Raw genomic sequence first — 126,395 nt, 5'->3', positions numbered from 1 at the left:
CCATGTGAAATCCATGAAATTACAAATACAGAAGTAATAAGTAATATAAATAAGTTATTTGTAACTATATTTTTTGTATACCACATAGGCTATATATTTTTATTTTGTATTAAATGCACACTGGTCTGTGGTCTGTCAGTACCTAAACTATTGTTCCAAGTAAGCCTCAGCTCAAGTCAATTTAACTTTTGATTCTACTTTCATATTGTATGACCGTGTCTAAACCTGGGTTGCCTTCTAACCTTTATATGTCAAGACCCCGACAATATTTAGCCCACAAAACACGCCAGTCTAACGATTTTTATTCGTTCAGCATCACAGCCTTGATACTAGGAAAAACAAGTCATTCCTTCAATTGATTAAATTTCCTTTATTAACAGTGTAGTGTTATTGGAGTCGCATAGTAACAGAATTGACAGTGCAACCCAGAACTATACATTTAACCTTACTTGAACCTCCCCCAGTATGATTCATCCCCAAACACACCGTGGCTCTTCTCCTCCAGTCTCGACATTTACAAATTACAGAGAACTGCAGCCATGTCCATTCCTCCACGGCTCACTTCTTCCTAACCGCATTAACCCAGAAATGTTCTCCACGACATCATGCCAGTGACATGAAGTTCTCTCACCGTCTGTGTGTGAGCACCTCGGCCGCAGCTTTTCTCTGCAGCCTCGCTCGTGTGAGGGAAACAGTCATAGTGGTAAAGGTTCCTCAGAAGTGCTGAATTCTTCACACAGTATCGGTGACTTGCCCTTCTTGATTCAGCTGCCTCTTTGATTCATTCAAGGTGATATGAAACTAACCACTGTATTCAACACAATATTTCTAGCATCCGGGGAGCAAGATCAAATAAATTCTGCAAAGTAAAATCAATTCAATTAAACGATATACCATAACTTATTCTTAAAGAAAGGGTGGCACGACCATCTCATTTGTTACCCCCAGCCTTAAATCTCCCGACAGCATTATGGTTCGCGTTAACGCTCTGAAAATGAAATTAGGACCACACGGCGCTCTATCTCTTCCAGCAAATTATTGTTTCATTACTTTTATTTGTATTTGTATTTTTTATTTAACCTTTATTTAACCAAGCAGAATCATTCTTATTTCCAAAGATGGCCTGGCAAAAAGCAAAAGCTTTTTGAGGGAGAAGGGAAGGGGGCTATGGAATAAAAAATCAGGTTAAAATCACAGTGGCACACAATCAAAGTAATACAGACATACAGAAAACGATTACGATCATACTGTATGCCTTTAAATTGACGATGTTTCAAACAGAAGCATATTGTTGTCTGCATCCTGTACATGTCAACGCACACTTACTGTTTGTCTCATCAAGTTAATCATCATTCATTTACAAAATCAGGTAACGTATCTTATCAATAATGTTGCAGAAATTTGGCTGATGGTTTAAATTTTGAGCACGTGGGCTGGTTAAACTTTGAGAATAGGCTATATGAATAAATCCGCAAAAATCTGTTAAAAAGATCTCAAATTATTACAATTGTGTTGTCAGTATTTTGGGCTCAGTTGCAAACTTTTAATTCCCACATTGTTTTTCAGATTTGTAATTTGACAAATCAAAAATGTGATAAGAAAACATACATTTTAATGGTGGAATTAATGAATTGTTCTCATTCAGCTCACTAAGGGAATCCTGTTTATACAAACAACCCTTTTAACTTCATTCCCACCACACACACACACACACACATCAGTGAGTCAGCATAGATGCGGTAGTCTGCAGGCAGCGTTAAACTGACTGAAGAAGGAGAATTGCAGGTGTAGGGGTCGTTGGGGGTTTGGTGCTGATATTACTGTACAGCGTAGCGTTGTGAACAATCTGTAGCTGACTCTGCCTCGCAGTACAGAGGATGACATTTAAGGGTTCAGCTGTCATAAGGGTGCGCTCCTAAACCATCGACCAAACGCGAGGTTTGATGACCGTGTGGTTGGCGCCAGCACAGTACACCGCATTCTTAAACATTCAAAGAAATGTTTCAGAGAAATGCTTCTCGACTTATTTGCATTGATATTGCAGTGTACAGATCCAGAACATTTTGAGTTCCTTCTAAAGAATACATTGTTTCTGTAAATTATAAAGTAGGGGAAAAAGACAACAGCTGAATTTTTTTCTTCAAGAATGTATTCCATTTACTGAGGTGTACAATTAAAACAAAAGTATTGGAATTTGCCTAAAAGATCACGCTAACAAGAACATTTGATTAATTATTGATTATTGAACATGTCCAAAAAAAGTAGCAATGCAATAGCAATGCAAATGCAATAGTTTTACACAAATATTATCGCACCTACCTTCGTATAATAATGTACGCATGCATGTGAACCTCTTTGCTTGGTAACAGGCTCCTCTAAGGCTGGGGTTTTGGTCATTATTAGATGCTAGTTATCTTTTGTATATTGCCTGACACTGTCAGTGACAAAGGTCACTGACAGATCAAATGTGACTGACATCACTTTTGGAAGTGTCCTGTGTGCAAGGAAGTGTCTGTTGCACTGAAGGGATGACTGCAAGCCAAATGTAACACCTTTCATCTGGACCTATTAAAGTTAGGCCTGTGGTTAACACTGCAAGTGTATCCTCTCATCCCACCAGTCACCAGAACATTATATTTAATAGTCTGATGGTTAATCTTTTCAAATGTTGAACCACTAAAAAGGCACATTTTTTGTCTTGATTTGCCTCGTTGTTCTATTGATATGATTTATTTGATCATTACACGATTTTGATTAATGTTTGTTGTCATTGTTGTTGAGCTAATGAGGTTCCAAATAAAGAAATACTACAATGAATGAGTTTGATCTACTGTTTTTTCACAGTATCACAGTATGAAGAGCAGAAACATTCCAGATGGAGACAAAACCAAGTTCTGGCAAAAATGCAGTTCTACACTCATCCAAGCCATCAGCAAACTGTCCGTCTAACCAATTGGAAAGACAGAGGTGTGGGAAGGCCTGTTGGAAAGTACTGGACCGTACAAACGGTTTAGTGTCTCACCTACACAGTCTTAGTAATGAAGACACTGTCTCAGTCATTATGGAATAACTGAATGTTCCTGTAGCCCACCTGAAGATTATAAAGTTAGATTTTAAGAACTGGTTTTGCTTTTTTATAATGAACTGTTCAAATCTGGAAGCTTTGGTTGAGTACCTGCCTTGAGAGCGTACTGTACTGTACTTTAGTCAGGAAACACACAACATTTCTCAATTTTACACTGACCGGGCTGGTAGAGAAGGCTGCTAGACACATGCTAACACATCAGTCACACTGACAACAGAATACAGAAAACAGATTCAAAACGATTCACTTGAAGCATGTTCCATACCAAATAGTTCAGGCACCACTGGTCCATGCCACCAAACCTAGTCCTAGCAGCAACCCAGATGTCTCCAGTGAACATGGTCTCTGCATGGCTCCTCTCTCGCAAACACATGAGCCGCTCGCCACGGGCTGCTGGTACACGTGAGCTGTACTAGGTGTGCAGGTTTCACCCACGATCCTGGCCCTGACTGGGGCCTCTCTGGTCTCTCATGCCTGGGATTTCCTGTGTGAGCTTGAGCTACCTTCCCCGAACAGGTACTGGGGGCCACGATAATGCACACTGACCTACCTTTATGGCTGTGGGTGGGGAGAAGTAGATAGTTTTGTTGCACAACCCCCCCTCCCTACACACACACACACATGCATAGAGACACACAGACACACCAAAACACTAGACCAGCACTGACTCTTTTCTTGACTGCTTTTATTATATTCAAAGCATGTAGGTGCAATTCAGATGAGGTCGGTACATGCTGTACTTGAGCTAACCACAATTCCAACACATCATCGACAAATGCCCACAATCATACACTATCAAAACAAAACACTATTGTTGAAGTCCAATGCAACATTGTAACATGTCTTACTAAGCCTGTAGATAGAACCCTACAGTCAAATCAAAGGTCAAATCCATACACCGTAAACTAATCATATGCTTGATGTTACCCTGATGGACCAATCAGCAGCAGATAAATTGAGGAGGCGGGGCTGAGAAGAATGAGGAGGTGAGAAATCCTGAACCTTACCTAAGCCTACAGTCAGTCAGAGATGTCATTTTACAGTAAGGCCTCCGTGCGTGTAAAGTTGTCACTCTGCAGAGGAGACAGTTGAGTCACTTGGTGAGTTTCTTCATTGTATTCAACACCAATGCTTCTCTGTGCTGTCTGCCACCGTGAGTAGTTTCACCACTGTTTCCTCTCTCTCTCGTCTCTGTCTTGTCTCTGTTGTCTCTCTCTCATCTCTCTCCCTCTCTCTCCCTCTCTCTCGTGCACCCTTTCTCTCCTTCTCCCTCGGCCCGCATCTATTTCCTCTCCTCCTCTCTTTTATCTTTCATCTCCATGCCTATGCGCTCCTCTCTTCTCTCTGTTGAGCTTGTCAGGTAGAAGTTGTTCCTGTGGTTTCCAGGCCAGAGCTCCCAGGCGCTTCTTCACGAGCAGCGCCCGCCGTTTTAACGCGCGAGGCAAGTAGAGGCCCACGGGGCTCTCTCAGCTCACGCACCGGCAGAGGATGTTGAGGATGTGCCTCCGCTTGCTGCATGGTTTTCCCCCTAGAGTGCGTGAGCCACAGTACGACGTGCAGAGATCCGTGTCATGTATTTGTGTGTTGTAGTTGCGCAATCTTTGTGAAACATTGTTATCACATCTCTATCAAGGCTGCATTTAAGGTTTAGCAGCTCTGAAAGTACGCCGCAAAGGACAATGTGAGTCGGTGTTTGGGTACGTGCTGGGATGATGTTTTCTGTGTATCCTGCTTGCAAACGTCTGGTCCTTTTTTATGATTTAGCTGTTTCTTGCAGACACGTCTGCCAATCGTTGACACGGGTTTATCTGCACTTAGGCTGCTGTCTTTGAGGCCTCAGAGCAAACCTGTCTAAATGGTGCCACCGCTGTTTTTTTTTATGTAAAGGATGATACTGACACAGTTTGCATCGTTAATGTCTACGCACGGAATGTGGTAATTATCAGTTATGTGCAAATTATTTCAGTTGTGACTAAGCTTCCAAAGGAGAACAGATTTGTTTAGGAAATTGGATCAAAAAGAGAACGAGTCCACAAATAAGAGAGTCTCTGTCAGTGGATGTGTATTTGATGACATGCAAACTTGTAGGAGGTCTCCATAAATTACTGCTTTCGTTATTTATTTATTTTAAACACGCTTCTGATCCAGGCAAATGCATCACAAACCCTTTAAAAGTAGAAAAAGACAACATAACAAATGTTACACTCATTGCGATTAGAACAGAGAGCACAAGACCAACATCTCAACAGGGATGATCTGAACCAGTGTGATACTGCTAAACATGATGTCAGCATGATTAAACACTGGACAAATTGCTCCATTATGGTAACATAATGTCTTATTAAGGCATTTCGGTCTGGCATTGTCAAAAGAATAATGGTAACTGTTTACAAATAGAGTTCAGTAAATAATAATCAAACTTCTCATTAGTATCTGATTATCATCTCATAGTACCAGACTACAGGCCAGACTGCAGGTTTTAAAACTTTGAAGCGCTTCTGCCCTTTACTCACTCATTGATGTCTGAACTGCAATGTGTAGTCTGCCAAAATACGGAAATACTCAAAACGGATTAGTCTTCTAATGGTGCGTGGTGAAGCACACCCACATGGTTTATCTATCCAGATATCCACATGTTTACAATATCATACTGGTCATGAATAAAACTAAACTAATCCAGAATACAATTTTTGAGAAACTTTTAAAATCATCGATCATGACACAGAAAAAATTGTGATATTAATAAATCCTCAGTGAATGTTGTCTCCAAATTCTAGTAACAGTTTGCAGGGTTAATAGTTTGCAGGTGTCAAAATATACCCAAATTGAACATACAAATCAACACATACAACTGCATTTATTCTCAGTGTGGCAGAAGAGAGGTTGGATGTGTTGCTTAGGATGTGGACAGCCTCATTGTGGAGTCGCGCTTAGTCAGTTCTTAGGTGCGTGAAATTGCACTCTTACAGCATGAGAAGAAAAACACACGGAGAAGTTATCACTGGCCACAAGCATGGCACCATCTTGGAAGGAGCATGACAGGACTTGTTCCCAGACAGCTCTAGTACTGGTACTGAGTACGTCTGAGTACTGAGTACTTCTGGAGTTGACATGTATTGACCTTCTCTTCATTCTCCTTGAACTCTACTGCTTGTTGGTTCATGTGTGCGTGTGTGTGTGTGTGTGTGTGTGTGTGTGTGTGTGTGTGTGTGTGTGTGTGAGAGAGAGAGAGAGAGAGAGAAAGAGAGAGTTTGGCTCAGTCTGTTAGAAAGGGGTTATGCATCAGTTCCAGTAACAATGACAGTGTTATCACTTTAGTACTTTCCATTTCATCAGCAGACTGAAGAGGAGTCGCCTTCTTCGAGACATGAACAGAAATGGCGCTGCAGAGCGAGCCCGAACGGAGTAGACCTAGTAGACGTGTACACTGTTCCTCAGCCACAAACTGTAACTGACCTCTTACTGTAGATCCTCAATACTCGCTTTTAGTGATTACAGTGCTTTTTCATTTGCAGGGTGCGCCATTTATACACATATGAGGGAAATCCATATTTGGTAATACGACTGTGTACTTTTTCAGTATACATTTACTGTGTGTATATGTAGTTCTTGTAACTTTATCAGGGTTATAATTTATGTTTCCTGTTTCTGAAGAACTACAGGGAATGTTTTTAACAAGTGCACGCTTTTATGAATGAAGATCCGTATCTAACCCAAATGACTGTGTTTTTACGGTTGTTGTTGTTGTTGATCAAACAAATTCTCTGTTGGTCTGTGAAGACAAAGTGTGCTGGCATTAGTCATGCTTTCGTATTCTGTCAGGTTTTGTGGCTTCCTCACAAAGCTTGGAGCTTTGTTTCAAAGTTAACTTAAAACAAATCGACCTTTCCACATATCAACCAGACACAACCCACGCTACGTTTTACTATGGAAGATAGACAGTCTTCTATAAAAACGATGTGATTCATACTGTAGTCAGTCTACCACAGTATTTTGTTTTAAAAGACCAAACAATATAGCTCCAAAAATAATCTGGGTTAAAAAGATAAGATCTGGGTTACAATTGTTGGTGTCTATGAAGCGTTATTTTTTTAGTCGACAGCCTAACTAACAGGTACGTCACTGCGCTGATGTTTTTACCCTGATCTCCTAACTTGTTTCATTTCACCCCCTCCTCTCACACCTCACCAACAGTTTGGAAACATCCTAACGACCTATCAGCGATGGAAAAATCTAGAGAAATGGGTCTTATCTGCTCGTCAACAATCCCTTCATTCGAGGAACCATTTTCCACTTTGCACTCTCACACGTCTCTTTCATGTCTCTCTGTTCGCAGGAAGTGTAGGATCCAAACTCTGTAGGATGGTCTCAGCCTGCAGCTGAGGCCTCGTTCATCAGCCTATCCACCTGTTTTACCTCCTCATCTCCACAACTCCGCGGCCCTCCTCATCCATCATGGTCCGCCTCCACAACGTTCAGTACTCCAGCTTCCTGCAACAGGCGGATACCCTCCGCGGCTCAGGCTCTCTCTGCGATGCCGTCATCTCGGTGGACGGCCGGGCGTTCCGGGCCCACCGTCTGGTGCTGGCGTGTGCAAGCCGGCGGCTGGCTCAGCTGCTCGGCCAGGGGGGAGCCGCCGACCAGCCCGTCAGCTGCACCCTGGACCTCTCCCCCGACACCTTCCAGCAGCTCCTGGACTTCAGCTACTCCCAGGCCCTGGAGGTCCCGCCGTCCGACTTGCAGCAGCTGCTGAGGGCCGCCCAGCTCCTGGAGATGCGGCCGCTGGAGGAGCAGTGCCGGAGCCAGCTGGACGCCCTGGAGCGCCGGGCCGGCGAGGCGGAGCACACCAAGGAAACGGGAGAAGAGGCGGAGACGGGACGATCCGAGGAGAGAGGCGAGGGGCCGGCCTCCAGAGGAGGGTCCATTCCGAATGGGGAGCCCCAAGACGGAGCTCCGTTTCCCCCCGGGGAGGAGCACGAGGGAGGGGCGGTCAGAGAGACGCCTCCAGCCGCTCAGACCGAGGGCTCCAGACTCCCCCCTTTGAAGAAGAGGCCCCTGGTAGTTCTGCCCACGCCCGTGAGTACCCCCTCCAGGGACAGTGTCATCGCCAGCACTGCCACCTGCCATGGCGCCCGCTCGCCATCCAGGTTCAGGTGGCACTCTGTCAACGCCCTGAGAAGAATGTCCCTCAGTTACTCAAACCTCGTGGCTTCTCAGCCCTTCCACCGATCCCAGCAGTTGGTGCCGTACTCATTTCCTCTTTCCGCACAGCACATGTACCCCCTGCTCGCCTCTCCCTTCCCAGCCCAGGTCCACAACCCTTTTGTGGGCTACCCAAGCATCATCCACCCCGATACACACTCCCTCCTGGCTGGCTCGCCAGAGCTGGGGGACATACTCAAACAGGAACTGGAGAGGAAACCGGACACCTCCGAAAAAGTCTTGATGGGGGAAGAACAGGAAGAAAGACCAAGGTAAAAATACCTTTACGCGACATCTTTTTCCATCTTTTCCCTGTTTTCTTTCTAGTTTGATGTTCAGTTATTCAGAATCCCCCTAATTTGCTTATCGCTGCTTGATTTTCCGAATGACAAGAGCAACCTGACTCACTACTGTCTGGGTGGTTGTCAGTGATAAGTGGACCACTTTTGCACTTTCCAGAGTTTCCCCTGTCAGTAACCCTTCCCACCTGTCCAATTCAGACAATCGGTTGCATTTAAATTATATACATTTGAGTCATTTAGCAGATGTTTTTATCCTGAGTGACGTATTAATAGTTCTCGTGGAAAATAGGGCAGAAGAACGAGCCAATGTAGAAATACGAAGCCCATCCCGCACGTCCTGAGTACATTCTGTGCTATGACAGATAATGTGTTACTACTTCAATAAAATGTCAGTTTCTGTTTAATCAGTTTAATTGTCTGTATATCTAGCCCCTTTATCATTTTACAAATGGTATTGATACATATTTATAAATACTTTTTTTACTCTGTTTTAAGATTTTAATGATTTAGTAAAAAAATCTATATATATATATATAAAAAAAAAAAAGATTGACATTTGAGATTGCTGTATTTGTTTACAACACACATCAGCCATTATTGAGAGCTCAAGTCTAAGACTCAAATATTGAAGTAAAGTAAATTCTGTCATACATTTTCTACATACAATATATTCTGTTTGAAATTCAATCATAAAATCAATTCTGTCATACAGCTATACATACAATATATCGCATTATACATTTACACATTCAGTATATATGCTGTAATCTGCTGTTGGGTATCAATAATTCTAAATCCAAATGCAAACCCAAATAACTTTCTCATTGTAATTTAGGTGATTGTGGAAGCAGTACAGCAATTAGATGTGATTCTTCTGAGTGTGTAGATAACTCCTCTTTTCAAACGATTTGCCTCACAATGTGTACAGTGTACAGTAACGTGTGTTTCCAGAGAATAGTATCTACGGGGAGCCCCCTTAGCCTCTCCCCTCCCTTGCAAACGTAAGACTTCAAAGACATTCAGATCTACCAACCTACAGACATATCAGATAAAACAGAACTATTTCAGTCTTGCCCTTTGACACATACAGACTCAGGTACAACACATACACACAGCAGATTGAATATTCAATTCCCCCGTCCATCTCTGCTAGCCCATTAACCCACTCCTGCAATATTCAGCCATCAAAGCTTACTTCTACCACTTGATACCTCACAGAAGTCAACCAACTGGCAGGTCCTCTGCTGGCCGAGGTCAGAGAGACAGAGTGAATGTTGGGGCCAGTTGTTGTCTGTGTGAAAAATAGCAACTCCTCGGCGATACTCTGACTTCCTGCCCACTCCTGCAGATCTCTATCCATATCAATTTGGGGGCGTAGGAAGTTGTCGCTCAATTCGTTTCCTGTTGCTCACAGAAAACCGTTTTTTTTTTTTTTGACTTTTTCTCTGTGAAAGGGACTGCATATATCTATACATTCAGTTGAAACCAAGGAGACATGAGACTGAAATGATGTTAGACTGTGGAGCATGCAGTGAGTCACGCCATGGGAAGTCCCTATTCCACACAAATGTGTCTATATAGATGACATATCCGCCACATATGGATTAGTGTGGAGTCACTTAGGGGAAAATACAATTTGGTGTCCATTTGATTTCTTCCCTGCCACCGTATCAAACTTGTCCTCGCTCTTCTAAATTTGGCTTACTTGGTGTGTGTTCTCTCCAGGTTCAATGAGGATCTTGCCGACCGAGCGCTGAGGAGCCAGGGCTGCCAGCTCTGCAGCAGATCCCTCCAGGAGAGACCGTGGCTGCATGCATCACCCACCAGGCGCTCAGGTAACACCAGAACCAAGGGGTTTATAATGGAGGTAAAAAAGAGAGAGATGTTTCAAACTCAACGTTTGCTAAACATTCTTTCCTCTCTCCGTGCCACTCTTATTGTTGCTTTGGCAATGTTTACAAATGTATTTTATGACAACAAAACCTTTTCTGACCTACATTTAGCAGATGCTCTCATCCAGAGCGACTTACAGTAAGTACAGGGACATACACCCCAAGGCAAGTAGGGTGACGTGCCTTGGCCAAGGACACAAAGTCATTTGGAACGGCCGGGAACCGAACCAACAACCTTCTGATTAATAGCCCGACTCCCTAACCGCTCAGCCATCTGACCTGAACTGAGAGAGAGAGAGAGAGAGAGAGAGAGAGAGAGAGAGAGAGAGAGAGGTCGAGTTATGGTGCAGCCGAGCAGTGTTGTCGGTCTGTTCATGTGTGTGTGTGCGCGACTGTATATATGTGTGTGGGTGCGTGTGTGTGAATGTGTGTGTGCATGATTGTGTGCCTGCAACAGCACACACGTGTCACAGAGTTAGCCAAGTGGGTGTTACACCAACTGACACACCTGTATTCTCAGATGCAGGAATGTAGCCTTGTGTGAACCGTAAAGGTACGTCAGAGAACCACATAGAACCATGGTTCTTCCAGAACACTACAAGCCTGCCATTGAAATGGCACCCAAACCCATCCCCAGCAGAAAGGCACTTGCATGGTCAGGTGCGTGCTGTGTGCAGCGTCTATTACCAAAGTGAGGCAGCAGGAGAGGACAGGAAACCTCTACCTAATGGGCCGATAGAGGATGAGTTGAGCACTGTGAAAGAAGCGATGCTGCGGTTTCACCTCCCTCCCTCTCTCTCTCTCCCTTCCACCCTCCCTCACCTAACTTCGACATCCTGTACAAATACTACTGTGCCTTAATAAGACACGCACAAACTCGACTCGAATTCAGCACATTACCGAATTTCACACCTTTTCGTTAGAGAACACTGCCAAGTGGGGGAGGGGGGCAAGGTTTTTTTTTCTGGGGGCTGAGAGGATGCGGTGGTAGTGCTTGGTGTCAGTGACAGGGGAAGAACAAGGCCGACCAGAAGATCTGGACTTTAAGACCACAGACCCTGCTCAGTCCTCGCTGTGGTGGAGCGAAGGTGTGTCATACCGTTATTCTTACAACTGTACCCCAGCCCGCACTGACACTGCGGCCCCTTGCAAAGCTACATAGCAGTTGATTTCTTCCTTGATGTAGAGAGAGGGTAGAGAGAGGGGCGACCGCATAGTGCACCTGTGCGTGACAGAATGAGGCACAGGAACACAGAATGAGGTCGAGCTAACCACGGGTCACTTTGCGCCTGTTATCATGCGGTTTGGCACTGTGCGCTTCTTGGAGTACTAATCTGTCACAGGCCTGATTGGAATGGACAACCACTGTATGAGAGTAACTATGTACGTATGTTTGAAAAAGCTGTGATGGAGACGTACACAGCTTGTACGCAGAAGCTAAAAGGAGAGAGTGGGAAAGAGAATGGCCCATAGACGTTGTCGGACAAAAGACAAGGTGTTGAATGTTTGGCATTGGTTTGAATAACTCATTTGCAAACATGTTCATGTGAAAATGGGTTGAGCAAAGGCCGTGGCGCTCCTGTCAGAAACGATTGAACTGAAAGAGTTTCCGAGCTAGAAACGTCTTCCAAACGCTTCATGACATCCCCTCCTCTTTCTCCTCCTCCCTCTCTTTCCCCTCAAAGAGGCCTCTCTAGGTTGTGGGTTTTGTGGGCAGGGCTACATGTTGGAGCGCTCCCTGCGTGCCCAGCGGCGAGGACACGGCCTGGAGAAGCCCTACCAGTGCAAGAGTTGCCCTAAGAAGTTCAGCCTGAAACACCAGCTGGAAACACACCACCGCGTACACACAGGTACACCACCACTGTGTATCCCTGTGTCCCTGTGTGTCCTTGTGTGTCCTTGTGTATCCCTGTGTATCCCTGTGTCCCTGTGTGTCCTTGTGTGTCCTTGTGTATCCCTGTGTATCCCTGTGTGCGCCTGTCTCTGTGTAAACAGGCGTTTCCTGTGGGAGAATAATTCACCAATGGGATTTAACATGTGGTTGTGCCTTAAATTTTGTGTTCAAGTTTCAAGTTAGTTGCCATTCGGAACAAGTGCAGGGACATTGAAAATCTTAGATTCTGCGCTTCTTGACACTTCCCTCGCGGCTTGAAACCTAATGTGTCAGTTTCAATGTTTTTCCAAAATCAAAGGATTTGCGTATGTTAATCCAAATCAGTAGATTATTAGGTTAGTATTATTCTTGTTGTATGTGGTGAAGGTGCAACCATGATAAATATGATAATACACTTATAAAGATTCTACTGACAAGTTACAATCTCAATTATACATGACCTTCTCACGTTTGAATCCATGGCCCCACCTTGTACCCCTCTGACTTCATCTCCTCATCTGACACCCCCCCTCCACCCCCGCACACACACCCACACACAGGAGAGAAGCCCTTTGAGTGTCGCCTGTGCGGTCAGCGGTCACGTGACTACTCGGCCATGATCAAGCACCTGCGCACTCATGGCGGTGCCACGCCCTACCAGTGCACGGCCTGCCTGGAGTACTGCAGCAGCCTGGCCATCATGCAGAAACACCTGAAGGAACACCCCCTCCAGGACTTCCCCTCAGACTGGACCATCAACAGCACCTACCTGTACACCAGCCACACCTGACCTCCACAGGAGCCCCTGGCCCCTCCCCTGACAGACTCTAGATCCACAAGCTGGGACAGTCGTAGCTCGTAGTGTTTATTTGTCATAATGAAAGAAAAACAGTTTTATTTTGTATTTATTTCTATTTCAAGGTTCATATGTAGAGGAGTCTGACACATGTGGAATGTAATGTACATAACCGGTCATAATACACCATATTGGACAAAAGTATTGTGACAGCTACTCATTACACTTTCAGGAGATTTTATGACAACCCATTCGGCTTTCTCGTGGACAGCCTTCCAGAAGAGTGGAAGATGTTATAGACACATGTGGGAGGGGTGACAACTCCATATTATTGCCTGTAGTTTTGGAATGAGACATACAAAAAAGTCATATAGTTGTGATGGCCAGGTGTCCCCATACTTTTGTCCATGCAGTGTACTTCATTTGCCTGGCTGCCAGACCAACTTAGCCCCGCCCACAATAAAAATGGTCGGGAAGTTGGGTCTGGAGGGGCTCGTATTGGGGACAAACTATATAAGACCAGGAGCGGACCAATAAAATTGCCAGGGCGGGCTTTATGCGATGATGTACAGATGATCAACAGTAACGTAATCAACAACGTCACGAAAGAGCGCTTGGGTTGAATTCGTTTTCAACAAAAAACATATGACTTTGCTCTGATTGGTAGGTCTATCAAATTGAGCGAAGAGGCATTTGTTTTATGAGTTCGGTTAAAACACGCCCCATAGTCACAGCCCAACGGAGAGTTACCAGACTCATATTATTCTGACTAGAATTATGAGTATGACAACGTCAGGCTTGTTGTTCATCTCAAGGGTCTTCAAATCCACAGTGAGTGTCTCTGCACAAGACCTCCACTAGAGGGCAACAGTGTCTCACAGTCCCTCGGAGCACAGTTCCCTAGCAGCATTAGCTTGTCTGGCAGCATAAACTAATTTATGCTCCCCCGGAAATAACCTGTTTGATGTATCTTTGAATTGTGCATTTCTGTTTGTTAATTCTGCCATTTAAAAAGTTTTTTGTTTACAATTGTTATGTTTTTTGTAGTTGTATGTTTTTGTTTATGCAAGTTAATTGTAGTTTCATATTGAATGAAAGTGGTTTTGACCAGACACATTTATCTCTGATATTTGTTTGGAATAAAAAAATAAAGATTGTCAACAACTAAACAATACATTTTATTTTCATTTTATTAATTTTTACATTTTATGGCTAGAGACACAGAGTGACCCCCCCGGGGGTCCCTGTCTTTGCTGGACCGGGAGGCATGGCGGAGCTCACTTACCCAGGGTCTGCACTTGCTGGGCCTCGCTGGCGCTGCACTGAGGCGGAGGGAGTTTATACGTGGAGTGGAAGCGCCGCAGGTTAAGCCTGAAGGATCCCTCCTCCAGAGTCGTGCACGGCTCAAAGCGGGCCCCCCACTCGATCTCCTTGTCTCGATGTAGACCGTCTTGGCCTGGCACGTCATTCCTTGCGGAAAAACGACAGACAGGTTGTCGAGATTGCCTTTGACAGTGAATACTTTCTCCGTTTCACAGTCACCAGGATTACATTTACATTTTACATTTTTTAATTTAGCAGACGCTTTTATCCAAAGCGACTTCCAAGAGAGAGCTTTACAAAGTGCATAGATATAATAATAACAAGATAGCCCCAAAAACATTGCGAGTAGCCAAAACATGAAGCACATTGTGACCAACCAAAATAAGTCCCAAAGGATTAGTTGAAGCTATTATTTTCCTCCACCAGATGGCGGTCTTTTGTACACGTTGAACTTATTCAACTGTTTTTGTCCGCATTCCTGGAACAAACTTAACTCACCCTTGAACTGACTCACTTCATGACACGCAGCTGACTCCAGCTCTACTTTATACAACATCTGCTCTAATGAGGTTTTACTTTATAACGCATGGTGTTGCTGTGACAACCAACCTGTGGCCTCCACAATGCCCACCAGGAGGATGACCTCAAATTGCTGCTTCTTCAGTCTGTCTGTCTGTCTGTAGGGAGCGAGGGAGGGAGGGAGACAAACGCCTGATGAAAACCCGAAACCGAACCCTAACCCGAACTTTTTTTGAACTGAGAAAAAGAGTGGAGGGAGGGAGGGAGGGAGGGAGGGAGGGAGGGCGGGCGGGCGGGCGGGCGGGAGGGAGGGAGGGAGGGAGGGAGGGAGGGAGGGAGGGAGGGAGGGAGGGAGGGAGGGAGGGAGGGAGGGAGGGAGGGAGGGAGGGAGGGAGGGAGGGAGGGAGGGAGGGAGGGAAACAGAGTGTGTCATGAGATGAACTTGAACTTCTCTTTGTAGTGCATTCCACAAAGTAAAGAGAAATGCACACAAAACACCTGGAAAACTTTTCTCAACTTCTCTCTCTACAGAGAGAGAGAGAGACAAGAAAGCTTGATATTGAAAATTGCAATCACTATGTTGATTGCAGCAATCAACTTTTGAAATTACAACACCATTCCAGCATGTCCAATTCAAATGGAAACCACAAACACTAGTATTACTTTCCCTTTTAATGTTTTACAGGAAACACTTTTTTTTTTGTCATTCCTCGCCTGCTGGCTTCCCCATAAAAGTGTCTGGGCCTCTTTCCTTTTGTGAATAAGGGGATCACAACAGGAATGTAGTATGTTATCTCTCACACTCACTCCCCTGACTCTGGTGGCATAACAAGTAGTTGCTATATAAACTTTACTTTGGTTTCTTTGTTTCTTTGCTTTTTTGCAACATTTTACACATATCCCTGCAGAGTGAGGACTTGCGGGTAACAATCTCATGATTGGATTCCCTCACATTTGGATTCAGATTGCTCTGATGGGACACGCCCTCCCCTGGGGACCCGGACTGGACCAACATGAGGGACAGAGGGCGGCTGGAAACAGACAGGCGCCGGTCCCTCGGGGCCCTTCCTCAGCGGGTCACGTGGGCCCTGTGGGCCAGATGGGGAAACATCATTAGATGATCTTGAACCTGGGAACAATTAGATAGGGACACACCCCCAGACAAGACACACAAACAAACACACCCTACAAGCAGGATTGGAAGCCGTAACAAACGCACACAATCAAACCAAACTATAAACACATTTTTTTATATTTATAAATATTATATTGTTACCATTATTAATAGATAAGTTGAATTTTGGGCCAACCATCCAGGCACCATTGAGACACATAACAGGATATCAAGACATGCAGCCTGAGCCTGCTTAACAGCTTTCAGATGATTGTGTCAGATAGGTAGTAAACTGATCTGTAAGGTTTTGCAACAGTGTGTTAATCCACTAAGGTGCAACTTCATGTTACATGAAACCAAGGGTGGGTTCTCAGAAATGACCACCTCATGGCATCTGTCAGTAATTAAAAGTTTGAATGATAGCTTGATTGAAAGCTAAACTTTAAGGCCAAAATGAAGGCTTCATAGTTAGTGTTGTATGACTAGGTTATTTTGTAGTAATTGGAAAAGTTAATAAAGTTTTAACCTGCCTCTCTCTAGCCCTCTCTCTCTCTCTCTCTCTGTCCCCTGCCACCCCCCTCCCTCTTATTTCTCTGTCTCCACTCTTTTGCTCTCTCTCTCTTTCTCAGTCTCTCTTCCCCTCCCCTATCAAACTCTCTCGCTCTCTCTCTCAGTCCCCAATCTTCCTCTCTGTCTCTCTATCTCAGCTCCGCCCCTCCCTCTAAGCCTCTTCAAGTTTAAGTTCAAGTCTTTTATTTGTCAGGCACACAGAACAACGCAAGGTCAGACTGGGGACTGAAATTCTTAAGACAAGACATTGCAAGCACCTGGCATAACATAACATATAAGTACACAGAACATAATTTACATCTATGCTGAGCTTAAATAAGTGAAACTTCCTAAATATACAGATAGCAATAAATAATTTACTATACTAACCCTAATACTAAAACTTCCTAAATTACAGATAACAATAAATAATACACTGTACTAACCCTAAATGCACATAAAACCTATTTCAACCCTATAACCTATTCTAACCTAAGTGGAGTACAGTACAATAGTGCAAAATTGCAGATCAGTGACTATGTCAATGACCATACAGGAGCCTGGTGGCGAGGTACAGTGAGGTACAGTAGGGCAATGTTACTGATAGTGCAACTAGTAGTTGAAAGTGACAGTGTGCAGTAAATCAATGTCCATATCAGTGTCCATTCAGAAGCCTGATGGCCCTTGGGTAGTAACTGTTGTCCAGTCTGCGTGTGCGCGACCGGTTGCTGCGGTAACGCCTGCCAGAAGGCAACGGGGTAAAGAGACTGAAGGATGGGTGGAAACAGTCTCTTAGAATCCTGCCGGCTTTCCTTAGGCAACGTGTGTGGTAGGTGTCCTGTAGGGCTGGGAGCTTCCTGCCGATGATGAACTCAGCAGAAAGGACCACACTTCCTAGGGCCTTACGGTCCGTGTCTGTGCAGCTCCCATACCACACTGTAATACAAGTTAGTGAGGATGACTGAGTCCATACCAAACTTCTTCAGTCTCCTCAGGAAGAAGAGGCGCTCTTCATTCAGTCCACAGCAGGGGCGTAGCCAGAATAATATTTTGGGGTTGGCCTAGAAAAATATGGATAGGCATCTTTTCAGTTTACTTTGCGATGTGCATCCGGTGCATACTTTTTCGAGATATTTTCGTTTTTGGGTAGGCCTTAAAACAAATTTGGTACGCCTGTGCCTACACGTGGCTACGCCACTGGTCCGCAGATATAGTCTACGTTGCGTGTGTCAAATGATACACCGATGCAGACTGTAGGACTAAAAAATAAGCAGTAAAAATAGAGCACCTTTGAAATTGCAGGTTAATTTAGAAGAATTAAAATGCATTTCTGAGATTGGAAGATGCATTGCCATCCTTTCGGGGCATTTGGTATTAAACATTTTCACAAAATGGACAATCAACCATATACAGTCAATGGCATCAACACATTACCCTGATGCCATAGCTTCAAATGGGCCAAGATCGAGGAGTCGACAGTAAACACAAAAGCCATGAAGTAAACGAATGTGCAGCTCCTCCCCCTCATATTTGCTACTTTTCTAACTGTAGTTAAGTCTAACTACAGAAGTCACGATGTACTCGGAGAGATGCAAACCCAATCGAAATGCGTTTTGGAGTGAAGGATTTCAAACGTGTAAACCATGCAAATCGCGGTTTCCGTTAAAAGCAGGTAAGAATGTTTGGAATTGTATTAGGCCTATGTGATATACGGAATAAAACTGTAAATTAAATTGTAACCTCGAATAACTGTTTTTTCAAGGGACGATTTAAAACTTGCTAGAGAGCTATTTTGTTGTTAAACATCGAAATCCGTTCTATTTTGTATGGTCACATTTCTCATGTAGGCTATCCTAACAAACTTTCTGTCAAGGGTATGAGTTCTCTCCCAACTGCGGCTTTGATGATCAGGGTGGCAGGCATGAAACCCCCTATGTTCCGTGTGGCCCCCAAACATTTAACAACGGGAGTTTCCTCGAATGCCAGTCATGCACCCTTTGTTCTGTGAAGACTATCCATGAATGCAACACTACAGTGGACGCGCAATGCTGTGAAGGGTGAGATGCGTTTCGAGCGCGTCTTTACTTTAGTAGTAGTAGTACTTAAGTAATAGTCCTACACTAATGGCGGCTGTGTAGGACTTTATGTGAATTGTTTAAACTTTTCTTAGGGAGGAGGATGGATGCGGTCTCGGATTTACAACAAATAGGGTAAGGGTAACACTAATCCGAAGAGAATAGTATTCAATTGACAATGTCATACACTGTAAAAAAATAAATAAAAAAAATAATCTGTAAAAAAACTGGAACTATCTGGCAGCTGGGACGCCAGATTACACCCGATAAATTACGAAAAGTTTTTTTCTTTAACATCAATTAACCGTAAAATAATTGTAATTTTCCAGTACCAAATGTACGAGATGTATCTGTAATATCATTATTTTTTTGTTGGCTACTCATTAAATGTATGGAGCGCTGGGGTTGGCTTCTGAAGATTGGGTCCCAAATGTTTTCTAAAAAGCCCCGAAACTTTTTTGAAAAAATGTGGGTTGTCATTTTCGGCAAATATAACAATAGGTAATGTTTATTACATAAAGCTCATGACATAAAGCTCAAAAAACGATTTCAGGGCTCAGACCTTAACTATGGTGGGCTCAGACCGGCCCACCACAATTGTTCTGAGCCACTGCATCTGATACAGGAAACAGAGGGGGAGGTGGAACCTGTTAATAGATGTGATCAAAAAACGTTTTATTCATTTATAGAAGGCACAGGATAACTGAATTTCTCTTTGGGAATGAGTTAAGTTCCATGTCCTGATAAGGCTCGAATTGGCCAGTTTATGTGTTTTAAAAAAAGTATAAAAGTATGTATGAAAAAGTTGACATAAGAAGTTACGTTCACTTTGACACGAAGTATACTTGTTAATTTACTTTGTTTCACACACAGACAACCTTGGCTTCAACCTTGGGATCAACAACAAAACTCCCACAATTCACCAGTGTAACACCTGAATCTAAACATTTTATTGCTTGTAAGTCGCAACATAACACTCATTTTAAGATTTCACATGATATGGAAAAATGATGCTTGCAGACTCAAGTTCAGCCAGTTCTGGGTTACGCTGATGTGTAATACTATGCTGTGTTTCTGCAGTGGTGACATCTACAACTGTCGTTGTCATTATTTTCCTATTATTAGTCATCTTCTGGAAGAGAAAACAAAAATACAGATACCCATGTTGCAAAGGTAATTCCATACAAAATAATGTAGTACAGGCTGAAATGAAACCATGTTTTCTTACATTATTTTTTGTCTTTTCTGTACAGATAATGAAAAGCAGCCAAACTGTACACCGATGACTATTGAGGAGGATCCCTTATACAATGGCCACTATACAAACCACCATGCAACCCAATTACAGGTGGAAACACAAGATACCCTGAGTAAGTTCCACTTCTGTTAAGACGACCCACAGATAATCTAGTCACACATCTAACAGAAACACCATTTGAGCCAACTGCACAGACATGTTTGTGTTTCAGGGGTACTGTATAGGCAGTGTTCATGCTGAAGAGTGACATTCAGTCACATGTTTTGTTAGAATTGTCCTACATTTCAAGGACAGCAACACTGGAACATGCCCAGTATACCAAGTATGTAGGCTACGGGAGAATTTAACGGTGTTTGGCTGACACCTGAATTCTCGCGGTCCACTGCAGGTCCGGAGATCCAGTCTGCACCGTTGCAGATAGTCCTGGAGAACCTGGATGTTCTGGAGGAGCTGGTGATCCTGCTGGACCCAGAGAGGGCAGGGGTGAAGAACACCACCCACCTGGCCTCCAGATGCTCCTTCCCATCCACATGGATCACCTACACCTACTCCCTGAGGGCAACCAGGAGCCCCCTGAAAGCAGTGCTGGAGGGGGTCACCACCCGAAATCCTGACTGGACCGTAGGGCACCTGGCCCGGGTGCTGAAGGAGATGGACCGCAATGACGCAGTGGCAGTGCTCACCAAACTCTCCCTGGCTCAGGAAATGTAGGATTCATTTAGCCAACACTTTAAAAGTCGCAAATAATTTCCCTACCTGTTCAGCATGTTTTTTATGACAATTTTTTGGACTCATCCTACAGATCCTTCCTGCCACAGTATAACTTCACTGAATAATTTTATATGAAAAGTATGTGTAACTTTAAAAAATCTGCTGTCACTTTTTTTTTATTACTTCAACTTGTATTGTATACTTAAATGTAAACTCAGTTTTAACACAACACATTAACTCTCCCATTTTATGTTCATTAAAAAGCTTTGTAAGACCATGTTTGATTTGTTCAAACATCATAACATCTTTATTAAGCAAATAACATTATAAATAAAAAAGTGCATAGAAAATTAAACAGGTTTAGAAATATGTATACAATTATTTACAAACTCAGGGTTTATTTGTACAAGGTAACAAAGACAAGTTCACACATATTTTCTCATTTTTATGTCTTTTACAGTTTTTATACTTTAAAATAACCCTACCATATAGAACATACAGCTTTCTGAACAAGTTCTGGGAGAGATGGTTGTGGTAACTTGACTTTGACTAGTGCTTTGCCTCCTTCATTGCACACACAGGACAGCTCTGCAGGGCATTTAAAACCAAGCCACGCATACTCTAGATCATCATCATCCTCTTTTTTTGCATTAGTATTCCTTAACATCTGTCTAAGCAACTGAGGTAGAATCCTTGCAAGAAGTTTGGAGTGACTGCTCTGGTATTTTCAGTTAGATGATTGACGCGCAATAATGTGAGCTCCATCCCTGTTATTGGTCATGCAGGAAGGCAGGATGTCAAGGCTGTCCTTGACCACCCAACTCCATTCCAGAGGATTCCTTGAGGACATTTGCTCTGTATTAGACGGTTCTTGGAGCATCTACGGAAAGAAGAGCATAGGCTTGGATGGGCAGGCCACACAGATTTCCCCTGTGAGTGATACAAAGGTATTCTCTCAATGAAAACATTACCAGAACGTAAAACATAAAAATCAAAATCAAATTTTAAAAAGACCTGCTTTAGAACGTCTCTTGTCAAGGCTGAAATGCAATATATAACTCCCCAAACGAACGTTCAAGTAAAAGAGCAAAGAAAAAATGGGAAAATAATGTTAAATGTAAAAAAGTGTGAGAAAAAAAAAGAAAAAACGCCACCGAGCATCCTGATCTTGGCTAGACTATGCTTCGGCAGCCTCAACCGCAACCACCACAGTAGCTATGTGCTGGAAACTACCAACCAGCAGAGTTGCAGGTCAACAAGACCGTGCAAAATGGGTGTAAACGGAAAATGAAAAGAGAAAGATTCGACAAGACCACCACCACTTTTTACAAAGCACAAAAAAATGTTTAGTTCACCAGTCCAAACTCGGAAACACGAATAAATACAACTATTCTAGAGCTCAAGCAATCTCGTATAGTCATCGATGTGTACAACAGTGTTGATTATATTTTCCTGACTGACTGGCAGCACGTTGTACAACAGCAATCTAAAACGTTATATAAAAGATGCCGAGAGCATTCTCTCCATCTGAGTACTAGAAGCAGTCGTCTGTCTAGCCATCCTACAGAGCAACGCACAGCACTGGGCTACCGTTGGGCTTTAGGTCTCAGATGCACTAAGTAGCTCTCAGTCTGTTGTGTGTGGAGTCTGGTCAATGGAGTTAAATGCACACACTCTCAGTGACGATACTTTACAGTGCTCTACCCTTAAAGACTGCAGGGGTCTTTTGAGAGAATGCAAGAGAATTGAATTTGGAATTTGTTATAACACTAAAGATGTGCAACTGTAGCATAGCCAAGACGTAATATTATTGCAAAAGATAATCAGCATTTGCCATAATGGTAATAAAAATATATATATTTATATACACGCATATATATATATATTTCAAAATAAAAAAGACAGATTTCCAGCTAAACTCTGAACTCTTGGCTTGGTTAGTGTTTGCTACATACACTGTACAATGAAGGTGTAATTACGATGTGGAATAAAGACATGATTTGTCTTTAAATATGACATGGCTGGTTCTAACCGTCAACCTGGATATAATGTTCATACATTTCTCTTTTAGTGAGATAGGGAAACCATCGCTGCAGAAACATGATTTGTGATTTACAGGCCAAGCGTTCAGGGCCTTAGAGACTCAACTGTCACATCTTAGCACCATGGTTTGCTGATTACAAAAACAATATATAACCAAAGAAAGAACATATCTACAATGGGAAGTGTGATGTATTACCCCAAATAAATAATGAATAACTCTGATATAGTTGAGAAAATGAAATATGGCAGAGGTATTGAATAACCTAGTAAAGGAAAATGGAGCCAACATTATTGTGGTGAAACCAGCAGACATCACATAACAATCTCCAAGCCTAGCAGGTTATTCCTTTGACGTAAAAAAAACTAAAACAACAAAACTTAGTTGGTGGTATATGACAATCAGCACGACCACAAGCAGATGCATCCTGTTTTAGGAAACACTCCCACTTTGAAAGTAGCAAGCAATCAAGCTAGTCTTCCTGACTTGCTGCAGTGGACTCAAAGCCCACATGAAGCGAGAACAAACAGGACTTATTTAACTGGTCTTCTTCTCATCTTTCCCCATCTGTTCTTTGTCTCCCCCGGACTCATCAATAGTGGCTCAACCTACATCCCCTGCCCAGTCCAACCCATCAGGAGCCCATCCTCTCCCACCTCCCAATCCAGCAAAGCCTTAATTTAAGGCTCCGCCAGTAATCTGGGTCCCCATTGTTCTCCTCTCTTCCCCTAGTTAAGAAATCGGCGACATCTCCGAGCTCCGCAGTTGCAGTTCAGCTTGCTGCTGGCGTCCTCGATGGGGAACTTGTAGTCATACGTGAGCTCCTCGCCCCGGTAGATCTTCCTCAGGGCGAAGATGACGATGTGCTTCTGGCCCTCCACATTGATGACGCGCGAGTAGCAGTTGGGCTCGCACGAGTGGTTGATGAACCGCGCCGCATTGCCGTGCATGGTGGCATCCACCACGTCAAAGTCGTCGATACGGAACATGTAGCAGCCGATCCCCTGATAAAAACAAAATGATTGACTTCGTTAGAAAGTAACAAAAAAAAAAAAAAGATCTCCCTCGATTTAAACACGAGCTTTGAATAAGGTCACACTTATCAGATGGATTGTCAGAAATATGAATCTATCAAGCATTGCACAGTCAGTCGGTGAACAAGATTAAGAAAGTTTATTGCCTGCGGCTGGCCCACAAGGAGAAGTTTGTCTGCTAGCATGTTGTGCTAGCTAGTTATTTAACCAGCCCCACTCTTTACACAGTCATTGGTTAAGACAAAGGCATGCAAATGTTCCATGGCTCTTCTTCATTGGCTCCTTGCGTGGACCTGGTGTGCGTGCGTGTTTGAGTGTGTGCGTGTGTGCCTTTTGACCCCTGTAAGCTTGACCACATGATTCCCCCAACACAGATAAAGCCAGATATCTAGGCCTCTCCCTACACACAAGGAATGCTGAACACAGAATCATTCTTATAGAGGATAACTGTGTTACATCTTCAATTTTTCCGACATGGATGCAAATCAACCAGGCGACGTGGTTAGGGACGTCAAATGGGCAACGTTCAAGTTCCCTGCCTCTCTCCGGACGCCTCACCTTGCCGTCGTAGTACTTCTCTCTCTTGTCAGTGAGAACGGAACGAATGACGATGCCAGCATACTCGATAACCATCTCTCCTGCATCGATGTTCCTCTTGCAGAACAGACCTCTGCCGTGGATAGCCGACCTATTGGGAAGACGGAAGAAGTGAGGTCATCTGGTATCTGCAATGGACTAGACATTCACGTTTGCAGTTATACAAAACATGTGGAAACTTCATGCTGGACTCATTTTCTTGTGGCGACAATGACATCATAGGATAATCACAAGGAAAGTAAGCTGTCTCATTCTACCATGTGACCGGAATAACAAGGAAGTCAGGATATTATTTTTATGACAGATGAGGTAAGGCTTTTCAGGTTTCTGGTGTCATTATGAATATCCTCTCTAACAATGGGATTTTATCCAGCAACAGACTGGCGAGAGTTCGGACCTGTACACGCCCACAGCCTCTTTAGAAGTCCTCTCCAAATGTCTGAAGCGCATGGCCATCGGTAGCTCCAGGCTGGTGGCGCGTCTGCAGGACAACAAGGACAGAGTGTGAAGGGCCGTGTGAGCAACAGACACCCAGTCCCAGTATGATGCACAGCGCAGTGGTCCAAGCTAGTACCGGTTTAATATGACGTTGTGTTACTTTGTGTGACTGTGATTGTAACCGTGTGAGAAATGCAGAAAATAAATGTGCGACGTCTGTGGAACAGGGAGGAAGAGGTGGCACCTGGTGGACTTGAGAGGAACTTCATCCTCCTCTTCGTCGTACGGTCCGATGTCGGGCAGCTGTCTGTGCTGAGACGCCAGGAAGTTGAACATGTCAAAGGTGGATTTTCTGCAAAAAGACAGAACAGGATGTAACGGTTATTTATAGACGGTCATTAATTACTGGGAGGTAGAAATAATATTTTTTCCACTGGGGGAAAACCCCACGCTAGGTAGGGAAACCACCTGAGTTGGAACTGTAATTGTAGATTCTAGCGATGCTCTATTGAACAAAATACATCAGGGGTTTTCAACTGGTTTTGTCCCAGGGACCACTATTCTTACTAGAAAGTAATCCGCTGGACATTGATGTGCCTGTGTGCGTGCCTACGCGTGTGTGCGTGCGTGCATGTGGATAGAAGGAAGTTTTAACATTTGGTTTTCCATGTTGCTTGTATTTAAAACCCTAGATATATCTATTTAAAAACCTCACACAATTTACATAGAATCTGTGAGATTCTAAACACTAATAAAATATAAATACAATTTAATAAAAACTCAAACAAATCTAGAAAAATCTGTGTAGCGAATTTATATATATTTTTTAATCAATGGTGGACTGATCAGCATAGGTTCGTGTCGCGGACCCCCTGCAATGCTGGCGCGGACCACCAGGGGGCTGCGGACCCCCGGTTGAAAACCCCTGCAATACATGGTTGGTGAGCCCCACCGACCTGAGGTAGAGCTCGGAGCGGGCACATCCGCTGGGGTTGACAGGCAGGTCCTCTTCCTGGGTGATCTGCTTGTGGAAGCGGAAGGTGTGGCGCAGGCAGCGCCGCGCCCCCTGGAGCTGTTCCACCAGGAAGACCACAGCATCATGGACCAGGCCCAGCATACGGCCCCCGCTCATCCCGGAGAAGGACAGCTGTCTCAGCTTGGCCTGTGCCCGTGCCTCCTGGACCCCATCCATCACCGCCCTCCATGCCACTGTGTGTGTGGGGGTGTGTGTAGGGTGGGGGTGGATACAGGAGGAGGATGGGGATGGGAGAATTTTCAAACCATGACAAAGCGTAAGCCTCAGGGGTGGGAAGGGACTAAAACATGACACAACATTCTGGTGAATTTGGCAATCAAGTCATCTTTCCTGTGAAATTCAAATGATTCCTTTGTATTTCACAGTTCCCACTCATTTGCTGATCTATTCCAGCCCTCACCCTCTATGCTGTCCGCTTCCACATTGAAGCCATCATCACTGGTGATCTGGAAGAGTAGGTGGGGCTGGTCCCTGGAGTTAGGATTAGGGCAATCTTCCTCGTCCGAGGGCGGCAAGTCATCATCTGAGCATGAAACAGCACCTGCCAGGAAGCACACAGACCACAGATGGAACTCTCCACTTCACTCACACACACACACAACTGGGTGTGTTTCCTTCGTGAGTAACTGTTAAGACCGTTCAGATTCCAAATAATTAAGGAGAGTTGTGTCAAAATACCTGAGTATTTGTTCCAATCCGTCAGGGCATTCCGACCCACTGCATCCCATGTCTGTGGTTTTCCAGGTTCACTCCCACCTCGAGATAGGGAGAGGCGGTCCCAAAGCTCAGGCCTGTAAGATGTAGCAAAAAGCCATTAGTCAAATTATTCTAATCATTAAAATGAATGACAGACTGGCAAGATCTATAAAGTATGTGACGTGATGAGGAGGAAGTTCATATTGTGGTTTGCAAAGTTTCTGTACACTTATCTATCGCAATCTGGTCGGCCCACACAGGAAACTTGACGTTCTATTCATGAAATTCTATACAACACTCAAGTGCAACTGCAAAGATAAGAAACATGAGACCTTGTGCTTTACTTGTAATGTGGTAATATTATATTTCAATAGCTTACCTAGAGCTTTCAGAGTCGCTGAGGTGCTCTTCTTTCATCTTATCCAAATCCAATATTCCTTTCACTGTTGGGGCTTTGATGCGAACCCCTCCCGCTCGGCTAGACATGGCAAGGCTTGCCTTCTGAAGTTCCTCCTGTCCACTAGAGGGCTCTGGCTCCAGAAAGTCAGTCTTTGACTTTTTAGTGACGATGCGGTCTGAGAGGCAGGACACCCTCTTCATGCGAACATGGGATCGAGGGCGTGGTTTTGGAGTTGGTGATGAGGCTGAGGGCTCATGTTCAACAAAAAGGCCAGTGGGGAGGATGGCTGAAGGGCTCAGTATTCGAGGCCCACTGCGTTTGGGGGTGTAGTTGCTGGCCATGGCTTGGTTGATGATGGCTTGGGCGCTCTCAGCCGGAGTCATGGGAGAATCCAGCTCTGGGGCCTTGGTCAACTTCGATCTCTTGGAAGTCGACTGTTCCTTCTTTTTCCTTGGTTTCTTAATCCCGGGTGCGGAGCCATCTGCGGACGGTTTGGTGCTTTTCCTCACCTTCTTGACCTTCGTTGGTGCCCCCGCTCCATTGCTGTTGTGGCTGAGAAGCTGAGTGATGGTGGCTGGACTCTGAACCACTGGGGTTACCATCCGAGAGAGATTGGTGGTCAAGGGTGCCCCTGGAGCTGGGGTGGTCATGGTACCAGCTGCTGCCAGTGTGGCTGAAAGGGCATTGCTTTGGAGGAGACTGGCTATCTGCGTGACACAGTTGTAGGAGGGTGAGCTAGTAGTGGGCAGCTGGAAAGTGTTGCTTTCCGGGTTCTTCACAAAGATCTGACCAAGGCGGTTCACCAGCAAAACGTGAGGCGTGGGGTCAACATTGGGACCCCCTACCTCCTTCACAGTCAGGATGGCATGGCCCGGAAGAGCCTGGGGGAGCATAGGCTGTTGGGGCTCCATAGCTGGTCTGGGGGTGGAAAAGTTGATGGAGATGGTGTGTCCTGTGGAGGCTTCCTTTTGCAAAGATGAGGAACTGTAGCCATTGATCAGGACTGGGGCCAATGGGGGCTGAAGCGAAGACATCATGGGCTGACACAAGGTGGACAAGCCGTCAGAGAAGGAGGATATGGAGGGAGAGGTTGTTACAATGGTGATCCCTGTGGAGGCAAGGGGCTGGGATTGAGCAGAGAACATAGGCACTGAGACGGATCCGTAAGATCCCACGGGGAGATTGGTGCTGGAAGTCGCAGACAACAGTGGATCAGACTGAGGAGCATTCAAGGGCATAGGTATAATGCCTCCACCTTGAATGGGTTTTGTTGCATCTGACATTTTGGTGCAAAAGCTGTCCATGGACGGCAGGACTCTGGAGCCTTGGGTGGGTGTCACAGTCTGCAGGGAAAGGCTAGCGAGAGGTGCCTGGGTGAAGCCAGACAAAGAGGACACCGAGGAACTCATCTGCAAGTGATCGGCAGGGGCTTGACTGGGGTTAGGGAAATCTGTGGACATCAAAGACGAAGGCTGAAGGAGATCCAACAGAGATCCCTGACTACTGTTCACTGGTTCTGTCAAAGAGGGGTCTGCTAAGTGGTTCATGAAGATGGCAGATCCATCAGTTGGCGAGACAAAATGGCCACTGTCTGAATCTAAAAAGGGATGTTTAGGGACTTGATGAGCCTCCTGCTGGGTATCCACTGGAGTGCCCTCCTGAACTGGGACCAACTCAGTAAAACAGGCATTGGGGGAAGGAGGATCACACTTTTCCAAGACAAGAGGTGCTCCAGACGGCAAGTCTAAACTGGCATCCTGGAATAAATCCTCTGGGTAGGTAGTCAGAGGCCGTTTGGTGCTGACAAACTCGGACATAGCTACTTGTAGGGGCACAGTTAGCACTGTTTCCAGTGGACACATCTGTGCTTTTGCAGGGGGGCCAGATTTCTGCCATGCTTGTGGAGCTGTGGGATCGTTCAACTGCAGGGAAATTGGAGACACTCCATCAGTGGCTTCAGAAGGATCCTGGGACAAACGGTGAGGGGTAGGTTGAGCGGAGGAGACGGCAGCTCCGGGTGAGGACAACGTGTCAAGGGATGGAGCATCCGAGGCAGGACTTCCAGAGTCTGCACTCAACCCATTCCTTGTCGTTTCTGATCCAGGTGGCAAGTCTCGACTTTGGGCAGGGTTCGGAGTTTGGCTAGTCTTCTTCAGCTTCTTAGCCCCGTCGGTGGTGGTCAGGCTGGCATCACTCTCTGTCCCATCGTCTACACCGTCCAACTGGGGGATGTGCCTGGAAGAGGGGGATGTGGGGGCCTGGGCTTGGTCCCTGGGGACAGGACGAGAGACTACCGTGCGGGAGAAGTCAAAGTAGTGCTCCATGTCTTCATCAGAGGAACTGTTATCCCAGCCCTGCCTGGCCGCAGTTGCTGCCCGTGGAAGGGACGCGACACGCGTCTTCCTCCTGCGTACATCTAGCGTCCGGCCCCAGAACTCCTCCTGGTTTTCATCTCCCTCAACCACTATCTGGCCTCCACAGTTCATGGCCACTCCCTCATTTAATAACGTCTCCTCTATCTCCAGCTCTGTCTTCATCTCAGACCCCATGGCAATTTCTGAGTGCTCATGGAACGGAGGGTAGGAGAATTCTCCTTTCTGCTGGCCTGCTGAGTCCCTAAGAGGAGAAGTACCATTTGCTGCAGAAACATCCTCAGGTTCTGGGGAAGCAAGGAAGTTGTGAGGTACCTCCACAGAGTCTGCTTGACTCAGGTCAAAGGTCAGCCGGGGCCGCGGGGAGTGCTGAGGGGTTGGGGAGAGGGACAGGCTAGAGGAAGGGAAGTTGCCCACACCTTCTTGCCATGGGGACTGGGGAAACAGTCCTGAGGTAGAGTGGCTCATCATATTCCCTAGGCATCGGCCAGAGGAAGCACCACGACCTCCGACAGGGCGGGCTGAAGGAGAGGTCAGCAGGTTGTCAGTAGCACCGAGGGGGAACAGTGGGGAGGTGGGCTGGGACTTCCCAGCACGGTGGGGGATTTGTCCAGTGGGGGAGCCAAGGGGAAGGGGGGACACATGGCTGCGGGGGCCGATGGACTGGGTGTGGGAGTGGGGGCTGTGGCGCCGCGGTCTGCGAGTTTCCTCCAAATCACTGATAGTTAGTATGTGGTGGGGTTTGGACTTGGCAGCTAAAAAAGAAAAAAAAAATGTTACCCTAGATAGACATTAGGAATGGGCGATATAAACGATATGCAATATAAACAATACAAAATTGGCCTACAATAGAGATTTTAATTATATTTCTCTATAGTGCTAATGCATGTAGGGAGCAATCTACCCACGAAATTTAGAGCCACGAGCTGCAACGCATCATTGTATTAATCGTTTTGAGTAGCTATGGCTGAAAGCGGAAGCTGGTGAAAAAGACCGGTGCAACATCCATTATTTGGACTTGATTAGGATATAGGCCTAAGGAAGCATAAGAATAAGGAAATGCAGCTGAAGGAATACGCTGCTTGTTTTAAAAACAACGTTAAAAAAATAATAACGAAACTCAATGTGGCGGCCGGCGTTGATTCTGTGGCGCACCGCCACAAATTAGTCTGTGTGGGAAACACTAGGGTCTATGTAACCTGTTCTGAAATGGTTCTATTAAAATTTATACATTGTGATACATATCGTTATTGCAAGAGGCTGCAATGTGTATCGCAATATGGATTTTAGGCCATATCGCCCATCCCTAATAGACGTAAATCAGGTTTCTGCAAAGACTTTATCATTATTACAGATTACAAGAATTCAAGGCTGTTAAAGCAAAAACCTGGGGAGGGTAAAGGCCGGAACATTCCACCAGCTGGCCTTCTTGGCTGGGGATGGCTGGGGATCTTTGGCCTTGCCCCTTGTTCTGGTTTACAGAAGAGTGCTGAGTTGCTGGGCGTTGAGTCTTGTTGGGACTGGGAAATGTTAATCTCCTGGGTTTCATATTCTGAAAAATAAATAAACAATGCTTGTGTATGCAACATCAGCCGTCATCATTTTTACGCAAGGCTTAAAAGCATGGAGAAAGTGCCGTTACACATTTTACAGCAGAAAACGAACCTGACTGAGGACAGGGGCTGTGGGCAATGGTGCGGTTCTCTCCCTGGTCAGGCATTTCCTCCACAGGTTTCTCAGGGACCGGCGGTCGGACCTCCCGAACAGTGCAAGTGTACTTGCAGCGCCGCTGTGGGTTAACTGTGCTCCAGTACCAGCGTGAACACCTGGGAGAGAAGATGTTATCAAACGGAACTGGTCAATTTACGCCTCCAGTGATAAGGTGTATAAATTAAGGCTGGGCGGTAAGGCCTAAAATGTTTATCACAGTATAATTCACAAGCACTGACGGTATCAATCACGATATATAAGATCTTCTTAAAATGTCATGACAATGCAATACCCACTGCAGTGACTAATCTACCGCACTCGGACGGATTTGGATTGGGTAACTCTGGTGTGTCACTGTCACGAGTTGAATTTTCAAAATTTGACAGCGTTTAATTGCCACGGAAGATTGACTTCTCAGTAGCCTACGAGTTCAACAGTAGCCTGCGTTCATGGGTTCGCAAAAAAACATAGCTATAGCTAGTTAGCTCTAGCTATAAACAATTATTATATGTCTAAATACTCGATTCTATTGGCCTACAATAAACATACATTTCACAATTCTAACCAACCTGGCATTGGATTTGTCAAACGCATTCTGGTAGATTCATTTTTGCGCACATGCATGGCTTTAGGTAGTGAAAAAGATTGCTAGTGTTTCCACCTTTGGCTAGCACAATTAGACAACACAACGTACAGAGTAGGCTACTGTTTGTTGGTCGATGTTGGATAACTTGAAATAAATCATTTCCAAATGATGAGGCTCATTTTTTTTTTTTTTTTTACCAATTCTTCTTCCGGTAAATCAACCCCACTGGCGTTATTTTCCTTAATTATATAATTAACACTTGCTTACACTTGCCAACAAAAGCAGTTGACTCATATGAATGTTTCCTTCCTCTGGAGTTGCTAGCTTGTTTGTTGACTCATTGACTGGCACAATGCGTGCAGCGTCCATGCTGCATGTTTTTTTGTTGTAAAATATACAAATTTGAACTAACCCATTAGGCAGTATCACTTGACTTATATTTTATACCAAACAGAAACACTTTACTAGTACATTTATAAATATATCGTGATATCCATGATATGGAAAAATCCATATCATGGACGCAATACCGGTATTCACGTTCATACCGGTATACCGCCCACCCCTAGTATAAATGGAAACATTACTTCTGACACTTACTGGTAGCCAACAGGGAAAAGTTTTCCATGGCTAGCAGACAACTCTGTCAACAAACCCAGGTTTTCAATCTGTAGAGAGCCTGTAAGCAGGAAAAAGAGCATTTTGAATTAGAAACTCAACAAAATCTGCTACAATTTATGTTTCAGTAACACAGTACGTTATTATCTCAAGACTGATTAGGTAAGACACTAACCAATCATCAAGTTGATGGAATCTGGCTCAAGTCCAGTCAGAAACTTCCTGCGGAGACTGATTCCCTCAAAGTCCACATATACCCTGCGGTTCACTTCAAAGGCCTGACCAGAAATCATCTAGTGGGAGTGACAAAAACATTGGCACCCATCAGCTTACAAACGTTCTAATAAATAAGAATTAAAAATGAATTTAAAAAAAACACACTTTAAAAGCTAAAATGATCCTGGTGTGTACCTTGCCACTGATGAGGTTTCTGTGTTTGTAGCAGTAGACTTTCTTGTCATCCTGGAACACACAGTGACGGGAGCGAGCGCACATGAAGTGGTAGTTGCTCTGACAAGATGTGAGGCAACAGCCCACGGTGGCACCTGTCTGATTACAGCGCTCACACCGCTGAAAGGGAACCACACACACACACACACACCACAGGGGGAGTCAGTGGAAATCCAACGGGCTGGAACCCGACTGCACGGCTCACCAGACCAAAAGAAACAAGTTACTGTGACTGACCATGAATCGTCCCCTCGCCACAGCACTGTGAACGTGCAGAAGAGAGCCGTTGTCCTCCTCAAATACCTCAGCTGACCACATAGAGCAGTTGACATGGGCCCACTCGTTCTGGCCCAGGTAGAGCAGCCTGCCTGCCTCCTAACAGAGATAGGGGAGAAGCCAAGTCACATCTGAGGTTCCAAGTTGGCCAGACAGCAAATATCTTGTTCACCATGAGACTGTTTACTCAGGTGTCTTGAAAAAGCTTGGCAAAGGGGTGACTCAGCCACTGATTTTGTCGTCGATGAGTAAATCTGTTCAAAAAAGCTGCACCATTTACTGGCAAACTGTGCTTTTCTATGATGACTTAATACTTACATTGGGCTTCGCGTCTCCATACTTTTGACACAGGGAGCATTGCCTTTCGTCGTCCTTGGACCAACCAGTGTCAAGGTCAGCCTTGGATAGCCGTCCCCTTTTCCCTTTGAATTTGAGCCTGAAAGCCTTGCTGGTTCTATAGTGGCTTCTGCTGGCTGAGTCGCTGGTTAGAGGGCTGGTGAGAAGAGGATCGACTTCCTGCTTGACCTCCAAGGGGCACGCGTTGTCCCCTTGCAGGGTCCCCAAGGGGGGCCGGGATCTCAGCTCCTCCTTCTTGCAGCACTGAGCATAGACATGCTCTTTGGTGGGGGGCTCAACAGCGTGGGGAAGCATCCCACTGGGAAAGTCAGACACAGAGGGAATGAAGGAATAGGGGGAAAACGGGACATGTTTTCAAACATTCTGCATGTTAAAAGATAGTTAATTGCACACGTAGTCAATTGCCAGCAACACATAAAAAGGAGGGGAAAACATTTTCAACTCAATGACCTTAAAAAGAGCAAAGAGAGAGGAAAAAAAACAAGCACAAATGTGACCATGTGTGCAGAATCGTGAGCCAACTTGAGTTATAGAGCTGCTGGCACCAAACCAAAAGTAGCTGGCATAGCATTACATGTCATTTCAGAACAAGAAAGGACATCCCATTTTCACTGGCAATGGTGCATCAAATTCTTGAAACCAGGTCAAAATGCAGGCCAAAATAACTTCAATGGAATCAATTAAATTCCCTGAACTGGATTAAACTAAACGTTGAATCCATTCATTGTGAAACTCCAAGTCAGACTCACACTTAACTATGTGAAAAAGTTATTACTCACCTGGGAAGGTCTTTGGTACGTGGGTCCCACACTTTGGGATCCTGACTGTTAAACCAGTTGAACACCTCTTCCAGGAGCTGAAAGTAGAGATCAAGGTAGATATGGAGTAAAATATTACCAAATTCCCACAGATTTCATTGTGTTTTTGTCCATGCTTGAAGTCAGTTGCACAAAAACAAGTGTTCTCTCCCATAACGCAAAACAACCACACACCATCTAGAACCAGACAAACAATACAGATCCGACACGATGACATACTATAATATAATGCAATTGTAGGAGTGAAGATATTTGGTTAATGTGTCTGAATGATCCTCTGGGGTGTTCTGGACTTCATTAGGAACTTTTGTGGTGGCGTGGCTGTAGTGGTGCTTACAGCTAAGCTACAGCTGTGTTATCCATCAGAAAGGCCCATTAGCCGTTGGTACTTGGTGTTTTACCTTTAAGTAGTATGAGCGGGCCAGGGCTGTGGGCTTCTCCTCCTCTGACATCCCCTCCTCCAGTTCCAGCCTCTTCCTCACCACCTGGACCACGTCCTCGTGAAAAGATTTCTAAAAGATAACCAGAAGAGGACAGAAACAAGATGAGTGTCTTATGTTTCAAAACAATGTGGTGAGTATGGGTTTGTACAAACAACATGCTTTAAACAGAAATGGAAAATCCCACCACCACTTTCAACTGAAGCAAAACCAATACATTTGCTAACTGACACAACATTTGAAGTAAAGTAGGCTAGCATAGCTACAGTTTGTAAGCAATAAACTTATTTACAAGGCATGAACCTTACTTGTTTTGGTAGAATCAGGATTGTGGTGCCTGTTTTAAATTACTTTGTTTTGAAGCAGGGTTTATATACAATGAGCCAGCAGGCTAATGTGTCTGGTTGTGTTACAGCGGTGGTATATGGATTTTCGAAATTGCTTATCCTAAGTGTGGTGTGTTGTTAAGAAGATGGTAAACAGTATTCTACAGTTCTGTAGACACTGTCTCGACTATAAGTCACGCAGGTTTTGTGGACACTAACCAGGGTGGTGTAGAGGCCTCGGTCAAACTTCTTGCCCACAGCCCGGAGGTCACAAGCTGGCTGTCCCTCCACTCTACAGTCGGGGTCCATAAGGGTCTCACACTGAGGGTCAGGTAAACACAGTGAGGGGGGAGAAGCACATCTCAACGGCACAGCACAAAGTACTTAAGAGGCCAGCCTTCAAGACTTCCCAGAAACTACAAACAATGGGCCTCATTCACGAACATTTTCTTAAGTTTCTTCTGAAATGTTTCTTACGGGCTTCGGAAAAAACAACGTAAGAAAAACACATCCGCCAAATTCATGAACGCTTGAAAATGTGTTCCTGCGCAGCAGAAGTTTTCTGAGCTGTGCTCCCCGGGAAGAGTTTTCTTGACATCAGAAGAAATTCCTTCTTAAATTCGTCGTAACTACGTTCGAGAATGAGGCCCAACGTCTCTGCAGAACATGCCAATCCAAACGGGAAAGATGAGGTCCCACAAAACAGCGTGTTCTACCTGAGAGCAGGTGACCAGGTGCTGAGTGAGAGTGGAGGAGAGCAGGCAGGCCAGGACCTTCTCCACCCCTGCCCTGAGCTCAATGTAGAGAAGCTCTCTCCAGGCGCTGGGCTGGGATTGGCTGCACGGCCGACAGGAGTACACCACACTCTCTGGTAGGCTGGACAGGATCTCGTACAGGTCATCTGATGTCAAAGACAAAGTAGAAATGCTTCAGAGCAGCGATGCACACACTTCTAGGTGCGTTTGACATCGACCGTGGCTGCATGAAACGACCGGCAAGAGTTGCCGCTTGCCGGCGGGGAGGAGTTAAGAACAGCTCTGTAAAGTCGGACATTCCAGCTTCTCGTGGTTTGCTGCGTTGACGTCAGTCATGGACGATCAAGCGCTGTTTGCTGACTTTATTGTTGACGAACTGCATGGTCGCAAATTTAATTGTTTTCGCATTAGAACTTACACGAGCAAGTGCACTGAAATTTGTCATTTTATGTATTGGTCTATGTTAAACTCTTTCTCCAATCTGCAGATTGATAATACAACCAGAACTCCGTTAGTGAAGAGGCGGTCTAAAACCCTTTCTTCAAGAATAGCAGGCTATCGCAGTCTGTCAATAAAGGCAAATATTAAATCAAATTAAAAAGTTTGGTCCGGATTTGAGCATTAAACTAAAGGTGTCAGAATAAATAGAAAATATGCGTCAAAGTTGTCGTGTGTGAATCTGGCCAATCATGAAATAGCTGTGTCGTCATTAGAACCTGTGCAGTTGCTCTTGAGAAAATGCGCTCGGCTACACAGCCAGAAGATCTCAAATTGGTACTTTGATGGCGACATCACAGTGACATAGCCTTGGCGCCGTCTACAGTCAGACAAAGTCTAACCAGAATTCACTGCTTCAAGTCAGCCGCCTGCAGCCAGCTGCGGCGCAGCATGACGTCAAACACCTTCTGATTCACTGCAGACAGAAATGTGTCACTGTTTAGAAACCTCCATGACTAAAGGTCATCTCTTTCCATGAAGGGTACAATCTCACTTTGTCAAGTCGTGGCAATTGGTGTGACTTATTCCTGAGCGTATAAGACTTTTTAAAGCCCTGTTTAAAGTATGACGGTTGTTTCACTTCCTTTTTAGTTTTGAAGGCCCCTCAAAGAAACAAATATACATCAATCTGTCAGTCACTTCCTTTTTTTTTGTCAACATGATTGGTGTGGAAACTACCACGGTTAATGGTAAACCCTACCCACACACTGTCATTACCTGTGAGGTCCTCGCACTTGGCATGGACCCAGTGGTTACACGAGCCACACTGCATCATCTGGCTGTCGTAGTCATTGTCTTCATAGCATTTGAAGCAGATCGGACAGTAGTTTCCTGGACAGAGGAAGGAAGTTGGAAACAGGAAGTGAGAGAGAGAGAGAGAGAGAGAGAGAGAGAGAGAGAGAGAGAGAGAGAGAGAGAGAGAGAGAGAGAGAGAACGTAGGTGTTTGAGTCAGAAATGAACTTGTTTGTCATCTCAAGCAGGGGAATAGGCAGTCTGGATGAGAGCAGAAGAGAGAGAGCACCACAGTGGGGATTCCTCTTACCCTGTTCATGGAGCCTTGTGCAGTCTGAACACAGTCCTTTATCGTGGTCCCATTCTGTGTCCCAGGTCTTCCCTGGAGTCACCCCACAGCTTTTGCATCTGATGCACGTCATGCACACCTGTAAACATGACCAAGAGGAGCACAGAAACATCAGCCAACCAAGTCGTTTTTTAAACATTTCTCTGCTGTATTGGGTAGTGTGAGATAAACAGGAAAGGCAGGAGTGGGAGAGAGAACACATTGGGTTAAGTGAGTCTTTCTGCGGAGGATGGACTTACCCAGGCCTTTCGCTTTTTGTTTACTTTAGGGTAGTTCGGTCCCAGACACGCGGGGTGATAGGAATTCTGACATCTTTCACACTCCAACAGAGGCTGATGGGAACCACAGTGATAAGGCAGTGAGCGATCACAAGTCTTCAACAACAGAGTTTCCATTTCACCAAACTATCTTTTTCCCTGGCTGGTTGCCAAATACCCATATAACAGCAGACCCGTGTTCAAAAAAACGAGCAAAGCGAGCACACGGCTAACAGGGCCGAGCAGCGTCCCACCTTCGACTGCTTGTTGTTCTTGCCGCACACGTGGCAGAACCTGCAGCGGCGACAGCACCAGTTCTCCTTGTGCCCCTCCGAGGGCCGGTCGGCCGGCTCCAGGCAGAAGCGGTGGAAGGGCTCACAGCACACCTGGCAGTACAGCATCTGCAAAGAAGGAAGCACTTTGAATGGCCGCCACACGCCTACCACTCCCACGGTGAAAAACAGCTGCATCTCATGGCACGTCTTCAAATGGGGGCAGTTTTTACCTCGTGTTGCCCCTTGCTGGCACACAGCAGGCAGACATGGGGAGGCATGAGGGGCACAGATGTCAGGATGCTCAGGCCTCCCATTGTCCACACGTTTTCCAGTGTACAATCCTCCTGCAAAAGGACACAACACAAACATACATCAGCTTTGGAATCGTCCTTAGCTTCCTCTGAGGGCTTGAGGCCAAAGACAGCACACAAGCGGCCTTTGTTGACAATGAGTTGAGGATGAAGGGCAAATATGTGGGGGAAGTCGGACAAATGAAACTAGGCAACGCTGACCTCAAGTGGTCACTCTCAGAAATCAGAATCAGAATGGGATTTATTTGCCATGAAAGTTTGCACAGACAAGGAATTTACTTTGGCAGCAAGGTGCATACAATAAACATATAGGAACCTAACATTTAAATATGTGGACTATCAATACTAAGGGTAAATAGGGTACATAAACTAGCAGTACTAAGTGGAATTAGAATTAAAAACACAGAATCTGAACAAAACCAGGCAGTGCAAAAGACTGCCCGAATGATTTGAACCAACAATCATTTAATGAGTTTAAGTGTAGATCATTCTGAATATAGTTATAAGCATAGAATTATTCCCATAATTAAGTCTAGTTTAAGTCTATGACTAACGGTGATTAGCAAGAGAGGTAACCCCACCTTGAAATCGACTCGGATCTTGTGCAACGGTTCAGATGGTTCTCGGTCCCTCTGATCAAACCCATTGGCAAGGGCAGCCAGGACGCTGGGAGGAGTCTGCTCCAAAGGATTCTGGGAAATACACATGGTATCAAAAACAAAAACAGCCTGATTATCGACCAGCCACACACACACACACCATCCCGGCGGCTTCTGCATTGGCTGTGGCAACGTCACTGTGCCCACCCGAGGTGCCAGTTTGACTGAACAGTGTCAATAAGAGGATCAAAGAGGAAGAAGAGGAGAGGATGGAGATGGAGAGGGACAGTGAGCCGTCAACGGGATCACTCACCTTCTCAGCTTTGCGTCGTCCTGGTGGGACCCTGTGGGACCCGGACCTGCGGTGCCTCACTCCTTCGTCTGAAATGTCGCCCAAGAATCCATCCAGGGAGACAAAGTCTTTAGATTTTTGGAGGAGAGGGGGGGGGTAGAACATTTATTTGTTAATGCCATTTTTGTCAAGAAAGAAAAGATCAATTGCATTCTCTCCTTAGCTATATTTGAACTATGGTTTTTGAGAAGGAGCTCTTTAAACCCACCTTGACTGAACCGTGGGCCTAGGCCCCTCCTTCTGCCGGGAGAGGTGGAGTTAGACACGGCCCGGACTTCCAGGTCCGAGTCGTAGTCGAGCAGGTCGAAGTACGAGCGCGGCTTCACACAGCGCTTGGGCTGCTTCCTAACGGACGAACTCTGGCCGTCTCCATGGAGACCAGACAGGGACCCCTCAATCCCGTCCCCTTCCTCGTTACTGGAGTGACCCCCACTGGCAGACAGCCGTCTGCGCTTAGAAGGGCCTGGGAGGAGAGAGGGGCAGCTGGTTTTTGTCTTGTTCGTGCGCTTTAGTTGATGACAAGGATAAAACAGGAAGGAACGGGTGTTCTACCTTTGGGAAACTTTCCACTCAGACGGCGAGCCTTTCTCTCCTCGATCTGATCGCATCGTTTGAAGCTTGGTGCGAGAGAAAAATTATTTAGGTTTGTTTTAAGGAACACCGATCACTGTTTCCTGAAAAACTGGATCAGACAAACAAGTAAAAAAACTTACACACAACACTGCCGTTTGGTATTTGGACCACCAAATTTAGGTTTGTCGAGGCAGTTCATGCACTTGCCACAGTCGTCCTCATGGTTACAGCCCTTGCATACTCCACATCTCCGTGAGCGGTAGCCAAATGGACCAAGGCCCTTCCGTTTGGCAAAACCAGAAGATTTTCGGACCTTGGTGACCTTCTGGTCTGAGAGGAGAGGGCTATCTCGCCCAGAAGGAGACCCAACTCCTAACAATGAAAAGGAAAGCAGTTATTACAATGTATAAGGGACACATTAAAGAATCTTTGCATTGTCATCTACTGAAAATACTGCTGTTCAAATTCATTTTGTATATACAGATTTATTATAAAGATAGCATAAGGATTTGTACAGGTAATCAGCTTTCACTGAATCTACCTTGGGTGGGAGAGGGGGATATCCCGGTTCTCTCATGCAGGGGTAGAGCACTGAGTCTGGGGATGTCGTCAGACACCACGGCCCTGGGCTGGCCCAGCACTACCGCTGCTGCTCGACACACGTGCTTAATACGCGGCCCTCCAGCTCTGCGGAACTCCTGACAGAGAGGAGAGACATGCTGGGGCTGTAACAAATATTCACAAACACACAAAAAAACAACATACATTGGATGAGTAGAGTAGGCGAGTCCACACTGATCAGATATGACTGCACAACAGAAACAGATTAGAAAGCGAGAAGGGATTACATATACAACATTTTAGACATCACATTTTATTCTTGAGCAGATGCATTTATTAGGGTGACCAGATTTGAGTTTGTGAACAAGAGGACACTACGTTGCGTCGGCGGGGGTGGGGGGGGGCGCGGGTGGGGGGGGCGGGGATGCTGGTCGTGTATTGCATGCCGCACTATCTGATCAAAATGACAGTTCTCTCTGCAGTCAGAGTTCGCACAAGAAGGTGGAACGTAAGGGAGATATCCTTTCCTGAACTTGTAAGGGCGTAATAGTTGGTGAAAGACCCAGAGAAACACGAATATACAACAAGGCAAAATCCCGGACGATTTTGGAATCCCTAACGGACGAATTTTTTAGGGTCTCAAAAAGAGGACATGTCCAGGTAAAAGAGGACGTCTGGTCACCCTACATTTATCTAAAGCGACATACAAAGAGTGATATCAACAAGGCATAAAGATACATCTGAGATTAATGTGAATGTTCCTTTACCTGTGAAAGGGGGGGCTCGTTCTTGTCTGGGCCTGCAGGCTCAAGCTGCCCTTTCTGTTTCCTCCTGCATCTCTTTGCTGTGGCATCTCTGGATGCAGCACCAGCAGGGCCTGACAATAGCTGTGGGGGGAAAACAGGTCCAGGTATTTACATTATTTAAAACCTGACTCTTCTCATGAGATACATCTTAAAGGTAAACATATTCTTATGCATCTTACTTTATAACATAACATTCAGATTGACATTCTTTAATAAATTACCCCGGAAGATTTGAGCTGCTTCTGCTGGTCGATTTTGATGAGCTGAACCTTGGCTTTCTTGAGGAGGTTGAACATCCTCTTGTTGGCACCCGTGAGCCGAACTCTTTGTGAGGCTCCTTTCTCCTCGGACACAAGGTCACTGTCAGCAGCCCCGTACAGCTCTCGCCCTGGCTCCCGCATCTCTACTTCTGACACGTGAGAGACAGACATGTCACCGTTTAGGAGGACCCAGCGCTGAAACCAACCTAGTGCATCCATGCCAACTCACGGTGAAAACACAGGGTACTCCGCTTACCTGTTTTTATCCCCTCGCCCCTCGTCACATCCTCCTGTTCTCCGTACTGAAACGTCAAAAACTTGGAGTTCATCGTCCTGACGCACACCGACACTTTTCGCACGACTCCGGGGGAATCAAGGTCTTCTATCTTCAGTTTGGATTTGCCCTTCACTGTGCTTGTGTGTCGTTGTCTGAGACTGATGCTCTTGACTTCATCATCCAGGCCTTCTGCTATGTCAATAGAAGATGACAGAGTACTGCAGACGGCGCCATCCCCCTTCTTTCCTTTCCTTTTGGGAAGTCCTGGATGAAGCTTTTTCAGCTTCTTGTAAATCTTGAGATGAGCAGTTTGCTTGCTGAACTTGTAGGGACGTTTCTTCTTCTGAACAGTTGGGGGATCTGTTGCTGAGTCGGAGGGTACTTGGAATTCTTTGGATAAAAGGATATTTTCGTACTCGTTCTCGATAGTTTTGTCCAGTGTATATACCTCTTCACCAGACTCGCCTGGCACGTGCCACTTGAAACTGGGATTCCGCAAAAGTGATTTCCTCTTTCCAGATTGCTTTTCTAAGGACAAGCTGTCAGTCAGATCCGTGGTTTCCTCTAGTTCCTGAGTTGAGAACAAATCCAGGTCTAACTGAGCCTCAGTCAGGAAGTCTTCCTCATCAACGGGGAGGTCAGGGGTCAGCTCACTCCCTGTGGCATCATCTCTTCTCCTTCCTGGCCGTGGGTGCAGGCCAAACAGGTGACCTTTCTTAGGAGAGTTTCGACGCGGCAAAACAGACATACCAGCATCATCCATAAACCTCTGTGGAGTCTTGATCACCCGTGATGACCGGGCACTCACAACCGGCATGATGAAGTGTTTGATGTTCTTGAGGAACTTTGATTTTCCAGGCTGGGAATCCAAAATATCACACTGCTGGTCATCAATTGATGTGTCTTCTGCTTCCTGTTTCAAAGCCTGCTGGGCAAGGTCAATTTCAAGGGCTTTGCTAGCCCTCTTTCGTTGCTTTTTTGATCCAAGGAATTGAAGACCTGAAGCAGAAATCTGCTTCCTTTTATACTTAGTTTTAAGGATTCCAATCAGTTTGGAGTTAGGAGTAGGTGTGGAAGCAGTCACTGGAGTGGGAATATCATCCATCTTTTCAACGCTTTTAGACACATCACTAGTCAAGTCAGTTTGATCACTCTTTCTTTCTTTAGGCTTCTGCCTCTGTTGCCTCTGTCCAATTAGGCTTCTCCTCCGCTTTTTGCCATGTTGGAATGGTCGTTTGTGAAGGTGTGATTTTGTCTGTTCTATTGTAGGGTGCTCTGACACATTTCCAATCTCTCTTTGCTGGGTGTCAGACTCTACTTTGACCACTGGCTGACTGTCGTTAGAAGTCAATGCTTCAGATGGTGCCAATTCGGGCTCCAGTGTTTTCGTGGGGTCAGGTGAAACAGCGCCCTTCTTCCTTGGAACAGGCCTCTTCCTTGTTGAAAGGCTTGTCCGTCTCCTTCTGGGTTTGGAGGCCACAGGCAATGGGGTGGGTTCTTCTGTTTGCCATTCTGCTTCATTGGCAAAGCTGTGTGAAGCATCCTCAGCAGGCATCTGTGAAGGGTGTTCAGGAGCCACCTGGGCAGACTTGTCTGTTGCTCCTTGTGGAGAATACTCGTTAGCCTCCGCTGGAGAATCCTCTTTAGCCTCCTCTAGAGAATCCTCTTTAGCCACCTGTGGAGAGTCATCTTTAGCCACCTGTGGGGAGTCATCTTTACCCCCCTGTGGGGAGTCATCTTTAGCCACCTGTGGAAGGTCATCTTTAGCCACCTGTGGAAGGTCATCTTTAGCCACCTGTGGAAGGTCATCTTTAGCCACCTGTGGAAGGTCATCTTTAGCCACCTGTGGCGAGTCCTCCTGAGGGGAATCATCAACAGGTATGTGCGAAGGATCTTCAGAATTTGGACTTGATTTTATTTTGCGTTTATGAGTTGTCCATGGTTTATGACTTCCACGCTTCTTCCGTGGGGTAGCCAGGTTTGATTTTCTCCTCCCTGCTTTCTCCTCTGGGGAAATTGCCATGACTTTGGGGTCCGGAGAAGGTACCGTCTCTTCCAGAATTTCACTTATTTCTTTTGTGACTTCTTCTTTGTCATCCGGCACAGAACTAGCTTTCTGAATCAAGAATGATGGCTTTGAGCTTTTACGTTTACCAGGTGAGGAGACCTTTTTTATCTGAAGAGGTGGCACAACTTTCACAATGGCTTCCACAGAATCAGTTTGGATGGCCTCCGGTGGATGTGGCAGGGTTAATTGTTCCACTTCTCTCTGAGGAGACGACTCGTTTTCAAGTGACATCTCCTCCTTCTGTTTTTTGGAAGACTTTGCATCACTATGTGTTGGGTCAATCTTTTCAGAAATAGCGATGGTAGTGGCTTCTATCTTTTCCTTGTCCTCTGGGTACTTGACACTGGAGTCGGATAGAGAGGCTTTCACACCTTCAGTGGTATGCTCCTGGCCTTCTGTTACTGTGACAGTAGTTCCAGAATCCTGCACTTTAGTGCTTTTTCCCTTCACTAACGTAAGCGTCCACACAAACTTGCTCCGTTTCTTTCGGGAAGAGCTCTTTTTCAGAGAATCATTCAATTTGGGGTTTTTGACTCGTATCAGTTTCAAACCTGGGATTCTCATATCTTTATCTTTAAAAGGCAGGCCATCACTGCAATCAACAGCTGACTTCTCAGGCTCCGTGGTTAACTGAACATGGACGTCTGCCACTCTCAGATCTTTACGCAGCCTCTTACTTTCTTTCTGCTTGCCCTTTCTGAGCATTGGTTTAGCCTCTTCTATTCTGGACACTTCTAGCAGTGACTCAGCCAGACGTACTTTGTTACTACTTTGTTTATCTGGTTTTATTGCCGTGTCTCTCTCCGCTTCAGAAAGTGTATGACTAGTCCGTCTTCTCCGTCTGATAACCAGTTTATTGACTTCAGTGCTTTCATCTGTGATACTTACTTTCTGCTTGGATTTCTTGACGTTTGTTTTTGGCTCTGTATTTCCACTGTCCAGTGCAACATCACTTCTGCGTGCTGATCTTTTACCCTCAGTGTTTTGGTCGTCGACCTCAACTTTGGTTCTGTTTTGAACACTGGGTTCAGCCATCTTGGATGCAGATCGTCCACGTCGCCTTGCTGGTGCAGCTCCCCCTCCCTCGTCTTCAGTACCATTCAGATGTTGTCCTTCATCTGCCTGCATTTCTGTCTTTAATTTGACATTTGCAGTGGCTATATGGTCCCCCTGGATATCTTTTTCTTTTGACTGAAATTGAAATCCTTTAATTTTCAGCTTCTGATGTGCAACCTTTTCTTTCTTGACTGTCTTTTTGGCCACTAACTTTATAGTAATCCTTGGAGTTGTTAAGGATGGCCCGTTTTTTGAAGAACGCTTCACCTTGGCTGCAGTTGAGAGCTTGGTTTTTGAATACTTTTTACCATCTTTAGCTAGTTCTGCATCAAGAGCCGGTAAACCGTGGATGTCCTGTGAGGATTCTAAATCTTCTTCTTCAGGAGCTGGTGATGCATCGCCTCTCTCTTCAGAGGCAGCTGCAATAGGCGGCTTCTCACAACTTTGTTTTGCTTTCCCACTTACAGGATCACCTATGAAGGCAAATATAAAGGCATGAAATACGGAAAGAAATGACAATAACAATGGAACTTGTTCACTTGCACTGAACTTAAAGGGACATGGTAAGCAAGCAGCAAACATGGGTCATCTTTTGATTAATTAGTAATAATAAAGCCATTATAACAAATGTGCAGAACATGTGTGGTTTAGCAAATCAATGATAAGGGAATGAATGGGAATGTGTGATGCTTATCAAACTTACCTTTAGCAGGATTGTGTCTTGACCGTAGAGGTCCTTTGTAGCCTGTTCTCTCAGTTTCAAATCCTTTGAAGTCATCCCCCTGAAATACATCAATTCAAATGAGAACAGAGTTCATACAGGTTGATAACTAATGGAATATAAAGTTAAAATAATTTATTTCATAGATTACATAATTTTACATGGAACGGTAGGTGCCTGGTTTTTCATGTTAGGTGTTTATGCTAGGATAGATTTTATCAATAAACAGCTGACCATACTCAGGGTGTAATAATGCTATTCAAGCAGATCAATATATTTATAAAATTTGATCTTATCAACTTGCGAGCACTAAACGTGGGATACCTCAAGGTGCATTACTAACCATTGGATTGTAGGCCAACATATGGGCTCAAACCCATCTTTAACATGATCTCTTCCTGAGGGTAAAACTCAACTTTTCATCATTTTCTGGATAGTTTTACTATGAAACAACAAGCAGTGTGCTCTACAGATGGATTCCTTCATCAGAATCTATAAATATTTAGTCGTGGTGGGAACTGGTGGTAATAAGGAATATGTGTTCTGCTACCGTACTGTACCGCCACTCAGTGTGACTGCGCCAAAAGCGACCGCAGAAAGCCATCAACTAAAATTACACATTTACTCAATAGCACCTGTCTGCGTAGTTTAGTTTACTTGTCTAAAACACAATAAGATCGTGGTCGATAGGTATTAAAACTAGTTGCACTTCCATCAGTCATGAAACTGTAGTAGCTAATCTAGACAGCTAGCTAGACTAGCTAGCTTTCTAACGTTCAGCAAGGTACAGTACTAGCCCCTCCCCCGTTAGCTGGACTACCACAAGGCTAGTAGTTAGGTAGCTAGCGACTGCTAAAATCTTACAATTAGCTCCAGACCAGAATAACTGCTGGCAAGTAAATATATCAGTCAACTGTGTATGAAGATGATCATCTGATAGCAAATCAAATCGTGGAAAGGATGGTGTAAAGCAAAAGCTACACTAACCACCGTTACTGGAGCTCACACACAAGTAGTTCACGTTAGGTAGCTGGCTAGCTGACTAGCTTGCCTTCCCCTTTGTTAGTTAGCTAGCGAGTATCGAACGACTCTGGCTATTCACTGGAAATAAAAAGAACACTTTGAATGTTGACAATTATGTTTAAGAAGCGGACGTCGTCCGAATAGTTATCTGGATGCAAAGCATGCATTTTTAAACTAGTCTCCAACTGAGAAATAGTGTCCATAAAGATAAGGCAAATATATTGTAATCGTTAAAAGTTATTATGCATGTGTACTGCAGCGGTACAGAGACCTGTCCCTTCCCAGCAATTATACGTATCCTGACCTCTCTGTAAGCAATGTTGACACTTCTTCCGATGCTTGCTAATGTTAGCTACTAACGTTTCTACTTCTACTAGCTAGCTAAACATTCTCGTAACACTCATCCACATATGGTTACATAAAAGGTGGTGGAAAAAAGAAAAAAAAATACTAACTCCGGGAGAGATTTGGGATCTCACCTCTTCACTCCCACTTGAGCTGTATCCAGCCTGACCAAGGCTCTTGTGGTTCGCCTCTATCCCAAGTAAGCGCAAATGAGACTGGTCCTCGTTTAACGACAGTACCAGGCTAGTGGGCCGTGGGCCTCCGTTGGTCGCATCATCAGCATCTACCCCTGAGCGTCCCAGCTGCCAGCGCTTCTCAGAGCGCAAACGGCTACGAGACGACCATGGCCGACCGGGGAAGCGACCACGGGGCGCAGCAGTACCACCTTGGCCTCCTGTGGCAGCCGCGGTTGCTGATCCGCATCCCGCTGCCGCCATCATAGCTTCACAACAACAACCGATAGCAACTTGGGGATAGACAAGAGGGAAGGCGCGAGTTAGGGAGGGGGGCACCGCAATACTGCTGGGAAAGTGAGTCTTTTAGATACGGATTTGACAACGTTACGTGCAAAGGGATATATAAACTGCATGTATAGCCTAATTTATGTTTGAAAGTCGCAGTATTAAACCAAATGCAAATAATGGGAAATCTAATCTCGTGTAGACGGTCAACTGGCTACTCCACATTCAAAATAAAACAAAACTGTACTTGACGATCAACTACAAAACCCAGATTCCCAAGTAGAAATTTTACTATTTTGTGAATGGTCATGGCGCTCTCGCTTCTACACCTTTTGGTTGTCGCCCCCGTGTGCGTGTTTTACCTAAGCGTGCCAAAAAATCCTTCTTTTTGCGTTACTACATTGTCATTACGTTATACACTGACTTTGTGAAATTAAAATGTGAAATATAATTATTATATTATATGATATATATAATTATTATATTATAATAGTATTATATATATTATATATTATAATTATTATATGTATATATATATATATTTTACAGTGTTACTTATTATTAGATGTATGTAATAGTTAAGCTATATATTATTGTAAATTAAAAATTAATAATTTTCGAATAACTACTCCCTCTTATGTAAGAAACATGTGTTTTTAAAGTTTAACTGTAGACACATTAACCAATTGGATTGGACGTGAAATGTTAAGATACCGGGGGATGGCCCGGGAGTCCAAATCAAAATACGTTGTACACTCTGAAAATACGTCACGTGTACGTAGTGCAGGAAGCGGAACAAGTGGAAAGGAATTTTCTTTTGTTTTGCGCTGTTAAATGCGAGTTTGAACGTCGGTAAGAATTTTAAGCCGATAATCGAACTGAAATTTGACTCCTGTATACAGTAACCACTCAGGTAAAATACACAGAAAATCACTAATATTCTTGTGTTATACAGTGAACGCCATAAAGCAGGTAGACAGCCTTTGTAGGTTACGTGAAAAGGCGTAGCCTAGCAAGCAAGCTAACCTGAATAGCACAGCTTGTGAATGTTAATTTGGCCTATAATTTGTTGTGTACTGAGATATTTGATTTCACCATATATTAAGGAATTTTGATGAAATGTCGACTGACATATTATTATGCTACTGTTCGAGAAGTGATGTTTCGACTTTGCACGCAGTTTCCTATAGGGGGCAGTGTGTTATTAATGACGGATTGACACAAGGCCTTTATGTGGACTGATATTGTACTTGGTAGTGCTTTGTAAAGATAACAGTTACACCGGCATTGTTCTCTGCGGTCATAATGGGTGAATGCACACTTTCAAAGACAATTTGAAAGTGTGCATTTACCCAATGCAATTTCCAAAACTTGGAATTATTCAATTATGTTTTCAGTATCTATGACTCCATCTAAAAACCTATTAACAATAAGTGTTTCATTTTCAGGTGTCAAAGAAAGCCTATCCAAACGGTCTGCTACTGTGAGTCAAATTACAGGAAAGCAGCATGAATTTAGAACGCCTACCCAATGAGGAGAAGCTTGGCTTATGCAGGAAATATTATCTCGGTAAGACTGGGCAGAGCAGCTTAGCTCTCTCCCATACTTAATAACAAAGTGTGGCCGCTACTTCGCCCCCCCCCCCCCCAAGTCTACAGTCAAAGTAGTCTGTTTCTGGTGGTGGTGTTCTTGATCTTATCACACGTTTGTAGTGTAAACGGCTGATGTTCAAATGACTGTCTATAATATTCCTGTTATCTAATAGCATTGTGTCTGTTTTTCTCAGGTGGGTTTGCCTTCCTTCCGTTCTTGTGGTTGGTGAATGTGGTGTGGTTTTTCAGAGAAGCTTTTGTGAAGCCGGCATACACCGAACAACTCCAGATCAAAACATGTAAGTGTTCTATATCAGTTAGTGGACAAGGTGTAAAACAACACAATCTGTGAGAATGATGCACAAATGTACTTTTAGCTTAGAACCAAGATGTGTTCATTATAGGCTTTCAATGTCTCGTAACTGCACATGAGAGGGCAGTGACTAACAACGGGATCTATTTGAATTCTTATTTTCCAGATGTAAAGCGATCAGCGTTAGGGTTGCTATTATGGGTAGCGGTACTCACTACATGGATAACCATATTCCAACACTTCAGAGCACAGTGGGGAGAGGTGGCAGATTATCTCTCCTTCACTATTCCACTGGGCATACCATGAGAAGCACGACATGGAGAAAACCGAAAGACACTGATGATCCACGTAACAACCAAAGCATGTCCCACATAGATCTGTAAAACAAATTGTCCTTTGACTGAAATAGTTATGGGTGTATCGGGCTACTGTACTAATATAGACAACAGCAGAATTGATTGGCATAAGTAGCATAGGAACCATGCATAGTTTAATCATTGTTATTTCCTTGACTTTAATGAATGGGGAAACGCTACGACTGCACCTTTCTCGAAATGTTCTAGTTGATTCAAAAGGTTAACATTTTAGTGTGTGACAGGTTGTACACTTTAGAACCTTTTTTTACGAGTGTATGTATGACAAATAAATCGTACGTCCATTAACTTTCTAAATAATATGTGCCTTTTTGTGTTCTTATAACAGAATACTTCTGTAAGTACGTAGATTGATTTGAGTAATTTGTGGCAGGTGAATAGCTTTCCAGAACAACAGAGCCACAGTGGTTTTAAATGAGTGTTTAGTTTATGATTCAATTTGAGCTTTGAGCTCTCATAATTGTAAAAATAGTTGTCACGCCTCAATAGTTAGAAGTTACATTTACTCAATAGCTTCAGTGTTACATTTAGCAGATGCTCTTATCCAGAGCGAATTACAGTAAGCACAGGGACATTCCCCCCAGGCAAGTAGGGTGAAGTGCCCTGCCCAAGGACACATCATTTGGCACGGCCAGGAATCAAACTGACAACCTTTAGATGATTAGCCCGATTCCCTAACCGCTCAGCCACCTGACTATCAGTATAACTCGCTGTTTGTACACAGTTTGTTTCAGTTGTTGTGATCACACCACCAGAGTGGGATTGCAGCATTAGTCATTTAAGTGCCTTTAGTTGATCTCTTTGGCGCCTATTGTGAAACTCAATAGGTCTGGAGAGAAAGCCCCCCTGCTCTACCCCCTCCCTGTTCTGGATCATGGTTGGTGCCATTTTTAGTCCCTCAGCTTAAAATTACAGACTCTAATACTGATAGACGCCACAAACAGGAAGGGCATGTTCCCATCAACACCTAACACTAGTTTGTTTAGTCTCACAGCATTTCGAAGTCACATCTGTCAGTACTAGGGGTCATGGTGCAATAAATAAAATAAGAATCAGGTGTGATGATGGGTCACGAGGAACGGCACACGTAAGCAACGTGTGGACATTGTAAAAGCCTGAAAGGACATCCTTGTTAGGAACATAATCCACTGTTAAGGTCACTGACATTGCTGTGGGACAGAATGATTTAAAGTGACTTATGAAAAGGAATAGAGTGTTGTCTCCAGTTATCTCTTCATTTTATTTGAACAAACAAATCAAATTAAATGCTGAATGGTATAGACTTTTTAGCGTGATTTAATCCCAGGTGTATATTTGATATGGTGCCAAGGTGTTATTGTCACATATTGCTGCCAATCCAAATTGATTAGTGTCTTTACAGTCAGGGAATTGATAAATAATGAATGGAGAGAACTGTTGTAAAGATTGTGAACATTTAGTGCTTATTATACTTTAAAATATGTGCATCAAGAGTACCAGTATCTAATTATAAGAAATATGAGGGAGGTTATACTATTGCACGTGCACTACCATGTGAATGTAATGACCTGCTCAGAGAGGGCAGGCAGTCATGAACAGTCTTTGAACTTATTTTTGGGCCAGTCAAAACAGACAGACCATACTGGTAAGTAGGAGCCTAATAAGTGAAAACAACAGGCACTGTAAGTGTGGTGTTGAATGAAAAAAAGCATCACACCACAAAAGAATGGCTTAATTCCCAGTTGATGTGTAACCAGTCCCGAAAAGAACATCAAGGTGCCCCCAGCAAATAGTTCCCAACTTCTTATGTAACTCCACCACCATAAATACACACTGTAACCACACTGGCTCCACCAATTGCCAGAAAGGGGTCAAGCACAGACGCACGGTGTTAAGTCTTCACTTGGCAGTCAGGACTAACAGGGACTTGCAGGCATCTCATACTGGTAAGTAACAACTCATTTGAAGTGTAAATATTTCATCCACACAAGGTTTTCAAAGCTCACTTGAACAGCAACGTAAAAGTCATCACTCTCAGACTCTTCAGTCCATTCCTGCAACGATACTGTGCGAGGGTGAATTTGAGACACAACCCAACAACGTTTTGTTTCTCAGAAGTGAAATGGATTTCTATCTGCCGCCTACATTTCCTGCAAGTGGTATCCCATGGGAGCGGGTCATACCTCCGCTGATTCCACGCACGTTTGGAACCTATCCCTCTGAGTTATTACTTCCAGCAGCTGAAAAGACTGGTACTGCGCAGGTAATGAAAACATTCCATAAACTATTCCTTTCAAAGTTAGATGGTGAAGCTAGTCCAATGCAAATATCTTCTAACCTCTTCTTGAAGGGGAATTTTACGTCTATAAATTAAAATAAATAAATGAATAAGTAGATTAACACAAGAAACTTGATAATGTCATTCTTTCTGCCCAATTTAACTTGCAAAACAAAAAACTGTTGGATTAACATGAGTGGAAGTGGAAAGATGGAGCAAGAAGCTGCGACAGCAAGGATTCCTAATTTCACTTTAGTACTAATCGATGACCATGTATTTCTCATGTTGGCAGGTGAACTGTGATCACAATGGATTCATGGTTCAGGTTGATGTGAAGCTCTTTAACCCAGAGGAGCTAATGGTCAGGGTAACCGGTCACTTTGTGGAGGTGCAGGGAAAGCATGAGGAAAAAAAGGTTTGTGTGCATGCTTTCACAAGAGCTGTCCTCTTCGCATAATCTGTACGCTAAATGGCAGACACATCAACAGCCCAGTGAATCAGCCAGGGTTGTCAAAACAGTTTTTACACAAGTCCCAAAGTAAGGGGTCAGGTGGCTGAGCAGTTAGGGACTCGGGCTAGTAATCAGAAGGTTGCTGGTTCGATTCCTGGCTGTGCCAAATGACGTTGTGTCCTTGGGCAAGGCACTTCACCCTATTTGCCTCGGGGGGAATGTCCCTGTACTTACTGTAAGTCGCTCTGGATAAGAGCGTCTGCTAAATGACTCAATGTAACGCATTCCTCTAAGTGTTCTGTGGTCTGCGTTTTCAAGGATGGGGCCGGGATGGTGACGAGGCAGTTTAACCGGCGGTACAGGATCCCAGACGGAGTGGACACCATGGCCCTGCAGTCTGCGGTGTCTCCTGATGGCGTTCTCATCATATCAGCGCCACTGCTGCAGGGAGAGGAGTCAAGACCGCTGGCCAATCCTCAACCATAACACACGCACACTTCCACACACCTACCACTTCAAACAAGCCAAAACACAGGATGACAGAAGCCTTAAAAATGAGCCGTTATGGAAATACAGGCACAAAGACTCCATCCTCCACCACTTACATAACCAAACGCTCTCTGAGAAGCTTCTGCACGTGCCAAGACACACATTAGCATCCTGGCATCATCACGAAAACACCCTGTTCTCTAAGCTTTGTACATACAGAACTGATTCCAACTCGTAATACATCTATCCTTCAAAGCAATAACAAAGCAAAAACTCATCAATCTTAATGTTTTATTAAAACAGCTATTCGTTGTAAATATTACGTAATACAATTTAAGCAGTGGACATGTTTAAGTATTGATGCACTATAAAACACCACAAATGTTGATGTATATTTACCAAGTATTTATTGTTGGAATATTTGTTGTCACATAAATAAATGCACAATATATTTATTTACAAATTATGTTAAAAACACTTCTGCGCTGTTTTCCTTTATTCTCACCAGTGGCCATCATTCCTCTTGGAGGTCTTCCAACAGTGAGTCTACCTCCCTGAAACAGAGAGAAATTATTCTAATTTTAGAGCTTAGTCATGGTTGCTTAAATACTAAGCCAAGGCTTGACTGACGAAGGCAATATCAGTGATATATGAAAAAGGAGGCTCACCAATAGATGTTGTTGACAGTAGTGTGTCTACACCCTGCAGTAGATGCTTATTGCTCATGAAGGTGAGGCTAAAACATACAAACTTGCCTCATTTGTTCCTTCACCCATCTTCTCTGTTTCCGAAGGACTTGAAGTAAGGGGTCATCTTCAAACTCCTTCTCATCTGAATCTTAAAAAATAAGTGATAAGGACAAACATTTTATAATAAAATATAATACAGTTGAATACACTGATGGGGAATACACTTTAAATCAAATATTTTTATTCCATCAAGGCATATGTATGGACATATGTTCAGTGTACACAGGTATGAATAGTCAAACATTTACAGGGCATTACCAGGCTATAACAGTTTGTGACTACAGCTCGCTGGAGCTCATTGGCACAAGTCTACAATAGGGGGCAGTGTTTTATTACATTTGTAGCCTACAAAAATTGTCCTCATGCCTTCACGTGTCTGACACATGACACAGTGGCCCCCGAAGGTGGATATAAATGTCAAAAGAAATATATATATATATTTGTTTGTTGTTGTTTTTAGAGCTGAGGAAGAGGAGGTTTAAGCCTAGTAGACCACACAGTGACCAGCATCTATTTAAAGAACGGGGTCAAAAGTCTCAGATCCATTCCTGCTCACCTTCAGCCTCTTGCAGCAGCTGGGAGATGACCTCCGTGGGTGGGTGCACGCCGGCCAGGGGAGCAGGGGATTGTGGGGGTGCGGGAGGGGTGTACCGCGGGGAGTCCAGGGACATGGGGGTCCTGGGGCCCGGGGGTGAATCCGGGGTAGGAAACAGAACCCCTGATATGACCTGCCAGGGAGACATTAGATCCCTCCCTCAGATGAAATGTACCGGAGCTGCACTGACAGGCTTTCATATCAATGAAATACCTAGAGGGGTGACTCGGAAGGAGTCAGCTGACAAAACGTGTTGCCGTCCCAGAATAGTCCAAGTCATGCTCGTACTTCTCAGAAAGTACCGACCTGTCCCAGGGCGCTGTGGATGGGGGAGGGTGGTGGCGCACAGTCTCCTGGGCGGCCTTCTCTGGTCAACCCCTGAGCTCTCTCCTGCCGGCCAGGATCCCCGCTGTTGTCCTTCCTCCATGTGTGGGCCCTGTCTGGACTCCTGCACTGGTGGACTGCTGCTAGGCTTGTGTCTGTAGGGACGGCCCTCTCAGCATGGTCCCCACGAACCCTGCAGATATTCAACTTCAATAAAACACATCGACGAATGGATCCGAAATGGGTTTTGGGTTGATAAAACCAACGAGTCTCACCTCGCCGTTTTCTTCTTTTTCTTTCTGCCGGATGTCCCTGGCTGCTTCTCGGACTTCTCCACATGTGTCCTCTGAGGAGCCTCCTTGGTCTTTGGCCCCTCGGCCCTCCTCCGCTCATGCACCCACTCCTCCCCCGTCGTCTCAGATGAAGCAGGTGGGGGGGAGGACTCGTGTTTACTGGCGGGTTCCTCCGTGGAGGTGTCTTCTGAGTTGGCTGGACCCGAGGGCTGCCTTGGGGCTACGTTACTCCCAGAAACCTGCCTTCTCTGGGGGCTTTTCCGGCGCCCAGGCTGCGGTGAGGGCCGGTCGGGGCAGGGCAGGACATCGCAGAGGAGATGCATGTGGGCTGGGACGGGGGCATCAGACAGCAGTTTGGACACAGTGGGGCTGGAGATAGGAAAAGAAGGCACGAGAGAAGGTGCAGGGTCGGGGCCGCATGGTCCATGGGGGGCAGACTCTGTGTCCTGAGGGGCAGGGGTGAAGTGAGGTGTGCCTCTACGCATGCGATCAGCAGGAAAGACAATCTGGGGGTAAAATCAAAGATCAAAAAGATGAATGTTTCCACATTTGTGAGAGAGAGAGATTTTGAAACTTTTGGGCAGGCGTGTTAGTGGCAGGTGTAGGTCTAAATACCTTATGATCCTGCCAGATGGCTGACTGTGGTTGTTGTGAAAGGGACTGTGGCCACAGTCTGGCATTTTCCATCTTTCTCCTTAGACGCCACTGGAACAGGATATCCTCCTCGGGGCGTGTGCGATTCGCAGAACGACCAAGAGGTTTAAGGGCGGGGTTAGCTTGAAAGGAAGCCGTCCTTGGATTCACTGTAGGTTTGATAAAGATTGCACAACAGGGTAATTGGGGCGGTGCCTGGTCTAGGATATACTGTATGTTTCTTGATGAAGACCTAAGGAGGAATGCCTTTAGAGGAAACTCATCAATGAGACATCTAGGGAATACATGCAGCTTGTCACTGCGCTGGATATGGCCTACCAGTGGTGGAGTCTATGAGACTGGGAATGGCAGGCCTGCGGACTGGCTCCTCAACACTGACAGGGGAGGAGAAGTCTGAACAGGCCAGGCCTTCAGAGCTGATGGGGACAGACCCACTGCTGACAGAGTGCTCGCTGGAATCAAAATGACAAGAACTATTAAGTGCAGTCAACAAAACAATCATTAGGCCTGATTTTGATTTCAGTTCATTCTGAAATAAATGATTTCATTGAGTAATAAACTGCAAAGATGGTTTTGGTAGTAAAACCATAGCATTTAATTGATTGTGAGGCATCAATGGTATACCATCAATGCTACTTGGGGGACAAAGACTGGAACTGCCAGGAATATATTTGCTAAATACAAATGGTCACATTATTCAACAAATGGCTTATTAGGACATTTATCAGTTTATGTTAGGGTCGGGGGCACCAATAAAAATTGTGTATCAAAACAGTTTGTTAGTGTCCCAATCCCAAGGAATTTGTTCACCTTCTGTGTAGCAGTCTGTTGGCTCTCTCTTGCAGCTGCAGTATCTCCGAGTCACCAAGGTAATCATGGGAAGAGTCAGACAGGCCCTGGGAATCGGAGTGTGTGTTTGTGTGTGTGTGTGTGTGTGTGTGTGTGTGGAGGGGAGTTCATTGCATTAGACACAGCATCACAAAAGGGTTTTAAAAGTGCCTCTAATGGTTGGGTGCATTTGGGATAGGCCTGTCTTTCTTCTGCTGATGTGGTGTCTATGGAAACAAATGTATCAGGCAACGTCCATGGAAATGACTTCTCAAGAATTCAAATAAACAAAAGACGTTGGCTCGGACATGTTGTGTATAGTTGGTCTTTAAATATTTATCCGTCACAAAGCAGAGTTTGCATGAAGTCCTGGCTGTGCCAAATGAAGTGTCCTTGAGCGAGGAACTTCACCCTGCTTGCCTCGGGGGGAATGTACTTACTGTACTGTACTGTCACTCTGGATAAGAGTGTCTGCTAAATGTAAATGTATGCAGACTTTCTATTATGCAGAACATCATCCTATATGTGATAGGAAGAGTAGTGGAAGACAAAGTATGTCCTTATTGGATGCATTTATTCTGAAAGAACACTAAGACCAGCCACAAACTGTCCCCATCCACGTTTTCTGACTCACCATAGCACTGAGATCTAGGAGATTTGTGCAGTTGGACAGGGTGGAGTCATGCTGAGGATTGCCGACTGGGCTCAGAGTGGAGGCCGTAGGGTCGTTTTTCAAACGAAACGAGAACTCTGTTCACAAGAAAATCAGAACGGGAAGTAAGCTGGATTGTGCCTGCTAAACACACCGTTTAAGCAACTTCTGAACGGGTTATCAAAACAAGGTACTTTTGTCTGAGGTTTGAGTGGGCGTAGAACTGGAGGGTAACGGCGAGGGTGACAACCACCAGAAAGGCTCCTGCCCTTCGCTCGTTCCAGGGCCCATCTGCTGACGTTCCTCTCGGCTCTGAGGTCGGCCATGACGGAAGCGCTCAACATACCTGGGACGGGGAGCCACAATGGGAAGTTAAAGATTTAGAACACACAAACACATGTATTCAACTGTCCCATTGTGCATTGTCATGTAGTGCCCTGTACTTTGCCAACACTGAATCTTCTCGATCTCCTCTTCCATCAGGATCCATAGACATTCCTGTTTGTTTAGCCTGTGTCACAGCATCTGCATTGGGTGAGGGAGTGGTGTTGGCTGGGGAGGACCCAAGATCGGTGGAAGGCCAGGATTCTGAGAAACAAGGCTGGGTGTCTGTGGCAGGAGGGGGGCAGAGGACTAAGTGGTTTGCTCCACTTAGGAAGCGCTGGTCCTCTGGGCTGAGAGACAGTGTTTGGACAGGCGGTGAGCCGGATGGCTTGGTGAGTCTAACAGGACTCAGAGTCTGATGTGGAAAAATGGGATCAAGATGTTGTACATGGAAGCTTTAAAGAAAAAGTAGAGGATTTTCTACACTAGAGTGTACGGAATACAGTACGTCATGTTTGTTAACTTACTGTTTTCCTTTGATGCTTTGGAAGCTTCTGGGTACGAGTGGGGTTGTAATGTGCCTTTCCCAAAGGAGGATCTTGCACGAATGGGTTCTGCCTTGTAAATACGGCACCAGTACTAAGAAAAATCGAATGCTGAAGCTTTGAAATCAACAAACATATATTCCTGCTGGTGCAATATTTTTTTCTGGTTTCTTAAAGTGATCAGCTAGCTAGTAGTAACTAGTAATGATTTTATCATCAACTCACCTGGACTTCATATTACTGAAGCTGTGTACTGAATTTGCAACCTCTGTGCAGAGGGGTTTGTTGTATTCTTGATTTATGAATAAAACTATTCTAACCAACTACTCAGCAAGCTCAGTCGCATTGCCCGCCTTCCGCGTTGGCTGAGTTACGTTGTCAGTAACCAAGGTACCAAACGACAAAAGAAAGATTATACGTAAGGCAGTAAATGTGTACCTATTAACATGAATTGACTAATAGATACAAAAAGCAACGCAACCACCAATCTTACTGGTGATAGTCCATAATTCTATATTTGAACAGATTGGGGAATTGTTCTGTTTGTTTACGTAAAACGTCATTTACTACAACACATTTTGGCCAATCCGAAAGTAATTTCATAAAAGCGACGTCAATATTAACCAATGACAAACGTAAAATTCGTTTTTTTTATGTCCAATCAGCAATTGGCAAGAGACGTCTAAGAGGTAGCGCGCAGAACTGCAAAGTCGAGCTAAATCAGCTAACCTAACGTTACCAAGTTAGCCACCAGTGACCACATAAGGTACACAACCTCGCTTGTTGACAGTGTTTGAAATTATTTTAAATGCTCAGCTAGACATATTGCTCATGTAAAATGTATCCGACGAATGGAGTTATTAAACTAACACATAACCGAGCTAGCATTAGTAGGAGTCCTAGTTTAGGACTGTTGATAGCTAGACAATCAACAGCTAGCTTAACTAGCTACAGTAGCTCTAACATCGTTAGCACAAACAGAACTGTACAGTATTTTGTTACTTCATTGTAGGTAGGTGGTTTCAGAAACCAAATATGTCTCCGAACATATCAATGTTGATTGTGTTGATATGGGTCATATACTTTCAGTAAATTTACCTGCTCAAAATTGTGTATTCTACTAGGACAGAAGTGTAGTCTTGGCCCATTGTTGTGACAATCGTTGACAAGTTATTACTGTGTCTGTGATACATTTTCGCACCCAGAATTATGCAACATCTTCTTCGATAAAAGACAAATGTAGTAAACGTCATTTTGAGGTCAATTTAAGGGCATTTTTTCCCCTGTCATTCACATGCTATTGTAGTTATTGATGGTCTGCTTGTAATTTTCAGAATCATCATGCATCACGTCAAGGTCAAGACCGAAAAGCCAGGTATGGGTGCCCTCTCTTCCTTAACATGTGACTTTCAGTTCGAGCTACTGTAGTTGTCAAATCATATATGATTTCTCCCTATGTGCAGATGTAGAGGGGAGTGGTGCTCGCGGCAGACTGGATGCAGTTCTACAGGGACTGGTAGAGAAGAGTGACAGTGAAAAGTAAGACACCAGAACCAGTTGATAGATCTTGCTGTGTCAGCATTGTTTGCTTGCATATGCCGTTAGATTTGATCCCAAATGTGTTTGATGGCATTTAGGTCAGGGGTCTGTGCAGCCCGGTCAAGTTTTTTTCTTACCAAAATCAATAAAACGTTTCTGTATAGACCCTCGCTGTACACCGTCATCTGCAAGCCAGGTCTAATCACCCTACAGCAGCGCCCTAACTCCCTAATGCTCTTGTGGCTGAATGGGCACACAGTTCCACAGATGCACTCCTAAATATTGTTGAAAGCCTTTCCAGAAGAGTGGAACCTGTTTTAGCCGGATTTAGGACAGGATGTCATAAAAGCTCCTGAAGGTGTCCCAATACTTTTGTCTATATAGTGTATGTTTAGTAACTGCTAAATACATATCATTGGACATTCTTTTCAGGGAGCAAAATGAAGATGATTCTGGAAAGATAGCGTCAGACTCATTAAACAAGTATGAATTACATTTTTACATATTTTTTGCCTTATAATTCAATTTTGGCTCTTACAATCCTGATTCCATGTTTTTTCCCCCCAGGGATTTGTCTCCATCCTCTGCTGGAAAGCGGTAAGACTGTTTCCAGAAACCTCTGTTGACTTGAACTGGATAATGAAAGCCCCCAACTTCTTCGATGGTTTTTTACAGGCAGGCATCCAAGTTCCCACAACACAGACGGAAGAAACGGAAGGAGATGGATGATGGTTTATCAGAGACGAACCAACACAAGCAAAGTAAACCAGGTTTTTCTGATAGAATCTCTCTGCAAAATTCTGCAGAGACAATAACTTGAGGTTTGTCACGTTTCCCTTATATTACTCATTGCTTTATTCCCATTCGATTACCCCTGTGTTTGCCAGATGCGTACATTATCAAGCTGTTTGATCGCAGCGTGGACTTGGCCCAGTTCAGCACCAGTAGCCCCCTATATCCTATATGCCGTGCCTGGATGAAAAACAACCCTGCCGCGAGAGAGAGAGCTGCTTCTCCTAGCCCCGCCCACAGCATGGGAGAGGACGAGGTGAGGTTGCATCCAGCAGTACGCTGACAACAAATGGAGACATTAATGTATCATTAGCAATTATATGTTACGGAAGTATGTTCAAGTGTCCATGCATTCGACTAAGGTTTTTCTTCTGAATGTCCAAAATATCCAGGTTACAGACATGCTGAATGGTAAGGGTCAGAATGTTTACCGCCTCCCCCCTCCTACCTCCTGTCCAATCAGCCCCTCTGGAGACCCTGTGAATCTGCGGATTCCGCCCACAGAAAAGCCCACCACCACCACCAAGGTACTGTTTTACTTGTGCAGCATGTACAAGATACATCAATCAATGAAAATGTTCATAGTTTTTTCTATAATTGTTTTATATGTATATGTTCAGCCAATAGATGCAGCCCCTGTGTCTGGTCCTCTCATATATAACCACATGGAGCGCTGGAAAAAAATCAGGCAAAAGTACGCTCTTGACAAATTCATATTTTGTAACATTACTATTGTGATCAAATCTTAATCTGTAATGTTGTTTTGATGAAGACAAATGTCTATCTAACCCACAACAAATGGCTTCTAGTATTTAACCTTTAACTTCTAACCTTTGAATCCAAATCCAATTGTGTTTTTAGATGGAAAGAATCCTCCAATAAAAACCAGTTGAGATACAGTGAAAGCATCCGGATCCTTAAGGAGATGAAGGAGATGTATGACCGCTGAGTGCATCTTGAACCAGCCTACAGAAGAAGCCAATAAGAGAGCTGGAAAAGAAGACAGGGAGGAGCCATGGAATGATAATCTATCCTATCATCCTTGGGCACAATAGAGTTACTGTGTAAACAACACATGCTGGACTTAAGATTTCGCAACAATGACACAGCTGTATGGTGCCCTTGTTCTTACTGTCACCTCAAGAAAGGATCCAAAGACAATCACTCACTTTTAGTTCTCTGCAATACATGCGTGTTCAAACAAGGGAGGAAGTATTTTTTTCAAGGGAGGATGTATTTTAGATAAATCAAATTGGCCAATCGTTTTCTAGCTGTGTCTGGTATGATGAATCCAGTATATGATGGTATTTTGGTGCATTTCAGTGTTGTGGTGCATTGTTATTTTTGATAGCTAAATGCAGTTTCTTTGCCACAAATGTAGAACTTGAATGTAAAAAATATTTTGTCACTCGTCTATGACAAGGATTACCTAAATATGTAAATGATACATTTATATATGTGAATATTTAAATTGTTTTAATTTCATTAATCATACATGTAATCAATTTCTATGAATTTGCTATTGTAATTTGGATTTAATGGGATTAAACTGAATCTTATCAAAGTGATAACTTGGCCAAATTTTGTAATAAATCTTTTGAATTTCAGTAATTCATTTTGTTGATATTATGAATCTTTCAGTGTTGTACTGAAATTTCATAATGTGTGTCATTACAAGTCAACGTTTTTTGTGTGTTTTTTTTTTCTGTGAATTTGACTGAACAAGTTATGGCAACGTGGAGTATATAGATTATGTCATGAATGTTACAAAAAAAGTTTTGATTTATATGCAACTTAACCGTTAAACTTCTGCAGAGCAAAAACTGTACATGTGAGCCTATAGTATACCTTTGTTTTGGTGGTTTATACTCAAGCCAGGGCTTTTATTTTCATACGATACTGATTCAACCTACATACGCAATCATATTAATGTGATGTAATCTCATGTAAATCTACTTATTCTTTCTCGGTGTTGACCAGGTCACGTTCATTCCTGGAAATGACTGTAGTGACACAAATCAGATAAACAGTTGAGTCTTCAAGATATTTAAAGTCACCTCAACTTTGTAAAGGTAGGCTACAGTTATTTAGTATAATGCTCAAACAAACTAACAAGGAAAATTAAGTATGGATATTATTTTTATTTGAAAAGGTCATATAGCTCATGTAGTCGAGTAAACATTTACTACGCAAATAAAAGAGAACATTGTCAGGCTACATTTGACATAGCCCTAAGTTGTATAGGCTATCAGAGTACAAGTACAACCTTAAGCCCTTGTTACATTTACATTTCATGACAACTATATATATTTTTATACTGTCTAACCGATATTGTTGCTAAGATCTAATTAAAGCTAAGATCGTATGCACTTTATAGTTTAGTCTTACTCATTGTGTTCTATCAAATAATGTATCCATTACTGTGTAGACATATCACTATAAAAGGTATTCGATCAGTTTTGATGGAAGCATCGGTTTAATGTAGGCTATCTATCCTACCACTCCTTTGTTGCTAATTCGGTAAACTCAACACAAATTGACAGATGCGAGTCATTTCCAAGGAAGTAGATGTGAATGATCAGAGAACAGATAAGAAATAAACCTTGTCATTAAGCAGTTTCAATTTCGAACTGCACCACATGTAGATGTCAATCTACACTTCAAGAATTAACGACATAGAAAAGATCAGCGTTGGATAACGGTCAAATTCTAAGTAGCTTGCCTGAATGCTTGCCTCATCATAGGACATAATACATTACGATGCATTTGAAACCCTGCTCCCGTGCCCCCTCTACGATGAAGTCAGTCACAGTTTCTCTGAGTTGGCCATTGGGGAGATGCTTGTGTCTCTGGCTCGGGGGAAGTAGAGTCTGACTTGCGCGAGATCCGGGACAGATAGGATGTCAGGGAGCGAGATGATATGACCAGGTCCTCTGCAAAAGTACTTTCAAAGACCAGGCACACAGACTGATGAAACTTCCTCTGGAAGTCCTCGCACATAAAGACATATAGAAAGGGGTTCAGGCAGCTGTTGAAAACTGCCAGGCTACTGGACAGTGCAACACCCCCGTACACTAAAGATTTGAAAGTTTGGTCGACTGCTACCACGCGACAATAATAGTCTGTGAACTGGAACACGTGAAATGGCAGCCAGCATATGAAGAAAGCCAGTATGATTGCAAACATGATGCGGAGAGACCTTTGCCCTAGTCTCTTCCTATGGAGGCGTCTGGCACGCATTCCTATGGCGACATAAGACCCAATGATGACTACGAAAGGGATGAGGAATCCCAGTACAAAACGCAACACGATGAGGTCCTTATGTCTATTAAGAGTAACGTTTGAATAGCAGTATGTTTTGCCGTTCAGAAATATGGTTTCTCGGTTGACAATGTACGGGATGCTGCAAATCAAAGAGACCAGCCAGATCCCAACACATGTGAACTCAGCCTTGCGTGTTGTGCGTTTATTCTGGGCCCACACTACCACACATGTGCACAGGCAGCGGTCTACACTGATGGCCGTCAGGATGAAGATACTAGTGAACATGTTTAGCACATTCACCATGCTGTTCAGCTTACACATAAAGGGTCCAAAGATCCACTCAAAATTGTGAGTTGTGTGAATGATGCTAATGATTCGAAAGGCGGTAAAGAGAAAGTCGGTAAAGGCCAAGTTGAGGAACCACACTGAGTAGACTGTTTTTGTCATCCTGTATCCTGTCACATAGATGACCAGACCATTACCAATGGTGCCGGTCACAAATGTCACATAGTGGATCACCAGAGATATTGTCGTCAGCCAGCTTGGGTTTGGTCTTGCCCCTTCAGATGCCCCCAGGGTGATATTCAAGGTGATGTTCTGTAAGCCTAAAATCAGAGGGAAACAGTTTGACATCAGTTGCAACTTTAGCTGAAAACATTGGTGTCATCGTCATGTACATTTGTAAAGATATGATTTTTTTTTTTTAAGTACAAATTGAGATTTTTCTTTATGGACTTGGAATTGACCGAGATTTGGTAGGAGATGACCATACCACAACGCCCATGCCTATGCAACTGATTACCATATAATATACACACCTGATACTCATCAGATAATCCAACATATCACTCAGGCTAGTTAGTAGACTGATATAAATACAACTTGAGAACCACAGACAAAGTCCATAAGAAAGCTCGGGGGGAAAGATGGGAAGAAGTATAGTCTTGGGCACCATAGAGTTACTGTGTAAACAACACATGCTGGACTTGAGATTTCACAACAATGCCAGAGCTGTATGGTGCCCTTGTTTTACTGTGTCACCACAAGAAAGGATCCAAAGACATTCACTCACATTGAGTTCTGCAATACATACAAAATACCAGTATTGGTATATTGCATGTATCTCTAGTATCTCATGCATCTCTAGTTTTGCATCCCATCCCCTCTCCAACTCCGTGTGTTCCGTCTGTATTACTCTCACTCGACTCCTTCATTCCTTAATTCGTTCATGCTTGTTTTACCTTCAATTAAAACTAAAGAAGATATCCATTGCTGGTGTGGTCTGTAAATGTATATTTGTGACTATCCATTGTTTGTGGTACAACTAAATGTTTTGAAATCCCCCCCAAAAAAGGAGTTTCCTAAACATGACTTGTATAATTGTGGAAAAAAAAGAGATTAAGAATAGTAGAAGTAGGCCTACTTATTGTTAAAGTTGCATTATCATAAAAGGAAAAGTTTTAGAGCAACTTACTCATCGTTGTTTCCATTGTAACGAATAAAACCTGGCTACTCTCACCACAGATGACATGGGTAAACAAGCTGTTGCTGCTGCACTCTTCCTTCTACTTCTCTCTCAACCCCCTCCCTCTCTCTCTCTCTCTCTCTCTCTCTCTCTCTCTCTCTCTCTCTCTCTCTCTCTCTCCACAACATGTAATCTTGTATGTAATCAGAAGTAACAGAGACAACAGTTTGAACAGCTTTGTTTCATTGCTTTTCTTTTATTTCTGATTCATCCACTATAGCAACTTATTTTTTTGGACATGCATCAGGCTCTGAACCTAGTTAGAGGCCATGGTCTGCTCAATCCAGCCACGGAGATAGGAGACGCGGGCGTACACAGCAGGGGTGCGCACATTGCAGTTGCTGGTACCCCAGGACACAATTCCCACTTGGTACCAAGCAGATCCATTCTGGCAAACCAGGGGGCCGCCAGAATCACCCTAGTGGACACAGAGAAGAGGTTGCTTCAAGAAACAAAATGTGCAGAATACAGGAGGTCAAGAAAAGGCAGACAGGGAGAAAAGTGATGGAAGCTGCACACGGCAGTTATCCCTGAAATATTTTTGAACTGGTTCCAGGAGAACTGAGTTACCTGACAAGATGATACCCCAGAAGCTCCAGCACAGATCATGGCATCCGAGATCCTGTTCTGACCCCAGTACTGCTTGCACTGAGCAGGGGTGAGCAGGGGCAGGGCCACCTGCTGGAGGATGGCTGGGCTTGCTGGAAAACGCAGGAGGAAAACAGAGGAATGGGTGAGCATGTGAAGCTGTATGTGTATATGCATACACATGTGTGTGTGTGTCCCTTTTCCACTGACAGTTCAGGAGTACAGTTGAGAAGAGCAAGACCAAAAATTCCAATGAACCAGTACTTGTTATCAATGGCAAACAACTTGAACTTTGTACTGGGGCTACACTTCCACTCACAAGTAGTGCCGGTTTTCCCCCAGCCGGTGGTAACACAGCGGGTGCCAGAGTTGAAGTTGAAGGAGGCCAGGCACACAGGGGACACGCGGTTGGTCATCTGGACTGGGGAGGACAGCTTCAGCAAGGTGACGTCGTTGTTGAAATTCTGGCTGTTGTAGTAGGGGTGGGTGATAGCCTACAGGGAACATTTACATTTAGTCATTTAGCAGACGCTCTTATCCAGAGCGACTTACAGGCAAGTTGGGTGAAGTGCCTTGCCCAAGGGCACAACGTCATTTGGCAGCACAGGGAATCGAACCGGCAACCTTCAGATTACTAGCCCGATTCCCTAACCGCTCAGCCACCTAACTCCCACAATGCACAGATGCCAATACAGAGAGGTTGACATTAACTCAATCATTAAATTACATTACACTACGTTTCATTCATTTAGCAGACGCTTACAGTCATTATGCCTGGCAAGCGTTTTTTTTAGCTTGACCATTGACCAAGATGTCCCAGCTGCTTTAATTTGTAAATGATCTCTTCATCGGGCGTAGAATCTTACCCTGGCAATGCTTTTGACCTGAATCTGCTCAGTGTTGGAATTGCGATTGTGCTCTCCTAAGATGACACGGTGACGGCCAGCACTGTGGTAGAAGGGGGGGGGGGGGGGGGAGAGAGAGACACATGCACTGTATATCTGACAGTGATAATCCTGATTTTAGATTTTAAATCTAGTTGGACTTCTAGAGTCTTAATTGAATCAAATTACATATTATTTTGAGAAATCAGGTGAATTGTTTTTACTGCACCGCCCGCCAGATGTTCTTGTTTTAAGCATATGCAAGCACTTTACTTACATCATGCACTTATATTTCAAGGGAGAACCTTTTATAGTCTGACACAATGCTCCCACTGACAGTATCTGCCATAAGGGCAGGTGGGGGACAGAGGTGAAGGGCAAAACTACTTACCTGACACGGCAATGAGCAGCTGTGACCACCCAGTATGGGCTGAGCAGAGACCCTCCACAGAAGTGGAAGCCATTGGTTTCCTGAAGGAAGAGGGATTTGGGATTCCTGTCGCTGAGCAAGTCACTCTGGAAGAATTTCTGAAAAATGTGTGTGTGTCTTTTAAAAAGGTGAATGTAGATTACCTGAAGGGACACCTGCCACGGCCAGGACCCGGATACTGCATTCTCTCCATTCACAATCTTGTTGTAGCCGCTCACCTGGGGCTTGATGGAGGGCACTCCGCACCCTAGGGCCCAAAACCGACACCATCAGAAGAAAGATTGACCACCACTTCAACCCATGTCATGAAAGTCAAACGAGCTCATGGCATCTTGTCCACCGCTCCATCATCACATCACACAACATTTGTACATGTTCACGTGTGCTTGTGTCCGTCATGACCTGGTTCCCCTGACGGCACAAGGACTCGGTGTTCCACCACCGACTGTGCCACAATGTGACCATGGCAACACTCACCCAGTGCAGAGGCCACTAGAGCAAGACAGCTGACAATCCAAAGCATGGCGATGGTCTCTTGGCTTTACCACTCTGGCACTCTGCTCTTATAGTGTTCCCTTGTCATACCCTGAGCACTCCCTGTGCGTACCAGTCACAGGTACTTCCCATGGCTGATAGGCCTGGGAAACAGGAGTGTTTCAGGCTGCTGTTGGACATGTGGAGATCTCTCATCAGTCATATTGGTATTCAGACCTATCCACACATTTCTCAGAAGCATACTCGTGTTTGACCAGCACAAATGGAGTAGTCAGCAAAACAAGTCTTTGCACAATGTTTTAAAAGGTAGGATAACACCTTATCATCTGGGGAAAGTGGACAAATGTGTCAGGACAAATGCGACTGGATCTCTGCCAAGACCTTGACTTATTTTCTTCTCAGTTAAGGTGAGGCCTGCTACCAATCATCAGGAACCATATGTCTACTTCTAGGCCTTATAAGTTCACCAAAGTATCCCCAAGGATGGAAAATACATGCCAAAAGGATGAATGCTAAAATCTTGGCACATTATTTTGTTCAAAATGTCATGAATTCTTGTAAGAATAACACTGAAACTTTTAAGGTACTGAAAACAGGACGTTTACTGCAAAAATCACATGCGGATCTTGCAAATGCAAGCACTTGTGTGGTAAGGCGAAGTCAAACAACATTGATGGTATCTTTCATAAAGCCATTTTGTAACTGCGACACTTACTCATTGTAGTTGTCCTTACTTGTTTTTGTTTGCTCTTTCAGTTTGTTGCTATAATTTGATATTATAAATACTATAATGATTGTATATTATGATTGTAATAGAAAAACCAAAGTAGAAGTGATTAATGGAACATATTATATATTGCTGAATATAAGAGACAGTCCAGAATATAAGAAGAATCCTAAAGCTTTAGCTTTTAGTCGCAGTCTCTGGTCTGTTCTTTTCATGTTATTTGTATTTATTTGCGTATATTTGCGTTCTTTGTTATTTTGTTCCATTGCATCTTTAACAGGAATTCTCATAAATATGATTACATTCTAGTCCCAAAGACACAAAAACACAAAAACACGTCTCAGAATCCCACAGCTTTATTTATTCTTAACAGAGTGAAGAAAGCTGTTTAGCTGTTTAGGTTTGATTGGGAACATCTGTTGGCCCATGTGTTGGGGATGTGTTTGAGGTAATGTTGGGATCTGAGATGATTTGATGTGGACTTTGGGGGTTCAGTCCACCTCCTCGATGGTCGGACCAGAGGAGGAACCACCACCAGCACCACCAGGGAAGCCCCCTGGCATGCCCCCTGGCATCCCCCCTGGCATGCCCCCTGGCATGCCCCCAGCACCCTGGTACAGTTTGCTGATGATGGGGTTGCACACTTTCTCCAGCTCCTTCTGCTGGTGTTCGTATTCCTCTTTCTCTGCAGTCTAGATGGAGGAAGGAAAAATAGATGATGGAAAACAAGGGAGAGAAGAGGCAGAAGGGTGGACAAGCAGAGAACTTGCTCAGTATTCCTGAAACGTCCTCACTTCTAAACAATGACGCGGTAGAGATCGTTTCCTTTACCTGGTTCCTGTCCAGCCAGGCGATCACTTCGTTGCACTTGTCCGTGATGGTCTTCTTGTCCTCAGGGCTGATCTTGTCCTGGAGCTTCTCATCCTCCACGGTGCTCTTCATGTTGAAGGCCAGAGACTCCAGAGAGTTCTTAGCTGTGACCTTCTCCTTCTGGGCGTCGTCCTCGGCCTTGTACTGGTCAGCCTCCTGCACCATGCGCTCAATATCCTCCTTGGTCAGACGACCTGGGAAAGGAACAATACTCTGAAACTGGTGTGGTTGTGTGCCGTGTGTTTGTTTGTGTGTGTAGTGTGTGTATGCAGTGTGTGTTTCATTTAGCCTGCTGCTTCCTTTCTTTATCTTCCTCCAAATCATTCTTGGAAACCTCTCCCCCGTCACATGCACAAGTTTACCTTTGTCGTTGGTAATGGTGATCTTGTTCTCCTTCCCAGTGCTCTTGTCCACCGCAGACACATTGAGGATGCCATTGGCGTCAATGTCAAAAGTCACCTCGATCTGGGGGACCCCTCTGGGTGCGGGGGGGATTCCCGTCAGCTCAAACTTTCCCAGGATATTGTTGTCCTTGGTCATGGCTCTCTCACCCTCAAAAACCTTAGAGACAACAACCGGGCAGACGAATGAGTTTTAGCTTGTAATGGCAAATTCTGTTTGTAACATTATTTGTTTGATTATTCTGTTCAGTATATCCTGATTTGTGTCAGGAACTAAGGTTATTAACTGGTATATTGAGAGAAAAGAAAGGACTCTGTCTGGTATCATAAATTGAGGAATTTAATACTTAATGGCTGAGACAGGAAGAAGTGCCCTGTTCTCACAAATCCACCATACATGAGGGTATTCTATGGAATGGACAGGTAGAATGGACAGCTGGAAAACTAGTGACTTGACTTATTTGTGGTATAATGTTGAAGGTACTTTGTTATCCCAAACTGTCAGATGTGCTGCATGGTTCCTGTTCCCATCTGATTCTAAGCCAAATATTTTAGTTTAATGATTGGTTGTGTTTCAGAAATACTTGTCCAAAAGACATTTAATTGCTTTGAGGCAAATTTTTCTGTTTTTAGATTGAATGTTTTAGTAGTTGTATGCCATTTTGTAGGACTTTTGACATTTTGACCCTTGGGCTCAGCATCGCGGAAATTTGATTTATTTCCCATCTTAGATATAACTGGCTGCTTTATTTGCACAGGCATGTAACAATGGTTAGGTTCCACCAGCAACAGGGTACCACTGTACAGATGGCCCTTTCGGATTTCTCCAGCCCTCACCTGGATGAGCACGCCAGGCTGGTTGTCAGAGTAGGTGGTGAAGGTCTGGGTCTGCTTGGTGGGGATGGTGGTGTTCCTCTTGATGAGGACGGTCATGACCCCTCCGGCCGTCTCGATGCCCAGGGACAGGGGCGTGACGTCCAGCAGCAGCAGGTCCTGCACGTTCTCAGACTTGTCGCCAGCCAAGATGGCCGCCTGCACAGCTGTGGATGACAACTGGGATTGAAACCATGTGGATGCAAACACAGGCTATGATTCCAACTGTCCACTATGGAGGTGGAGCTTTCCTGGGAAGTATTCCTGGGGTAAAAAACCCACGTATTGAGGTGGAGGGTCTCATATGTATTCATCTAATGTGTTGTGTGTGAAGCAGACTGAGTCACACACCAGCACCGTAGGCCACAGCCTCATCAGGATTGATGCTCTTGTTGAGTTCACGTCCGTTGAAGAAGTCCTGCAAAAGCTTCTGGATCTTGGGGATGCGAGTGGAGCCGCCCACCAGGACGATGTCATGGATCTGAGCCTTGTCCATCTTGGCGTCCCTCAGGGACTTCTCCACTGGCTCCAGGGTGCCTCTGAACAGGTCGGCGTTCAGCTCCTCAAAGCGGGCCCTGGTGATGGAGGTGTAGAAGTCGGCTCCCTCGTACAGGGAGTCGATCTCGATGCTGGCCTGGGTGCTGGAGGAGAGGGTGCGCTTGGCGCGCTCGCAGGCCGTGCGCAGACGACGGACGGCGCGTTTGTTGTTGACGATGTCCTTCTTGAACTTGCGCTTGAACTCAGCAATGAAGTGGTTGACCATGCGGTTGTCAAAGTCCTCCCCTCCCAGGTGGGTGTCACCGGCTGTGGACTTGACCTCAAAGATGCCATCCTCGATGGTCAGAATGGACACATCGAAGGTACCGCCACCAAGATCGAAGATCAGGACATTGCGCTCACTGCCGACCTGGAATGAAAAACAATACAGCACAGGTATAATAGGTAGAATAGAAACCCGTTCTAGAATAGAAAGAAAATTGCTAAAAAATGTGGTGGTCGTTGGTTTTGGGAATATAATTAGGCATCCAAACTGCCATTTGTGTTTATTTATTTTGTCCGTTAGAGAGGACATCTTGGCCTATTTAATGATATCACATATGTAAACAACCTCAGAAATAGCACTGTAATTTGAATTAGTTAATGAAGTGGTAGATACATAACTATAACAAATAGGAAAACAGTGTTTTGTAACTGTGTGACATGTCTTTTCCTTCAAATAAATCCATTAGCCAAACACTTATGTAAACAGATTCTTTTTTTAACTTCCCCCCCCCGTCTATCGCAGAGATATAGACATTTGTCATTATCTTACAGGAGCAACGATTCAGACTTTTTCTGGATCATACTTTTTTGTCCAGGCCATAGGCGATGGCGGCTGCAGTTGGCTCATTGATAATACGCAGCACGTTGAGTCCGGCGATGAGCCCGGAATCTTTGGTGGCTTGGCGTTGGGAATCATTGAAGTAAGCAGGAACTGTGATGACGGCATTTGTTACTGTCTGAGGAGACAATGTTATCCGTTGGACGACTCCGTTTTTTTACAGTTATAGATGATTGTTGCAACAGAGCTGACGGTTGTGACCTACCTTGCCCAGGTAGGCCTCAGAGATTTCCTTCATTTTTGTGAGGACCATGGAGGACACCTCTTCAGGGAAGAAGGTCTTCACCTCACCCTTGTACTCCACTTCCATCTTGGGCTTGCCGCCGTCGTTCACCACATTGAAGGGCCAGTGCTTCATATCCGACTGCACCACAGCGTCGTCAAACTTACGACCAATCAAACGCTTGGCATCTGGGGCAGTGAGAGGAGTGAGAAAAGCATTGTCTGGACAGGATAGATAGACATTTCTGGATAACCTGGAATGATGACAACCCTCAGAATGAATTATTTTGATCTAGCACACCCTCATGTGGAGGAAACTGGTAACTGCAGGAAAGAGGCAGCTTTACCCTTTATGGGAAGCCTGCACCCACCCCTGGAGCACTGACAGTTTTACGGCCCTGCTGTTCCTGATGCGTCCTATAGGGGGAGGCTGTACACTTAGCAGACCTAATTGTCCAGAGAAAGAGGGACACAAAGAAGTAATGCTGAGTATGTTAATTAATCTGTTTAAGTGATTGTTCTTTGTTAGGTTATTGATGGGTAACGACTTAACGCATATTCAGTTACTAACCTTTATATAGTTATTAATCGGGGAAAACTAAAATTAACGAATTTTAGGGTTTCAGTCTAGTAATCTTTCATTCTGATAGGACAGGACTGTTGTTTGCCTATTTACCTGGTTTCCCCTTAAATCGATTCTCGAAATCGACATTTATAACCGCCCTTTCCATAAACGGGAACTAATTGACTAATTGGTTTTGTGAATTAAAATAAAAACATGACATTAAGATATAAAACTGTGTAGTGTAATCACTACGGATTAAAACATCTGTAGATGTTCGCTGTTTGTCTTTATATATAGCCCAGAGGAGACAATTAAGTGTTTTTTGTGAATTGAAACATTACACACATAGTTGGACAATGCAATTACATGATCTGCTACTGTAGTTACTTTTTCTCGTGTCCCTCCTGAACCCTGCTCAGCCTGCTATACTGGCTCATACCTGTAACTGTGCAGCCTCCCCCTATAGGACGCATCAGGAACAGCAGGGCCATAAAACTGTCAGGACCGTAAAACCGTCAGTGCTCCAGCATGGCCGGCTCCCCCATCTCGCTTTCCTCTAACCCACAGGTGTCAAACTCCGGTCCTCGAGGGCCGCTGTCCTGCTTGCTTTAGATGTTTCCCTGATTCAGCTCACCTGATTTGAATGAATGGTTGTTATAACAACCCATTTAATTGAATCAGGTGTGTTGGAGCAGGGAAACATCTAAATTAAACATGCAGGACAGCGGCCCTCGAGGGCCGGAGTTTGACACCCCTGCCCTAACCTCTCCTGTCAAGTTCCCCACTTGACCTCTAGAGGCTTCGTGGGAAAGGCCTTTCTCAGACCCCACTGGTCATTCCCCTTATCAAGTTGGGTGGTGTTAAGCTTCTGAGAAATACACAATGATTGTTGAGGATGGCCTTACCAAACACTGTGTTGGTGGGGTTCATGGCCACTTGGTTCTTGGCAGCATCTCCAATCAGCCTTTCTGAGTCAGTGAACGCCACGTAGCTGGGAGTGGTCCTGTTGCCCTGGTCGTTGGCGATGATTTCCACTTTGCCATGCTGGAAGATGCCCACACAGGAGTATGTGGTGCCCAGGTCAATGCCTACTGCGGGTCCTTTCGACATCCTGCATCAAGAATACAGTAACGATCAATGACGACAACAGAATGAGCCAGTGCATGTTCTATAACTGCCTTAAAAACTATTGATAGGTGCGTTCGACTTCATGCAGCACCGGTGTCGCCTGCAGCCGCCTGCAGCCCGGCTGACTTGAGGCAGCCAATGGCATTCTCAGCTTCAAGGCAGCCGACTGCAGCCGACTGTCGGCGCCGCCGGCGCTGCATGAAGTCGAACGCGCCTATTGTGTGTGTGTGTGGTGTGTGTGCATGTTTGTAGCAGTGATCCTCAGGGATCAGCTGTTCCAGAAGGGTGCATCATGGCGCACTGCCATCCATGCCAACGAGACCAAATCATGACACTCAACACAGCAACACCACCAAGGTGCCACCATGCAGCACTGCCCCCATTACAACCCAGTGTTAGAACTGGACCAATGAAAAGTGACGCATTGATCTCACAAGTCACCAGTGTTATTTTCCGACAGCTGGATTTCTGTGAGTCACAGAAACCCATCCTATTAATAGGAACCATTGAACCTATGGGAATCCAGCATTATTTAATCATTTAATTTCTCTGACACTTGACTGTGACCTTCTTGGCAACATAGTTTTGAGATAGAAGGGTTTCCATGGACTGTTGTGTCAAACCAACCCGAATCATACAAGCTTACCTCATGTGTCAGCATAGAAGAACCAAATCATGTGGTTTTAGGGAGGCCCAGATTGGTAATCACGCACCAAATCAAACAATGTTGCCAAGTGTGTTGCAAGTTGTCACCTTTCCCTTTTTGACCCATACAAACTCTCAAACAATTAGGACAATTACATTTGCACAATCTACACTTATACAAGGTGTGTGTTCGCGAAAATGTTGTTCTTCTGACGAATCACTTTGCGATCAAGAATGGAGGAAATGGATGTGTGGCAGTGTTAGGCAGACCATGTGTTCTTCCACATATGTAACCAGAAATGACACAAGCAGACGCAAGCACAGCCTTTGGTGGTCCTGCCTGGCGCAGAGCCACCCTTGTGACCAGACCCACAGGATCATGCGGAGCGACAAGACAAACACTCAGTAGCTTTTGATGCAGACACGGGCTTCCTCGGGTTAGGCTCATACAACACGTTCCACCCCTCGGTCACAATCAAACAGCTGTTTGACACGAAGCGTGCAAGCGTTTCTCTTTCTGTCAAGACCGGTGGAGCCAAACCTCCAGCTTGACCTGTGTAGCTCCTCAACTAGCAAGCAAAGCAGATCGAGTGCACGGCTTCTTAGAAACGGATTTACCTTGCTCTGTCAGATGGAAAAGACTTGAGAGATTGCTAAGTTTACAACTTTATTTTCACCCTCAACGCTACCCCGGCAGCTATGTTCCACTGCAGTGCTCCTCTCCCTCTTGTAGACAGGCAGACCAAGAGGATGAGCGTCTCGAATCCTCAGCATTTATAGCCACTGAACACAGTCGGGACAGATTCCTTCAAAGGTCAGGTGACTCTCCCAGAGAAAGTTCCAGGCCTGTGTCACTCTGTACCCGTTAAGTAATACTGTTAACTCCCTTGGGCAAGGGAATCTCAGCTGTAATCGAATATCTATGAATGAAAAGAGACAAAAAGTTGTCAAAGGGCATAAAAAGACAAAATGAAACAAAAAAGGCACTCTGAATTCACCTTGAACACTTCCCATTGTTTTATACTTTTATTGAACTCACTTGAACCATGCCTTCTATCTGAGAATGAATGAGGGGTGAGTTTGGGGCACGCCTAATGGGATTCACATGATCTCCAGGCTGGTTTGTGAGATATGCAGTTAGGAACAATACAGACAAGTCTGGCTTTTCACAGCAGGAAATCCACCAGAAATGCAGAGCAAATGTATTATATCGGCTCACATGGTACATTTCACACTGTGCAGACAACATTAAATCAATCCATTGGTCTGTGTGAAGCATGAGAAAGCAGGAAAGCTATGTACATAGAGTGCAAAAAGACAGTGTTTCTGTAAAGTGAGCACATTTACACAACTTAATTTATTTTATATTAAAAACTGTTTACTTTTGACCACCATAAACAATCCCTACACTAAAAACCCTTTTGGGATATCAATGTGACGAGGCAAATTCTACACTGTCAAACTTAATATAAAATGTGTAGTTACTAACTGAAAATACACCCCTTCTTTCTGTCTGACCTAAAACCTCTCAGTATTCTCTCACTTTTCTGGCTCCATTGGCTTCTACACAAATGTCTCTGTTTGAATAGGAATGTCTCACACACAACATATCTGACGCTATTAGTTCAGTACTGTAATAACAATAGGATCGACATTTTTGAGGTCACAAAACCTCTGATTCTCCAACACATTCCATCAAAAGTTGATGCCGGTTTTGAAAAAAGAAGCTTTCCATGTTTCGGAAAACCATTCCATCCATTTACAGTGATCCAACTGATCCCTCAGACAAACCACCAAACGCATACCCTGCAACACAGCTGGTGCATACTTAAAGAAGTATTTGCCCAGAGCTAAGCAAGATCCTGTCAGCGTTTCCATGGCTCCAGAGAGATGTCCATGCCTCAAGCTATTCCTGGAAGCGGGGACACTTAAGTGGTGTCTGTCTTTAATATACTGAGAGGACTGGGTGCTCTTCAACCACTCTCACGGCACCTTCTCCTCTTCCTCCTCCTGCACCCCCCCCCCCTTCTGCTCTTTCACAGAACTGAGCCAGTGGACGGCTCCTCCTGTTACACAGGCCCACTAAGACATGAGATAGCACACCTCAAGTCATTTATAGTACATTACACATTACACCTGTTGCAGCCGTACTGGTCCTACTCTGCTCCACGTTGTTCTGGGTGATTTGTTTTCTTCCAGGGTTTTGAATCCGAGATTAGAATCCAAAACATTCATTCATTCGTCCATTTCGTGTCTCATACTTACTTCTCCATAGAACACTTTCAATCAAATATGTCTCAAAATAGATATGAACAAAAAAACGAAACAACGTAGAAGGAATTGGGGGTTAAGCAGCATAATTCCCTGAGCACAGACTTCCAAGGATTACAAACACTTTTTGGCAGGATATGTGCACCTAAAATCCTATTAAGAGGGTTCTAGTCTTATAGACGACAAGTCTCTCCTTCTGTCTCTCTTGTTGTGAGTCCGGACAACAGTTTCTCCAGGTTCAAGCTGAAACTTCTGGGTTCTGCTGGACCCGCCTCGACTCAGGAGAACAAGCTTCGGAGCTGGTACAAGAAGTGTTCATCTTTGTTCTTGCGAGTCCGGCCGTGTCCGTTCATGTAGTCCCAGGCAGAGCGCTTGCAGTAGTTGTAGAAATGCTCCTCGGCCTTCTTCAGGGTGAAGTTCAGATCCAGAGTCCCCTGAAGGCTGCAACGACAAACAGCATGACACCCATCAAACAAAGTAGTACACAGTATATTATATACTTTCGATGAGACATACACACAATGTGTTTTAGTATGTCTGTATAAATATATATATATATGGTTTGCCCATGCTTCTTTTATAAAAAACTGTGAATGAGACAAACCTGTGAGTGTGTGTGTGTCAATCTATATCTAGCTTGCTTGCTTGCTACATGCTGAGATGCTTCATGCACAAACCTGCTTGTGAACTGGATGAGCTGTACATCGTCCCTGCATCTGAGCAAAGATTCTCTGTTCTCCAACAGGATGGTGGCACAGATGAAGAGTTCAAAGGTGAAGTCTGTGTTAATGGCCTGGGGCTCCGTCAGCAGATTATCCTCTGGAACTAGACCGGGAGACGGACAACATAGAAATGAGGCAGCCGCATATACAGCATTCACTAGGTATGACACTACAACTTCAGTGCTCTGTGCGTGTGGGCCTGCACCTCACCTATGCTGTGTGTGTGAGAATGTGTGTGTACGTGCATGTGTGTATGTGGGCCTGTACCTCACCTATGCTGTGTGTGTGAGAATGTGTGTGTACGTGCATGTGTGTATGTGGGCCTGCACCTCACCTATGCTGTGTGTGTGTGAGAATGTGTGTATACGTGCATGTGTGTATGTGGGCCTGCACCTCACCTATGCTGTGTGTGTGTGAGAATGTGTGTGTACGTGCATGTGTGCATGTGGGCCTGCACCTCACCTATGCTGTGTGTGTGAGCGTTTGTGTACGTGCATGTGTGTATGTGGGCCTGCACCTCACCTATGCTGTGTGTGTGTGAGAATGTGTGTGTACGTGCATGTGTGTATGTGGGCCTGCACCTCACCTATGCTGTGTGTGTGAGCGTTTGTGTACGTGCATGTGTGTATGTGGGCCTGCACCTCACCTATGCTGTGTGTGTGTGAGAATGTGTGTGTACGTGCATGTGTGTATGTGGACCTGTACCTCACCTATGCTGTGTGTGTGTGAGAATGTGTGTGTACGTGCATGTGGACCTGTACCTCACCTATGCTGTGTGTGTGTGAGAATGTGCGTGTACGTGCATGTGTGTATGTGGGCCTGCACCTCACCTATGCTGTGTGTGTGAGAATGTGTGTGTGCGTGCATGTGTGTATGTGGGCCTGCACCTCACCTATGCTGTGTGTGTGTGAGAATGTGTGTGTACGTGCATGTGTGTATGTGGGCCTGCACCTCACCTATGCTGTGTGTGTGTGAGAATGTGTGTGTACGTGCATGTGTGTATGTGGGCCTGTGCCTCACCTATGCTGTGTGTGTGTGTGTGTACGTACATGTGGGCCTGTACCTCACCTATGCTGTGTGTGTGTGAGAATGTGTGTGTACGTGCATGTGTGTATGTGGGCCTGCACCTCACCTATGCTGTGTGTGTGTGAGAATGTGTGTGTACATGCATGTGTGTATGTGGGCCTGCACCTCACCTATGCTGTGTGTGTGTGAGAATGTGTGTGTACGTGCATGTGTGTATGTGGGCCTGTACCTCACCTATGCTGTGTGTGTGTGAGAATGTGTGTGTACGTGCATGTGTGCATGTGGGCCTGCACCTCACCTATGCTGTGTGTGTGTGAGAATGTGTGTGTACGTGCATGTGTGTATGTGGGCCTGTGCCTCACCTATGCTGTGTGTGTGTGTGTGTGTACGTGCATGTGGGCCTGTACCTCACCTATGCTGTGTGTGTGTGAGAATGTGTGTGTACGTGCATGTGTGCGTGTGGGCCTGCACCTCACCTATGCTGTGTGTGTGTGTGAGAATGTGTGTGTACGTGCATGTGTGTATGTGGGCCTGTACCTCACCTATGCTGTGTGTGTGTGAGAATGTGTGTGTACGTGCATGTGTGCATGTGGGCCTGCACCTCACCTATGCTGTGTGTGTGTGAGAATGTGTGTGTACGTGCATGTGTGTATGTGGGCCTGTGCCTCACCTATGCTGTGTGTGTGTGTGTGTGTACGTACATGTGGGCCTGTACCTCACCTATGCTGTGTGTGTGTGAGAATGTGTGTGTACGTGCATGTGTGTATGTGGGCCTGCACCTCACCTATGCTGTGTGTGTGTGAGAATGTGTGTGTACGTGCATGTGTGTATGTGGGCCTGCACCTCACCTATGCTGTGTGTGTGTGAGAATGTGTGTGTACGTGCATGTGTGTATGTGGGCCTGTACCTCACCTATGCTGTGTGTGTGTGAGAATGTGTGTGTACGTGTATGTGTGCCTGTGGGCCTGCACCTCACCTATGCTGTGTGTGTGTGAGAATGTGTGTGTACGTGCATGTGTGTATGTGGGCCTGTACCTCACCTATGCTGTGTGTGTGTGAGAATGTGTGTGTACGTGCATGTGTGTATGTGGGCCTGTACCTCACCTATGCTGTGTGTGTGTGAGAATGTGTGTGTACGTGCATGTGTGCGTGTGGGCCTGCACCTCACCTATGCTGTGTTTGCTTGCCAGCCTCTCCTGGTAGAGGGCACGCTCCACCTGCTGTGAGATGAGTTCCAGGTGGTCACAACTCAGGATTTCAAACAAACGCAGCGCATCACTGTGTTCAAACTCCCTCTGGAAGCCCAGCAGCAGCCACCTGCCACACACACACACACACACACACACAGCATAGGTCAGATGCAGGCCTACATACAGACACACACATGCAAAATACTTATACAAAAGTAAATAACTGTTATTAAGAAAACTGTGCGCGTCTAAAAAGGGTTGTTGAGTAAATGTGTGTGTGTATGAGTGTGGTGTGTGTGTGTGTGTGAGAGTGTGGTGTGTGTCTGTGTATGTTTGTGCATGTGTGTGTGTTCCACACCTATGACAGAAGGTGAAACTCTCCATGTTATCTGTGACCAAGTGGGCGTGGAGCTGAGGGTCTAGTTCCTTCAGCAGCGCCGCCTCCAGCTCTGAGAGACAGCACGGAGAGCCAATCAACACGGTCATTCCGGCATCATCACCAGAACACAGGAGATGACATCAGAAGACAGACACACAAATCACAGTCACACAGAGCAAACTCCACCTATAAACTGCATACAGTTCGTCTCTCTCGTCACTCGCTTTTTTGTTATCTGTAAAGAACTACATAGTAAACAAACCGATCTTCCTGTGTAGTCCATCCGCCGTGAAGTCCTTAGAGAACTTCTCCATGTAGTAGGAGAAGCTCCAGAACGTGTCCACCTCAGAGTCCATGACCTCCAGGAACCGGCTGCACAAATCGTTCATCCCCTGGGCATAACTGACCTCTGAGTCCGGAACACAAGCACTTGATCATGTGACATGCACATCCGTTCAAGATTCTCTTTTGGATCTTGTCCACATAGACGGATAAATCTCTGGTATTGTGTGGCTTTAAACCAGTGTTTTTCAACTGGTTGGTCGCGAGCTGGTGCGGAGAGGGTCGTAGACATGTGTTTCAGCTCCGTCAAAAATGATTTTTACTTTGAGGAAGTTGCTGAACTTCCGATTGTGTGCTTTTATTTTTATAGCCGTGTTTTACAGAGTTACATGCCACCTACCAGCCAATCACAAACCAGGAACCCCCACCCCCCTTGCCGGTGGTGACTTATTGACCAAGGAGCAATATGGATCCTGAAGTTAGACCAGTTGGGAAACACTGCTTTACCACAGAGCTTTGCTTTGCGTTGTCTTTTCCCAAGAATTTCAGTGCCCAGTCTGACCTTGTGTTGTTCTATGCACTTGACAAATAAAAAAAACTTGAAACTTGCTTTTAGTCATTACGCCACTAGAGGGCTCTCTAACACTCACCCAATATCTCTGACTACATGCATCATTACAATCCGCATCAAAACTGAAACTAGACAAAGACGCAAAGAGGTGTGAAAGTGAGAGATAAACGAGACACAAAGTGAAAAAAAAGTGTGAGAAAGACAAAAAAGAGAGAAGAAATTCTTATAACAAGTGGTCAAAGTGTGAAAACAGAGAAGATAGAGAGAGATAGTGTTTGTGTGTGGGTGTGTGTGTGTGTGTGTTTGTGTGTGGGTGGCTGTTTGTGTGTGTTTGTGTGGGTGGAGGCAGAAGGGAAGATAGGCTTGTCCACAGGCTACTCATGATCAAACGCGACGGCCGTGTCCTGCCTCCTACCTGGGTGAAATGCAGCGTAGGTGATGAGAATGTTCCTCAACACCAACAGATTTCCTGATCCTTCACCCCTGAATGGAAAATGCACACTGTCAACACACTCTCTCTCTCTCTCTCAAAATGATTGAAATGAAATCACTGCTCTCACTTAATAAGTTGTCGTAGGTACCTGCTCTGTATGTTAAGAAGGCATGTCACACCGAATGCCTGAAAAGGCTTATCTCTACCAACAGAGCCTCCTTATCCCAGTGTAAACACAGGGCCCTGTTTCTGCTCTGAAATCCCTCGCTGAGTTCATTCCTGGCTGTATGAGCCAGTTTGAACAGAATCTTAAACTGTTTGCATAGACTGTTAAAAAAGATGCAAAGATTAATCCACTGTTAACAGGCTGCTGGACTACTGTATCTGGAGCGGAAAGAAGTTGGAGCTCAGTTCAGTAGTAAGGAACAGGAGGTTTTTCTGGTTGTTTGTAGCAAGTGACCAAAGCTTGACGCAGCAGATTCTGCTAAAGATCTCTTGACTGAGAACAGAAGCATTCCTGACACAACTGAAGAGAGGTGGTCACGTGAAGCTGGTCAGTTCTGGACAAGAGGACGATAACTTAACTGCTACTCACAAGTAGTAGTCCAGGTCTCTGTCAGTTCGAGGCACATCCTTGTCAATGATCCGAATAGCCTCTTGAAGCTCCTCAAGGTCAAAGGTTACCCGCTCAAACAACACCTGAGGACAGAAAGCAGAAAGAGAGACAGGCATCAGCCATTAAGGACACACACACTCACCAAACACACTTCAACACCCTCACTGCTGGTGTTTATAAAGATCCAATAAAAGTAGTATTACCTATCAGAAAAAGAACGTGACATAGACTTGCACACAACAGGCGTGGGAATGACAAACACACTTTGTTGACTTAATGAACCGTCCAGGTCCTGGTTCAGTTAGAGCTATTTAAAGCTCATGTGTAAGTTCAGCAAACAGTTGAAGAACCCTAACCACAATCAGTAAATAGTGCCAAGGTAAAGACATCCTGTCTGGACCTGTGCTTGGAGCTCCAGGAAGGCTAGCTTGTCTCTGACTTCCTCCTGCTGGTCCTGCTGCTGGGCCTGGGCCTGCCTCTGGTCAAAGTAGCGCACCGCTTCCACCAACTCAGCTGAAACGTAGAACAGGGAACAAAGGAGAAAGGGAGTCAGAAGTAGAAAATAGAGAGAGGAGAGCGTGGGAGAGCACAGATCCAAAAACGCAGCTTTTCAGGGAAAGCGAAACCTCCACGATTGAGAACGATACCATCAGTGCCGTTGAGTCTCAGCCGGATGGAATCAGGGAGTATCTGCTGCCACTTCCTCTTCATGACCTGGTAGCGGACGGCTAGCTGCTCCTGCAGCAGGGGGCGCTCTAGAGCGGTGGAGCTGCAGGGGTACATCCCAAACAGGAAGCGCCACACCAGGCCACGCTCTGTGGGAGACACACCACCTGGACAGACAGAGTCAACAACTTAAAATGGCCTCCGGTACCAAAAACAGTACTGTTATTATCATGCCCACTGTGCTGGCACAGAGAAATGCTGTTGCTTCTTCACTAAGGCAATTGACAAGCTACTGTACTGTAATGGACTGGATCAATGGTATCTTGGTATATCCCTTTTAACCAACCTATAGGCTTGAATAAACTTTGGGAATCTGAGGGAAAAACAAACTTTGATCCAAGGTAAACCTCAACCTTCTTTTCTTTCATTCTGTCATTATTTCATTCAAAGGGAACATTAGGCTAAGCTTTGCAACATCACCTGCTCGTAAAGCTGGAGAGAGGTTTACAAAGAGGAAGAAATAGAGGAGAGAAAGGGGGGGGGGGAACAAGTGAGGGAGAAAGAGAGCCTGAGTGAGAGAAAGATTTTCCACATTCCTGAATCCGGATCATGCTTGTGATAGATTCACTGTGATGTGTTCCCTGATTAGTGACTTCTGAAAGGATGTGGGAGTAGCCCCTATGGTCCCTTGGAGTGTCTGTCTTCTACCCTGCGTGCGAAGAAAGCTCTGCCAAAGTCTTTCAGCATGACAAAAGTGACCCTAACAGACATGTTGGGTTACTGAAAGACCAAAGGTACAGTTGATGAGGGTTGTTGTCTCTCCTCTATGGGCCACAATGGATGAGGGTTTAGGTTGGTTGAGGGGCAGTTCTATGGGCGTATGTGAAGCCCTCTGTGACATGCTTGCGTGTAAAAAGGGCTATACAAATAAATTTGATTTGATTTGAATTGATGAGAAAGCTGTTTTTTGCAGCTGTTTTTATACAAACATCTGCTCCATCCTGCTGACAGACTGGTTGTCAAGGAGCATTCCTACATTCCTGTTTTGTACAGTACCTACTGCCCACCCTCACACAATGCAAACCTTCTGGCAGAGAACATCAACTGCCTGTCCTATAACTGTAAAGTCTTTGAGAGACTAAAATAGTCATGCTGGGAACCCTTTGCTTTAGGGTTTTCTGGAGGTTAGACTCCTTGTGAATAGTTTGCCTATTCCACAGAGCTTGCTCCGCAGGCAATAAAGCGTCACTTGACTCTTGACTGCTGCGGTCGAGTAGCAAGTAACAAATCAGGACATCATTTCGAATGAGCTTTTGAAACCTAATAAACAGAATAAATAAAAGCCCTTTCAATGTCGTGAAAATTACTCCCCAAGTGTTTACTGCACAGTGAAGAATAAACTTAATCCGGAAATTCCTCTGTGGTTTGAGAGAATGAAATTGTCATTACGGTCGATGGACATTCAAGAGCTTCATTATCAAAGACAATACATGATTTTTCATTTACCGTTTTTGAAAATGTGCATTCGCAGCCTCGATTCGTCCACTCTCCCTTCTGCGTCCATCACCCCAGGTAACCGGAGCGGTGTTGTGGTTGGTGCAGGAGTTGTTACCGATTCAACTGTCGCTAACGAACTCCTGGGAATCGTTCCGTTCATTAGGCCAAATGTTTTCTTTAGTTGCAGGATTGCTGATACATTACCCGAAGCTTTTATGTGTACTTCTACTGTTTAACACAGGTGACGACAGTAGTGTATTCATTTCACACATATTTATGCCATGGAGACACCTATTTAGTGGAGACACCGACTTGGACAGCACATCCTTTTACAATGAAGTTGGACAAGCCTAAATTATTACTTAATAAAGAACGAAAAAAGGACGAGCAGCCTATCTTACTCATATTAAACTTTCTATTGAATCCACTGGTGAACCAAGGATACTCCAGCTCAGAAATGTGTTTTGTGAGGTTTGTCTGTGTGAACCGCCCACTTCAAACTAATCTTTCCTGCGGGTCATATGACTGAAACTTTTTTTGTGCGGCCTACATTTAGCATACCGTGTTCAAAGCTACAACTTGCAGCAGAGTTCAGAGTAGGCTATTGAACTCCACCTAGTGGTTCACTGAATTATTCAGAAAAAGGTTGCAAGATTGTTACACACTCAAATACACATGCAATGGAAAGAGTAAAATTGCAGTAAGCCTAATATGTGTCTGGTGGTCTATGGTCTGGTCCTGTAATTCATGACACTCAATATTGGATAGGCAGCGAGTAATGGCGTTGCCCCTTCCAGTAGAGACAGTATTTGTTATAAAAAATGTGCAACCGGCAGGCTATTTCTTTTTTATTGAAACAGTAGGTCCGTTATTTTAATTGTGAACTCTGTTTTGCCATTGTAAACAAACAACAATGTATTATCCCTATCATTAGGATGACGAGAAACTTTACTGACAGAACTGCATACAAAGGAATAGGTGTGCCCTCTAGATCTGAAAGAAAATACAGCCAAAATTATATTTAAGCCACAGCCAAACCTCAACATAGTTTCCCCCGAACAATATAAATGATTAATGAGAGTGAAACTGGTCAGTCAGGGATTATTTATATGTCCTTTTACTCAATATTTATGCTAGAAAGGATTGCAATAGCAACTCTCATTTAGCAATGCAAAGAGGATAGAAGTTGTAATATAAAAGCTTTCTCAAATAGAAAAGCCTACCTGTGGCTGGTTTAAGTGTGGGCCTCAGAGGTAACACATTCACTCTTGTTCCGTTTCCATGGTACTGCTGGCGCCTGTCATTGATGTGACACTGCATGCTGCAGTAGTAGGTGTCAGTGTCGTTCGCCTCAAGACCGTTTAGCACTAAGGTGCTTTTTGTCTTCAGAAACCTCTCCTGGAACGGGGCCCATTTGCTTACTTCCTTCCAGACGTTCCTCTTGATGAACCAGCTGGTCACACAGTTTGAGATCTTGTCTCCCTGGTCGGAGAGGATACGACAGCTGATGGAGATGTTCTGGCCCAAAACGCTGGTCACTTCCAGAGGGTTCTGCTCCACCCATATGTTTCCATACACTGGACAGAAGAATAAGACAAAAACACTGTGCTGTGTCTGACTTGTACAGTGCCCTCAATAATCATTGGTGCCCCTAGTAAAGATGAGTTAGAAGGGTTATAAACAAAAAAGACACATTCTGGTGAATTAGCTTATCACCCATTGAAGTTATTTTATTTTTTTACAAACCTTGTGCTTCAATTATTGGCACCCCAAAATATTTTAATGAATACAATTTAACAAAAGCATTTTACCATAATTTTTTACTAATTTATCAGTGTTTAGGAACGTGTAATACATGACTTCCTGTTTCACAGGGGTATAAATATGAGGTGAAACAGAGGCAACGTTCCATTATTCAAACATCAATATTGGAATGATAACAGAACATATATACAAATTAAACGAGGGAATAGTGTGTTTAGATTGATTCGGGTCAAGGAATGACAATTAAAAAAATGCTATTCACTTGGAAATGTCTTTATCTACAATAAGGGCAACTAGTGCACAGTGCCCGTGATGCAGTAGATGATGAAGATATCAATGACACACAAACAAATTCCTGGAAATACACATATCCAGCACTGCACAAATAGTGCAGTGCTCATAATTTTTGTGCCTGTTCTGCAGCTGCAGTTTTTTCAATTGAAATGCGTAAAACTACTTGTTCAACCTCCACAACACCATTGTCTCCACAAGTCATTTTTCTTACATGGGCACATCCTGGCACACTTGATAGCTTAAGCACACATTTCACTTGATCTTACTTTTATTTTAAACTAAAATAGAAATATTGACAGCAGAAGACCCAAGTAGAGAGATTTCAGCATGTAAGTATGTAGTCAAATACAATAGATAATGCACAAGCAGCACTGTTTGTCATTTTAAACGTTATTTAAAAAACAAAAAATACAATTTACATACCCTGTGTATGGATCATGGCATGAATTAGAAGACTGTGTCGAAGCATCTCTCTCTAAAATAAACAGAGCCACTGTGATTCTGTTGTCATTCGGTATCACATATAAGCATATATATATATATATGTCTCAGAAAATGTATTCCAATATTTCAAAACATTATTTCTAATAATAAAAAATACTTTCTTTTTGACTAAATGAGTCTACATCAGATAAGAGTGACTGAAAACATGTAATCAATCTTACCATTTTAATGTGATGTGTAGAACAATTTGGTTTTGTTCCGTAACACACTTCCTGCACTCGTCATCATTTTACTTGTACACACATCCTATGGTTAGTGATAACATCTCTCTTCTACCGGGGGGCTCTTCCGCCTTGGTCTCACAGTGTGAATGTGCACATCAGTGTTTTCATGTTCTCAGATATTGGTGTCAAGAAATAACTTTATTCTTACATTGTTATTTTTTTACAATGAAAAACCAATGATAGTCTATCATAGATATGGTCTAGATTTACTCAGATTATGAGTTGAAACACTTTCAACTGATACCATGACCAAGCTGGAACTTCCTTAAAACACCATTCTTAAGTAACAGGAAATACACACCCAAAGCATCTGACCAGTTCTGAAACAGTTTGACAGTTTGTGCTATGGCCATTGACCAGGATATGAGGCACACTGGACCCTGCTGACACCATCCTTGGAATCATGTCATTCTATAGGGTCCGTTCTCTTCACCACTCAGTAGGTACCCTTCCAGAGCTTTGCCCAGAATCACATCTGTGTGTGTGTCTGTGAGTTGAATTGTGTTATTTAAATTTTTCTCAAAAGTGACGAACAAATAGTGCATATGTGTTATACTAGACATATCTAATATGAATATTTATTAGACTTGTGTTTGCCATAGGCTCTGGTGTAGATGTTTCTGATGTGGTTTAAAGTTGGACACGTAGTCCATCAGTAGTTTAAACCCTTCCTATTCTCTCTTCACTGGACTAGATGAAAACATTAACGTTGATTATCATCTTGACTTTGGCAACTGAGGCTGATGGTATGTGCCTTTCCATCAAACTTTTTTGAACAAGTTACTAAGTACTGTAACTACTGTCGATGTGTTTAAAGTTTAATGTTGACCATGGTTTATTTGGACAGGTCAGGGACAATGGGCTGTCACTGTTCCTGAAGAATTAATTGTTCAGTTGTCATCTGATGTTACTATACAATGCAATTTCACCCACCCCCCTGCAAAAAGTGAAGACTCGGTCAAGGTTTTTTGGAAAATACGGGAGAAAATAAACCCAGAAATCAATGAAAATGATAAATATGAATTTATCTATCACCCCAATAACACCTGGGTAAAAGAAAGCTTCCAAGATAGGACCATACTTACTGGAGATGTCAGTAAAAAAAACTGTTCCCTCAAGATACGAAATATCCGAGAGAGTGATGCAAACTCTCTCTTGTATGTGAGACTTGCAACAGGATACAACAACTATAGTTTCTTTAAAAATCTGGTCACAATCAAGATAAAAGGTAAGAATGGTAGGACTGTCTCCGTAAAACTGAACTGTAATTTCAAGCATTTGAATTCAGAATTAGTTTGAAGGAAACTAATCTCCCCTTTTTGGTTCTAGGGGTCAACTTAACTCATAAACTCCCGGTTACAGGTGAACTTTTCACATGTTCCAATTTCAAATGTCATGGCGAAACTGTTTACAAAAAGAAATGCAAAAATAATAGTTTTTTCCTTTACAGATAGCACATTTGAGTTTACATCCCCGACTGGTAAATAATTACATTACCAATTATAGCCAAAACATCAAATATGTTCTATTGTCACCACTCTATTCACACATCCATCATGTGGTGGCCATGTCATTAATCATGGACTTCATGGATTACAAGTGACACAGAGTACAGTATTTGAGAGAGTATAGTATAGAGAGTATAGATTAGAACATAAACACGTTGATCTTAATCGAGGATTCTTTACATACAGTGATGATAACAACTGAAGACACTGGCCAATCAACAGTCAAATATGTGGCCTCCATTATTCCTTCTGGGGTCATTCTGATTGCGGTCACACTTGGCTTTATTATCTTCAAGCATCATAAAAGGTTGTGTATGATTTAAAATGTAAATTAAATGATGTAAGAATCTGATAGGATTGCCCCTATGGGGTGCCGTTTGTAAAATGTTGCATGTTCTGTCCTGCTCAGTTTTTGCACATTTAGCATTTCCAAATGTAAATAAAACAGTGACATTTTCAACATTTAGAGAGAAAGTTTATAAATGTATGCAGAAATACATACATTTTATAATGTATATGTTAATAATAAGAATGTTAAATACAAATGGTAAATATAAATGGTAAATAGTAATGGTAAATATTAATTGGTAAATATTAATGGTAAATATGAATGCTGAACACAAATCGTTTTTTTTTTAAGCTAAAAACCCTAACCTTGTGTACTAGTTGCGTCAGTCTTTACCATAGAGAAGGACAGCAGGGGCCTTCTCAGCTACAAGGCGGCAAGTTCTGAAATGTTGAGTATAAAAAGATTGAGGAGTCTTACAGTATGATCAAGATCTTCAACCCTTTTACAAACTATGTTAACTACTAGGTTTACATGTCTTGGACATTAGCTGGTAACACTTTAAAATAAGGGTGCATTAATTAGTGTTCATTAATGCATTAACTAATGCATGAATCATCATCAGTTAATACATAACTCAGAAAGTACTTAATGATGCACTGATCATGAACACATCATTTGGTAATAGGGAGTCACATATGATTTACTATGAATTAAATCTGGAATCATGTATCAATTCCTATTGATATTAACACATTAACTGATGGGTGAGTTAACCACTTGAGTTAATTGTGCAAACTAATACTGTTAGTTAACTGTGTGAACTAAAACCCTGAGTTAACAGGGTAAACTAATGGTAACACCTTAATCCATGTGTTAATTACCACAATGGCGGCATCCATGGACTGAGATGGTACATAATCATTTGTTAATAGTAATGTGCCTCCTCAAGTAAGGTCATAACATGAGATACTTAATTTACTTAATTTCCCTTTGGGGATGAATAAAGTACTCTATCTATCTATCTATCTATCTATCTATACATTCACTAATCATTAACTAATCATTCACTCAATAAATACTTAGTTTTTTCAGAGAGACATTTAGATAAACTCTATTGTGAGGAATCCTGCATTACAGTCAAAATTACGTTTGAGGATGTATGACTACCATGCCGTTTGCAAAACTTTATTTCACACGAACACATGCAAGGCCACCTTTCTAAGAAGAAGTCCACTCGAAGTATCGACCAGATCTTCCATTGAAAATGCCTGGCTGCAACCGACCCTGGATTCAAAGAAATCACCTTCAGTAGACAAGGTTTACCAATTTCAAAACGGCTGTTTATTTTACATGAACCTCAACTATTTTGCGCTCAAATAAAGGCAAAAAAAATGTTTGGCTTGCGCGCTACGTTAGTGAGTCTAGCTCTAACTATAATGGGTAACAAAGCATTGTTAAGTTTGTATGAGTGAGGAAGTCAGTCAGCTCCACGTAGTTTGCCTTTACCATTCAAATGCTAAATTATTCTCTGTTAGCTTTCACCCTAATCAAGTTGATGCATTATGCTGAGCTTAGGGGATAGTGGAAAGTTAACATTCAAAGTTAAAAGTTCACCGTCATTAATCGGTCCAGGATCTGTTGCAGCCAGGCATTTTCTATGGAAGATCTGGTCAATACTTCGAACGGATTCTTCTTAGAAAGGTGGCCTTGCATGTGTTCGAGTGAAATAAAAAGTTTTGCAAACGGCATGGTAGTCATCCATTTGCCAAAGTAATTTTGACTGTAATGCAGCATTCCAACTCACAATAGTTTATTTGAATGTTCTCTCTGAAAAAACAATAAGTATTTGTTGAGTGAATTTTTAGTTAATGATTAGCAGTGTTGGGTTTTTAAAGTAACTAATTATAGTTACTAGTTACATTCCTTGTAAAGTAACTAGTTACGTTACTTTGTTACTTGCTGAAGAGAGTAGTTACTTTTGCGTTACATTAAGAAAAGTCTTTTATTTCTAAGGCAATTCACCTTGGTCACTCCTATGCCCAGAAGAAGGCACATTTAATGGGTTGACCTCAGCAATAGCACATTTTGTACTGAATATTCAGTGTCACTCACATATAACATGATCAATCCTCATTATACAGCAAGACGGATCAAGGTAATAATCCACTATAATGAAAAGCAACATTTGCATGAAGTTCTTCAATCAAGAAACTCTTTAATCAATAAATAATGTTGTAAAATGTCAGGCAGAAGTTTAGTAGTTAGCTAGCCTTACAAGGGCTAGGTTTGAATCTAGGAGCAAAACGAAGCTTAACTATAGCTAGGTATATGGTAGCAAAATGGTGTTCACTTATATAATGAACCAGACTATTTTACTTACTGTAGGCTAATATAATCCTAAACCGAAACCACTGAACGATACAGCAAGACATCACACCAGGGGCGGCGCCAGAGAATATTTAATGCAGGTGCTGAGAGGGTGCTAGAGCATTGACATGGGGAGCTGCGCAATTATATATATATATATATATATATATATATATATATATATATATATATATATATATATATATATTATATGAATACTATCAGGGCCGGAGTGGGACCCAGGGGCCGAGCCATACGTTGAACATTTGGGGCTTAACCCAGACCTAGAACCTTGTCAAGGTTTTGATGTGGCTGAAATTGAAACTTCACATTAATGCGAGTGCGCATAGATTCTTGTCATTAATTTCAGTGCTAAATCGTTTTTTTAGCTTTATGTAGCCTAATATAAACATTACTTTGGACTCATATTGTTATGTTTTCCGAAAATTACAACCCACGTTTTTACCTGAAAGATTCAGGGCTTTTAAGAAAACATATTTTTCCCACCCTTGCAGGAACCTAGATTTATGAAGTGACAGGTCTTATTCTTTACCTGGCTTTTTCAGTTCCTCCATTCTTCCCATCCATTTTATTATTTTCGAATCAGCTTCGTCTTGCTAACTTCCTCCACAACAATAAATGATGCTTAGGGTTGTCTCCATGAAAACAACACGCACTTGTGTTTGAGAACGAGAACATGCGCGACTACTGAAAACGGCACTTTTTAATGCACGGTCTGATCATGTGCTTATTTATTAAAACCTAGTGTAGCCTATTAGCTTACTTATCGGTCACATAGTAACTTAACAAACTTAACAAACTTAACACATATCATTTTATTCCCTATGGCCACTCCGGGCCTGAATACTATCACTAAATGAGCAATATTTTAGGGGGTGCTATCGGGGTGCTTTGGTCTTTCTTGGGGGTGCTGAAGCACCTGCTAGCCCCTCCCTAGCGCCGCCCATGCATCACACAAGCTTGAGTTCAATACATTATTTAAGGTGACATTACGTAGGCCTGTACATTAGCTGGTCGGCTCCATGACGCCGGGTAAATTGGGCTCGTGAGACTGGGCACCAAAAGAACGAAAGGGAACCCACCTGTCTAGAAGATTAAGACGTTTTTGTAGGTCTCTAGCGAAAAGTAGCATTAGTTGATGCATTAATGAACGCTAATTATTGCACCCTTATTGTAAAGTGTTACCGAAAGACTGACCTTCCACACTTACAGACTGCCTTCTGTATATATTTTTTTTTTTCAAAAGGTGCAAAAACTGAACATTATTATAGAACGTGCACCATTTTACAAACGGCCCTCGATTGGGCTCTGCCTGCCGTTAATATCTTAAATCTTGCTACAGCACATCTCTGTTTAGGAGGGAATCAAGACTTTCAAACAAAAAGAAGTGTTCAAGAACACCGTATTTTTCTTTGTAAAAAGGGTCAAATTTCACGATGTTTCTAACAGGTTATTACTATTCCAAAAAAAAACAACTAAAATATTATGTTGCAGACATGTTACAACAATCACCAGGGAGCCATCCGGTTATTATGCAAATTTTAGTCGGGCCCCCAAAACCAACGCTGAAAAGTATGTTTTAAACTTTACTGTATGTTACCTACTGTATGTTACCTACTGTATGTTACCTACTGTATGCATCCTTGATGAATTCATCATGTCTCTAAAATATCCTGTACTTTCAACGATCTTCTGGTTTTTACAGAACTGATATATCACAGAAGAAGGAACCCATTCCACTTCCTCCCCTGAATACCACACAGTCTGGAGCACCAAAAACAACCATTGACGAGCCTATCTATGGCAATGTTCTGGTAAAACACCATGAACAGATCAGCATCTTGAAAAGAAATGCAGTTGAGATTTCAGCTCAGCTATTATTTAGTTAGGTAGATTTATTTCTCTTTGATAGAATATGCAATTGACTTACACTTTCTTTTTTCTTTTTGCAGCCTCATAATGATTTAATGGATCACTCTGTGGATGAAACAGACAATGTGTATGCAAATGTTGACTGTTCAAAACCATGACAAGGCAAAGATTTACATTTAAAAAATAGATTTAGATTTCTAGGATTACACTATTTAAGGTGATATAAGGTGTTCACTTTAGCTTTTCATAGTTATGTAAGTGTACATTTGTTTCCAGCTGTGGTTTGCTTCTGGTGTAATGGTTCCATTGGTTTATAATTCCTTGTATTTTTATTTTATTTGTCTTGCATTGTAAGTAATGGAAAGACTACGTTAAGGAATGACCACAGCACCACCAATTATTTTTTATTTTTTGCCATTCAATGCTCAAAATGTCAAATAGAGTTACAGCACAACAGGGTGATAGGGACACCTCTAATGAGTGTGTGTGTAAGTGTGTTTACATGTGTGTAAGTGTGTTTACATGTGTGCAAGTGTGTTTACATGTGTGTAAGTGTGTTTACATGTGTGCAAGTGTGTAACTCCTACTAAACCTAACCTAGTCTTGTAGTACCTGTTGTATACCAGTTCTACCAATTAAATAATGCCTTAAATAAAATGCTACATTTTACAAACCATAATTGCCATGTTGCACCATCCGATATTATGTTTAGTTACATTACATTTATGCATTTAGCAGACACTTTTATCCAAAGCGACTTCCAAGAAAGAGCTTTACAAAAGAGCATAGGTCACTGATCATAACAACGAGGTAGTCGCAATCACTGCAAGCAGCCAAAACATGAAGCATTAACATTGTGAAAAACTAAACAAGCGCCATCACAAGGTATTTCCACAAACTATGATGTTATGATCACTGTATTGAGTCGCTAAGCGTTGAGTTTGTACAGTTTTTGTGTAAACTGCATTGAGTTACACATCTGTGGTTAGTCTTCAGTTCCCTTTATCTTGTAGTTGTGTGGAATGCATCCAAATCTGTATTTTACCATCCCGTGGTCTGGTATTTACGGTATGTTCTTCATATCCTGTCAAAATTACATCAGCCACTTGAGGTATTTCACAAACATCAGATAACTGACTCTGATAGCTTTTTTAAGACATCATTTAAACTCAGATACAGTGTGACAAAGAAAAAGATCTGTTTTCTCATGGCCCGTCCTTTCCTCACTCCTCCTGTCCTCTGTCCAGTGTTCTCCCCGGGTCTGGACGCCAGACGTTCCGGTCGCAGGTGATGCAGTGTAGCTTTCAGCTTCAGAGAAGTCCCCCAGCAACTAGCCCAGGGCCAGTGGGAAGTGACATCATCCTTGACCTTTGCCCCCATGGTGGTTGACCACAACAAGCCTCTTAGCTGCACAGCAGCCTACAGGAGAGAAACTGTGGGGAGCACCAGGATTCTTACCCTCAACTGAAGTTGATAACAGTTTTGTTTTTGTACAGCTGAAGAGTTTAATCTTAGAGTAAAAATTAATAATCTCTCATAAGTACACAGCATTAAGGCAAAAGTTGCTGTTTGAAATTCAGGGCTAACTACATCCTGTGTGTTGTGCTTAAACTCTTACAAGACTCAGTTGACCCTATAGATAATGCTTTTTGAGCAGTTTTCACCTATAGAGAATGCGAGTAGCTTTATGTGTTGCTGTTGAAAATTCCTCTTACTCTGCACACACCCCACTGGATGTGGAGGTGGAGAGGGAGTCCACATTGCAGGAGGGAGACTCTGGTGAGCTGGGGTGTTCCAGTGATGGTAACCCAGCGGCCCACAGCTACCAGTGGTACAGTCCCAGTGGGGCTCTGCTGTCCCAGGGACAAACCTACAGGCTGGAGAGGGTTTCCAGACATACTGGTGCCCTCTACTGCACCGCCATCAACATGCGTTGGATGCTACAGTCAAGTGAAGCTTCACGTGATCTGTATGTAACTCTACCACCCATGATCTGAACATATTCACTTTACATACAGCCACGGTAACATTTAGCTGTTCCTCAATACAATTTCAAACATTGTTTTGAGGCATTATTATCACTTCATTATCACTTAAAATACAGTTACAGGAACACATAACACCTCATTAGCATTGTCTGTACAGTGAGGGCAAAACATATTTGGTCCCCTGCTGATTTTGTACATTTGCCCACTGACAAGAAATGATCAGTCTATAATTTTAATGGAAGGTTTATTTGAACAGTGAGAGACAGAATAACGTATGATAAGCACGTGTCAAAATTGTTATGAGTTGATTTGTATTTTAATGAGTGAAGTTGAAGAGTGATGTTGACCCCCTCTCAATCAGAACGATTTCTGGTTCCCAGGTGTCTTTTATACAGATTATGAGCTGAGATTAGGACACTCTTAAAAAGAGTGGTCCTAATCTCAGTTTGTTACCTGTATAAAGGACACCTGTCCACTGAGGCAATCAATCAATCAGATTCCACCATGGCCAAGACCAAAGAGCTGTCCAAGGATGTCAGGGACAAGATTGTTAACCTACACAAGGCTGGAATCGGCTGCAAGACAATCGCCAAGCAGCTTCGTGAGAAGGTGACAATAGTTTGTGCGATAATCTCAAGTCACTGGGACCATGGTCATTGGTGACCAAGAAAACAATTGGTAACATACAGCGCCATGAAGGACTGAAATCCTTCAGCGCAAGGAAGCACATGTACAGGGCTGTCTGAAGTTTGCCAATAAACATCTGAATGCTGCAAGGACACCATCCCCACCGTCAAACATGGAGGTGGAAACATTATGCTTTGGGGGTGTTTTTCTGCTGAGGGGACAGGACAAGTTTACTGCATCAAAAGGATGATGGATGGAGCCATGCACCGTCAAATCTTGGGTGAAAACCTCCTTCCCTCAGTCAGGGCATTGAAAATGGGTAGTGGATGGGTATTCCAGCATGACAATGACATTTAGTAATCTAGCAGACGCACTTATCCAGAGCGATTTACACAAAGTACAGGGACACTACGTCATTTGGCTCGGCCAGGAATCGAACTGGCGACCTTCAGATTACTAGCCCGATTCCCTCACCGCTCAGCCACCTGACTCCACAATGACCCAAAACACACGGCCAAGGCAACAAAGGAGTGGCTTAATAAGAAACACATTAAGGTCCTGGAGTGGCCTACAAGTCTCCAGACCTTAATCCCATAGAAAATCTGTAGAAGGAGCTGAAGGTTCGTGTTACCAAACGTCAGCCTCAAAACCTGAATGACGGAGAAGATCTGCAAAGAGTAGTGGGACAAAATGCTTCCTAAGACGTGTGCAAACCTGGTGGCCAACTACAAGAAATGTATGACCTCTTTGATTGCCAACAAGGGTTTCGCCACCAAGTATCAAGTCATGTTTTGCAGAGGGGTCAAAGACTTGTTTCACTCAATAAAATGCAAATCATTATATATACATTTTTCGTGCGTTTTTCTGGATTTTGTTGTTGTTATTCTATAACAATAGAATTTCTTTGTCAGTGGGCAAACGCACAAAATCAGCAGGGGATCAAAAAAAATTCCCTCACTGTATATGCTGCTTAAACCATGTATGTTAAAAACAGACCCAGTTAATGCCAGGCCTATATAATGTTGAAAGTTTTAGTTTTTTTGTTGGCCACAAGACAATATTTGTAAATTAGTAAAGTTTATTATTTTGGAATGCATGAAATAGTTATGGAGAACGAATAATGAGGACGATTGTCATCGACTGTCTTTGACATTCAAAACAAACTCTGTGAAGAAGACGAAGGCACAGCAAAGGCTCTTTAAGTTAAGCTAGCATCCCTGAAAACCCCGATAAAGTGTTTACTATAAACGTTTAAAAGGTATGAGTAGTCTGAATTCATCAGGTTTAAAGTACAGTGTAACATGTGCATATAATAGAATCAGTGTTGAAGGACAGGAGTGAAACAAATAGGGTCCTCACAGGAGAACACGTTTCCTGCTGTTGTCACACGTTAGCATAGATATCTTCACCCAGCACACTTTCATACGAGTCACACTTGCCTTCGGCCTGTAGGAAATGACACCATGGAAATGACATTGGCATCTCTACGGTATTATTATTTTAGATGTCTTTTCATTTTTACTTTTACTTCAGATCTCAGTAAGCAGTTAGTACAAACCTCCATATTGCCGTAAATATATTGGCTGCCGGGGACTTCATTGTTGATGTTTTCTTGTCTGCAGACAGAATGGAGGAATTCAGGTTCAATAATAAGCTACTAATTACAAAAATGATAATGTTATTTTATTTCATTACAACATGACATATTTAAATCTATACTATTATACTTAATCGAGGAAAGTAATATAGATTGACTGGGTGTCCTGTAACAGTTTGATATATAAAATATGACTCTTATCTGTCCTTCACTCTGAGTGTGTGGGGGAGTGAGTGTGTTCAATTTACGAGGGGAACGTACGTTGCCGTGGAGTCGTCTGAGACTGTGGCTTTGGCCGTAACCATAGCAATGTCCTGTGTTGTGGTTGCATCCATATGGCTCTTCCGACTTTGAGAAAAAAAAAATGTGATGAAAAGGAAATGGCACAAGACAAGAAAAACATTTTTTTTTTTTTATGTAACTGTAGATTGCCCAAACCCCTTCAACACATTCACTTACCACTTCCTGATTAACCTCCATGCTAACATGAATAACACCGGCACCAAAAACGCCGATATGGCTATCGAAACGTGCATCGTCCATGTCATGTCTGTTCAGAGATTAGACCATAAACCACCTTGAAGTCTCTTACTGTTTTTAATGAGTGGTTGTCTCTAATGTTTGATACTGTTTACACATTGTAAAAGTCTGGGATGTCGTTTACAGCGAGGCTTCTTTCACAGTACCTTTTTTGGGCAACTTGAAGGCCTGGGTGGCGTTTCCCTCACTGTTGTTCGCATGGCAGAGGGTGTAGTCTGCAAAGCCAAGACTGCATTGCAGGGTGGCGATGATCACTGATCGGTGCCTGTCTACCTTGGTACTTGACAGAACTCCATCTGGGAGAGACCACCGGACATCACTAAGGGGGAAAGATTCCACGATGCACAGGCAGGTTACCATGGAGACGTTAGAGAAGCAGGCGGAGCCTACTTTAATCTCAGGAGGATCTAGGAAAAAACAAAACACAACCACATGCTGAATGCTACAGAATACACATACAATGTTTATTCGACAAGGCCTTCATAGGCTATTGTCTATCAACAGTACGCTGTACTAACAGATCACGTTGAGCTTCACTTCACTTGAGCGTCCTTGCCCCTCTGTGTTGATGGCGATGCAGTAGAGGGCACCAGTATTCCTGGAAACCCTCTCCAGCCTGTAGGTTTGTCCCTGGGACAGCAGAGCCCCACTGGGACTGTACCACTGGTAGCTGTGGGCCGCTGGGTTACCATCACTGGAACACCTCAGCTCACCAGAGTCTCCCTCCTGCAATGTGGACTCCCTCTCCACCTCCACATCCAGTGGGACGTCTGCAGAGTAACGTAAAGATGGGTATTGATTTGGTAGTACTTTTCATACACTTGGTCATTAATGTATTTGCACCTGTCACTGTATTTTGGGCGAAAGCAATGCCTTGGACCTTGGTCCTTGAGACTAGTGATGGGTCATTTGCGTATGAGCCGGCTCTTTTTGTAGGTGAACGTCGGGAGCTGGCTCGCACATCTGAAGAGCCGACCCTATTTTTAATAGATTAATATAGCCTATAAAAATGAAATGATTATGAAATAATGAATTTGAATTGTATTTAAAATAATTGACTAATTCCAAGAACAACACAAAATATTCTTGTAGGCCTAAAGGTGCACACAATCATCCTCACATTCTGTTGCTGTCAATCATACATGCGGCGTCAACCAGTTATACTGCATGAGGGAGGGCCAAGCCACACTCAGTTGGACGAGAAGTCAAAACTCGGAGGAGAGCCATAACAAATGCATTTTTTTTCAACATTGTAGTTAAGGTAGATTATGATTTCATTTAATAATTTAATTCAAATTGTTTTCAAACCTATCACAGTCAAATTCATGGTTAAAACATGTATTTTTTGAAGAGTCGTTCGGGAGCCAAAAGAGCCGGCTCTTTTCAGTGAACTGAGCCAAACAAGCCGGCTCACAAAAAAGAGCCGGAATGCCCATCACTGCTTGAGACACAAAGTTAAATATTGCAATAGTTAATTATTGCAGATGGCAAGTCCATATTTCTTTTTCTAGGAAGATAAATATCCTCTTACAACAACTTACTGGAACCAAATATGTTTTAAAGCTATTACTCATTGGGGATAAATATCCTACACATGTCGTCAAATAGTTGTTATTTTGTTTTCTCACATGCATCAACTGTAATTTATATTCCTGTTCTTCAAATTAATCCACTTACATTTGACATTTAGAGTCCGGGAGCTCTCTGCTTTTTTCCCTCCCCTGTAGGCTGCTGTGCAACTAAGAGACTTGTTGTGGTCAGCTATGGAGGGGGCAAAGGTCAAGGATGATGTCACTTTCCACTGGCCCTTGGGCAGCTGCTGTGATTGGACAGTGGGTGTTGCTGAGTGGCTCCAAGTCAGGACAGGGGGGTCAGTGGGGCAGGAGTGAGACACAGAGCAGGAAGCAGTGAACAGCTCACCTACCCTCACTTCTTCACTCACTGACAGAGTGGGGGGCTCTGGCAACACTGTATTTGGGAAAAAACATGATCCCAGGTATGAATACAATGATGATAAGGGTCATATAATATTTTATTACAAAATGTCGGTACTTTTGAGTAATGTGTTTTTAATTGTATATCTTTGTTCTATATTTCAACTTTTATATTTTAACCTATTATGTTTTCAAAGTCGAATTGTTCGAACTTGCCTTTGATATCAATAGAAACTGCGTTGTCCGCATAAGAATACTTATCGTAGTCTTTTATTTCAACCCTAAAATGAAAGGGTCCTGTGTCACTTTGGTGAAGGGGATCAATCCTCAGAGAACAGTTCTTGACTTGGAGATCTCCAACCAATTGTGTTCGGTCCTTGTAGTCCTCCAACACTGTACATCTGTCTGGATGGTAGATCTTTTCAAAGTTTTTTTGGGCCCAAATCCCAGTGACTTCAGAGGACTTCTCTGGTTCTGGGTAGTTGAAAGAGCAGGGAACCACCACACAGGAGCCTAGCAGGGCGGAGACTGCACTGGGCACCTCAGCAGTCCAGGAAGAAGCTGAGGTTTGCACCGCTGAACAGTGTGGTAAAGGTCACAGAAAGATATAGTTCAACAAACTAGGTAGTGAAATAAGTTACAATGCACAGCAAACAAACATTTGTTTGAGAAGACAAAGTCTGTTGGATATGCATGATGTATTTCCAATTACATAATTTTAACAGAGTTTTTCAAAAGTATTTGTTTGAGCCAACATTGAACAATAACACACTAATACATGTAAGCAGATGTTTATTCTCATTGTACTTTACCCATAAGGAAAAATGAAAAGGCAAGGAAATGCCATTGACATCTGTGATTGTCCATATCCTTCAAGTGTCGGGTTCTGCGGAGAAATGATTATTCCAATTCTATTGGCAATCTTTATTTGGTGCTTTTTTTTGGTGTCTCAGTTCCCTTTTCTGATAAATGAAAGTGGAGTCTGCTCATTTTAAGATGTAAAAGATGTAAGTGTAAAAATAATCTTTATTTGGTGCTTTTTTGGGGGGGTGTCTCAGTTCCCTTTTTTTCCCCCTCCTTGAGTCACCACCTTACCGGGGTGGAGAGGTTTGCATGTCCTAGTGATCCTGGAAGCTATGTTGTCGGGGGCTTTATGCCCCTGGTAGGTTCACCCAAGGCAAACAGGTTCCAGGCGAAAGACCAGACAAAGCGTGGCTTAAAAACCAACCATGAAGAAAAACATTAATGGTTCTCAGTTGCCCCTGCCCGGAAGCGGGTCACCGGGGCCCCCCCCCCTGGAGCCAGGCCCGGGGGTGGGGCTCGATGGTGAGCGCCTGGTGGCCGGGCCTTTTCCCATGGGGCCCGGTCGGGCACAGCCCGAAGAGGCAACGTTGGACCCTCTTCCAGTGGGCTCACCATCCGCAGGAGGGGTCATGGGGGTCGGGTGCAGTGTGAGACGGGTGGCGGCCGAAGGCGGGGGCCTTGGCGGTCCGATCCTCGGCTGCAGAAGCTAGCTTTAGGGACGTGGAATGTCACCTGGCTGGCAGGAAAGGAGCCTGAGCTGGTGTGCGAGGTAGAGAGTTTCCGGCTAGATATAGTCGGCCTCGCCTCGACGCACAGCATAGGCTCCGGAACCAGTCTCCTTGAGAGGGGCTGGACTCTCTTCCACTCTGGAGTTACCCTTGGTGAGAGGCGTCGAGCTGGGGAGGGAATACTTGTTTCCCCTCGGTTCGGCGCCTGTACATTGGGGTTCACCCCGGTGGACGAGAGGGTAGCCTCCCTCCGCCTTCGGGTGGGGGGACGGGTCCTCACTGTCGTTTGTGCTTATGCAGCAAACGGCAGCTCAGAGTACCCACCCTTTTTGGAGTCTCTGGGGGGGGTGCTGGAAAGCGCTCCTCCCAGGGATTCCCTCGTCCTCCTGGGGAACTTCAATGCTCATGTGGGCAATGACAGTGATACCTGGAGGGGCGTGATTGGGAGGAACGGCCCCCCCGATCTGAACCCGAGTGGTGTCTTGTTGTTGGACTTCTGTGCTAGACACGGCTTGTCCATAACGAACACCATGTTCAAGCATAAGGGTGTTCATATGTGCACCTGGCACCAGGACACCCGAGGTCTCAGTTCGATGATCGACTTTGTAGTCGTGTCGTCGGACTTGGGGCCGCATGTCTTGGACACTCGGGTGAAGAGAGGGGCGGAGCTGTCAACTGATCACCACCTGGTGGTGAGTTGGCTTCGATGGTGGGGAAGACGCCGGTCAGGCCTGGCAGGCCCAAACGTAATGTGAGGGTCTGCTGGGAACGGCTGGCGGAACCCTCTGTCAGAAGGAGCTTCAACTCCCACCTCCGGGAGAGCTTCGATCATGTCTCGGGGGGAGCCGGGGACATTGAGTCCGAATGGGTCATGTTCCGGGCCTCCATTGTTGAAGCAGCTGACCGGAGCTGCGGCCGCAAGGCGGTCGGTGCATGTTGCGGCGGTAACCCTCGGACCCGGTGGTGGACTCCGGAGGTGAGGGATGCTGTCAAGTTGAGTTGCTGACAGTGCCTCTGGACTGGCAGACCAGGGTGGTGGTTCCCCTCTTTAAAAAGGGGGACCGGAGGTTGTGCTCCAACTTTAGGGGGATCACACTCCTCAGCCTCCCTGGGAAAGTCTATTATGGGGTCCTGGAGAGGAGGGTCCGTCGGATTGTCGAACCTCGGATTCAGGAGGAGCAATGTGGTTTTTGTCCTGGCCGTGGAACAGGGGACCAGCTCTATACCCTCCGCGGAGTCCTGGAGGGTACATGGGAGTTCGCCCAACCAGTCTACACATGTTTTGTGGATTTGGAAAAGGCGTTCGACCGTGTCCCTCGGGGGCTCATGTGTGGGGTGCTCCGAGAGTATGGGGTACCGGATTCCCTGATTGGGGCTGTCCGGTCCCTGTACGACCGGTGCCAGAGTTTGGTCCGCATTGCCGGTAGTAAGTCGAACTTGTTTCCGGTGAGGGTTGGACTCCGCCAGGGCTGCCCTATGTCACCGATTCTGTTCATTACCTATATGGACAGAATTTCTAGGCGTAGCCAGGGTGTTGAGGGGGTCCGGTTTGGTGACCTCAGGATCGGGTCGCTGCTTTTTGCAGATGATGTGGTCCTGTTGGCTTCATTGGGCCGTGACCTTCAGCTCTCACTGGAGCGGTTCGCAACCGAATGTGAAACGGCTGGGATGCGAATCAACACCTCCAAATCTGAGGCCATGGTAATCGACCGGAAAAGGGTGGAGTGCCATCTCCGGGTCGGGGAGGAGATCCTGAACCAAGCGGAGGAGTTCAAGTATCTCGGGGTCTTGTTCACGAGTGAGGGAAGAATGGAGCTCGAGGTCGACAGGTGGATCGGTGCGGCGTCCGCAGTGATGCGGGCTCTGCATCGGTCCGTCGTGGTGAAGAAGGAGCTGAGTCGAAAGGCGAAGCTCTCTATTTACCAGTCGATCTACGTTCCTACCCTCACCTATGGTCACAAACTATGGGTAGTGACCGAAAGAACGAGATCGCGAATACAAGCGGCCGAAATGAGCTTTCTCCGCAGGGTGTCCGGGCTCTCCCTTAGAGATAGCTGAAGTGGCTCGGGTATCTGATTAGGATGCCTCCTGGACGCCTCCCTGGTGAGGTGTTCCGGGCACGTCCCACGTCCCAAGTCTGGGCCTCCCTGCTTAGGTCGCTGCCCCCGCGACCCGATCCCCGGACAAGCGGCAGATGATGGATGGATGGATGGAGTTCCCTTTTCTGATAAATGAAAGTGGAGTCTGCTCATTTGAAGATGTAAAAGATGTAAGTGTAAAAAATATTGGGAAATATACTTCGGATATTATCTTGGAAAATATTGTTTTTGTATTTTGTATTCTCGTGGCCTCTGAGATTTTACTTTCAAAAGTCTGGAACAAGTCCACAGATATCCTGCATACTTCTCATTTCTAAACAAAAGATACATATTTATTTTTGGACAAAACCTGACTTCCACACTTTTGTTTATTTTAAATATAAAGGAAACTTTGCCAAATGTATTTAGCAGGAGGACGAGGGTCTCTCCTACAAATGTCCTGGCTCACGTAACTCTGTCAGGCTATTGCATTTTGTACTTCTGTCGATCAAATTCTCATCTTGTTAGTTAGCCTACTGCATCCAATCAGCGCTGAAGTGTAGTACCTACCCTTTCGGTTCAGAGTTAATGTAATGTGTTTTTTGAGTTAATGTAATGTTGTTTTCCATTTGGGGGAGCGTGTTTTTGTATTGGGCAGAGGTGAACAAGTCATCCAATTTGGGGGGAGTTGACTCGTATTCGGGGGGAGTGTTTTCATTTGGGGGATGTACTCATATTAGGGGGGCTGTTTTGCACTTCAGGGCCACCGTACTTTCCTGATGATAATACAAGAAAAACAAAAAACAATCCGAAAACAACAGTGCAATACATTAAATTTAACATTTTTTTTAAGACAAAATGTTGTGAGCTCAGGACTCTGTTCCAGCTTCATGACACATAAAAAAACTTTTTCAGTCTATTTGTGGCCGGAGTGTGTGTGTGTTTGTAGTGGGTTTGCGTGTGTATGTGTAATGCATGTAATATTGTGATGTCTTTCTTTTGAGTATCAATGCGGGGGAAGTGGGTGGACCACGGCCCATCTGATATCCCGCACACTTACTACCCAGCCTCCAGCTCCTCCACTGGGCGGCCAGCTTTCGGGACATCCGCGGCCAAGCCGCTGCTTGTTCCGCTTCTGCCGCTGCTTCTTAAATAGATAATCAACACCAATGAAGGACAAACCCTAAGTTTATTGCTTTGTCTACTTTGGTACCTGTCCTCGACCACGCTAGTGTAGGGCTGGGTGTCACCCTGCCCCCACCTCTCATATGCTGAAATCTGGAGTTGCTGGACGGAGTCTCTACTTAATTGCTATCACATCTCATTGTGTAACTTACTGTTGCATTGCTAGTCATACGTTGATAAGTAAGGGTCGAGATGTGGTGTGAATGGTTGTTCTTGGGTATAAAGGGAATTGAGAAGCATTGTTCTTTGGCTTCTTCATCTTCTCAGCTCTGGCTTGTTATACTCCTTCTCCTTCCTCTCCTCTTGCTTTCTCTCTCTGATTTACAATAATCAATCATGGTAGAGTAGGTAAGATTTAAAGCCTTCATTTTGTGACATGTTTACCTTGTAATATATTTAATTCATTTGCAATGTTATTAAATGTATATTTACTTTAATGGTTTTTTGACCATTCTTGCTCTGATTTAACCCATAGTCAAATAACTTCAATTTCCATTGGTATTGGCATCATTTGGTTAATGTTAATATACTGTTTAGTATCCCATCTCCCTTCAAACATAGGGGAATTCGTTTTGGTTGCTTGGCCTATATTAAATCCCCTACACTAGTTAAAACACCCTTTAGACTTTTGACTGGACTTGCACGCCGCCTAGCCAACCCTGCCAGTGTCTGCCCAGACAATACTGCCTGCCCCCTTTCGCCTGGCAGATGCCCTGCCCACCTTGCCATAACCCTCCAATTATCAAATCATCTGGTGTCCTGTGTCTCTGTGTCGAGCACTTGAGTCCTTTATTGTCGCTCCCATAACAATCCTAACAAGTGGTTGGATTAATCTATGTATCTGTGGGTTACATCTTTGAGGTTTTATGGTTATTCATATATTAGTTCCTAAAATCAAGACAAAGATAACAATCCTGACAAGTGGTTGGATTGATCTATGTATCTGTGGGTTACATGTTTGAGGTTTTGTTGTTATTCATATATTAGTTCTTAAAATCAAGACAAACCTATCAGCAGACTGTATTGTATAGGTCAAGTATTAGGTAAATAATTACCATAAAATGCTATTTTACTGAAATCAGCAATAACAAAAAATAAATAAGAAATTGCTAATATTGCAATTATGAAAATACCTTAAAGATGGATGGCTTTTATGCAAGATAAATGTAATAAGGTTTGGAGAGTCAGACTCAGTCTGGTCGACCCACCTCTCAAGAGCGCCCGCTCCCAATCCAAGCTCTTCTCTTCTCTGGTCCCCCAATGGTGGAATCACCTCCCCACCTCCATCAGAGACACTGACTGTCTCCCCACCTTCAAGAGAAGGCTAAATACGCATTTGTTCCGGGAGTACAACGGTACTTAGGAATGATTTGCTGGACCTGATGTTTGTTTCCTCCAGGAACACAATGTCTCTTATTGAGGGACTTGTTGCTCCTGTTGGTTAGTTTTAACTGATTTAACTTTTGTTCTCGCTGTGAATTACATTGTTGTTGCTCTCTTCCCTACAAGTACACTTGCACTTTTGGAGGTTGATGTTTAATTGTAACTTGTGTAGTAACTACACGCGCTTATGTTTTTTCCCATTGGCACTTATTTGCTTTTCACAATTTATGCTTCATGTTTTGGCTCCCCACAAAGTTTTGGGGGCTATCTTGTTGTTCATGATCAGTGACCAATGCACTATTGTAAAGCTCTTTCTTGGAAGTCGTTTGGATAAAAGCGTCTGCTGAATGAATACATGTAATGTAAATGTAACATGAGTATAGCATATAATTTTACATGAAGCTCAGAAAACAGTATTTGCGCTCAAATTATCGTGAGAAGAAAGGTCTGGCGCTGCTGCATTAAATATTGATATTATTTATATTGTCCCTGACAAAGCTGATATCAAACTTTATATTGTCCCTGACAAAGCTGATATCAAACTTTATATTGTCCCTGACAAAGCTGATATCAAACTTTATATTGTCTCTGACAAAGCTGATATCAAACTTTATATTGTCCCTGACAAAGCTGATATCAAACTTTATATTGTCCCTGACAAAGCTGATATCAAACTTTATATTGTCCCTGACAAAGCTGATATCAAACTTTATATTGTCCCTGACAAAGCTGATATCAAACTTTATATTGTCCCTGACAAAGCTGATATCAAACTTTAAATTGTCACTGACAAAGCTGATATCAAACTTTATATTGTCCCTGACAAAGCTGATATCAAACTTTATATTGTCTCTGACAAAGCTGATATCAAACTTTATATTGTCCCTGACAAAGCTGATATCAAACTTTATATTGTCCCTGACAAAGCTGATATCAAACTTTATATTGTCCCTGACAAAGCTGATATCAAACTTTATATTGTCCCTGACAAAGCTGATATCAAACTTTATATTGTCCCTGACAAAGCTGATATCAAACTTTATATTGTCCCTGACAAAGCTGATATCAAACTTTATATTGTCCCTGACAAAGCTGATATCAAACTTTATATTGTCCCTGACAAAGCTGATATCAAACTTTATATTGTCCCTGACAAAGCTGATATCAAACTTTATATTGTCCCTGACAAAGCTGATATCAAACTTTATATTGTCCCTGACAAAGCTGATATCAAACTTTATATTGTCCCTGACAAAGCTGATATCAAACTTTATATTGTCCCTGACAAAGCTGATATCAAACTTTATATTGTCCCTGACAAAGCTGATATCAAACTTTATATTGTCCCTGACAAAGCTGATATCAAACTTTATATTGTCCCTGACAAAGCTGATATCAAACTTTATATTGTCTCTGACAAAGCTGATATCAAACTTTATATTGTCCCTGACAAAGCTGATATCAAACTTTATATTGTCCCTGACAAAGCTGATATCAAACTTTATATTGTTCCTGACAAAGCTGATATCAAACTTTATATTGTCCCTGACAAAGCTGATATCAAACTTTATATTGTCCCTGACAAAGCTGATATCAAACTTTATATTGTCCCTGACAAAGCTGATATCAAACTTTATATTGTCTCTGACAAAGCTGATATCAAACTTTATATTGTCCCTGACAAAGCTGATATCAAACTTTATATTGTCCCTGACAAAGCTGATATCAAACTTTATATTGTCCCTGACAAAGCTGATATCAAACTTTATATTGTGTCTGACAAAGCTGATATCAAACTTTATATTGTCCCTGACAAAGCTGATATCAAATTTTATATTGTCCCTGACAAAGCTGATATCAAACTTTATATTGTCCCTGACAAAGCTGATATCAAACTTTATATAGTCCCTGACAAAGCTGATATCAAACTTTATATTGTCCCTGACAAAGCTGATATCAAACTTTATATTGTCCCTGACAAAGCTGATATCAAACTTTATCCCTGGAGTGTCCGTAAAGTGGGTTAAACAAGAGAAGTTTCTAGTGTACTGTGTTGCACACTTCTTGTATGCAGCAAACTTGCAAGAAAAAAAAGTGATAGGCTATGAGCAGGGGACTGTGTCCCAGTAGAGCTTTATGTGAAGCAACGCCCCAGGTTAGACATAAATATGTCTTCAGCAGATACAGCAAGGACCTAAAGCCAAGGCAGGATGTCACAAATTGTTTCAGTGCTATTATTGCTTGTCACAATCAAGTAGACTTTTAAGACCTCTTAAAGGTATAGTATCTCAGTAAAAATACTACACACTTTACATCAACGCAAAGTTGGTATGTTCTAAACACATTTTTGGACAAAGATTTGTTGAAGCATAATCATTAAGTCTCAGTAATCTGCCTACAGTATCATGAGGAAGGTTCATGTGATCTTTTGTAGACACATATAAATGTAGAACTTCACCAGATGAAACTCTTTACACGAAAGAATACACAGAAATACACGTTTCCATTCATCTATAAATAATAACTTCAAATGTAATACTATTTAATATTTCATTAACACATTTAAATATAACTGCAAGCAGTATTGGCGGATTCCTACAAACACTGCAAACCATTGAAAAATGTTTATTCTTGACAAATTATAACTGTATAGAAAAATCAATGCTGCAGACTTACCAAGGAGATACCAAATCTGACCAAATCCAAATAAAGCTGCAAGCAGCAATGAGGTGGCCAAGCAGTCAAATAACCCAGAAAACATTTTAGACATCCTCAGAAGAGGGTAACATGTACACGCAGCAAGTTTGGTGTGAATCCATCAAAGATTTGCTGAGATACAACCCAACTTCCTGTTTGCTGGCTTAATGGCACATTTTGATTGCCTGTAGAGGGCAAACGGTTTCGAAAATAAAAAAAACCATGTGAAGCTTTTGTGAGGCTTGGTCTGAAGATAATATCTGCCAAATTTGGTGAAGATTGGACAACATTTGTAGGAGTAGAGAAAAAAAGTTTTTCAATGAATTCAAAATGGCGGCTGCATCAATTCGGCTATTATCACAAATTATTATGAGTCACACAGGGGATGTCCCAAGATATCAGGAGACAAAGGAATCACTTAATAAAGGCAAACAAATCAATAGTTATTGGCCAAAACACATTTTTGCTTCCTGCGGCCACGCCCAGTGATCACATGACACCAAATTGTGTGGACATCCTCAAAATAGAGTTCTGAGTCACCATACCAAGTTTGGTGTTAACATCTCAAAGATTTGCCGAGATTTGATCCAATTTCCTGTTTGGTTGCTTTGTTGCCAATTTTGATTGGCTGTAGCGGACAAACGGTTTTGAAAGTCCAATATAAAAGTAATGCCTGAGTGAGGGTTGCTCTGAAGATGATGTATGCCAATTCTGGGGAAGATTGAAATAAAATTGTAGGAGGAGTAGGTTTTCAAAGGTTTTTGATAAAAACGGAAATAGCGGAAAATCTATATAACCGGCAATCAACGCCATTGTGTGTGTTGAACTCGGCTTGATCCAGGGAATCCAATGGTATTTTAGAAAATTGGTCAAACGGTTCAAAAGTTCACAAGTCCAACTTTGACCCGTTGGTGGCGCTAGAGTGGTCTAATGGGAGACATGAAACTTGGTGTAACTGTAGAAGTGGCTGTCCTTAATGAGTGTGCCAAATTTCACAAAAAGTTACCATATGGTTCTAGGGGCTGCCATTGACTTCCATGGTACAAGAATAAAAAAAATAAAAAAATAAAAAAAGAATAAAACTAACAATAACTATAGGTTTCCTCCTTACGGAGGAATCCTAAATAGATGAACGTAGAAAGTAAACACAAGCATGTCAGAATATGCTATTTACATACATTTCCAGTTTATCAGGCAAACATTAATTTACTAAATTAATAGATTGTTCAAATTATAATTTACTTAAAAAAATTGCAAAGATGACAAATAGTTTTGTCAAAAAATGGTTTATGAGTATTCTGAATCAATTGGGTTTACAGTACAGTGTAACATGTGCATAGTATCAGTGTTGAAGGGCAGGAGTGAAACAAATAGGGTCCTCACAGGAGAACATGTTTCCTGCTGTTGTCCCACGTTAGCATAGATATCTTCACCCAGCACACTTTCATACGAGTCACACCTGCCATCGGCCTGTAGGAAATGACACCATGGGAATTACATCTGCATCTGGAGATTATTGTGGAGTCAGATGGCTGAGTGGTTAGGGAATCGGACTAGTAATCTGAAGGTTGCCTCATCGATTCCCGGCCGTGCCAAATTACATTGTGTCCTTGGGCAAGGCACTTCACCCTACTTGCCTCGGGGAATGTCCCTGTACTTACTGTAAGTCGCTCTGGATAAGAGCGTCTACTAAATGTAAATGCATCTCTACGGTATTATTATTTTAGATGTATTTTCATTATCACTTTTACTTCAGATCTCAGTGAGCAGTTAGTACAAACCTCCATATTGCCGTAAACATATTGGCTGCCGGGGACTTCATGGTTGATGTTTTCTTGTCTGCAGACAGAATGGAGCAATTCAAATTCGATAATAAGCACTAATGACTGTAATAATAATGAATTAATTTCATACAAAATGACAAATATGAATCGATACAATCATACTTAAAAGAGCAAAGTAATATAGATTTTTCTGGATGTAGTGTAACTGTTTGATATATAAAATATGACTCTTATCTGTCCTTCACTCTGAGTGTGTGGGGGAGTGAGTGTGTTCACTTTGCGAGGGGAACGTACGTTGCTGTGGAGTCGTCTGAGACTGTGGCTTTGGCCGTAACCATAGCAATGTCCTGTGTTGTGGTTGCATGCTGACTATCACGGCTCTTCCGACTGGGAGAAAAAAAGAACGTGAATTGAAAAGGAATCACCAGAAAAATAAGAAAAGAATTAAAAACTGTAGATGGCCCAAACCCCTTCAACACACTTCACTTACCACTTCCTGATTAACCTCCATGCTGACATGAATAACACCGGCACCAAAAACGCCGATATGGCTATAGAAACGTGCATCGTCCATGTCATGTCTGTTCAGAGATTAGACCATAAACCACCTTGAAGTCTCTTACTGTTTTTAATGAGTGGTTGTCTCTGATGTTTGATACTGTTTACACATTGTAAAAGTCTGGGATGTCGTTTACAGCGAGGCTTCTTTCACAGTACCTTTTTTGGGCAACTTGAAGGCCTGGGTGGCGTTTCCCTCACTGTTGTTCGCATGGCAGAGGGTGTAGTCTGCAAAGCCAAGACTGCCTTGCAGGGTGGCAATGATCACTGATCGGTGCCTGTCTACCTTGGTACTTGACAGAACTCCATCTGGGAGAGACCACCGGACATCACTAAGGGGGAAAGATTCCACGATGCACAGGCAGGTTACCGTGGAGATGTTAGAGAAGCAGGCGGAGCCTTCTTTGATCTCAGGAGGATCTAGGAAGAAAACAAAAAACACAACTACATGCTGAATGCTACAGAATTGATGCCATGCCGTGGACCTTGGTCCTTGAGAAACAAAGTTAAATGTTGCAACAGTAAATTATTTCAGATGGTGAGTCCATATTTTTCTTCTAGAAATATATATTTTCTCGACTCACTTCAAGGAGCTATGGTTTTTAAGCTATTAGACTCAGTTGGGATAAATATCCTAGATATGCTGTTAAACCCTCCCTTGTAGGCTGCTGTGCACCTGAGAGACTTGTTGTGGTCAGCTATGGAGGGGGCAAAGGTCAAGGATGATGTCACTTTCCACTGGCCCTTGGGCAGCTGCTGTGATTGGACAGTGGGTGTTGCTGAGTGGCTCCAAGTCAGGACAGGGGGGTCAGTGGGGCAGGAGTGAGACACAGAGCAGGAAGCAGTGAACAGCTCACCTACCCTCACTTCTTCACTCACTGACAGAGTGGGGGGCTCTGGCAACACTGCAGAAGAAAAGAGGTATGAACACAATCATAATTATCTTGTCATATTCAAGGAATAATGTTGTGTATTTTCGCAATCTGTTTTTTATTTTATAACATCTATATTTCAACTTTTATATTTCAACCTCCTTTATTTCAGATTCAAATTGTTCGAACTTACCTTTGATATCAATAGAAACTCTGTTGTCCACATAAGAATTATTTCCGTAGTCTTTTATTTCAACCCTAAAATAAAAGGGTCCTGTGTCATTTTGATGAAGGGGATCAATCCTCAGAGAGCAGTTCTTGACTTGGAGATCTCCAACTAATTGTGTGCGGTCCTTGAAATCCTGCAACACTAAAGACCTTTCTGGATGGTAGATCTTCTCATGGGTTTTTTGGGCCCAAATCCCGGTGACTTCAGAGGACTTCTTCTCTGGTTCTGGGTAGTTGAAAGAGCAGGGAACCACCACACAGGAGCCCAGCAGGGCGGAGACTTGACTGGGCACCTCAGCGGTCCAGGAAGAAGCTGAGGTTTGCACCGCTGAACAGTGTGGTTAAGGTCACAGAAAGATACAGTTCAGCCTACTAGGTAGTTAAAGAAGTTACAATGCACAGCAAACAAACGTGTTTGAGATATGCATGATGTATTTCCAATTACGTCATTTCAACAGAGGTTTTAAAAATAATCTGTTTCATCCAACATTGTACCATAACGCAACAATAAATATAAGTAGATGTTTATTCTTATTTTACTTTACCTCTGAGGAAATAGGAAAATACAATAAAATGCCATTGACATCTGTGATTGTCCATATCCTTCAAGTGTCAGGTTCTGCAAATAAATTATTATTGCGATTCTATTTGCAATCTTTATTTGGTCCTTTTCCTTGTCTCAGTTACTTTTTCTGGATACAGTATCTTGCAAAATGTGCTTTGTAAGCTAAGCCTATTATTCAAACTCACTACATCACTATCAATCACAAAACAACAGTGTGATACAGCAAAAAGCTATATTTTAAATAAACTAAAAGTTGCAAGCTCAGAGTTTGTTCCAGCGTCATTATACTCAGACAGAAAAAGCTTTGTTCAATTTATTTATGGCCAATAGAGTAAAAATGAACTTGGAACTAGGAAACCATTCTAGCAAGTACTTAGATTTATCTGTATCTCTGTGGGATACATCATGGTGAGTTTTTGTAGTTATTCATATATTAGCTCTTAAAATCAATGCTATCAGCAGTCTGTATTGTTTAAGTCAACTATTAAGATCATTTTAATAATAATATTAAGCTATATTACTAAAAACAATACTAACAACAAATTTAGAAATTATTAGTATTAATAATGATACTGAACAATAATTATTAGAAATACCTTAAAGATAGATGAGTATTATGCAAGATGAATAAGGTGGGTTTGGAGAGTGAGATGCACCCATAAAATAAGTCTTCAGCAGACGCATTTAATATTTAGAGCCTAGGCAGGATGTCACAAGTGGTTTCAGTGCTGTGGCTTCTTGTCACTAGCCTGGCTCTGCCCTCCTACACACTTCCGCTCAATTTGGACTTTGCTTCTGTACTAAGTCTGGGAGTTTGGCCCTGAAGTCGGTTTCCAGAAACAATTTTTTTGTAGGTCCAATCAGCAAACAGAGGGAGTGGCAGAGAACAATGACGTTAATGTTGTGCACTAGTTTGAGTAGTTCAGTAATGGCGGCGGAGAAAGATGCGAGCGAAACTATTCTGCGGTTGTGGCAACACTGCAGAATATCCATAGGTTAAAGCAGGAGCAAGAACATTCCTTGCTGAGTTTTGTTGGTGGCCATGATGTTGTGGCCCTCCTCCCCATGGGGTTCGGGAAAAGTTAGATTTTCCAGCAACGGCAGCTCGCTCCGTTACAGTAGTGGTGAAGGAGTTGGCTAAGGCGAACGGGCTCGGTTAAAGAAATTCAATATTCTGGCTATCTTCAGCAGACTCGTATATCTACAAAAGGCAGTCCTCCCTGACGTTTGTGGTGTAGAATGGAGTGAAATACAACATTGTGAACACTCACTGCCAGGAAAAAAGCTAGTTTTTTTGTCAAGTGGTTCCAGTAGCTCGCTAGCCTGACGTTGTCATACTCATAATTCTAGTCAGAATATGAGTCTGATAACTCTCCGTTGGGCTGTGAGTATGGGGCATGTTTCAACAGACCTCGTAAAACAAATGCCTCTTCGCTCAATTGGATAGACCTACAACCAATCAGAGCAACATAATATGTTGTTTGTTGAAAACAAATTCAACCCAAGCGCTCTTTGGTGAAGTAGTTGATTACGTTGCTGTTGATCATCTGTCCATCATCGTATAAAGCCCGCCCTGACAATTTCATTGGTCCGAACAGCTCCTGTTCGGGTATAGTTTTTCCGCAACCGAGCCCCCCCAGACCTAACTTCCCGACCAAATTTTTTTGTGGGAGGGGATAAGTTGGGCTGGCAGCCAGGCTAGACAAACAGCATTGTGAACTTCACGTTTGTTAGCCTAGCTAGATCTCGCACCATCTCATATTCACATTGCTCATTTTATAATAGTTGCCTTTAAAATAACAACAATGACAATGGATCACTTTCAATAAAATAATATTTATTTAAACATTAGGTCTAAACGTTCTAAATCAATCATACATGTTTCGTAGGCACTGGGTATATGCTAGATACAGTAGCTAGTCTACATATGCTGTAAACTATACAGTAGTTAAAGTACAAGTGACTTGGGACTCGATAGACTAACATTAGGCTGTTGTTAAGGTTAGCTTATGTTGATTTGAATATATCTATGCATGCATCTGTGGAAAACGTTGTTTTAAGAAGCCAAGACCAGGTCATGTAATTGCGTGGCTACAAGGCTAACATTAAATAAGTGGATATCTAGTTAGCAACTAATGGCTAGACCTGAGCTTCTGTGCAACATTTCAGTAGCTAGAACAGCTAGTTAGCAATGACTTGCTAATGACTTTCAACTGTGAATGAAAGGTGTTTATATTCAATTATCCTGAGATAAGCATGGCAGTTCATATTTGAGCTCTCAGGTTTAGTATGTTGGCCAACATTGGTGGTAACATGTTTGAATTTCAACTGTGAAGGGTGATTTTGAGTAACCAGGATATTTCTATACACTTTGCATTTGTTTTATTTTCCTAATTGATCTAGGGTAATAAATCATTACTAATTTTCAACATTTTAACTATTTGCTTATACTGTGAAGTTTTGATCTTCTCTGAAGACGGGGCATCTCATCTGCTGCCAGTAGAGTATGGTAGTTAGGGGAAATACAGGGTAAGTTGCACATATGGACACTTATGTTTGTATTCTGTCATTTTGGTCATCACTGTGACATGTACAAATCCTAAAGCCTAAACTATTATATTTGTTCTATTAGGGCAGGTTAGGCTTGGGACTAGTAGTCCTGGGGGTTAGGGACTCAGATCCTTTTATCTCCAGCCTTTCAGGGAAGAGTTATTTACCCCTACTAAGCGGACGTAGGTCCTGTCGCTACATACGCGGACAGCTGGACGCTTATCGGCCTCAGACTACAGAATTTGCCATTATATCTCAAATAGCTTCCATTAATGCTAATCAAGATTAATGGAAGATCAAGGAGTTATAAGAAAATATTAAACAAAACAACATTAATCCCCATGGATTGATGGATTTACTTTCAGGTTGATATTTCACTGTGACATTGTGTGAAAGGCCCAATTATAGCCTACGATGAAAAAAATGAGCCTTTTGTACTGTGTAAATATACTACTAAATTATCTTTTGCCAATAGTACTGCTTCATGTAAAGTTCAAAGTATGTTTTTTAAAGGAGAATGGACACCTGAGAAAACACTTTTTTATGAGAAAAGCTAAAATATGACAAAGACAAAGTTGTTTACCCCTAGCCTCTAGATGTCAGAAGAGGACCCGCGTTTGTGTCGCTAGAGATGATGCTTCACTGTACAAAAGACAAAGTAGGTCTCAGTCACCCCCAGATTCATTTTCTCCAGACATCAAAGCAGAGAGAACAGCCTTGTTCAGGTACAAGATCATTCCTCACGCACATTTGAAGCTTCGGCTTTTAGAATATTATGAATTATGAATTTCTTTCTAACTTTTGGCACTTCAGTGTTTTATTCTGCTCTTTCTGTTTTGTTTGTATTATTAATATATATTGTATATTATGATCGTATATTGTTCTCTGTCATTTTCCCCTACTTGACTACTGTCGCATTACCATTTATGTTGTGTTGATCATCATGTGGGGTTGTTTTCTCAACATGTGTCCCAGTGTTTGTGAAACACAAGCATATTATATTGGAGTTTCAATTAATATTTCATTATTGACATTTGACATTTTATTTTTGACATTTATTTTGTCTGTGTAAACAGTGTTGTTCATGTTCCACCGACATGGACCAAAAAGATAAAGTTCTGGTCTATATTTGGCTGGGTATTGGAGGTAAAACCCAATTACTTTACATACTTTTCTTAAATTCCATTCAACACCTTTCAACTGTAGCTAATTGTATAAACTGATCAAATCAAAATGGCTTTCCTAATAACATAATCAATTGATGTTTTAAAGGCTATTTTTTTTTATTGTTAACATATATGTTGTACACTCCATTACTCTCTCCTGTAGTTCTTAGCCAGCCTGTGTTCTCAGAAGAATGGACGGCGACTGTTGTCAAAGACATGACTGCCCTGGTCTCATCCTGTGTGTTGGTGCCATGCTCTTTCAAATACACTGGCGCCAATCGGCCTACCTCCAGACTATCTGGCATCTGGCACTTCAAAGAAAAGCCGAAGGAAATCATCTACCATGAGGATAGTGTGAAGGTTGTAGACAACTTCAAAGGTCGCACATGGCTACCGGGAAGTTTGGGAGATGGCAACTGCACCTTGAAGATGGATCACGTGAAGGACCATGACAACGGACCTTTCTGTTTCAGAATCGAGATTCCTGACCACGATCAATATTCCTACGTCACCCAATGTGTCCAGATAGCAATGCTTTGTATGTAATAAATGCAGGGTGGTCAAAAAACAACACATACACACGTGCACAATAGATAAAGTAATACAAAATAAATTATGAAACACTAGACTGAATGGCCATAAGTGAAAACATATCTATAACTCTCCATAACTGATCATATTTTTTGTTTTGGCTCTTCCAGCAGAGCCATTGAAACCGACCTTGCTTGCTTCTAAGACAGCCACGGAGGGTGAGCCTTTCACCATCACCTGTTCTGTCATGCACACCTGTCCCTCCGAGTGGCCTTCTCTCACCTGGAGTACCGGAGGGAGCATCATCACCTTCCACAGGAACCACGGCTTAGGCAAATGGGAAACCCTCTCTACACTGACCCTTCTTCCCCAGGAGAAGGACGACCACTCGGAGGTCAGCTGCACAGCGAAGTTCCACGGAGGGAAAACCTCTTCTGAGCGATTCCAGATCTTTGTGAAACGTAAATCTTTGTCCATCTAACCCTTTCTTCTCGGCTCTCTCCACCTCCGTCTTGCACTTCCATGTGAGGAGTTATGTTTGAGTTTGCACTTGTGTGAAAGCAAACATCTTGTATTCACAGGTAAGGAGAACATCTGGTACATCATTGTTCCTCTCACTGTTGGCATTGGCACTGCAGTGATGTTTGGAGCACTTTGTGTTTTGATGAGGAAGAAATACAAGTAGGTTTATCACACAAGCTGAGATACTGTGGTAATTTAGCGACCGTGCTAACATGTGGACTGGGTATAATTATGTAAATAATTTATGTCTGCAAACAATACGTTGTATTGGAATTCGGGGTATTATTTTTGGAGTTAACCAGACAATATGTGATACCTTTCGGTTTATTTTAGGAGACAGATTGTGGAGCTTCAAGCCAGAAGTGGTAACAGGCACGTGCACATAAGGGTTGAATTTACATACTGTATATTCACACATATTGTACTGTACCATCCATGAAAAATATATTTTAATGAATTTTTACATTTCCTTGTCTTTCCATGTCTTTTCTCTGCCATGTATTAGCATGTGGAACCGTCTCTCCAGAATGTCCCGCAGGTGAGTTCAGACATTAAGGATCAGATACTGATTAAGGATCTAAATACTGGGCCTGAAAACCTCCTTATTTTCCAAACACTCTGAGATAATTTACAGTTGAGATTAATCCTGTTTTCATAGCCCATAACAGTAAAAAAATAAATAAAAATATATATATATATAGGCTTAGCCTATTATGTGAGTATCTCTGTGTCTCTCAGTTCCTCTTTCTATTCATTACTCAGGTTTCACTCTGGTGGCTCTGAACCAGGATCGGCCTCCACTGAGCAAAGGCAGGTAATTATTTTTTCATCCAATCTATTCAGTTCAATGCATTTTATTGATCCTGCAGGAGAGTCATCGGTCAATCTTCGATCAATCAATATTTATTTGTAGAGCATGTTCAAAACAACCATGGTCTGCCAAAGTGCTGTACAAGAGGTCAAAATAAAATCTCAGAAAAGGAGATTCAGTAATAAAAAGATAAAATGGTAAACAATGATTAGAGAATATTTAAAGCCAGAGAGGATGAAGGTTGAAATAGAAGGTGATAGTCTGGTCTGCATGGGTAGGCTCTTCCATAGTTTGGGATCAGCAACTACAAATATGCATTTGTCAGTTTTGTTTGGTTTTTGATCTAGGCACAGAGTAGACCGAAATCGTAAGATCTCAGAGTTCTTGATGGAGTATACTGTTGTCGTTTGTCTGTCAGATATTTATTTTATAAGATATGTAGTGCTTAGTACACATACAGTACGATGTAGTAAATTATTTACTTCTCAGGAAGCAAGTACAAAGCAATTAAAATCGGTTTTAACTGACTCCACATGATAAGTCTGGCAGTTGCATTTTGTACCAGTTGAAGATGAGAGGGGGAAGACTGAAAGGTACCGAAATAATGCAAATTGCAAATGTAGGCGAGATATTACAAAAGCGGGAATAACAGTTTTTAAAGATAATTGTTACATCCAAACGATTCATTAAGATCTTGTGGTCAACCAGATTGAACACTGCACTGAGATCTAACAAAACCAAAGCCATGAATTTCCCTGAATCAGTCTCAGAGAAAATAATATTTGAATCTCTTAGAAGAAAAGATTCTGTACTGTCATGCTCAGGTAACACTGTGTGCACCATTGCTGGATACGTTTTTATTAAGTGACTTCAGTTATTCTACACATGGAAAATACACACAATGACAGCAATCTACTGGAGTACTGTCTGGTCTACAGGTAATGTCAAGACACTTGAACACAAAAACCTGGCAGGTATCAAAATGCATAATGCAAACATTCAACCTCAGTGTTTCACAGCCTTTTTTAGAGTATGTTGTTTTAGAGTTGTTACAATGGAAAGTTTTTGTCATCATCTAATGTTTTTTGGGGAGGACCTGTCAGACTGTGAACCCTAAATATAAATGTCTAATTATTTGCATGTTTTCTGTTCCCCTTTATTTCCACTAACAGTAGGACTATGTGGAGTCGGTTTTCGAGGTAAGCTAAGAAAAGATGATGTGGTTATTTGACCTTTTCAGTGGTTCCACACTACTGTATATTCAGCTATTTACATCAAACCCCACATTGTGTGCCTTATAAATGATTCACTAGAGCTTAAACTATCAGTGAAATCACTTTACAAGAAAATAAAAGCACTTTACTTGCTTCATTATTTATTGTTGATTTTTTTCATCTCACAGATGGCAACAAGGCAATGTGGACCAGAGAAATCAGTAAGTGTCTCTAAGAAAAATCTTGCCTAGTTGTTGTTGAATGATACATTCAAAATGTATCATTATATGCTAAATGAGTATTGGGTTGACAGGACCAATAACACCCAGGCCATCTCGAAACCCCGCTTCCCATCTCCAAAGAGGTAAAATTATGTTAGTCCCCTCACACACTCAGTTATGGAGTACTCTTCAAAGGGTCCTGTCTTGAACGTCACGTATAAATGTAACTTTATTCTGAATTTAAACAGTAATCCAAAGTCTTCCTGCGCCAAATCCATTGATTATAGCAGTCGGGTGAGTATAACTGGCATTGCACTTGGTCTACTAACAGCCTCTTGTGAATATCAATACACTTTGATAAGATCACAGAAGACATACTGATATTCTCTCTTGGTCTTATCTATCACAGGGTTATGATGAGGATGCAAGTCTTCAGAACATCTATGGGAACGTCTGACCAAACAAGGCATCAGATGATTAAGTTTGCTCCTGATAACAGCTTTTGAATATCAAGCGATCCCCTATATCCAACCAGCTTCCTAATGCTTGTCTCAATATTTTTTAATCACCTGTGTATTTAAGTGCTTTGTTAAAATCAACATTTTGCATCTGATCATTCAATTATGTTTTTATTAGATTGCATTCCCATAGTGTCACATAGTCATGTGGGTAGGAGAAGACACTTGGTAATAATTCCATACTGCGATAATATAAATATATTTTGTCTTTTTTTGTTTTTGAAATATAATGCATCGCTTTGCTTTATGAACCGAGTATAGTTCATAAAAAACATTTAACCATTAGCCCAAAAGATGTTCAAGCTTTAAAAGAAACATTCAAATACAGTGTGTAAGGGTTCATATGTAACAAACATGTCAATAAAACATAATTCATTATTCTACAACTAGTGTAAGTAAAGTCATTACCAAATCTGAAATAGAGAGAAAGACGAAGAAACTGAAAAAGAATGGGGATGAACAAAAAAGAGAGATTGATTTTTACACCCATATATGTAGAAACTGAATGCAAATGACCAGTGTGTTTATGCGGTCTGGTCTTTTCAACATGATTTATCAAGCTAACGTTTTTGGGGGAAGACTAACCCTAAATATACATTTGTAGTTATTTGCATGATTTCTGTTCCCTTTTATTTCCAGTAACAGTGCAACTATGTGGAGTCGGTTTTTGAGGATAGCTGTGAAAAGATAATGTGGTTATTTGGCCTTTTTTTTTTACTGGTCCCACATTATATTCAGTTATTTACGTCAAACCCACATTGTGTGCCTTATAAATGATTCACTTGAGCTTAAACTATCAGCGAAATCACTGACAATTAAAGCACTTTACTGGCTTCATTATTTATTACCTTCATTACCCATACATGTTGAAAGTGAATGCAAATTACATGTGTGTTTATGTCTTTTTTTTTTACATGAGCTATCAAGCTCACATGGTTGGTACCTTTTAAAGGCTGAAGATAAAAAATAATCTCTAATGCAGGGGTCCCCAAACTTTTGTCTGCGAGGGCCAGATCATTTTCCATTCTTTAATGTGGGGCCGGGTTGGAAAAGAAAATTAATTGGGCCATAGTAACTACCAGTATTATTGTGGATATTTTATTATGATTTTAAATGTATTTATTATGCTAAATTAGTTTATTACTATGTTATGCACTATACTAGGGCCGGAGTGGGGCCACTTTTCTGCCCGCTAGTGTCAGGCCCAAGACCAGCCCACTTATTTTTGTATACCAAATAGGGCCGGATGCAGCCTGCTTTAACTGGGGGTGCAGTGAACTTTTCTGGGGGGTATCATGATTACAGAAAAGGATCGTATTATTTTTTTATATTGATACAATTATTGAGACTGCTAAAGATCCGAGTGTTAATCAGGCACGGAGGCAGACTTTGTAAACATTCTGGGCTTAGCCCAAACCTAGGACGTATGGGTTTGATGTGATGCAAGATAGGGACTTCCACACGTAATGCGAGCGTGCATAGCGCGTTTTCAATTGGTAAAACCTTGTCTAGTGATGCCATCACTCCAGCCCTGCTCCCATCCATCCTCGCTGACACGTATGGTTACGGAAGGGCCCCCGGCCCAGCTATCGGTAGCCGCCTATCTGAGAAAACTTTTGGGAAAAGACGAGCTATGGACCAAACCAACTCTATTTAGGAGGGGAGAACTCCCTCATATGGTACAACCCATGCAGAGGCTGAGGTGTCAGAATGCAGAACGTGTGTAGCCTACTTTTAGAGAAGATAATACTAACGTGACAAATGTCAACAACAATAAATACTCGACCGGCCCAAAAGTGAAGCGGCCCACCGGGAACTCTCCCGATTACCCACCCCGGCCCTGCACCATACATTCGTACATGTCAAAGGATATATATAACCTATTAAAAGAGCATTATTAATATTGTAAATTACTTTTTTCATATTAATTGCTATTGAAATCACTTACTTTTTAATCAGTGTAAAACAGATTTTTTCCATAATACAAAACTAAAAATGAATTTAAGACTGGCATTGTTCAGAGTGCCGATCCAAATGCGTTGGCGGGCCGTAGTTTGGGGACCCCTGCTCTAATGGTAATGATGGCCTTTTCAAATGAAATCTCATCCTGCTTTCTGGTAAGTGTGATGCTCTGCTAATGCTGTCAAAGTGGAATATGTTTATTGTACTTTGTGACTTCAGATAGTATTTGGACCCTTTCACTTGTAGTCCATCTTATTGTTTAGTAGATTTAATTGTTATCAGAATCGGAATGGGATTTATTCGCACAGAATAGTTTGCACAGACATGGAATTTGCTTTGGCAGGAAGGTGCATATAATAAACATATAGGAACCTCAAATTTAAACATGTGGTCTATCTATACTTAAAGTCAGTTTTATGAGAACGATGAACTGAACGAAACTTAATGACAAATAATGAATTGAATGGTGAACACGTTCATATTATCTGAGGTCTACCTAAAACGTTACGGAATGGTAAACTTGGTCGTGACTAGTCCCTATCGATATGCAAACCTACGCCCTTGGTCTATTCCATATGAACGTATGCAGCCCTTAGTGCCGCTTAAACACAACAGTGACACTGACAGATTGAAAGGTAGCTATAGAGACAATATAAAGATGGAAAACCAGGCTAAGAAACATAAATGTAATTACCTTCACTAGACAATGTTTTCCCAATTGGACAAACGGTTAACTTTGTTTGTTTTAAATCAAGCTCCCAAAACTATTTTTCGCTCAAATCAGGCCCAAAAAATCGCTGGGGCGCTATGCACGCTCGCATTAAGCGTGGAAGTCCCTAACATCAGCATCACATCAGGCACGAGATTTGCATGCATTAGCAGGGTGCTCGCTGTGGTGGCGTATACGGGGCCGGTTCTGGTGGGCCGGTCTGGATCAATGTCCAGGGCCTATTTTTACTCCCAGTCCGTCCCTGCCTTACACTCTCCCACCTCATCCCCTACACACTCACTCCCTCTCATCCCCTACACACTCACTCCCCTCTCATCCCCTACACTAATCCCCTATCATCCCCTACACACTAACTCCCTCTCATCCCCTACACACTCACTCCCCTTTCATCCCCTACACACTCACTCCCACTCATCCCCTACACTAACTCCCACTCATCCCCTACACACTAACTACCTCTCATCCCTTACATACTAACTCCCTCTCATCCCCTACACACTAACTCCCTATCATCCCCTACACACTAACTCCCTCTCATCCCCTACACAGTAACTCCCTATCATCCCCTACGCACACATTGTCCCCTCAATGCATTTCCTTCACTTTCCTTGTCATCTTCATTGGTTTTGGTAGACTGGTCTAAATACTTGCTCTGTGCTGCACTCTTCTGGTGAAAGAGAAAATGTACCTTTAAAGAAAGGGTTGACTTGGTTTTATTAGCAACAACATCGGATCATGCCACCAATCCACAACAGAGTGGCTAGCATGAGTGAGAAACATGTCTCTCAGATAGCAATTATATACATTAGCTGAACAGTACAGATATAGTAACCACCAAAATATGCCCTTTAACAGTACACATTCCACAAATGGTGCACAGGGAAACGGTCCACAGGTGATCCGGTCATAACTACGTTTGGAGACTATTATCTATGAGTGCTGATATTTGACGGTCTCAGAGAGCATGAGTCTGCTACTGGGCCTTAAGAAAAGGCTCTTGTCTTGATTTGCAATGTAGATAGGGAAGGGGCAGGGGGGGCAGTTACATTGGGGCCAGAGGTTCTGTTAGAGGGGCCAGTTACATTTAAGATTATTGTTGTCTTATAGTTTTCTTCACTGCAGTGCAGGCAGTAACAGGCAAGAACAGTGGCAGCCCTAGAAATGTTTCATAGGAGTGGCCAGATGGGGCCACTGACCATCTTGGGGTGGCACTCAAACCAAAAACCATAACTGATTTTTGGGGGATTGTATATGCTGTTATAGAATGGTATAGATTAGTTAAAGGTGACATGACATGAAAACTTCATTTTATGAGGTTATTTAACATTAATATGAGTTCCCCTAGCCTGCCTTTGGTCCCCCAGTGGCTAGAATTTTTGATAGGTCTAAACAAAGCCCTGGGTGTTCTTCTCCGCCTTTGACAAAATGAAGGCTCAAACGCTCTGTTTGAAAATCTCCTCCAAGTGACGTAGATACGAGAAAGGTTACCTCCCCTCTCTCTGCTTTGCCCGCCCAGATCATCTGGCCCGCCCATGAGAAACTGAGCTACACCGTGCAAGGGCAAGTGCGATATCGGTTTTTCCTGGAGAGACATCATGGCTAAGATATGTGGGCTAAATTGGCTATATTGGCTTTATCACGATACGCGTTATTGGCCGCGTTATTTGCATGTACAAATGCAAGCACAAATCTTTATTTAATTCCTTCATCCAGCCTCTGCACAACCAATATCTAAATTTTATTTTCGCTGGAAACGCGCAGACACAACCTCCCAAAGTTTTGCATGTTTGCGCCAAACATTTCAGCCACTACCGTTTCCTCAACTTGAGCCAACACAAAACTGGCCCTCCACCTCTGGATCATTACTAAATCTCCTAGGTCAAGCTACAAACCTTGGACAAGTAAGTTAACTAAAGGTATATCATTTTGATGCTTTACTGTATATGGTTACCTGCTACCCTTAGAATGTGGCTGTAACATTAGCTCTGCAGCTAACACCTGAGTTACTATTGCTAAAGTAAAGATAAATGGCATCAAGTGTCTATGTGAATACAAACGCTGTAACGCCAGTGTTGTACACTTCTTTGTTATTTGGATAACCGTTCTGCTGTTGGTGTTATGACTCGCGATATCCGCCTTTCCCCTCAGTGAAATGACTGAGTGTGCACCTCTCCAAACCAGGGTGATCAGATGAGAATGGCTAAATTCGAGGCATCTTAGAGCAACTGGGGCTACGAGCCATTGCGATACATCCGTTGTAAACATTAGCGCATGTTGCCGCCCCTCTCCTCCTCATTAGCATTTAAAGCTACAGACACAGAAACAGCGCGTTCTTAGGAAAGCTGATTGTGGGACTACTTGTAGTGGCTATAATTCTGCAACATGGCTGAATTTCGGGAAAGAGACTTCAGATACAGTATTAGGGGACCACTAAGGCCTATATAAAAGCATCCAAAAACAGCATTTCATGTCACCTTTAAAAACAGCAGCGGACCTGAGAAGGGTGATAAGATCAGAGTGTGGAGATGTGGATTTATTTGCCGGAATGTTTTGATATACAGTACACAGTGATCTTTTGTGCAGAATACAGAGAGAGTAGAGTATAGAGACTTGTTAAAACAATTTGAAAGTGTGAGAAGGTAAAGAAGCGGGTGGAGAAAAAGAGAAGCAGAAAAATGCAACATCCAATAAAATCCTCCAATAAACAGTGGTATGGCAGAATAGAAGAACTGGCCACAAGGTATTGGTATGGAAAGTCCCCAAAAATGTTGCAGAATCACTAAACCACTAATATCTGTGAAACATAAATCACCAATCATCAGAAAACACATTTAAATATAGCTTCAGGCAGTGGGGTACTCCTCAACATTGCAAACCATTTAAAAATTGACTTGACACAAACATGTATTTCCACAGCTCTTGTGGTCCCAAACTAGCATAACTGTATATGTGGCCTACACATATACATTTTAAGTCATTTGGAGTCATGGTTCATAAAAACATATTTGTAGGTTTTTTCAAAATGTTCACCGTACATGGCGGACTGTATGGTTCACCACAGTATGGTTTCCCATGATAAATAAGCATGTATAGCAAGTCTTAGACATAATCATGGTTGTATACAATTGTATACAAAATCGGACATGCAATACCACCAATATCCACCATATATTTTTTTTTAAAGTCACCTAGTGAAGGATGCTGGGGCGGAGATTTTCTTTCGGGGTGGCAATGGGGTGGCAGAAGTAAGTTGTTGGGTAGCCTCCTGGAGGCGAATCAAACCCAGAGTAGGGGGGTACAGAACTCCCTATGGTAAATGATTAGGCTAGAATATTATAATTTAAATTAAATAGTAACATTAATATTATTTATGGAAATGTTCTGTAATGTACAAATAATATTTTTCCATGGGAAGATTGAGGATCATGTTGTTTAATTGTAACTTGTTTCACTACATGCTCTTATGGTTCTGCCCTTTGGGACTGTTTTTCACAATGTATGCTTCATGTTTTGGCTACCCGGAATGTTTGGGGCTATCTCGTTGTTATGATCAAAGACCTATGCACTTTTGTAAAGCTCTCTCTTGGAAGTCACTTTGTTTTTTTTTTAAAGAAACTTGGGGTGGCGGTATTTTTTATTGGGGTGGCAGCTGCAACCCCTTGCCACCCCTTAGATCCGCCACTGGAAGGGTGGTGGCTTGGTCAGCCTACCCTTTCGAGAAAGCCTCAGATGTGTGTGCGTAGGGGCGTGACTTGTAGCGCCACCTAGGCGCAGGAAAGTCCCAAATACACTATAGTAGTCTATCCTAGACTGGTTGCATAGTTTCACCTCAAATATATTAGGCTACATGTGGCTGCAGATTAATAGCCTATAAGGTTTTGGTTATGTAATTTCCAAATAAAAGTAGCTAATCCAACTAGAATCATTGATGCAAGCTGTTTTGTATTCTCACTATAACAGGTCTATTGTCGATTTATTTGCCGTTTCTAATAACCGAAATAACCTGTTCTGATACACCCATATTTTAGCCTTCACACTCACCTGTCACGAGTGCGTACCCGGGGCATCAGGATCATGTGTGGACACCCAGAAGACATGTCCCAGTTCCACTCAATGTGCAGCAATGAGGGTCACATCTTACGCGGTCAGATACTTTAAAGCGA

General features: G+C 43.3%; 15 protein-coding genes and 1 gene segment (V, D, J or C); 7 read left to right on the top strand and 9 right to left on the bottom strand.

Moving 5' to 3' along the window:
• Nucleotides 1-7,540: 7,540 nt before the first annotated feature.
• zbtb32 (zinc finger and BTB domain containing 32) lies at nucleotides 7,541-14,301 on the top strand. The gene is made up of 4 exons (XM_084702385.1): nucleotides 7,541-8,559; nucleotides 10,315-10,424; nucleotides 12,167-12,331; nucleotides 12,915-14,301. Exons 1-4 carry the CDS (start codon nucleotides 7,541-7,543, stop codon nucleotides 13,142-13,144), a joined length of 1,524 nt encoding a protein of 507 aa, XP_084558511.1. The 3' UTR covers nucleotides 13,145-14,301.
• Nucleotides 14,302-18,187: 3,886 nt separating this feature from the next.
• On the top strand, nucleotides 18,188-20,974 carry igflr1 (IGF-like family receptor 1). 2 transcript variants are annotated; one of them, XM_084702402.1, is made up of 7 exons: nucleotides 18,188-18,327; nucleotides 18,529-18,712; nucleotides 18,826-18,865; nucleotides 19,604-19,688; nucleotides 19,856-19,903; nucleotides 19,984-20,100; nucleotides 20,377-20,974. In XM_084702402.1, the coding sequence occupies exons 1-7, from the start codon at nucleotides 18,231-18,233 to the stop codon at nucleotides 20,697-20,699; spliced, it is 894 nt and encodes a 297-aa protein (XP_084558528.1). In that variant the 5' UTR covers nucleotides 18,188-18,230; the 3' UTR covers nucleotides 20,700-20,974. The 2 variants fall into 2 exon arrangements, with proteins under 2 accessions (XP_084558528.1, XP_084558527.1); XM_084702401.1 differs by having other exon boundaries at nucleotides 19,811-19,903.
• Nucleotides 20,975-20,978: 4 nt separating this feature from the next.
• Nucleotides 20,979-47,204, bottom strand: kmt2bb (lysine (K)-specific methyltransferase 2Bb). 4 transcript variants are annotated; one of them, XM_084702358.1, is made up of 35 exons: nucleotides 46,824-47,204; nucleotides 45,328-45,406; nucleotides 41,480-45,097; nucleotides 41,185-41,372; nucleotides 40,925-41,044; nucleotides 40,138-40,321; nucleotides 39,737-39,968; nucleotides 39,576-39,640; nucleotides 39,232-39,486; nucleotides 38,985-39,091; nucleotides 38,654-38,764; nucleotides 37,992-38,105; nucleotides 37,741-37,887; nucleotides 37,469-37,561; nucleotides 37,191-37,308; nucleotides 36,865-36,978; nucleotides 35,611-35,795; nucleotides 35,114-35,215; nucleotides 34,530-34,640; nucleotides 34,090-34,166; nucleotides 33,272-33,608; nucleotides 32,915-33,052; nucleotides 32,639-32,797; nucleotides 32,403-32,520; nucleotides 32,210-32,288; nucleotides 30,979-31,139; nucleotides 30,701-30,865; nucleotides 26,921-30,068; nucleotides 26,524-26,636; nucleotides 26,246-26,386; nucleotides 25,766-26,018; nucleotides 25,054-25,161; nucleotides 24,769-24,852; nucleotides 24,333-24,462; nucleotides 20,979-23,744 (listed from the first exon to the last, which is right to left on the bottom strand). In XM_084702358.1, exons 1-35 carry the CDS (start codon nucleotides 47,151-47,153, stop codon nucleotides 23,469-23,471), a joined length of 11,760 nt encoding a protein of 3,919 aa, XP_084558484.1. In that variant the 5' UTR covers nucleotides 47,154-47,204; the 3' UTR covers nucleotides 20,979-23,468. The 4 variants fall into 4 exon arrangements, with proteins under 4 accessions (XP_084558484.1, XP_084558486.1, XP_084558485.1 ...); XM_084702360.1 differs by having other exon boundaries at nucleotides 40,138-40,294; XM_084702359.1 differs by having other exon boundaries at nucleotides 41,185-41,369.
• A 726-nt stretch (nucleotides 47,205-47,930) lies between these two features.
• psenen (presenilin enhancer, gamma-secretase subunit) lies at nucleotides 47,931-49,753 on the top strand. Of its 2 annotated transcripts, none has more exons than XM_084702565.1 (4): nucleotides 47,931-48,026; nucleotides 48,623-48,743; nucleotides 48,961-49,065; nucleotides 49,246-49,753. In XM_084702565.1, the coding sequence occupies exons 2-4, from the start codon at nucleotides 48,683-48,685 to the stop codon at nucleotides 49,383-49,385; spliced, it is 306 nt and encodes a 101-aa protein (XP_084558691.1). In that variant the 5' UTR covers nucleotides 47,931-48,026; nucleotides 48,623-48,682; the 3' UTR covers nucleotides 49,386-49,753. The 2 variants fall into 2 exon arrangements, with proteins under 2 accessions (XP_084558691.1, XP_084558683.1); XM_084702557.1 differs by having other exon boundaries at nucleotides 47,940-48,087.
• A 1,515-nt stretch (nucleotides 49,754-51,268) lies between these two features.
• hspb6 (heat shock protein family B (small) member 6) lies at nucleotides 51,269-53,127 on the top strand. The gene is made up of 4 exons (XM_084702544.1): nucleotides 51,269-51,378; nucleotides 51,548-51,695; nucleotides 52,003-52,125; nucleotides 52,480-53,127. Exons 2-4 carry the CDS (start codon nucleotides 51,555-51,557, stop codon nucleotides 52,645-52,647), a joined length of 432 nt encoding a protein of 143 aa, XP_084558670.1. The 5' UTR covers nucleotides 51,269-51,378; nucleotides 51,548-51,554; the 3' UTR covers nucleotides 52,648-53,127.
• On the bottom strand, nucleotides 53,091-58,180 carry proser3 (proline and serine rich 3). The gene is made up of 13 exons (XM_084702367.1): nucleotides 57,840-58,180; nucleotides 57,597-57,708; nucleotides 57,189-57,484; nucleotides 56,940-57,091; nucleotides 56,728-56,843; nucleotides 56,076-56,161; nucleotides 55,584-55,717; nucleotides 55,227-55,414; nucleotides 54,594-55,117; nucleotides 54,301-54,511; nucleotides 53,956-54,127; nucleotides 53,319-53,487; nucleotides 53,091-53,204 (listed from the first exon to the last, which is right to left on the bottom strand). The coding sequence occupies exons 1-12, from the start codon at nucleotides 57,848-57,850 to the stop codon at nucleotides 53,387-53,389; spliced, it is 2,103 nt and encodes a 700-aa protein (XP_084558493.1). The 5' UTR covers nucleotides 57,851-58,180; the 3' UTR covers nucleotides 53,091-53,204; nucleotides 53,319-53,386.
• On the top strand, nucleotides 53,103-61,552 carry lin37 (lin-37 DREAM MuvB core complex component). 3 transcript variants are annotated; one of them, XM_084702432.1, is made up of 11 exons: nucleotides 57,064-57,461; nucleotides 58,280-58,380; nucleotides 58,949-58,989; nucleotides 59,078-59,153; nucleotides 59,586-59,636; nucleotides 59,721-59,750; nucleotides 59,829-59,914; nucleotides 60,041-60,201; nucleotides 60,338-60,472; nucleotides 60,566-60,639; nucleotides 60,807-61,552. In XM_084702432.1, the coding sequence occupies exons 3-11, from the start codon at nucleotides 58,956-58,958 to the stop codon at nucleotides 60,892-60,894; spliced, it is 735 nt and encodes a 244-aa protein (XP_084558558.1). In that variant the 5' UTR covers nucleotides 57,064-57,461; nucleotides 58,280-58,380; nucleotides 58,949-58,955; the 3' UTR covers nucleotides 60,895-61,552. The 3 variants fall into 3 exon arrangements, with proteins under 3 accessions (XP_084558577.1, XP_084558558.1, XP_084558567.1); XM_084702451.1 differs by lacking the exons at nucleotides 57,064-57,461; nucleotides 58,280-58,380 and adding an exon at nucleotides 53,103-53,190; XM_084702441.1 differs by lacking the exon at nucleotides 58,280-58,380.
• Nucleotides 61,553-62,737: 1,185 nt separating this feature from the next.
• On the bottom strand, nucleotides 62,738-64,734 carry LOC146300455 (N-formyl peptide receptor 3-like). Its single transcript, XM_084702397.1, has 2 exons — nucleotides 64,684-64,734; nucleotides 62,738-63,814 (listed from the first exon to the last, which is right to left on the bottom strand). The coding sequence occupies exons 1-2, from the start codon at nucleotides 64,697-64,699 to the stop codon at nucleotides 62,748-62,750; spliced, it is 1,083 nt and encodes a 360-aa protein (XP_084558523.1). The 5' UTR covers nucleotides 64,700-64,734; the 3' UTR covers nucleotides 62,738-62,747.
• A 176-nt stretch (nucleotides 64,735-64,910) lies between these two features.
• LOC146300454 (chymotrypsin-like protease CTRL-1) lies at nucleotides 64,911-67,206 on the bottom strand. Its single transcript, XM_084702411.1, has 7 exons — nucleotides 67,114-67,206; nucleotides 66,780-66,883; nucleotides 66,598-66,677; nucleotides 66,189-66,270; nucleotides 65,642-65,816; nucleotides 65,305-65,435; nucleotides 64,911-65,152 (listed from the first exon to the last, which is right to left on the bottom strand). Exons 1-7 carry the CDS (start codon nucleotides 67,157-67,159, stop codon nucleotides 64,991-64,993), a joined length of 780 nt encoding a protein of 259 aa, XP_084558537.1. The 5' UTR covers nucleotides 67,160-67,206; the 3' UTR covers nucleotides 64,911-64,990.
• Nucleotides 67,207-68,198: 992 nt separating this feature from the next.
• Nucleotides 68,199-74,717, bottom strand: hsc70 (heat shock cognate 70). Its single transcript, XM_084702368.1, has 9 exons — nucleotides 74,562-74,717; nucleotides 73,076-73,281; nucleotides 71,589-71,794; nucleotides 71,349-71,501; nucleotides 70,354-70,909; nucleotides 69,967-70,169; nucleotides 69,091-69,289; nucleotides 68,690-68,922; nucleotides 68,199-68,550 (listed from the first exon to the last, which is right to left on the bottom strand). The coding sequence occupies exons 2-9, from the start codon at nucleotides 73,278-73,280 to the stop codon at nucleotides 68,350-68,352; spliced, it is 1,956 nt and encodes a 651-aa protein (XP_084558494.1). The 5' UTR covers nucleotide 73,281; nucleotides 74,562-74,717; the 3' UTR covers nucleotides 68,199-68,349.
• Nucleotides 74,718-74,942: 225 nt separating this feature from the next.
• On the bottom strand, nucleotides 74,943-84,068 carry LOC146300452 (TBC1 domain family member 15). The gene is made up of 10 exons (XM_084702395.1): nucleotides 83,606-84,068; nucleotides 82,081-82,266; nucleotides 81,834-81,946; nucleotides 81,413-81,516; nucleotides 80,800-80,867; nucleotides 79,794-79,940; nucleotides 79,511-79,601; nucleotides 79,131-79,279; nucleotides 76,892-77,039; nucleotides 74,943-76,655 (listed from the first exon to the last, which is right to left on the bottom strand). The coding sequence occupies exons 1-10, from the start codon at nucleotides 83,754-83,756 to the stop codon at nucleotides 76,493-76,495; spliced, it is 1,320 nt and encodes a 439-aa protein (XP_084558521.1). The 5' UTR covers nucleotides 83,757-84,068; the 3' UTR covers nucleotides 74,943-76,492.
• A 365-nt stretch (nucleotides 84,069-84,433) lies between these two features.
• Nucleotides 84,434-86,389, bottom strand: LOC146300451 (Ig kappa chain V-III region MOPC 63-like). The segment is given in 4 exon segments: nucleotides 84,434-84,589; nucleotides 84,820-85,173; nucleotides 86,078-86,129; nucleotides 86,320-86,389. Coding segments are annotated over 4 exon segments (534 nt in total).
• A 340-nt stretch (nucleotides 86,390-86,729) lies between these two features.
• On the top strand, nucleotides 86,730-93,107 carry LOC146300450 (uncharacterized). The gene is made up of 9 exons (XM_084702403.1): nucleotides 86,730-86,821; nucleotides 87,077-87,128; nucleotides 87,230-87,610; nucleotides 87,712-87,744; nucleotides 87,833-87,862; nucleotides 88,077-88,197; nucleotides 92,062-92,139; nucleotides 92,273-92,381; nucleotides 92,520-93,107. Exons 1-9 carry the CDS (start codon nucleotides 86,786-86,788, stop codon nucleotides 92,595-92,597), a joined length of 918 nt encoding a protein of 305 aa, XP_084558529.1. The 5' UTR covers nucleotides 86,730-86,785; the 3' UTR covers nucleotides 92,598-93,107.
• Nucleotides 93,108-96,141: 3,034 nt separating this feature from the next.
• Nucleotides 96,142-99,166, bottom strand: LOC146300449 (B-cell receptor CD22-like; the record flags this gene model as incomplete). Its single annotated transcript, XM_084707119.1, has 7 exons — nucleotides 96,142-96,500; nucleotides 96,613-96,670; nucleotides 96,913-96,999; nucleotides 97,111-97,201; nucleotides 97,338-97,598; nucleotides 97,710-97,961; nucleotides 98,869-99,166. Coding segments are annotated over 7 exons (1,110 nt in total), but the record flags the coding sequence as incomplete, so codon positions are not given.
• A 10,121-nt stretch (nucleotides 99,167-109,287) lies between these two features.
• On the bottom strand, nucleotides 109,288-111,940 carry LOC146300448 (myelin-associated glycoprotein-like). The gene is made up of 8 exons (XM_084707094.1): nucleotides 111,931-111,940; nucleotides 111,408-111,770; nucleotides 110,987-111,247; nucleotides 110,502-110,762; nucleotides 110,275-110,365; nucleotides 110,079-110,171; nucleotides 109,782-109,839; nucleotides 109,288-109,470 (listed from the first exon to the last, which is right to left on the bottom strand). The coding sequence occupies exons 1-8, from the start codon at nucleotides 111,938-111,940 to the stop codon at nucleotides 109,288-109,290; spliced, it is 1,320 nt and encodes a 439-aa protein (XP_084563220.1).
• Nucleotides 111,941-114,151: 2,211 nt separating this feature from the next.
• LOC146300447 (myelin-associated glycoprotein) lies at nucleotides 114,152-119,891 on the top strand. 3 transcript variants are annotated; one of them, XM_084702399.1, is made up of 13 exons: nucleotides 114,432-115,282; nucleotides 115,634-115,703; nucleotides 115,887-116,261; nucleotides 116,425-116,715; nucleotides 116,836-116,935; nucleotides 117,110-117,148; nucleotides 117,282-117,314; nucleotides 117,539-117,586; nucleotides 118,760-118,786; nucleotides 118,990-119,022; nucleotides 119,115-119,165; nucleotides 119,271-119,316; nucleotides 119,432-119,891. In XM_084702399.1, the coding sequence occupies exons 2-13, from the start codon at nucleotides 115,655-115,657 to the stop codon at nucleotides 119,477-119,479; spliced, it is 1,140 nt and encodes a 379-aa protein (XP_084558525.1). In that variant the 5' UTR covers nucleotides 114,432-115,282; nucleotides 115,634-115,654; the 3' UTR covers nucleotides 119,480-119,891. The 3 variants fall into 3 exon arrangements, 1 of the variants encoding a protein (XP_084558525.1); XR_014766231.1 differs by lacking the exons at nucleotides 119,271-119,316; nucleotides 119,432-119,891 and having other exon boundaries at nucleotides 114,152-114,536; nucleotides 115,147-115,282; nucleotides 117,539-117,590; XR_014766232.1 differs by lacking the exons at nucleotides 119,271-119,316; nucleotides 119,432-119,891 and having other exon boundaries at nucleotides 114,152-115,282; nucleotides 117,539-117,590.
• Nucleotides 119,892-126,395: the final 6,504 nt, after the last annotated feature.

The sequence above is a fragment of the Hypomesus nipponensis genome, chromosome 2, assembly GCF_054491055.1.
Source record: "Hypomesus nipponensis isolate SF chromosome 2, ASM5449105v1, whole genome shotgun sequence".
Classification (NCBI taxonomy): Eukaryota; Metazoa; Chordata; class Actinopteri; order Osmeriformes; family Osmeridae; genus Hypomesus; species Hypomesus nipponensis.
The sequence above is the reverse complement of the archived record's forward strand: the minus strand, read 5'-3'. Positions and strand labels throughout refer to the sequence as shown.

Coding starts and splice junctions, on each gene's coding strand:
- hspb6 (XM_084702544.1), top strand. CDS start 51,555: ATGGATTTCTATCTGCCGCCTACATTTCCTGCAAGTGGTATCCCATGG. Junction 51,696..52,002: donor AAAAGACTGGTACTGCGCAG/GTAATGAAAACA, acceptor TCATGTTGGCAG/GTGAACTGTGATCACAATGG. Junction 52,126..52,479: donor GAAAGCATGAGGAAAAAAAG/GTTTGTGTGCAT, acceptor TGCGTTTTCAAG/GATGGGGCCGGGATGGTGAC.
- lin37 (XM_084702451.1), top strand. CDS start 58,956: ATGCATCACGTCAAGGTCAAGACCGAAAAGCCAG. Junction 59,637..59,720: donor GCGTCAGACTCATTAAACAA/GTATGAATTACA, acceptor TTTTCCCCCCAG/GGATTTGTCTCCATCCTCTG. Junction 59,751..59,828: donor CCATCCTCTGCTGGAAAGCG/GTAAGACTGTTT, acceptor GGTTTTTTACAG/GCAGGCATCCAAGTTCCCAC.
- LOC146300450 (XM_084702403.1), top strand. CDS start 86,786: ATGTCATTCTATAGGGTCCGTTCTCTTCACCACTCA. Junction 86,822..87,076: donor TCCGTTCTCTTCACCACTCA/GTAGGTACCCTT, acceptor TCACTGGACTAG/ATGAAAACATTAACGTTGAT. Junction 87,863..88,076: donor TGAGTTTACATCCCCGACTG/GTAAATAATTAC, acceptor CTTTACATACAG/TGATGATAACAACTGAAGAC.
- hsc70 (XM_084702368.1), bottom strand. CDS start 73,280: ATGTCGAAAGGACCCGCAGTAGGCATTGACCTGGGCACCACATACTCC. Junction 71,502..71,588: donor CTGAGGCCTACCTGGGCAAG/GTAGGTCACAAC, acceptor TTGTCTCCTCAG/ACAGTAACAAATGCCGTCAT. Junction 70,170..70,353: donor GGCTGTGGCCTACGGTGCTG/GTGTGTGACTCA, acceptor TGTCATCCACAG/CTGTGCAGGCGGCCATCTTG.
- LOC146300448 (XM_084707094.1), bottom strand. Junction 109,840..110,078: donor TCAGACGACTCCACAGCAAC/GTACGTTCCCCT, acceptor TTCTGTCTGCAG/ACAAGAAAACATCAACCATG. Junction 109,471..109,781: donor ATGTTTACGGCAATATGGAG/GTTTGTACTAAC, acceptor CATTTCCTACAG/GCCGATGGCAGGTGTGACTC.
- LOC146300454 (XM_084702411.1), bottom strand. CDS start 67,159: ATGCTTTGGATTGTCAGCTGTCTTGCTCTAGTGGCCTCTGCACTGG. Junction 66,884..67,113: donor TCTAGTGGCCTCTGCACTGG/GTGAGTGTTGCC, acceptor TTTGGGCCCTAG/GGTGCGGAGTGCCCTCCATC. Junction 66,271..66,597: donor GCTGCTCATTGCCGTGTCAG/GTAAGTAGTTTT, acceptor CTTCTACCACAG/TGCTGGCCGTCACCGTGTCA.
- zbtb32 (XM_084702385.1), top strand. CDS start 7,541: ATGGTCCGCCTCCACAACGTTCAGTACTCCAGCTTCCTGCAACAGGCG. Junction 8,560..10,314: donor GAACAGGAAGAAAGACCAAG/GTAAAAATACCT, acceptor TGTTCTCTCCAG/GTTCAATGAGGATCTTGCCG. Junction 12,332..12,914: donor ACACCACCGCGTACACACAG/GTACACCACCAC, acceptor ACCCACACACAG/GAGAGAAGCCCTTTGAGTGT.
- psenen (XM_084702565.1), top strand. CDS start 48,683: ATGAATTTAGAACGCCTACCCAATGAGGAGAAGCTTGGCTTATGCAGG. Junction 48,744..48,960: donor ATGCAGGAAATATTATCTCG/GTAAGACTGGGC, acceptor TGTTTTTCTCAG/GTGGGTTTGCCTTCCTTCCG. Junction 49,066..49,245: donor ACAACTCCAGATCAAAACAT/GTAAGTGTTCTA, acceptor CTTATTTTCCAG/ATGTAAAGCGATCAGCGTTA.
- proser3 (XM_084702367.1), bottom strand. Junction 55,415..55,583: donor TCTCATAGACTCCACCACTG/GTAGGCCATATC, acceptor TCAAACCTACAG/TGAATCCAAGGACGGCTTCC. Junction 55,118..55,226: donor CCATCTGGCAGGATCATAAG/GTATTTAGACCT, acceptor TTTTACCCCCAG/ATTGTCTTTCCTGCTGATCG.
- LOC146300447 (XM_084702399.1), top strand. CDS start 115,655: ATGGACCAAAAAGATAAAGTTCTGGTCTATATTTGGCTGGGTATTGGA. Junction 117,587..118,759: donor TCGGCCTCCACTGAGCAAAG/GCAGGTAATTAT, acceptor TTCCACTAACAG/TAGGACTATGTGGAGTCGGT. Junction 119,317..119,431: donor CCATTGATTATAGCAGTCGG/GTGAGTATAACT, acceptor TATCTATCACAG/GGTTATGATGAGGATGCAAG.
- igflr1 (XM_084702401.1), top strand. CDS start 18,231: ATGTACTCGGAGAGATGCAAACCCAATCGAAATGCGTTTTGGAGTGAA. Junction 18,713..18,825: donor GACGCGCAATGCTGTGAAGG/GTGAGATGCGTT, acceptor AACTTTTCTTAG/GGAGGAGGATGGATGCGGTC. Junction 19,689..19,810: donor ATCTAAACATTTTATTGCTT/GTAAGTCGCAAC, acceptor GTGTTTCTGCAG/TGGTGACATCTACAACTGTC.
- kmt2bb (XM_084702358.1), bottom strand. CDS start 47,153: ATGATGGCGGCAGCGGGATGCGGATCAGCAACCGCGGCTGCCACAGGA. Junction 40,322..40,924: donor ACGAGCCCCCCCTTTCACAG/GTAAAGGAACAT, acceptor TATTTGTTACAG/CCCCAGCATGTCTCTCCTCT. Junction 26,019..26,245: donor GGAAGCGGACAGCATAGAGG/GTGAGGGCTGGA, acceptor CCACACACACAG/TGGCATGGAGGGCGGTGATG.
- LOC146300452 (XM_084702395.1), bottom strand. CDS start 83,756: ATGAACGGAACGATTCCCAGGAGTTCGTTAGCGACAGTTGAATCGGTA. Junction 79,941..80,799: donor CTACGCTGCATTTCACCCAG/GTAGGAGGCAGG, acceptor TTCCGGACTCAG/AGGTCAGTTATGCCCAGGGG. Junction 79,602..79,793: donor TGGACTACACAGGAAGATCG/GTTTGTTTACTA, acceptor GCTGTCTCTCAG/AGCTGGAGGCGGCGCTGCTG.